Below are 131,603 nucleotides of genomic sequence, written 5' to 3' on the forward strand. Positions count from 1 at the left end.
GAAACTTCCAAGGAAATTGGCCCTGGAGCTGGTGGAGGCTGGATGCATTTTCGTTGGCTCTCCCTGCTCAGGGCCACTTGGAAAGGCATGCAAACCCTTTCAGATGCCCCTCAGGGAATTTCCTGGTCCTTTCCTTGGAGGGTCCCCTGCATGGGAATAAGCAAGAAGGCGGTAACGCGAGGGAGCTGTGCTCTTTCAGTGACAGGCACCCCACCCTTCAGTGCTCTGCTGTACCACTGACAAGACCAGTTCAGGCTGTGTGACTTGGTAGAAAGATAAGAACTTTCAAAGCTGATTCCCTGATAGCAGGCCTAGCCACAAATCAGTTGACTGTGAACAAGTTTCCTCACTGATAAAGTGGAAACAGTCACCCGGCCTCGTGGGTTTCCGATGAGTATTAAATGAGGTAATATATGTCACATATAGCTCATGTTGTACATGCCTGAAACAAGGTAGAGTTTACTGAGCCTTCCACCACCTTCCTGACCCTCCCACTGTTCTCCCCAGCCCCAAACCCTGTCTTCATGCTTCTCCCCTAAGTGAAAGATGGTGATACCCAGAAATAAAAGGGAAAGAAGGGAAATATGTATTAAGAGAAACCACACCTCCCTCCAGGTTAAGCATTAAGACATTTATTGCTCTTTTTACTGAACTGCGTGAAGAAATGGGAGATTTAAAAGAAAAGAAATCCTTTCTCATTTAAGAGGAGAAATGGAGCTATACTAACTGAAAGAAACCCTCAAGTTAAAAGAGACCCCAAATGGTTCGGAATCAGCCACTGAGATTTGTAAAAAGAAAATCACATTGTCTGTCCTCTGGTATATGATTAGGACAGAAAGCTTCTGGTTGGGCCAGTGACTGCACAGGTTTTGATGCAAGGAAGACAGTAAGTTGTCCATTGTGTAAGGGGGGGCGCAGCAGGACCTGGGCGTGTGCTCTTGTCACCTTCTGTGCGAAGCCAGGAGGGTGGAGCTTCACGACGTCTCCCAACAATACCCACGTGGGCATCTCCGTCATCCTTAAATCACTGAGTCTTGGACTTCAGCATCTCCTTGTGCCGGTCCACAAGGGAACCAACCCACTCCGCGGTTTTCTGCCTGGCTTCCTCCCAGCTGTAGAGCGGCTTATACGCCAGATCTCGCTGAGCCTTCTTGTAAGAGAAGGTGAACACGCTATTTGACAACGTCACTGTGTGGCGGTTGAAGGGGGGTCGATAGGTGTAAATTGGGCTGAGCAGGAAGCTCACCACTTCCAGCAGGAAGCCAATCCAGTACATCAGGAATAAAGGCAGGCTCCAACCGGAATTAAGGTAGAGGCCGAACTCTTTGCTCAGGCTGTAATTAAGGCCATCATAGCTTTGGTGAGGCGTGTCGTCTGAGATGTAATAGAACTGTCCTCGGACACTTGGGGCCTTCTTGGGGTCCCGCAGGGCCCTCAAGGCCAGAATGTGTGCCCAGGCCACATTGCCAACATACACTGGGTTGACTGTGGAGAACTTGCCGACACTTGGCAGGATTCCACTGTTGTTCAGACCTGCAGTTACAGTGGCAGAAAGGAATGGGCCTTCTTCCCCATAGATATACATGGGTCTTAAGGCACAAGTGTACAAGGTGCCACCATTTTTCAGAGTCCACCCATCAGCCGCCAGCACAGCCTTCTCAGCAAGCTGTTTGCTGTATGGATAGGGAGCAGACCACGTGTTTTCCAGAGGCTGATCTTCGTGGCCGTTCTGGATGACTTCCTTGTAGGAGTTGGGCCCGGCTACCTCTAGGGTACTGGTGTAGATGAAGACTGGCACACTAGCGTGGACACAGGCCTCCAACAGGAGCTGGGTACCTGCCCACAAAGAACAAGCTGTCAATGTCAGGAAATATCCCTCAGGGACTGCAACTATGTGCACAGATCTGTGTGCCCCATTCCCCACTCCCAAGTGCAGCGGTTACAACAAACTCAGGCTGCATTCTTCTTTGGTTCTGACTAAGATTGGGTCATGCTACAACCATAGGAAAAACACAAAAATAAAAAGCAACTGACCTTTGGGTTCTAGAGAGCATGACTTTCGGGTTGCATGGACCTATGTTTGTGTGTCGGGGGGATGTGTGTGTGTGTAATTTTGGAGAAGGACCTAGGGTAATCACTTTATATTTTGCCATGTAAGGATATTGAAACATTATAATTTGTCATCAATACAATTAAAGACAGATCATTTAAAATCTAAAAAATCAGGAGGCTATACTCTGAGAAAATGAACAGTGCCGGTCAGTCCGTAGGCAAAAAATGGGCAGTGGAAGATTTTGCATTACACACACAAATTCACAGTTGAATATAGGCAATATACACTCTTAGATATACATGCAATTCCTAGTATTTTTATCATTTTGAGTGAACTAATAAAACGTTGTCACAAGGACCATCCCTGGCATCTCTGAGCAAACAGTGGGCTATAGGGAGATGCTGGAAACCCACACTCTTTTTCCTGATTGTGTGTTCCCTGGGAAAGCTGCTTCCAATTCTGGCTGACTCTGTTTATCCACTTATGTAAAGTAGGAGTGAAAAACTTTCCTTTAATCCCTGCCCTGGCATTTCCTGTGGAGCCTGGTGGCGGACTGGGGAGGGACTGTGCCCTCTGCTGGTGACACCTGCACTGGGAGGACCCTGCAGCTTCCCCAGAGCTGTGTGGATGCAAAGCTCCCGGAGGTATCCAGGGCGCCTTCCTTTGAAGAAAGACAAAAGGATCACTTGTATTTACTTATTTTTGTGTTCTTAGCCACTTTTAACATCTACGCAATTTGAGTTTCAGCCTCATAAATTGACCAGCATTGTGACGTATTTTCCAAGCCTGGGAGTGATAATGGTTTTAGAAAACAGATGCTCCTGACATTTCCCCTGTCATTTCTTATCCTCTGTTTTTGGGAGCTGTGGAGAGTAAAAAATTAAAACAAAACATTGTTTACTCTTAGCCCACTCCTTGAACTGTAGTGGTAGTTAGAGATATGGCTAAGTAGAAACCGGGAAGTGTATTTTGTTTGTCTGTTTGTTTTTTGAGATGGTACTGGAGACTCAAAAGCAATTAGTTGCTTTAGAAAAGAAGTTTGAGTAGACTGAATGCGGAGAGCCAGGCCGGGGGTTGGGGTGCTGTGGGGCTGAAGAGACTGGGCTCTGGAGATCAGAGGGTGAGACTGCATGGCAAGATTCCTTAATGAAATGTGTCTGAATTTAAGGTCACTGGAAAGCCATAATTTGGAGGAACTCCCAAGCATTTAAGGGATGAGGGTGGAGTGAGGTTGCACTTTGGGCACCTGGCTGGAAACGGCTCTGTCATCGCAGGCCCTGTGCTGAGCTGGAGAGATCGCATTCCGGATCCTGGGAAACTCTTACTGTTCAGAAAATCCTGTGGGAAGGCGTGTTCTGGGTGACTCTGTCCTGACATACCTCTGTGAACCAGCTGTGCCAGTTCTACCAAGAGGACTTCATCTTTCAGATGGGCAGGGGGGCTCTGAATGCTCTCATCAGCCTGCACACAAGGTTCACAGTGATGACTGTGGTGGCACCTGGAAGGTCTGATTCTGGCCCAGGGAGCCAAGGGGTGGCTTGATATCAAGTGTCTGAAGTCAGATATCAGTTGACTTTTGATTGGGGCCACAGTAGAAAGAGCTTCCACGGCCTTTGGAGTCACACAGGGGTGAGTTTAAAGTCTGACTCTCCTACTTTACTTACTTACCTGTGGGGCCTTGGACAAGTTACTTGCTGGCTCTCGGCCCTATTTTTCTCATCTAGAAAACTGAGGGTAGCAGCCTTGAACTCCCCAGTCAGAATGATCAGCAAAGGCACGTGGCCCAGAGCTCAGCAAGTGTTCGGCGGAGGGCCTTCTCTTCCCTTCCGTGTCCTTCTTTCTGATCCTGTTTCCCCACCTTGCTCCATCTCCCCCCCCCCCAAGGCTATGGTACCTTTCACGTTGACGTTCATGATAGACTCTCTGTGAGTGACGCCGAAGACATCAACGACAGAGGCCGTGTGGATGACGACCGTGATGTCCTGGCAGGCTCTCTTCAGGCATGACTCATCCAGAATGTCTCCTTCCAGCATCGTCAGCTTGGTCTTGCTCTGGAGCTCTGTGTGAACACAGGTCAGGTCATTGGAAGGATTTCTGGATCTGGCTGGGAAGTTTTCTGGTAAGGTGACGTTACAAGTTATTCAAGGATGGTAAGAGTCGGGTGTTAGAATGGAGGGTGTACATTTCGTAAAAGAAACAAGTAAACAAATGCACAGAAATAAGCATGGGAAGCAGTTTACCGGGAAAGAGAAAACATCTGTTTATACCCTGTCTTATTCCAGAAAAGCAATCTGAACAGTGAGCTGTCAGATGTGCCTGGAATATAAGTATTCCTAGAGTCATGCAAGAGTCACCTTTTTTTTTTTTATGGAGAATAGAGTGATTGTGGAGAATTGGATATAAGAGGAAAAGTTTGAATTTAATTCTGTAGGTAATGAGGAATCATTCTTTTCAATGATCAGCAAAGACACTTGGCTCAGAGCTCAGCAGGAATCATTCTTTTCAATGATTTCTCATTACCTACAGAATTAAATTCAAACTTTTCCTCTTATGTCAAGGAAAAGAATTTCCTCTTACGTCATTGAAAAGAATGATCCCTCATTACCTACAGAATTAAATTCAAACTTTTCCTCTTATGTCAAGGAAAAGAATTTCCTCTTATGTCATTGAAAAGAATGATCCCTCATTACCTACAGAATTAAATTCAAAAATTTCCTCATATGTCGAAGAAACCCCTTATTTACATTGGAATCAGTAGAGAAACAGGCCAGGCACAATGGCTCATGCCTGTAATTCTAGCCCTTTGGGACTCTGAGGTGGTGAATCACTTGAGTTCTGGAGGTCAAGACCAGGCTGTAAAACATGGCAAAACCCTGTCTTTACTAAAATTTAAAAAATTAGCTAGGCGTGATGGCACATGCCTAAACTCACAGCTAATCACAAACCTGACGTGGGAGGATGGATGGGGTCTGGGAGGCAGAGGTTGCAGGGAATTGAGATCACGCCACTGCACTCCAGGCTCGGTGTCAGAGAAAGACATGGTCTCAAAATAATAGGAATAATAATAAAAGAGAAACAGAAGCAGAGTTGTGGCATAGGGTGTTTACCTTGGCATGAGGATATAAAATGGACTGGTATAGAGGATAGAAGAGAAAACAAGATGATCAAGAGATTAACCAGAATGTCGTTGCCAAAGTTTCGATGAGGACCGTAACCAGGATCCGGCAGTGGAAGCAGAGGAAGGGAGAGATACACCGTGTTTGAATTTCATACCTCACCTTGAATGTCCTGGTACCTATTGGATCTGGGTTGACAGGAAACAGAGACGACTAAAATCATCCCTATAGTCTCCTGCTTGGACAACGGAGAGGAGAGTGGAGCCCTTACTCAGGAATTGCAGATGGGCTTAAATCGTGAATTTCACTGAAAAACTCTCATCAGATATCATCAAAAGCAGGTAGCAATGCTGAAAATGAGTCAGCCACCAATGAACCAACGTCCCAGCCATCTAGTGTCTAGCCACGGGCAGAGGATACAGTGCCGATACCTTCAGGTTCCTCTGAAATCCACAGAAAATGATGCTGCCAGTAAAGCTGTCACCTGGAATTAGCCCACACAATGAACACCGTGCCACATGGAGCTCAGATAAATACTCTACACTCATTCACGCTTTATAATCTGCGCACGGCCCACAGCTGCTATCTTGTGAGGTAGGCATTCTGATTCCCACTGTATTGGTGAGGAAACTGAGGCTCAGAGAAGTTAAAGGACAGATCCAAGGTCACGCTTCTCGTGAAGGCTCAGACCTGCCCACCCCACCTCAAGCCTTGTACCCTGTACCCTGGGTGCAGGACTGGCTGTTTAGAATCAACTTCTCTGAGAAAGATTAAGAATAAATCAGTTTAACTGAAATTGGCAGCAAAGGACAAACCACAGCGAGAGCAAAATTCAGAACGAAAAATTCAAGGCTGGAGAAATTCCTTCCTGGGGTACAGGGGGGACCATTTGCTCTCCCGATGTCTCTGCCATGTTTTCTCTACTCCCAGCCCCTTCCACTGTCAGGGGACTCCAGGAAGGGACTGCAGTGGGGGAGGCGGGGAAGAAGCTGCTGGGGAGGAGGTGGTGACAGCCTGAGAGTGGAATTTTCTCTGGTTGTATTTCCCCCTCTACCCTTCCTGCTCCCTTCCTCTGCTTCTCCTTTGCTGCTGACTTCAGACAGACTGGCTCAAAGGAATTGCTATGTCAAGGCGGAATAAGTCAAAACCAGTAGAAAATGACTCTTCCCCAGTTAGTTCCCAGGGATCTAGAGAGACCAGAAAAGGGCACTTTCTGGATGGAGCCATAACTCCCTCCTTTTCCTGTGGACTTGGCAAGTGTTTCATGTAGACTAAATGCAGTTGCTTACATGGTGTGAGTTGAGCTAGTGGGGGTCTAGAGAAGCTGCGAGACGAAGTACCGTTTAAGTGTACAGATGCGGCACTAGACTGCCTGGGTTCAAATCCTGCTTTGCCATAATCTAACTGTGGGAGCTTAGACAAGTTGATTAACCTCTCTGTGCCTGTCTTCTCATCTGTAAAAAGGGATAATAATGTTGCTGATCTCATAGAGTTGTTATGAGGAGTCAGGAGTCAGCACATGCAAAACCTTTATACAGTGCCCGGCACAGAAAGAACACTGAAAGGATTCTCTGCTTTACCTTCGTACAGACCCCTGCCCATCCATTACACCCCTTGCATTTTCACCATAGGAGAACTGTTCCTCTAGCCTGGGCATTCCTTTTTCCTGACATCAGATGTTAGATTGCAAATATTGCTGAGACATAAGGATTACAAACATTTAATATTGGTCATGTGTTAATATTTGTTTATCAAAGACACCATTAAAACAGAGGGTGGAGGAAATCAAAAGAAGAGTGTTGGGTGTGGTCCCAGAGTGCTGTCAAGACAGGGGGTCAAGGGGTCTGTGTGGGCAGGGCTGGACCTTCCAGGCAGCCAGAACCCACATTCCCCAATCCCCCAGGTTGGGAGGAGCACAGGGAATTGGTCTGGGGCCCACAGAGAGGCAAAGGGAACGACTGAAGACTCTCTTTGCCAAGGATCAGCCCCGGAGTCAAGTGATGAAGCCTCTGGATGAAGCTCTGGTCTGAGCTCTGCTGCACCTTCATCAGCTAGTCTTGGCAAGTCACTTTATGTTTCTGGACCTTGATGGGCTTATTGTCCAGTTGGATGTGACCTTTTTTTCTACCTTCCTCACAGGGTTATTTGCGCAAGGAGTTAACTACAGCAAATTTTGCAGTCAATTTCTTTGGGGTGTTGAGCAACAGAGACAAATGGTTAAAAAAAATAAGGCCATATATGAGAACTATAAATGAGGCTTGTCTTGCCTCCTACTGCTTCTTACTCTGTCTCTGCTCTGTGCTGTGCACTTGTATGCTGTCTCTCTCTTACTGATGCTCTCTTTCATGCCCTCTCTCTCTTACCGATGCTCTCTCACACACTATCTTTCTCATTCATTGTCTGTCTTTCTGCTTCTCTCTCTCTCTCTGACTTTCTTTCCCCCTCATTTTCTTTCTCTCTCTGGCACACACACACTTACACACACATCTGTACCTTCACTTCCTTTTATTTTGCCATCACTAAAGATGCTAAGGAAGCTATCAAATGAAACAAAGCCTGGGGCAATCTGGAGAGACAGGACCCCCTGGTGAGGTCTCCAGGTAAATGATGCCCTTTGTGAATATTGCACAGCAATTGCCAAGACAAAAAGCTTCAGAACACAAAAGAGTCATAGACAAAAAAGAACTGATGTGGGATTTACTAGGAGAGAAGAAGAGAGGTCTGGAGGCAGAGGTGGCTGCCTCTCAAGTTCCGGGGGCAGGGCCAGAATCCAGTCTCTGGACACTCCATTCAGTATCTTTCACACTATCCCATTTTATTTATCCTGTTTCCTTTCTGATGACTTTGGATGTGGAATTGGCTTTCATTTGGCTACAACTTTCCATAACGTGTTAGACAAAGTCCACGTCCCCACACCCAAGCAGAGTTTAAGATGGACCACACACCCATGACCCAAGTTTACTTACTAGAAAATTCCTCCCTCAATTCCGGTCTGAAGGCCTTGTCCAAGGCCCTGATCTCCTTCAGCTCTTTCTCCTCCACCAACAGGCGGATGATCCTCTGACCCAGAAACCCTCCAGCTCCCGTCACAAGGCAGCTCCAGCCCATCATGGAAAATCCAAGGTAGCAGGAAACACTCGCCAGGAAACAGAAGATGCTGGGGAGCAGATCTGATTCTAGGGTGACCCTGAAGAAAGCTAAAAACAGAGGTAAAATGGTTATATATTCAGACAGATCCCTTATTTTCCTTCACCCAATTTTTTGCAAATATTCCATGACCTGACTACTGCCGGGAGTAGTTGAAAGGAAAGAAAAAACTCTAACCATAGGTTAGCCTGGATAGAGGAGTCGGGGTCCTCGTTGTCTCATCCTTAAAGGCAGCACTGGAGCTTTATGCTCTGTGGCTTCTGGCTCAGCCTTTATCACCTTGAACTCCTGCCATATACTCATTGCTCCCTCCTCCTTCAGGATCCCTTTTCACAGAATAGTGACCTTTAAGTTATATCTCTAATTCTTCCCAGGAACAGGAAGAAAAATCCAATCTTAAGGCCACTGTGATAAAGAGCCTTGGGTTTAGCCTTAACAGAACATTGGTCAGTTGATACCAGCTGTCTGGGGTCCACAATCTGTGAACTTTAACCAAACTGGGAGAAATCTCCAAGCGTAATGTAAATTTTGTCCTTGTACGGTAAATCCACCTAGAGGGAAATCTACGTTAGCCCATTAACTCCCCTTTCAGAATGTCATTTGAAATGTTGCTGCTGTCTTGCAAAGTTTAGAAATTTACGATGGTGACAGCTCCAATCACTAAATTTTATGTGAGGTGACTTTCTTTTCCACCGGTATATCCAAAACTTCAATTGTCGTTTTCCCCTGGAGAGCTCCGGGTTTCTAGTGGAAGGACCTCATTGAAAGAAAGCTATCTAGTGATAACAAATTAATTATATGGCCTGTACTACAAGTATGGGGATTTGTAGCTGTATGCCCCAATGACTCTTATCAAAAAGATATGTGCACTTATCTTACATTTTTGGCTGCAAAACCATTCTTAGCAAATTTCTGAATGGACGTTCTATGAATGCTTCTGAAACCTATGCCCCTGTCTGCCCAAATATCACTGCTATAAACTCCCCAAGACACTTTTCTCTACTTAAAAAAATTGAGATGTAATTTACATGCATTGAAAGGCCCATATCTTAAGCGTTCAGTGTACACTTAAGTGTGCAGTGTTAGTGAATCTTGACAGTTGTATATGTCCATGTAAGTACCACCCAAAAGAAGATATAAGCCATTTCCTTCACTCCAGAAGGGTTTTCTGACCGTTCTTAGTTAATTTTCTACCCTTTCCCCATTTACTTGGTAGACAATTATTTTCAGATTTTTATTCCCATAGAATTCCCATTTTATTTCTATATTTTCCTAATTTTTTCTTCTAAGATCTTTGTGGTTCTGGATGTATATTTAAATATAAAATCACTCTGAACTAAAGTTTTGTTCGTAAAATATGGAAGAATTGACCATTGATTGACTCTTATTTGTTCATCTTTCTATTTCATGATTTTCATTATTTTTATGATTGGCTTATATTTATTAACTTTGGGTTTATTTTAGTCTTCTTTTTCAGGGTTCTTATTATAAAAGCATGGATAATTGACTTTACTCTTTTGCTCATTTCCACTATAGGCATTTAAAGTTGTAAAATTCTCTCTAAACAACATGTAAGTTCTATCCTACATTTTGATGCATTGGGTTATCATCATCTAGTTAATGATGTTTTGATTTTTTTTGTGTGATTTTTTTCTTTGATGTAAGTGTTATTCAGAAGCATGTTGCTTGTTTTCTAAAATTGGGGGTTTTCTAGATATCTTATTGTTATGGATTTCTAATTAAATATTATTGTGGCCAGAGCATATGCTGTGTATGATTTTGATTTTTGGATATATATTGAGACTTGTTTTATGGTGCAGCATATGGTCTATGTTAGTGAAAATGCCGTAAACACTCGAAAAGAATGCTTTCTGCAGTTGTTTGATGTAATACTCTACGAATTATTTAGTTTGAAACCCCACTGTGGGTCTTGCCTTCCTTCCTTGTTGTAGACATTCAACTACTACTTGGGGCCTGACTAGCAACGCTTCAAATCCACTTGCCTAGAAGAGGTTGGCCCTGGGCTGCAAGATGCAGCAGCTTGTTCTCTGAAGCTCTCAGAACTAGCTACAAGTGCTGGGTCTTGCAGAGACGTGTGGAGCACTACCCGAGACCACTCAGGTGCATCACACAGCTTTGCCTGCTGTAGCAGATGCTGGAGTGAGCCTTACAGATCCCCCATCACCTTCAGGATGGGGCCGGACATTCCCTCAGCTGTTGAGAGTTCTGGAGACTAATAGATTTCAGCCAGTGTCTCTCAGAGTCTCTGAGTGGAAGCAGTAACTGTAAGCTTCCTTTAAACCAATAGATAGCTTATTTCCTTTAGAAAAGTGAGACATAAGCCAAAGAGCAAGGCTGGTGGGGGCCATACTACCAACTTTCTGCTTTTAAACAGCTTTACTGAGGTATTACTGACATATCATAACAGTCACCTGTTTTAAGTGTACAGTTCAATTATTCTTAGTAAAATTTTAGACTTGTGTGGCCATCATCACAATCTTGTTTGGGAACATTTCTGTCTTTCTTAAGGAATCCCTCACGCTTCTCAGTTGCCATTCCTTATTCCCAAACCCCCAGCTAGCTCTAGGCAGGCCCTAATTTACTTTCTGACTCCACAGATTTGATTCTCTGGACACCATATAAATGAAATTATGCAATTCGTGGTTTTTTTGTATCTGTCTTCTTTCACTTGGCTTAATATACTCTTGCGGTTCATGTATGTGGTAGCACATAGCAAGATTTCATTCCTTTTAGGTGCCAAATCCTATTAAGTTGTATGGATGGCTCCCATTAGTTTATTCATTTATTAGTTGATGGATATTTAATGTGTTTCCAGTTGTTGTTGTTGTTGTTGTTTTGTTTCGTTCCTTTGAGATGGAGCCTTGTTCTGTCGCCAGGCTGGAATGCAATGGTGCAAGCTCAGCTCACTGCAACCTCTGCCTCTTAGGTTCAAGCAATTTTCCTGCCTCAGCCTCCAGAGTAGCTGGACTTACAGGTATACAACACCATGCCTGGCTAATTTTTCTATTTTTAGTAGAGATGGGGTTTCACCATGTTGGCCAGGATGGTCTCGATTTCTTGACCTTGTAATCTGCCCACCTGGGCCTCCCAAAGTGCATTATGGATAAAGCGGCTATGAATATTCACATTCATGTGGTGTGTAGACATAGATTTTTATTTCTTTGGGGTAGGCAGATAGACGTGAAACTGCTAGGTCATATGGTAAATGTGTGTCTTTAATGTTTTAAGAAACTGCTAAAATGTTTTTAAAGATGGCTGCATGTCCCATCAGCAATGCATGAGTATTTCAGTTTCCCCACAGCATTGTGTTTTCACTTCCTCAATTGTCATTGTCTTTCTTTTTTATTGTAGCATTCTAGTGGGTAAGAAGTGGTGTCTCACTGCAGTTTTGACTTGCATTTCCCTGCTGATTCATGATGCTGACCATCTTTTCATGTGATTGGTCATTCCTGCACCTTTTTGGTGAAATGGCTATTCAAATATCTTGCCCATTTAAAAATTGGGTTATTTACCTTTTTGTTGTGTGTGCATTTTACATTCTGGATACAAGTCCTTTATCAAATATATGATTTAATTTTTTTTCTCCAGTCTGTGGCTTATCCTTTCACTTTCTTATTGATATTGATATCTTTTAAAATTTTTAGCTTTGATCCTGTCTCATTTTTCAACTTTTTTCCTTTCCTTTTTTTCTTTCTACCAGGAAAACTTAAGCTTTTGTCTAATCCAATGTCATGAATATGTTAATCTCTGTTTTCTTTAACAAATGTATAGTTTAGCTCTTTCATTTAGGACTATAGTCCATTTTGAGGGAATTTTTGCTTATGTATGAGTTAATGGCCTAAATTCGTATTACCAATTGATTTTGAGAAAGGTAAATTCAATGGGAAAAAAAAGATAGTTGTTTATACATGTGATACTGAGACAACGAAATTCTCCACATGCTCAGGGAAGGTCAGCATGCTGTGTAAACTGATGCCCATCTGAGTTACCACCTATTGGCATCAGAGTTTGTGAAGAATTTCTCAACATGATAATCATGGACTAAATAATATGCTGTATTAGGAAAACTCACAGAAATTACTGGTCAGCAAAAGAATAGATGGCATGATTTCCCCATCCTCCTGTCTTATGCTGATGCATAAATTGTCAAAAGATTGCTGGGCTCACAATGTGAGTCTTCATTCCAGTGTAGGAACACTAGTCTCCTTTATTATAATTTTTTATCATGTAAGCACAAGGACACAGCCTTATCAATGAGGAACACAGGCTGTTGGTGTGAAACAGTCTGGATTTAGGTGCCAGCTGCTCACAAGATTGGGAAAATCAACCGCCCAGCACCTAGAAACCTTGGGACTTGTGCAAAGAGTTTCCTTTTTCTTGGGGGCGAAAGCCACACATTGTACAGGGAGCTATAGTAGGCACGATCGCTCAGGCTGGGAAAAGGAAAATCCCCCTTCTTGGCCAGCTTATTAAATTCCTGGGTTACTTTAGGATAATTACACCCCTTATGCTAGTCCTAGAGAGGGCAATTTGTACATGAAAAGTATAGAATAGATTTTTAAAAATACAGGATTAGATGAAATAACTAGGATAAGAATATTCATGAATAAAAGAAAAAGTTTCTGAATTGAATCCTGGAATAGAAATAACAACATTTAGAGGTTGAACAGAGGAGGAAGGGCCAGCTAAAGATACTGAGTAGGAGTTGGTGACAGGAGGAAAATTACGAGGGGATGACATTGTAAAAGTCAACTGGAGAAAGTGTTTTAAGAAGAGTGTGGTCCACTATGTTGGATGCATCAAATCCTATAGGAAGAAAATTGATCATTGGTTTTGGCAACATCCTAAGTAATTTGGTAAGAGAAATTTCCTCAAACATTTGGGTTGAAAGCTCAACTGGAAAGTACAGCACACAATTTATCTGTGTGTTGAGGAGTAGAAGGAAGAAGTGAAGGGAATGACCATTAAAAAAATACCTGTTCATCAAGAAGTTGTGCCATGAAGATCTCAGTAAAAAGATGTTATGGCCAGTGCAGTCAAGAGTTTCTTTTTGTTGTGTTGTCTTAAGCTGGACTATTCCCTTTATTGATCCATAGCACCTTGTGCAGAGTAGATCTTCAAACATTGTTGAGTGACTAAATAAAATGTCTACGTCTCATACATCTTTTTATTACCATAAGAATTTGCACAACATCTGACACATAATAGAAACTTAATAAACATTTATTGAATAAATGAATGGAAGGATGACTGAGCAATCAAGGACTCTAGAATGTTTTTGTGCTTTTGAAACTTAGCGCTTATGAACTAATACATAAAAGGAAATAGAAAAGAACAGTGACCACAAAAATGAACATACTTACTGGAAAGTTTCTCATACTAATGACAGGTTGGAACCACTGCCCAGGCCAAAGATGTTTGCCAAGGAGAAGCAATTTTCTTCCCATTCAGAGGATGGATGTGAGTAGGTTCCCAAGTATTTGAAGTGTATTTGAAGAGCCAGTTGTCAGAAGTAAGGAAGAATGGGTCATTACCCCCACTGTACACAGAGAGCTAGGTCCAGAGCTTTTGGGTTATATGAGCTCCATTTGGCGGTCTTTCCCAGCAAGGCCTTCAGATTGAGGAAGAAGACTTTAGCAAAATATCTTTCCCATCTCTTGCAAATAACTCTGACTGCCAAGTATCTTGGGAGGGAGGTCACATAGATGCCATTCAACCAGGTGCTCCAGGGGCTGACAATGATGGTATGGTAGCCAGCCTCTAAGGTGGCAACAATAATCTCTACCTCCTGGTATACATACCTTTGGTTTGTTCTTTTTGCTTAGTCTTAATCTGGCTATGCAAGCTCTTGTTGAATTTCATATGAATTTTAGGAATATACCTAACCAAGGAGGCAAAAGACCTCTGCAAGTAAAACTACAGAACACTGCTGAAAAGAATCATAGATGAAGCAAACAAATGGAAACACATCCCATGCTCATGAATGGGTAGAATCAATGTTGTGAAAGTGACCATACTGCCAAAAGCAATCTACAAATTCAATGCAATTCTCATCAAAATAACACCATTATTCTTCACAGAACTAGAACAAATATAATTGTATAATATTATGTTTTTTGTATGCCAATTTTGTTGAGGGTTTTAGTCATAAAGGGATGTTGGATTTTGTCAGATGCTTTTTCTGCATCGATTGAGATGATCATGTGATTTTTTGTTTTTAATTCTGTTTATGTGGTGTGTCGCATTTATTGACTTGTGTATGTTAAACCATCCCTGCATCCTGGTATGAAACCCACTTGATCATGGTGGATTATATTTTGGATATGCTGTTAGATTCAGTTGGCTAATATGTTGTTAACAATTTTTGCATCTATGTTCATCAGGGATATTGGTCTTTAGTTTTCTTTTTTTGTCATGTCCTTTCCTGATTTTGGTATTAGGTTGATACTGGCTTCATAGAATGGTTTCGGGAGAATTCTTCCTTTCTCAATCTTGTGAAATAGTGTCAATAGTATTGGTATCAATTCCTCTTTAAATGACTGAGATAATTCATTTGTGAATCCACCTAGTCTTGGACTTTTTTGTTGTTGGTGTTAAGTTTTAAAATTACCTTTTCATTCTCACTGCTTGTTATTGGTCTGTTCAGAATTTCGAATTCTTCCTGATTTAAGCTAGGAGAGTTGTATCTTTCCAGGAATTTATCTATCTCTTCTAGGTTTTTTAGTTTATGCACATAAAAGTGTTCATAGTAACCTTGAATCATCTTTTGTATTTCTGTGGTGTTGGTTGTAATACTTCCCATTTTGTTTCTGATTAAACTTATTTAGCTTTCTTCTTTTCTTGGCTAATCTTGCTAATGGTCTATCAATTTTATTTATCTTTTTAAAGATCCACCTTTTTGTTTTACTTTTGTTTTGTATTTTTTTGTTTGTTTCAATTTTATTTCCTTCTGCTCTGATCTTGGTTTTTTTCTTTATTCTGCTGGGTTTGGGTTTGGTTTGTTCTTGTTTCTCTAGTACCTTAGGTCTGATCTTAGATTGTCTATTTGTGGTCTTCCAGACTTTTTGATGTAGGTGTTTAAGGCCTGCATCATGAACTTTCTTCTTAGTACCACCTTTGCTGTATCCCAGAGATTTTGATATGCTGTGTCTCTGTTATCATTCAGTTTGAAGAATTTTTAAATTTTTATCTTGATTTCATTTTTGACCCAATAACCACTCAAGAGCAGATTATTTAATTTTCATGCAATTGCATGGTTTTGAAGGTTTCTTTTGAAGTTGATTTCCAATTGTAGTCCACTGTACTCTGAGAGTGTACTTGATATAATCTGAATTTTCTTAAATTTATTGAGATTTGTTTATGGTCTGTCTTGGAGAAAGTTCCATGAACTGATGAATAGAATGTACATTCTGCACTTGTTGGGTAGAAGGCTCTGTAAATACATGTTAAGTCCATTTGTTATGGGGTATAGTTTAAATATATTGTTTCTTGGTTGACTTTTGTTTTGATGACCTGTCTAGTTTTGTCAGTGGAGTACTGAAGTCTTCCACTATTAATATGTTACTGTCTATCTCATTTCTTAGGTCTAGTTGTAATTGCTTTATAAATTTGGAAGCTCCAGTGTTGGGTGCATGTACATTTTGGATTGTGTTATTTTTCTGTTGGACAAGACCTTTTATCATTATATAATATCCCTCTGTTTTTTTTTTTAACTGCTGTTGCTTTAAAGTTTGTTTTGTCTGATATAAGAATAGCTACTTTTGCTCACTTTTGGTGCAGTTGCATGGAATGTCTTTTTCCATTCCTTTACCTTAAGTTTATAAGTGTCATTATGTGTTAGGTGAGTATCTTGAAAGACCAGATATTTGGTTGGTGAATTCTTATTCATTCTGCAGTTTTGTATCTTTTAAGTTAAGCATTTAGGCCACTTATATTCAACATTAGTATTGAAATTTGAGGTACTATTCTATTCATCGTGCTATTTGTTGCTTGTATACCTTGGTTTTTTTAAAAATTGTATTTTTGTTTTGTGGGTCCTGTGAGATTTATGCTTTAAAGAGGTTCTGTTTTGATTTGTTTTCAGATTTGTTTCAAGATTTAGAACTTCTTTTACCATTTCTTGCAATGGTAGCTTGGTAGTGGTGAATTCTCTCAACATTTATCTGTCCGAAAATCTTTTCTTCATTATGAAGCTTAGTTTTGCTGGATACAAAATTCTTGGCTGATAATTGTTTTGTTTAAGGAGGCTAATGATAGGGTCTCAATCCCTTCTGATGATAAATCTCTGTTAGTTAATCTGATAGGCTTTCCTTTATGGATTTTGCCCATAAGGAAAAAAGCACTGGTGCTTTTGCCTGACAGCTCTTAAGATTCTTTCGTTCGTCCTGACTTTAGATAACCTAATGACAATGTGCCTAGGCAAGGATCTTTTTACAATGAATTTCCCAGGTGTTCTTTGAATTTCTTGTAGTTGGATGTCTAGGTCTTTAGCAAGGTCAGGAAAATTTTCCTTGATTATTCCCCCAGATATGTTTTCCAAACTTTTAGATTTCTCCTCTTCCTCAGGAATGCCAATTATTCTTAGGTTTGGTCATTTAATATAATCACCAACTTCTTGGAGGCTTTGTTCATTTTTTAAAGTTTTCTTTTTTTTTCTTTCTTTCTTTCTTTTTTTTTTTTTTTTTTTTTGGTCTTTATTGGATAGGGTTAATTCTAAAACCTTGTCTTTGAGCTCTGAAGTTCTTTCTTCTGCTTGTTCAATTCTATTGCTAAGACTTCCCAGTATATTTTGCATTTCTCTGTGTCCTTTATTTCCAAAGTTGTGATTGTTTTTTATTTATGCTATATATTTCACTGAAGACTTTCCCCCTCATGTCTTGTATCATTTTTTAAATTTCCCTAAATTGGACTTCATCTTTCTCTGGTGCCTCCTCGATTAGCTTAATAATCAACCTTCTGAATTCTTTTTCAGGTAAATCAGGAATTTCTTCTTGGTTCAGATCCATTGCCAGTGAGCTTGTGTGATTTCTTTTTGGTGGGGGGTGTTTAAAAACCTTGTTTTGTCATATTACCAGGATTGCTATTCTGGTTCCTTTTCATTTGGGTAGGCATGTCAGAGGGAAGATATGGGACTCAAGGCTGCTGTTCAGATTCTCTGTCATACATAGTGTTCCCTTGATGTCTATTCTCCCCATTTTCCTAGGGATGTGGCTTCCTGAAAGCTGAACCACAGTGACTGTTATTTCTGTTCTGGATATAGTTATCCAGCAGGACTACTAGGCTCTGGGCTGGTACTTAGTCCAAAACTAAGAACCCTCACAAAGTCCATTTCACTCCCCTGCCAAGTCTACCAGAGCAGCTGCTGGTATCCACAGCTGAGAGATCTGAAGATTGTTCACATCACAAGACTCTCCATGGGTGGGCTTGTTGCAGCTGCTGGGTTATAGGTCTGTGGTTCAATGGTGGTCAATGGAGTTCTGTTCCCAGGAGGATTATGGCTGTGTCATGCAGGTTGTCAGGGAAGTGGGGGAAATCCAGCAGTCACAGGCCTCACCCAGCTCCCTCCCACACATCCAAAAAGCTGGTCTCACTCCCATCATTCCTCCCCCGCAACATCTCTGAGTGTGTTTCCAGGCAATGTACCAGCAGGGCTGAGAACTTGCACCAGGTCACCAGCCTCCCAGCTGAGCAAGTAAGCAGGGCTCTCATGCCTTCCTGCCTGTCGAGTCTGCACACCAGCTTCACACCCTCCTTTGAGTTTATTTGGTTAGAATTGTTACAAAGATCAGCTGAAGGTCTCCTTCTTTCTGTGATCTTCTCCCAGTTCCTCTGGCAGTCCTCCCCAAGGACCCATGTGAGACAAGTAGGAAATGGCTTCCCTGAGGACCCAGAGAGTCCACAGGGCTTTTCCCACTGCTTCCTCTACACCTGTATTTTGCTTGACTCTCTAAATTAACTCAACTCCAAGTAAGATCAAATCCTTATCCCATGATCTAGACCTTCAGGTTCCCTAGTGAGGGTATATGTTTGGAAACAGATGATTACCCTCTTCTCACTATCATGCCTCAGACATTCAGAGTATTTGGGCTGTCTTCTGAGTTCTGCACGAGCAATCTACTTCCTTCAGAGAGTCTGTGGATTCTCTCAGCTTTCCTGGTATATTCTTTCAGTCATTCTGAAGCAAAAGTTCACAATGTGAGTCTCCACACACTGCTTTGTCCATCCAAGTGGGAGGAACAATTTAGTCTTGCCTCCTGTTGGCCATTTTCCCTCCACTCTGGACATTTATTTTAAGGAATAATCAGTTAAGATCAGACCAAGAGGTAATTTGGGACATCTCCTTGCACACAGAAAGCTCTACATATAAGCTGTAATATGTTAATTGAGCCCTTTACTATGTGTCAAGAGCTTTACATATGTTAATCTCATTTAATTTTTAAAATGAACTTTATTTTCTATAATAGTTTTAACTTCATAACAAAACTGAGGGAAATCAGAGCATTCTCACATGTTCTCTATCCCCACCCATACATAGCCTCCCCCACTGTCAGCATCCAGTACCAGAGTGGTACATATGGTAGAACCAATTGATCTGCATTGACACATCTTTATCACTCAAAGTCTACAGTTTACTCTTGGCCTTTCACATTCTCTGAGTTTTGAGAAATGTATAACCACCATAATAGTATCATCTTCCCTAAAAATCCTCTGTCCTCTGCCTATTCATCCCTCTGTGCACCTGAAATTAACAGCCATTGATCTTTTTACTGTCTCCAAGGTTTTGCCTTTTCCAGAATGGCATATATTTGGAATCACACTGCATGTAGCCTGTTCATATCGTTTCTTGCATTTAGTAGTATACATTTAAGTTTCTTCCACATCTTTTTATGGCTTGATAGTTTTCTTCTTTTTTTAAAGCACTGAATAATATTCCATTGTCTGGATATACCATAGTTTATTTATCCATTCACCTAGTGAGGGACAATTTGGCTGCTTCCAAGTTTTGACAATCATGAATAAAATTACTATAAAAATCTAACCTAAAAGTAGGCTTTGGTGTGGAAATCAGTTTCCAATTTATTTGTGTAAATGCAATGGAGAATATTTGCTAGATCATATGGTAAGAATATATTTAGTTTTGGCCAGGCGCAGCAGCTCACACCTGTAATCCCAGCACTTTGGGAAGCTGAGGCGGGTGGATCATGAGGTCAAAAGATCGAGACCATCCTGGCCTACATGGTGAAACCCCGTCTCTACTAAAAAAATACAAAAAAAAATTAGCTGGGTGTGGTGGCATGCGCCTGTGGTCCCAGCTACTCGGGAGGCTGAGGCAGGAGAATTGCTTCAACCCAGGAGGCAGAGGTTGCAGTGAGCCGAGGTCTCGCCACCGCACTCCTGCCTGGCGCCTGGTGACAGAGTGAGACTGTCTCAAAAAAAAAAATAAAGAAAGAATATATTTAGTTTTATAAGAAGCTGCCACACTTCCTTGCAACGTGTCTGTACCATTTTGCATTTTAAGCAATGGATGAGTGTTCTTGATGCTCCACATTCTTGCTAGCATTTGGGATTGTCAGTGTTAAGGATTTTGCCATTCTAATGGGTGTGCAGTGGTATCTCATTTTTGTTTTAGTTTGAAATTCTCTAATGACATATGATGTTGAGTAACTTTTCATGTGCTTTTTTTTTGAAATCTATGTATCTTCTTTGGCAGGTGTCTGTTCAGGTCTTTTACCTGTCTTTTTCTATGCTTTTTTTTTTTGTAATCAATATATCTTCTTTGGTTAGGTGTCTGTTCAGGTCTTTTGACTATCCTTATATCAGATTGCATTCCAAATGTAAGACATTTTTAGGAGTTAAGAGATTGCCTCTGAGATTTCACATGCATCTCTTCAGTTTACTGTGGACATTCCTTTTTCCATGTTTCTAAGCAATAGACAACGGTCTTTTGTTATTATCTTGGTAATATTCTTGTTCATTTCCCTTATAATTTTGGATCTAGCGCTCTGAACCCAGACACAACTTAAAAAATTACACGCATGTATCCGGGAACATCGCCGTCATCAGGTGGATGTATACAAAGAGCGTCTACTGTGTTCTCTTATAAAGTAAGCTAATGTCATTGTATATCACATTACTTTAACACCATATGCTCATGTGATTTGTTTCATTCTTACCCCAAACCAATCTGTAATGCCTCCCACAAGTCCTCAGCTGGTGATTTCAAGGTTGAAGAGATGACCTTAAGCAGACAGTTAATGCCTGCATTGAAGTCCCTGTAATAAAAGAAACTTCGGGAAATTTTGAAACGTGATCACTAGTTAGCATGAAAGCATGAACAAAAATTAATTTACAAGACTATGATTGAGTGTTTGGAGGGATGGATGTTATCCTGCTTTTGTTTTCTCCAATTTCAAGTCTTGTCTTGAAGGCTTTGCTTGTCTACATAATCAGAAGAACAATTTAGTACTGAGATGTTCTTCTTTTTCTGATATGAGGAGAATCATGAGACCATAGTTATAAACTTAACATAAATGGAATGAGGCTGAAAAAAATGGTATCTGACAAAGAGTTCGCTTTCTCTAGAAGTAAAATTCCAGAGAGTAAAGTTCTAGAAAGTGCACCAGGTCCCACTGCCTGTGAGGCTGACTCCTGATGGAGGGCAAGGGTATTAGGGCTGAGTTACAGGCCAGAGGAGAGCAAAGTCTGTCTAAGTTTGGTCATATGCTGTGCAAAGTGGTTGGTGGGACAGCTCTCTCATGAGTCTGCTCACTGTCTGAGGCCATGTTCTTGGGGACCCCGGGTAAGATTTCTTAGACTTAAATCTCTGCCATTAGTTTAGCTCTTTAGTACTGTATTGAGAAAGCCTCCATCTAAATACTAAAACTATCCAATATGACCAAAATAAAGCTATCTTTTTTCTCATTTACTGTAGAAGAACTGGACTAGTTAATATTAATTTGTTTCCAGAGTCCCTGAATTTCTTATCCAAAACTCTTTCTGCTACTCTTCTTGGAGGTCAGTGTATTGCACAGAATAACATTAGTCAATGGGTCATAAAATCCTGTAACATCCTAGTTCCTGACAATGAATATTTTAGGCTTTCCTTTGCTCCTCTGTTCTGTCTTGTCTCTGGCCTTGGCTGTGTGACTCAAAATAAAAAACTTTTCCAAAGTTTATTGCAGCAGCGCATGAGTTAGTGTATACTATGATTACCCTTGTCCCACATTCCTTCTTGATCTTGTAAAATTGTATGGTCTGGATGCGTTCCCTCCAAATTCATATGTTGAAACTTAATTCCCAATGTGATAGTATTTAGAGGGGGGGTCATTAGGAAGTGATTAACATATGAGAACAGAGCCCTCACGAATAGGATTAGTGACCTTAAAAAAGGGCTTGAGGGAACTAGGTGACCCCTTCCATTTCTCCACCACACGAGGATACTGTGTTCATCTCCCACAGAGCATGCAGCAACAAGAAACTATCTTGGAAGGAGACACTGGGCTCTCACCAGACTTCTCAGCCTCTGGAACATGAGAAGTTAGTTTCTGTTGTTTATAAATTATCTGATCTCATGTATTTTGTTACACTAGCACAAACAGACTAAATCATGAAGCTTCCATTTTTTACAAGTCACATGTTGCCATGCAAATCAGGTTGTTGAAGGTCATCTTCAAGGCCCAAGGTCATCTAGGCCTCCTGTCCCACAATGCAACAGTGACTGCTATGTCAGCCAGACAGTCGCCCCTAGACATGTGCTTTCTTAGTATTTCCCCAAACCTTCAGCACAAGCACGCCATCCTTGCTGCCAGACTGAAAACCCCTCCTTGACCTCATATTATCAGCCCACCAATGCAGCAGGCAATTTGACACCTAAATAAGAAGTTAAGGCCAAAAACTGGGATCATGGTCAATTTCCCTTTTCTTTTTATCAAATCATTAACAATTACATCTAATTTGGCTTTCTGAGCCCCTTTTCAATGACCACAATTCTCCAAAGTATCCATTGCTCTTCCAAGTATTCTAACAACATCTGCTTTTCTTTCTTTTCATTTCGTTTGTCTGTGCTGCATTGTTTAATACGTAGTATGATCTTCATTGGGGCATATTTTGTAAGCATAGCTCTTCTGTCCAGAGTGCAACGCTCCACAGTTATTTCATAGAGATATAAAGGATATGCAAAATATTATAATCAATTGGTTATTTCAGTCATTGCTGATTTGCCCTTTTAAGATCTTTTGTTCTGAGAAGAATCAAAGGGACTTCTTTGCGTCATACATTTTGTGAACTTTTTTTTTTTTTTTTTTTTTAGAGGAACTGCTGATTTGAAAGTTTGGGTATTCACTTCTGAATTCTGGGTTCTGAATTGCAGTTATAGGCAAGCAGGCTGTATGACCAGACTTCATTTTCCCTTTCTAAATATGTGGGTGGTACATGCCCTATACATATATTTAGGTTAAGCAAGTAAGCCTTAAAGGTTATTACCAGGGCAACTGCTGTGGGAATGCTTTTTCTTTTGGTGTTTCCATGCTAATGTACCCTTCACCCAGCCCTTGGCTCTGTGGGTTAATCTGGACAAAAGTGGATCTGCACTATGGCATGGGTTCATGCAGGAAAGTGTCCAGTCAAGGATTGACAGAAGGCTTTTTAGATCTGTTGGCTTACGTAGTGACCCATTCTACTGGGTTCCATCATAACTTACTGTTTTCCTCCGCTGACTACTATAATTCTCCAGATGTGATGATGTAGTTTGATTCAACTTTCCCTTCCTGGATTAATTTATTTAATAAATATTTATGGGCCGTATATGACATTTGGGCATGATTCTAGGCCCTTGGGAATGTATCAGGGAGCAAGACAGTCTAAGGTCCCTATGTAGGTACAGATAGACAATAAAGTAGACAACTGATTAGTTAGTAGCAGGTTGCGGTAGCAGGAAGGGAGAAACAGGGTGATGTGGTGAGTGAAGCGGAGAGCATTCGGGGGAGGATGGTCGGGGACGTCTCACCTCATCAGGGCCGTGACAGTTCAGCTGAGATCTACACGTCAACAGAGAGCAAACCATGAGAAGGTGAGGAACAGCGTTTTTGGAAAGGGATTGATAAATGTGGAGATCCAGAGGCAGCTTGTTTTTGCTTGTTTATGGAATAGAAGGGAGGCCAGTCTGGCTGTGGTCTTGTGAGTAAAAGGGAGGGTGATGAGGAAACAGTTGGGAGGATGAGCAATTCATGGGGGCCCGGAGAGCTGGGGATCAGTCTAGAGTGCAGAGCAAGTGGAATGGAAAGCTATAGAAAGGTTTTAAATAGGTGAGACGTAGGATTTGATTTTGCTTTAGAAACTCTCTCAGGCAGTTGCTTGGAGAACAGAGTGGGGCCAGCAGCTGGAGAGATGATGAGGAACCATTGCTGAAGCTATTACTTTACACATGGATTTTTTTCTCTAATCTTCTTTTTTGTGTTCGTTTGTTTATTATTATTATTACTATTTTTGCTGTCGTTGTTGTTTTGAAGTGGGGCGTTGCACTGTCACCCAGAATTCTGGAGTGCAGTGGCATGATCCTCAACTTCCCAGACCAAGTGATTCTCTTACCTCAGCCTCCTGAGTGGCTGGGACCACAGCTGCTCACCAGCACGCCCAGCTAGGTTTTTAACACATTTTTAATTTTCCAGAGTTCTGCCTGTGTTGCCCACTGAGGTCTCAAAATTCTAGGTTCAAGTGATCCTCCTGCCTCAGCATCCCAGAGTACAGGGATTATAGGCATGAGCCTTCATGCCCAGCCATCTGTAACCTTCTTGATGTCCTCAAGTGTCAGATCTTATTCAGCTGGGTACCCCTGCTCTTGAAATCTAGCTGACTACTGGTCTCAGGAGGTTTTATTCTGATAGGTCATTTATTTATTTTCCAACTCTCCTTTATCTATCCCTCTATCCATTCATCCATCCATCTATCCATCCTGGAAATGTTCAATGAGATGAACATTTCTATGTTCAAATATACAGATGAACTGTATATTTGATCCTCACCAAGCCCAGGATCAAATATCCAGTTTCTTGTCTGAAGCCATTCATTGTCTATTTGTCTATTTGTGGAGACAGATATTCAAATAAAGAAACATGGCACACTATAGTAAGGGCTGTAATATTGGAATGTGCAAAATACAATAGGAAGCACTGAGCAAATAGCCAGGGTTAATATTCGCTGACAGTTGAAGAAGGCCTTGAAAAGTTAATAGAAATTTTCTAAACAATACTGTATGTATATGCATATATATGTATATGTGTATCTGTATGTATATTATATATATGAAATACTCCTATTTCTTAAACTCGTACTAGGTGCTAAGCATTGTGTTCTGAACTTCAAATACATTATCTTACTTAAACTTTTTCCCCAACTACTAGCTGAGGGAGTGTAATCCCCATTTTACAGCCCGGGACTTAGAAGCACAGAGAGATAAGAAAACTTGCCCAAGTCACTCAGCTTGCCAGCAGCAGTCCTGACTGTCAAATCCGTCTGTGTGGCTCCAAAGTCTATGCCCTTCACTATTTCCCTATTTTCTATAGATAGGCCGATTTTTTTTGTTGTTGGAAAAATGCTTTGTATGTACAGCTCCTCTGTGCAGAGTGCAAAGTTCTACAGTCATTTCATAGAGTTTACATAGAGTATGCAAAAAATATAACCCACTAGTTGTTCCAGTTATCAATGATCTGTCCCCTTGAGATCTTTCACTTCAGAGGAAAGTTTTAGGCAAGAGAACAACATATAATAGTCAGGGAAGCAAGGAAAGGCATGGCACATTTGAGGAACACAAGGGGTTTGGAGAAGCTGAAGCACAGGGGTGGAGGGATTGGGAATCTGGGGCATAAGCCTCTGGAAAGGTTGGGTTCCAGGCGGGACAGCATCACACACTGTGCTGTGAGTTTGCGATTCTCCTGTGGGATACCTCAGCAGTCTGGTTCTTAGCTCTTTTTTTCTCAGAGCCTGGAAAACTGGATCAAGTGTCGATTGATCTCAGCGACCGACCGGCAGCCTAAAAGAACAATGTGGTTACAAGCTCATTTCTCTCAAACACCAGCAACTCACTGCCTTACGGGTAGGGGGTGATGAAGGGGGACAAGTCTGACTTGATCTTTGCGCTCACTCTTACGAAATGGTTTGCATACAGAACGAATGATGTAATTCTGTTTGCATTGGGAATTATTCTGTGAAACCCAGCCCATGTCATCTCTGAACACAGCCATGTCAAAATGTCAGGGTAACCTATAAAAACCCTATTTTAGCATTTTCTAAATCAATTTCCATGTGCAATAGATGTCCTTCATCTTTATCTTGGTTCTGATAAGGCTCAGGGATGTATGAAGTATCTGTTAGTGAGGAATGTGACACACAGCGAAAGAGACAGGGTGAATATTCCACATAACAATTGCCGTCTAAGGGAAGGTTCTGTCAAAGGAAAAGCCTCTTCTTTAGAAGAAGATCTTAGTTAATATGGAAAGTTAGAACTGTGGCTCAGATTGGACATAAGGATTGAAGAGAGTAACTCGGGATAAGTAAAAGAAGGGAGAAAGAAGAGCTGGTGTGATGTTATGGGGCTGGGGAGTTGTGGGCTTCACCAGGCAATGGGAAGTCCCTGGAGACGAGAGACTGAAAGAATTCAGTAACAGGCTGTGTCATGTTTAACTGGGAGTTCATTCCATCTTCATGATGTGTGCTCCGTAACTTTGGTAAAACGTATTATTCCCAAAAATATGCTAATGAGAGGGTCTTTTCCTGAAAATAGAAGCATAGAGAAGAGTTGAGTTTCACGCCTCAGTTGATTGGAGTAGACAGCAACAGCAGGCATGGGGTATATCAATAGCCCATAAATTGAACAAATTCAGCAGAAACAAGAATTCAGAGCCAGAGGTGACAGTCCCCAGAACTGACAGTGATCTTGAGGAGAGCTCTGACTTCCACTGGGCAAAGAGTAGTGCTTAATCTTTGCCTTGAATGTTGCCTCCCTGGCCTATCTTCTGGACAGCTGCCATGCCAGGTAAGGGTCAGCTGGAGGGAAGGACGGTTCCTGTTCTTTAGTCATCCTGCGTTAAGTTCCAAATCAGGAAAACAAAACAAACAAACAAACAAACAAACAAAAAAAACGTTTTTAACTTACCTGTAAGGGCCATGGAAGTGTGGAATTCATTTGTTAAAATGTTCAAAACTTCCTTAACACCATGTTCACCCTGCTCCCAAGGCAGACAAACAGAGACACAAAGAGACAAGAAGGGACACTCTGACGATCCACTGAGTATAAATTCTAGATATAGTCAGCGCTATGATGGGAAGGATGGGAATCTCCGTGAAGTGAGAATTCCTTTGGGAATAAAGGAAAGCATGGAGCCAAAGATAGGGGATGAGAGCTATTGAATGTTTTGCAGAATGCTTCAGAGAAAGCATGGAGATGCAGGTCAGGTGTAACTATCCTTTAGGAATCACTTTGAAAACGGCTAATCGTGGAAAATGAACCGCAGAAAAGCACGGAAATGAATGGGAAGCTCTGTATCTTCTTGCTGGTTAGCTTTGTGACACTCACCTTGCAGGCAAGACCCCAGAGGATGGGTCTCCCAAGAAAAACACACTTAGCCCCAAGGGCCAGAGCCTTCAGCACGTCGTTGCCAGTTCGGACCCCGCCATCCAGGTAGACTTCAATTTTCCCCTTTACTGCAGCCACCACTTCTGTCAAAGCATCAATCTGAAAAGGAGATACACACGGGCTAGGGGGCTTTCTGTTTTGACTCTCAGACTTGGTCTTCCTGGCATACGATCAGGAAAACCAAGCTGGGAAGATGTCCTTGACATTTTCTTCCCGTTCCATGCTTAAGGCTGCTGGTGCTGATGAAATGCAGCAGCAGTGACATTCCTGAGGCCCTCCTGCCCTGACTTTCTGCTTGGACTCCAACGTAGCTTTTCTCTGACTCACTTAACTGTCTCACAGGTTGGAAGAACTGCTTGGTTGCTTTTTCCATCCTAAAAGGGACATTTTCCATTTATAATGTTCACGTTAACTCCCCTCTTCTCAAACAACATTTTGACTTTTGATTTGATTCTACCTTCTCTGTTTCTAGATGGCACAACTAGAAAGACTCTCCACTGCGAAGGCACTAAGTCTTTTTGGCAAGACAAGTATGCTCATCCACGGCCTGCATGTCTGGATCGCAGCCTGCCTTTAGAAACTGGCCTGCATATCATTTCTCATGCACCACTTAACCAACTTGTCCCTGAGTCCCTTATGCTGTATCTGAGAAAATGAGATAGGACTGAAGCACAGCATGGTAAGAATTACCTTGGCCTGATATTTTTTCTACAGAATTTTGTGTGTTATGTTGCCTCTTCTATTCCAGGAAACGGGCCAATAGGCCTTGACCACACAAGCTGCCCCAGGTCAATCAATGCCTCTAGTCAGTTGCAAGTCTGTAAGGAGAAGTGACAGCAGGTCCCTTCTGGATCAGGGGACAGGTCCTTGGGGAGGGAGTTCTGGAACTCCCTCGGGGTTCTTGTCTGTGCTTCTCTGAGGGATGGAAAACAGTGTGGAGATTCCTTAAAGAACAAAAAGGGTGAACTACCATTTGATCCAGGAATCCCACTACTGGGTATCTATCCAGAGAAAAGAAGTCATTATATGAAAAAGATACTTGCACACACTTTTATAGCAGCACAATTCACAATTGCAAAAACGTGGAACTAACCCAAATACTACTCAGCCATAAGAAGGAATGAATTCATTTACAGCGACCTGGATGAGATTGGAGACTGTTATTCTAAGTGGAGTAACTCAGGAATGGAAAACCAAACATGATATGTTCTCAGTCATAAGTGGGAGCTAAGCTATGAGGATGCAAAGGCCTAAGAGTGATACAGTGGGCTTTAGAGACTCAGGGGGAAAGGGTGTGAAGGGGTGAGGAATAAAAGACTACAAATAGGGTACAGTGTATACTGCTCAGGTGATGGGTGCACCAAAATCTCACAAATCACCACTAAAGAACTTACTCATGTAACAGAACACTACTTGTTCCTTAATAAACTATGAAAATATTTTTTTAAACTCAGATGAATGATATTTGAATAGAATGTTTTAAAAAACCAAATGGCAAACTCTGATCTGTGAGCTGGAAGCTTGTTTTTACAAATAAATAGATTTGGGACTAGGATTAAGGTGAGGCAAGTGAGGCAGGGTTATACAAATGCAGGGTCAGGTTTCGCCTGAAGCAAAACCCTCGCTAGGCTCCTGCTGATATTGGTGCTGTCTCTGAGTGACCTTGGGTTTGGATGCTCTTTTGCCTTCTCTGTTTTGCTAAAGACTGGATGACTTGTAGGCTTTCTGGCAGGGGTTGGGTGAGAGAGTTCAGTGTGTGCTCTGCCTAACCACTTTCTCCCAAGGTTGCAAATCAAGAGGTGGGATGGAAAGTAGGAGGCCTGATCACTTCAATCCAGTTCTTACCAGAGAGCCACAATGAAGGGTGGCCCCTGCTTTCCATGTGGGCTTGCCATTCCTCTGCCTCTGCCAGTTAGAGCTGGTGCAGAGGAGGTGGTGATGGCTGGACCTTAAGCTCCCAAGCATCACGTGTCTTGGAATGCATCAACCAACTAGTGCAAATTTTCAGTTCCTGGAATTTATCTTAAAGAAGTACTTGAGAATGTGCTGAGGAGTCAGTCACTGATGTGTTGTTTAAAATAGGGAAAGATGAGAGGGGATACAGTTGTTGTACAATGGAGGTTGGTTATATAGTTGTCTGTTCATATTACATGCCATTAAAAATAAGAGGAGCATATATACTCAAACACAAAGTTGCTCTTAATGTTATGCTAAATAAAATAACAAAATATAATTTAGAAGTTTCTTAAACACCAAAAGTTGTATTTGCATTAAGAAGATGTTAACGATGACCAAAATATTGACGTTAGTGATAGAGATAAAATGAGTGTTGATTTTATCTTTTGCTATGTATATTTTCTGACTTAGCTGCAGTGAACATATTTTATTTATATAAGTGTCAACGAAACTGAAAAGGAAAAAACCTCATTTCTCTTTCTTAAAACAAGTGAAGCAGCAATAGAACATTTGAAAAAATATAACTCAATGAAAACAACAACAAATTCCCATGTAAAGATTCTTTCTCTGTCTTCCTTTCCCTCTTTTTCTTCTTTCTTTCTTTCTTTTTTTTTTTTTGCCTTCAAACTTCATCTATAATGGACATAAGTTTATAAGTTAGGGAAGAAAGTATGGACTAGTGTAGATTTTAGCAAAAGACTCATTAGGGTGTTTTTAGAGTTTTGCCATGAAAGATGTTCACTTTAGAACATCTCTCTAATCAAATTCCACATTAATCATTTATTATCTATGTGAGCTAAACACAAGTTGCTTAACTCATCACTAAACTACAGTATCCCCATTTACAAATCAGGGATAATAACACCCATCTTCCAGCATTGGCATGAGACTTAGAGATGCTATATGTAAAGGTTGAAAAAACAGCCTAGCACACAGTAGGCTGTTATCAATAATTAACAGTCTTTAAAATTCACAAATACATACTAACACAGGCAGTATGGAGGGGGGAAGTATTCACCAGATTTCACTGAGTGCCTTGATGTGGACACCACACACACACACACACACACACACACACACACCACTCACAAACACACCCCTCTCTGAAGTAATCCCACTTACTGAAGCAAGAACCTCATCAAGCTGCCTCCCACCGTGGTTGGAAACGATGATGCCCTGGACATTGTGCTTCACAGCTAACTCCGCGTCCTCTCTTGTCAAAATCCCTTTAAGGATGATGGGCAATCGAGTTATGCTCTGAAACCAGGAGAGATCGTTCCAGCAGAGAGAAGTGCTGATAGAAGCCATCTGGAAATAAGGTAAAGAATCTCCCTATAGGAAATAAAAAGGGAACTTAGTCCTGACCTCTCACAAGTCTACCTGATGCATTCCAAAGATGAGACACATTTGGAGAGTTGCCATTTATAAACTTGAAGGAGGAGGAACAGGTCTGGGCATGATGGCTCATACATATAATCCCAGCGCTTTGTGGGGCTGAGGCTGAAAGCTCTCTTGAGCCCAGACATTTGAGACCAGCAAGGGAAACAGAGAAACCCTGCAGCTGGTCGTTTATAAAAAATAAATGGTGATGCATGCCTGTAGTCCAGCTACTTGGGAGGCTAAAATGGGAGGATCACATGGGCTCAGGAGGTCACAACTGCAGCGAGTAGTGATAGTGCCACCACATACCAGCCTGGGTGACAGAGTGAGACCTTGTCTCAAAAGCAAACAACAAAGAAAATAAAAAGAAATGAGAGCAACAAAACCCAACAGTGTTTCTAGCTCCCTTTTTTAAACAAAATTTATATAAAAGAATTTCGACTTCAATTGCTCATCATTAACCATGAATCACGTTGCTGCTCAATAATTGTGCCAGGATCTGGGGACACAAAGACAAATAAGACAAAGTTTCTAATTTAAAAAAATTCAGAGTTCAGTGTATGGTATTGATAAGCAAAAGCACTTAGAGGTCAAAGTGTTATGTTATGGTTAAAACATACTCAGGATAAGAACTAAGCAATACAAAATCAGTTATTACCCAGTATTTACTCTTGACTCACCATGTACATCAAATATTTATAAATCTCGGTGTGCTTCTGGAATGTGAATAAGAATTTTGGAACACCTCAAGGCCAATCTGTGATTAATGAGAACCGTTAAGTTCCTTGGCTGGGTGTCACAGCTACCCACTTTCTGAAAAGCCTCGCTTTACTATCTCGACTATAGCCAGGGATTCCAACTTTATCCTAGCTGTCTCTCTCTGAGGCATTGCTTGCCATTTAATTACAGGATTTTAATGGGGAAGGTGCCCTTCGTAGTCACCTAGTTGAGAGATTACAAACTAATATGCTATAGCAACCTGGTGCTCCACAAATGAATTCTATGTGTGCAGAGACACTAATTCCTCAGTTCTAAGACAGCAGGGTAGAACCCGGCCTGTCTGGACTCTCTGGTCAGTCACCTTGGTCATGAGCATCCCCTTTGGAGAGTCAGTTTGTCTACGTATGCCACCCAAAATTAGCATTTTCTGAGTCTGTCATAAGGTAGAAAATGTTGGATGAACTTTTTTAGTCACTGTCCTGTTCCATGCAAAAATCTTTGTTATGGCTTTCCTATTTTTCAGCCTATGGCTCTGACCAGACACTTCTGGTGACAAGTTGGGCAGATCCAAGGGTGAGAACATTTGGTCTTATATTCTGCTTGTCTGGAAGCTCTCGGGAGCAGGAACCATATCTGCTTTTTCTAACTGCTGTATACTGCGTCTGGCACAGAGCAGGCATTCAATAAATACTTGTGGAAAGAAAGAATGGAGGAAGGGCCGGGCACGGTGGCTCAAGCCTGTAATCCCAGCACTTTGGGAGGCTGAGGCGGGCGGATCACGAGGTCGAGAGATCGAGACCATCCTGGTCAACATGGTGAAACCCCGTCTCTACTAAAAATACAAAAAATTAGCTGGGCATGGTGGCGCGTGCCTGTAATCCCAGCTACTCAGGAGGCTGAGGCAGGAGAACTGCCTGAACCCAGGAGGCGGAGGTTGTGGTGAGCTGAGATCGCGCCATTGCACTCGAGCCTGGGTAACAAGAGCGAAACCTGTCTCAAAAAAAAGAAAGAAAGAAAGAAGGAAAGAAAGAAAGAAGGAAGAAAGGAAGGAAGGAAAGAAAGAAAGAAAGAATGGAGGAAAAGAGAAAAGAGCAAAGAAAATTTGCCTTCTGCAATGCCTGTCCATTGAGTACGGTATCTTTCCTACCTTTTTGGGTGACTGAAGATCTTTTAGTGTTAAGTTCCTCCTCAATTGGTTTTGAATGTCATATCGTCTGTTGCCACATACAGGTGTATCCAAAGTTATTACCAAAGCTTTAAAACCCAGGGATTCTACCCTGTGGATCAGCTGTTTGTTCAGCTGCCGGTCTGGATGTACGTAGAGTTGGAACCATCGGAGGCCTTCGGGAGCTGCAGTAACAATGTCTTCAAGGCTACAGCTGGCAACTGTGCTGGTGATGTAGCAGATACCAGCTGAATGGGCAGCTGCAAAGCAAAAGACATGGCACAGGCTAGAGGGCAGAGGCGTCTGGACTTGGCTGAGAAATCCTGGGAGTCTGTGTAGCCTCTGGCCATCTTGCCCCATGAATGCAGATAGTTTAACTTCATTCTGCTTCCTCGTAAGGCAGGGATGGAAGGCAATTTGATCAGACTGAGAGACCTAAAGGTGTCTGGATTCTCCCCTGTATGACCTGTCTTACAAACCCTCCACTCAATAACAAAATATTTCCAGCTAGAGATGCCATCTGATCTCCAAAACCATGTTGGTTGCGTTACAGCCTTCAGACAGGAGACTGGGGTTCTTACGAACTCCAAATGAAGCAGAGGAGAATGGGAGAGGGTAAAGGATGAGGGAATGTCATTCCAGTGGAGAAGACTGAATTTCATAGTGGAAAAAGCATAACACATGAAATTAGAAGAATGTGAGTTCTACCCCTTCTTTGCTGTGTCGTCTTGAGTCTCTCATTTTCTTTTTCTGTAAAATGGGGAAGATAATACATGTCTTTAGGGTTGTTGGGAGACTGAATAAGATACTGACTATGGGACGATTCTTTACATTGCAAAGTGGCATTCCGCATAGATGCCAGTGCTAATGACATTGATGGTGATGACATTCGTGCTGCTGCTGCTGACTGGCAGATTTCCCATTTCCTACTTTATTCATTTCAATGAAACCGACAACAGGCTAATGTCACTGTCCCACCGTAACACATGGGCAGAGAATTTGGCCTAATCAAAAATTAACATTTTCAATTTTTCATGTCAAGAAGAGATATCCCATTCTTTTATCCTACTCCCAAACAACACGTTCAACCATGACAATTTAGTAAACTAGTCATATTAATATAGGATATTAATATTTCAACGTAGCTAGACATGGTCCCTAAACTACATCAAGATGGATGCAACATTCTGCTCTAGAATCCTTGACTTCATAGCTTCCTGTATCACGGAGTCCAAGGAAAAGACCTCAGGGAAGCCCTGAGCAATTAATTCACAAAACCGGATGTGACTTAGAGTGAAGATTGCAAGAGTCCCAGGAGCATTTCAGCCCTATCTCTCCTTTTCTATTTTTGATTATGATTATGATTATGATTATGATTGATGGTGATGGTGGTGATGGTGGTGGTGGTGGAAGAGGAGGATGTGGGATAAGAATAGGGTTGACTGGGAAGGAGATGTAACCCAACAAGAAACTCTTTGTCAAACAAGATGACAAGTTCAATTGAGGAGAAGGGAAATGGAATATTTGGGCAATCGCAGCTGCCAGGGCCTTGTTAGGACCTAATGTCAGGATTGTCTCCTCTTCCTGTATTCAGAGACAGTCATTCAGCCCCAGCTCTGGCCCATCAGGGCCAAAGAGAGCCCTAGCCGTGGGGCTGCGTTAAGCATCCCTTTCCCTATACGTGGTGTGAGCCACAGAGGCCAGCACCCCTTTCCTGAGGGACGACTTGGTTGGATTTTGGCATCGTCTTATTCATCTGTAGCCCCCTCCCACTCTCACTCTTCTTTATTATGGAAAATGAATGTTTTCTCATTCTCAAGTTACGCAAGCGTAGCTTTAAGCATTCTTTCTTGCCTTCCTGAGTGTTGACCAGATTGTATTCCTAAGGCCCTTCTAGAGAGAATCTTGGAGCACTCTGCCACTGCTCTGAGGGACACCTTTTTCTGGGAGAGGAGCCTCGAGGTGATGGTTCATACCTCTTGCTGTGCTCATTTCTCCATCAGGCCAGACAAGGCAGTGGAAGCCTGTGGGCGCGATGCCGATAGGGGCACTGATCTTCTCCCCTTGGATCGTGGTCCTGGTGTCCACCTCAGACACGTCTCTCAGGTACCGGGGACGGAGACGAATTCTGTGCCGGACAATAAAGAGATTTTCTGTTGGTGCGATAACTCTGCAGCAGGGATGTGCTGTCTGGGGCAAACCCCTGATTCCCGATACAAGTCTAAGCCAGACTGGGTCCTGTGGAACCTTGCTGGGTTCAGCTGGCTGAGAGCTGAGTAACCCGTGTGGATTCAGAACAGGCTCATCTCCCAGAAGCCACTCCCAACACCTCGTTCCCCATTCCCCAACCTTCTCTGAACCCCTCGTGCACACCACACCTGCTTTGCTGTGACAGGGGTCTGTGTCTTTGAGCCGTGCCTCCCCGACTACACTGCAACACTTGGATAGTTTGATTTTGTTCATCATAACAGGGTCAGAAAGGAAAAGAATAAGTAGGAAGAAGTTCCAGATTCTTTTCCTCTCAGGTTAGGTATAAGTCTCCAGAAAGTAAGAAAAGGCCCCTAAATGAGAACAAATCCCAGGTAGTGGCTGAGGCTCCTGTGATAGAGACTAGTTCATTTAAAGGTTTTACTTAAACACTGCTTTAGAAGAAGATAGGAGAATTTACAAATAATAAATAGGCAAAACACACTTTTTAGATAAATGTATGCTTAGTCTCAGGGGCCTAGTTTTTATTGTTTACATAATATTATTATTTCTGGACATGAACTTAGAAAAATTTTCTGAAAATTCTAACTGTGCAAATTTGAGTAAGGTAGCCTCAGTCACTTCATCTGTGAAACAGGAATAATAGTTTAAATTTCCTAATAGTTTTGTGAAGACAAAATGAAATAAATGATGTAAGATGCCTAGTATACTGCCACTTAAGTGTGAAAAGACAGAATATAGGGCTCCTTTTATGCCATTTTTAGTTTTCTCCTGACCTCTCTATCACAGGAATCAGCAAGCTTTTTCTATAAAGGGCCGGAGAGTCTGTCACAATTATTCAACACGGCTGTTAAAGGACAAAGTAGCCATACACAATAGTAAATGAGCACGGATATGTTAAAATAAAACTTTATTTATGGACACTAAATCTGAATTTCATATAATTTTTATATATTACAGTTTTTTCTTCTCTTGACTCCCCTACACCCCCCACCAAGCCATTCAAAAATGCAAAACCATCCTTAACTCGTGGACCATACAGAAATAAATGGCAGGTCAACCTCTGCCTATGGACTGCTCTTGGGTGAATGATGCTCCACCTCCTACTTTTTCAGCCTAACTCTTCTCCCTTGACTCAATCTCTTATTATCGTTAAGACTCCTTGGATCTTCGTATTTTCTCCAAACCTAAAGTCTCTCTTGTCTTCCATTTTCTTCTCCCAGCCAGAGTTCAAGAACTCAGGAGATCTAGGCCTCCCAGCAGGCCCCCCCTCCCTGCCCAGGGACCTGGTCATTCTGGGACTCTTGTTCTATTTTGTCAGGTTGCACAGTTGCTGAGAAGGAGAATGACTCACTTATACTAGTGATAAGATAAATACCCTCTTTTTCCATCTTCTCATCAACCCTCCCTCCCCTGCCCACAATAAGCCAAAACAACAAAATATCACCCACATTTCTAGGTCTTGAGTGATCTGTGATTTTTGGAGGCAGAAACCAGGACAACTTGCATCCAAGGAGCACTCCCCCGGTGCACCTTAGCCTAACAATAGACAGGCTGGGGAAAACCAAACCTTTTAAATGCTGCAATGTTGTCATCCCGCGTGACGCTGTCATCTGCTCCTCCTTCGATAAAATCCCGAGTTGATTTAGACAGGTGCTCCCGTGCATGAGCCTGAAAGTCTGTCAGACACACCAAGGACATTTCTGGACCTTCCAAGGAGAAAACCAAACCAAACCACACCCAGTAAGAACACTTCAGATGCAGAAAAGAAAATGAAGGGGAAGCTGCAGCATGAAATTGTTTGGATTCAACATTGATCTCTGTGTATTCTTTATCCTAATAGAGTTATTGCTAAACCCAGTGATTCCTAAGCCAGAAGGCAGGGAATAATGGTCCATCCCTCCATTCCCCTATTCCCATTTCCAAATCCCGATTATTTGCCTTCTAAATATTTCTCATCTTTTCTCCTCCACTCTACACACACCACCTCAGACCTAGCGGAGGCCCCACCACCTCTTAAAAATGTATTACAAAAAATTCTTATTTTTTTATCTTGCCTTTACATTAACTCCCCATCTTGTCTTCCTTCAGCTGCCTGTGATCTTCCTAAAGTTCCAGGCTGACTCTGCCTGCCGGTTGCCTTTCAGTGGGAATGCCCTTTGCCTTTCACATCACGGCATTCCCGGCTTTCTAGGCCTTTGCTCTTCCCTGCCTCAGCAGCTTCATTTCTTGGTGAGCTGATACTAATATCTGGGAGTTCCCAGGAACATCTGAATGTCTGGATGGCCTGGGGCTGTGGATGACAGGGTGGGGAAGGGACAAGAGAAAGTTGACTTTGTAATTCTTAGCTGGGTCACTGAACGTGTTGCTTGATATTATTGGGAGGCCCAAGTATCACCACCTACCTCTTTTCTATTTTGGCTAATTCTGGGAATTGGGAAACAATGTATGTTACGTCCATTTATTTTCATCTTCAATTGGAGCCCTATAAACCCAGAGCTTGGTACTTTTGATACAACACTCCTGAAAGAGGAAAGAGGAGGGCAGGGTTTGGGGGTAACCAATAAATCTCTCCAGTAGAAACAGGGCAGTAGGAACAGCAAAGATGCTGAAGACATGAGTTGCTGTCAGTGACAGCACATAGAGCTCCTGCATGAGAGGATTCCAGAAGAAAAACAGAGAAACCTGAAGCTCTAAGCCCCAGCCAACTCCCAGGCAGTTGGCAGCCATGTGAAAATTAACAAGGCTGTGGGTAGAAACTGAATCTGAATGGCTTTTAAGCCATTATCTAAAGGAAGAGAATAGGTCCCAGTAACTAGGGCTTCAACCAGGAATGGGTTAGTTCCTCTACTGGACAGAGGGGACAGAGAGGCCAGATGAGATGTGGGCTGCTGGGAATCTTGGCTCGGGCAGGGATGGGGCGGAACTTGCCTGAGGGCAAGTCGAGTCAAGCCCGAATCTGGTCAAGTCAAACAGGAGTAGCCCTTGCACTTACTACGGAGGTTAAGCACGAGGATATTAAATGACGGACAGAAAAATAGAGGCCCCAGGATGTGCACTTGGCTCTTGATGGAGGCTATGAGGAGGTATTTGGAGTTCTGCCCTAGCATTTTTTATAGGAAAAGTACTCTGCCAGTGAGTGAGGAGAGAACCGTGGGGTATGGAGTTGAGCCTGACAAAGTACTACAAACATTTAATTTAGCTTGTTCTTACTCCACCCTTCAAAGGGTTAATAAACATTAGTCAAATGAATTAATCATTGCAAGTATCCAACTATATCGCAATTGCTTGTTTGTTTCTCTGTGTGTATAAAAGAATGAACATACCAGGCCTGGGAATGTTATTCTTCCAAAGGTCTGCTTGCAACATTAGACCTTGGTTAGTGTCTCGTAACTTGGATACCAACAGGGTTCCCAGTGTTCCTTGATAAGAGCAGCTCCCTGTGTGTAAACTGTTTGTATCAACAATGTGGTTTATGACGAACATTTGCTTCTCCTCTGGGAGTCTCTAAGTTTGGTATGGGCTAGGCAGAGGGTGATCTTATGACCAGCCCCCAACATGAAACTGGGGGTTGGATCTCTACTGAGCGCCCCAGGTAGGCAACATTTTCATTTGACATCACATCTTGTTGCTGGGGGAATTAACTGCATCCCACATGAGTTCGCTGGCAGAGGACTCATGGAAGCTTATACCTGATTTCCTCCAGATTTTGCTGCAAGAACCATTTTTCCCTTTGCTAATTTTGCTTTGCATTCTTTCAGTAACAAAGTATAGCCTCAACTATGTGTTCCTCCTATTGAAGAACTGAATTTAGGACCCCCAACACACTTTCCCTAGATATTAGGATAGTATGTGGCACTGAGTTGTTGCTTATAAATGTTCATTACATTAATTTAACATTCCCCTGCCTGCCATTTCTATGCATTATTGGATAAGAATTCTTCACCTGGTTTCAACTCCGAATATCTCAACAAATCCACATATCCTCAAATTATACACTCAGAAATGCTTTTCTACACAATTCTAGAGTAAAAATGACACAAAGATTGTGTCTAATCCAGAAGAAATGGCTCATGCTGACTCAGAGTCATGTGCCTAGAATAGTGTGAATTATATAATTTGAAACTGCTTGGACATTAAGAATTAACCCTACCATCTTATATGTAACACACAGTATTTTATCTCATTCCTATACCACTTCTAATTTTTCCTTAGACTCTTTTCTATTTACAGTTTTCTCTCAATGACCCTGTGAAGGCGACAGAGGAGGTATTAGTCTTCCTATTCTGCATTTGAAGAGACTGAGGCCTCGGAAATGAAATAACTTGTGAAAGATCAGTGATACAGTTTGGCTGTGTCTCCACCCAAATCTCATCTTCAATTGTAGCTCCTGTAATCCCCACGTGTCATGGGAGGCGCCTGACGGGAGGTAATTGAATCACGGGGGTGGGTTTTCCCATGCTGTTCTTGTGAGAGTGAATGAGTCTCATGAGATTTGATGATTTTGTTATTTATTTGTTTGTTTATTTATTTATTTATTTATTTGTTTTGAGATGGAGTGTCACTCTGTCATCCAGGCTGGAGTGCAGTGGGTACTGCACTCATGTGTTTTGGTAGCTTTTAACAATAGGCATTTTCCATTTTCAATTTCATGTAAAGAACAAAATAATTGGGTCTCATAAATTGCTAGTTACATTGAATTTAAGAGAACTTTGTAGGTTTAAAAATACAATCATGCATTTATTTTTTATAAGGTATGTAAAGCTTAGCATGATCTTGGCTCACTGCAACCTCTGTCTCCCCAGTTCAAGTCATTCTCCTGCCTCAGCCTCCTGAATAGCTAAGGTTACAGGCATGCACCACCACGCTCAGCTAATTTTTGTATTTTTAGTAGAGATGGGGTTTTATCATGTTGACCAAGCTGGTCTCAAACTCCTGACCTCAAGTGATCCACCTGCCTGGCCTCCTAAAGTGCTAGGATCACAGGCATGAGCCACCATGCCTGGCTGATCTGATGATTTTATGAAGAACAGTTCCCTGCATGTGCTCTCTTATCTGCCTCCATGTAAGACACACCTTTGCGCCTCCTTCACCTTCTGCCATGATTGTGAGGCCTCTCTAACTATGTGGAACTGGGAGTCCATTAAACTTCTTTTTCTTTATAAATTATCCAGTCTCAGGTATTTCTTTTATAGTATGAAAATGGACTAATAAGGTAAATTGGTACCTGGTAGTGGAACGCTGCTGTAAAAATACCCGAAAATGTGGAAGTGATTTTGGAACTGAATAATAGGCAGAAATTAAAACGGTTTGGAGGGCTTCAAAGAAGACAGAAAGATGTGAGAAAGCTTTAAACTTCCTAGAGATTTTTTTGAATGGCTTTAACTAAAATGCTGATAGTAACATGGACAATGAAGTCCAGGCTGAGGTGGTGTCAGATGGAGATGAAGAACTTATTGGCAACTGGAATAAAGGTGATTCTTGCTATGTTTTAGTAAACAGACTGGCAGTATTTTGCCCCTCCCCTAGAGATCTGTTGGACTTTGAACTTGAGAGAGATGATTTAGAGTATCTGGTGGAAGAAATTTCTAAGCACCAAAGCATTCAAGAGGTGACTTGGAGGCTTTTAAAAGCATTCAGTTTTATATATTCACAAATATAAGATTTGGAATGGGAACTTATGTTTAAAAGGGAAGCACAGCATAAAAATTCAAAAAACTTGCAGCCTGACGATGTGATAATAGAAAAGAAAAATCAATTTTCTGAGGAGAAATTCAAGCCAGCTGCAGAAATTTGCATGTGTAATGAGAAGCCAAATGTTAATTGCAAGACAATGGGGAGAAGGTCTCCAGGGCATATCAGAGATCTTTATTGCAGCCTGGCCCATCATAGGACTGGAGGCCTAGGATGCAGGGCACCAGTGCCATGCTGCTTTGTGCAGTCTCAAGACTGTGTGCTCTATGTTTCAGCCATGGCTAAAAGGAGCCAAAGTATAGCTCACAGCATAGTTTCAGAGGGTGCAAGCCCCAAAGCTTGGCAGCTCTCACATGTTGTGGGGCCTGTGGGTGTGCAGAAGACAAGAAGTGAGGTTTGGGAAGCTTTGCTTAGATTTCAGAGGATGTATGGAAACACTTGGATGTCCAGGCAGAAGTCTGCTTAAAGGGGCAAAGCCCTCACGGAGAACCTCTGCTAGGGCAGTGTGGAAGGGAAATGTAGGGTTGGAGCCTTCACACCGAGTCCCTACTGAGGCACTGCCTAGTGGAACTATGAGAAGAGGGCCGTTGTTCTCCAGACTCCAGAATGGTAGATCACTGACAGCTTGCACTGTGCACCTGGAAAAGCCACAGACACTCAACACCAGCCTGTGAAAGCAGCTGGGAGAGAAGCTGTATCCTGAAAAGCTGCAGGGGCAGAGCTGCTCAAGACTCTGAGAACCTACTTCTTGCATCAGTATGACCTGGATATGAGACATAGAATCAGAAGAGATCATTCTGGAGCTTTAAGATTGGACTGCCTCACTGGATTTTGGACTTGCGTGGGGCCTGTAGCCCCTTTGTTTCGGTCAATTTCTCCCATTTGAAATGGCTGTATTTACCCAAATCCCTGTATCTCCATTGTATCTAAGAAGTAATTAATTTGCTTTTTATTTTAAAGGCTCATAGGTAGAAGGCACTTGCCTTGTCTCAGATGAGACTTTGGACTGTGAACTTTGAGTTAATGCTGAAAAGTTGTGACTTTGGGAGACTGTTGGGAAGGCATGATTGGTTTTGAAATGTGAGGACACAAGATTTGTGAGGGGCCGGGGTGGAATTATATGGTTTGGCTGTGTCCCTACCCAAATCTCATCTTGAATTTTAGCTCCCATAATACACACATGTCATGGGAAGGGCCCGGTGGGATGTAATTGAATCATGGGGGCAGGTTTCACCATGCTATGATAGTGAATAAGTCTCATGAGATCCAATGGTTTTATAAAGGGCCGTCCCCCTGCAAGCGGTCTCTTGCCTGATACCATGTAAGACGTGTCTTTGCTTCTCCTTTACCTTCTGCCATGATTGTAAGGCTCCCTCAGCCATGTGGAACTGGGAGTCCATTAAACCTCTTTTTCTTTATAAATTATGCAGTCTCAGATATTTCTTTATAGCAGTATGAAAATGGACTAATACAATCAGGTAGTAAGTTATTATGAGAGATGGTCCCAGACTCATGTGCTCTGGTAGCTTCTAAAGATAGACATTCTCTGTTTTCAATTTCATGTAAAGAACAATATAGTTGGTTCTCATAAATTGCTTTTTATATTGAACTTAAGAGAATTTCGTAGGTTTAAAAATACAATTATAATTTTTTATAATATATGCAAATCTTAATGGTCTGTTATTTTTATTAGATGTTTAATATAAGGTTTATAATTAAAGAAAAGGCTAACTTCATTGTTCAAAGCTTTTTCTAAATTTGGAAGAACTTAGCACAGTATATTTTTATGTACTTTATTTCAATTTGTTCTCTACCAGCCTTAAATACACTGGAAATTAAAGGGAATATTCAAGTAATCTAATGGTTTTCTTGTATTCCCATTTTATTTTGTCTCCATTTCAATGTTTTTTTCTTTTTTCCTTTCTTATTCCTACTTCCTAAGAAGAAGAGACAGAGCAGAAAAGAATAAAATTGCAAATTCACCAATTGCTAGCTATTGTTCTAGAAACTTTGGCTCATATTAGTTCCTTGAACCTCTTTTTTTTTTTTTTTTTCAGACGGAGTTTCGCTCTTGTTACCCAGGCTGGAGTGCAATGGCGCGATCTCGGCTCACCGCAACCTCCGCCTCCTGGGTTCGGGCAATTCTCCTGCCTCAGCCTCCTGAGTAGCTGGGATTACAGGCACGAGCCACCATGCCCAGCTAATTTTTTGTATTTTTAGTAGAGACGGGGTTTCACCATGTTGACCAGGATGGTCTCAATCTCTCAACCTCGTGATCCACCTGCCTCGGCCTCCCAAAGTGCTGGGATTACAGGCTTGAGCCACCACGCCCGGCTGTTCCTTGAACCTCTTTAGGCTTTTTGTCTGATAGTAAAAACAGTGAGGTAGATGGATCCAAGATGGCCGATTAAGAGCAGCTCAGGATTGCAGCTCCCAGTGAAAGTGTTTCAGAGGGTGAGTGGACGCCACATTTCCAGACAGATTTTTATTGCCCACAGACCAGGAGATTCCCAGGTGGAGGAGTCCAATGGGTCACCAGTGTGGCTATTTTGGCTGGCGTGGTGGGTCTCCACACAAAATACATGGGTCTGGATGCTGTTTTAGCTGGTCAGTGGAGCTCCTGGGAGACAGAGTCTCCCATTCAACTGATAAAAAAGGGACTGAAAAGAGGAGCCAGGCCAGGAGATTCCCATGCAAAAAAGCGCCATGAATATCAGCATGGCTGTTTCAGCTGGTGCAGTGGGTCGCAATAAGGGAAATCACACAGATTACGGCACCTTTTCAACAGGTGACTGGAACACCTGGGAGACAGAGTCGCCTGTTCAACGAAAAAAACAATGGGGTCTGAGGCAGGGATCCAGGTGATTAGGTTCAGCTGGTCCCACCCCCACAAAAAAACAGCAGTCTTAAATGCTCTGGATTGAGAGTTTCACAGCAAGCACAGCTGAACCTGGGATGGTCCACTCCATCGGGGAGGGGCTTCTGCCATTACTGAGGCAGTCCACCACTTAGGAGGTAGTCCACCATTGCCAAGGCAGCCTGCCATTGCCGAGGAAGCCCACCATTACAGAGGTAGGCTACCATTGCCGAGGCAGTTCTAACTATACCTGTATAAACAGGACTGCAAGGAAGTTCACACAGCAGCTGGGCAGAACCCACAGCAGCTCCGCAAAGCCTGTGCAGACAGACAGTGACTAGGCTGCTTCCTCACTGGGCAGGACAGCCCTGAAAAAAGCCAGCAGCATTACAGAAACTTGTAAATAAAGCCCTAAATCCCTGGGACAGAGAACATGGAGGAAAAGAGTGATTATGAGTTCAGAGCTGTTGGGAAGGTATGTTTAAGTCTGCTGCAGCAGACTTATGTTAAGCAGACTTAAACGTACCTGCGCAGCAGCTCTGAATAAACAATGGAGATCACAGCTCAGGACTTGAGCTCCTATAAAGGACAGATTGTCTCCTCAAGCAGCTCCCTGACCCCCATATATCCAAAGAGTCACCTCATAAAGGAGAGCTCAGACTGACATCTGGGGGGTATCCTTCTAGGACAAAGGTAGCAGCAGAAGAAACTGGCAGCAACCCTTACTGTTCTGCAGCCACTGCAGGTCATCTGCAGGCAAGTAAGGCCTGGAGAGGACCTCAGCAGTCCTATAACAGAGGGGCCTGACTGGTAGAAGAAAAATTAAGAAACAGAAAGGAATAACTTCATCATCAACAAACTGGACATCCACTCAGAGACCCAATCTGAAAGTCAACAACTACAAAGACGACAGGTGGATAAATCCACAAAGATGGGAAGAAACCAGCACGAAAAGGATGAAAACACCCGGAACCAGAACGCCTCTCCTCCTACAAGGGATCACAACTCCTCACCAGCAAGGGAACAAGGCTGGATGGAGAATGAGTGTGATGAATTGACAGAAACAGACTTCAGAAGGTGGGTAATAAGAAACTTCTCTGAGCTAAAAGAGCGTGTTCTAACACAATGTGAAGAAACTAAGAACTTTGAAAAAAGATTTGACAAAAATGCTAATGAGAATAAACAGCTTAAAGAGAAATATAAGAGAATTGATGGAGCAGAAAAACACAACACGAAAACTTCCCGAAGCATACACAAGTTTCAACACTGAATTGACCAAACAGAAGAAAGGATATCAGAGGTCAAAGATCAACTCAATGAAATAAAATGAGAAGGCAAGATTACAGAAAAAAAGTGTAAAAAGGAATGAACAAAGTCTCTAAGAAATATTGGACTATGTGAAAAGACCTAATCTACGTTTGATTGGTGTACCTGAATGTGACAGAGAGAATGAATGCAAGCTGGAAAATACTCTTCAGGATATTATCCAGGAAAACTTCCCCAACCTAGCAAGGCAGGCCAATATTCAAGTCCAGGAAATACAGAGAACACCACAAAGATATTCCTCAAGAAGAGCAACCCCAAGGCACATAATCACCAGATTCACCAGGATTGAAATGAAGGAGAAAATGCTAAGAGCAGCCAGAAAGAAAGGTCAGGTTATCAACAAAGGGAAGCCCATCAGACTCACAGCAGATCATTCAGCAGAAACACTACATGCCAGAAGAGACTGGGGGCCAATATTCAACATCCTTAAAGAAAAAACTTGCAACCCAGAATTTTATATCCAGCCAAAGTAAGCTTCATAAGTGAAGGAGAAATAAAATCCTTTACAAACAAGCAATTACTTATCACCACCAGGCCTGCTTTACAAGAGCTCCTGAAAGAAGCACTAAACATAGAAAGGAACAACCAGTACCAGCCACTCCAAAAACATACCAAATGGTAAAGAGCATCAACGCAATGAAGAAACTGCATCAACTAACAGGCAAAACAGTCAGCTAGCATCAAAATGGCAGGATCAAATTCAAACATAACAATATTAACCCTAATGAAAATGGGCTAAATGCCCCAATCAAAAGACACAGACTGACAAATTGGATAAAAAGCCAAAATCCATCAGGGTGCTGTATCCAGGAAACCCATCTCACATGCAAGGATACACAATGGCTCAAAATAAAAGGATGGAGGAAGATTTACCAACCAAATGGAGAGAGAAAAAAAAAAGCAGGAATTGCAATTCTCATCTCTGATAAAATAGACTTTAAACGAACAAAGATCAAAAGAGACAAAGAAGGACACTACATGATGATAAAAAGATCAATGCAACAGGAAGAGCTAACGATCCTAATATATACACACCCAATACAGGAGCACCCAGATACATAAAGCAAGTTCTTAATGACTTACAAAGAGACTTAGACTCCTACACAATAATAGTGGGAGACTTTAACACCCCATTATCAATATTAGACAGATCAACTAGACAGAAAATTAACAAAGATATCCAGGACTTGAACTCAAGCCTGGACCAAGCAAACCTAATAGACATTTACAGAATTCTCAACCCCAAATCCACAGAATATACATTCTTCTCAGTACCAAATTGCACCTACTCTAAAATTGACCACATAATTGTAAGTAAATCACTCCCCAGCAAAAGCAAAAGAACTGAAATCATAACAAACAGTCTCTCGGACCACAGGGCAATCAAGTTAGAACTCAGAATTGAGAAACTAACTCAGAACTGCACAGCTTCATGGAAACTGAACAAATGGCTCTTTAATGTTGACTGGATAAGCAATGAAATGAAGGCAGAAATAAAGATGTTCTTCAAAACCAACAAGAACTAGGACACAACGTACATCTCTGGGACACATTTAAAGCAGTGTCTAGAGGAATATATATACCAATAAATGCCCACATGAGAAGCAAGGAAAGATCTAAAATTGACACCCTATCATCAAAATGGAAAGAGCTAGAGGAGCAAGATTTAAAAAACTCAAAACCTAGCAGAAGACAAGAAATAACTAAGAGCAGAGCAGAACTGAAGGAGATAGAGACATAAAAAAACCCTTCAAAGGCCGGGTGCGGTGGCTGAAGCCTGTAATCCCAGCACTTTGGGAGGCTGAGGTGGGTGGATCACGAGGTCAAGAGATCGAGACCATCCTGGTCAACATGGTGAAACCCCATCTCTACTAAAAATACAAAATATTAGCTGGGCATGGTGGTGCATGCCTGTAATCCCAGCTACTCAGGAGGTTGAGGCAGGATAATTGCTTGAACCCAGGAGGTGGAGGTTGCGGTGAGCCGAGATCACGCCATTGCACTCCAGCCTGGGTAACAAGAATGAAACTCTGTCTCAAAAAAAAAAAAAAAAAAAAAAAAAAAACCCTTCAAAAACTCAATAAATCCAGGAGCTGGTTTTTTGAAAAGGTCAACAAAATAGAAAGACCAGTAGCCAGATTAATAAAAAAGAAAAGAGAGAATAATCAAAGAGATGCAATAAAAAATGATAAAGGGGATATCACCACAGATTCTACAGAAATACAAACCATCATCAGAGATTATCAGAAGCATCTCTATGTACATAAACTAGTAAATCTGGAAGAAATAGACAAATTCCTGGACATTTGTCTCCTCCCAAGCCTAAACCAGGAAGAAGTAGAAACCCTGAATAGACAAGGTCTCAAGTTGAGACAGCCATTAAGAGCCTGCCACCCAAAAAAAAAGCCCAGGTCCAGATGGGTTCACAGATGTATTCTACCAGACATACAAAGAGGAGCTGGTACCAGTTCTTCTGAAACTATTCTAAACAATCTAAAAAGAGGGAATCCTTCCCAAATCATTTTATGAGACCAATATCATCCTGATACCAAAAGCCGGCAGAGACTCAGCAGGAAAAGAAAACTTCAGGCCAATATCCATGATGAACATAGACGCAAAAATCTTCAATAAAATACTGGCAAGTCGATTGCAACAGTACATCAAAAAGCTTATCCACCATGATCGAGTAGGCTTCATCCCGGGAATGCAAGGCTGGTTCAACATACGCAAGTCTATGAACATAATTCACCACCTAAACAGAACCAAAGACAAAAACAAACCACACGATTCTCTCCATTGATGCAGAGAAGGCCTTTGACAAAATTCAATAGCCCTTTATGCTAAAAACCCTCAAAAAAACTAGTTATTGATGGAATGTATCTCAAAATAATAAAAGCTATTTACAACAAATGAACAGCCAGTATCATACTTAATGGGCAAAAACTAGAAGTATGCCCTTTGAAATCTGGCTCTAGACAAGGATCCCATCTCTAACTATTCCTATTCAATATAGTATTGGGTGTTCTGGCCAGAGCAATCAGGCAAGAAAAAGAAATAAAGGATATTCAAATAGGAAAGGAGGAAGTCAAATTGTCTCTGTTTGCAGATGACATGATTGTATATTTAGAAGACCCCATCATCTCAGCCCAAAATCTCCTGAAACTGATAAGCAACTTCAGGAAAGTCTCAGGATACAAAATCAATGTGTAAAAATCACAAGCATTCCTATACATCAATAACAGACTTAAAGAGAGCCAAATCAAGAATGAACTGCCAGTCAGAATTGCTACCAAGGGAATAAAATACCTAGGAATACAACTAACAAGGAACGTGAAGGACCTCTTCAAGGAGAACGACAAATGAAATAAAAGAGGACACAAACAGATGGAGAAACATTCCATGCTGATGGTTAGGAAGAATCAATATTGTGAAAATGGCCATACTGCCCAAAGTAATTTACAGATTCAATGCTATCCCCATCAGGTTACCAATGACCTTCTTCACGGAACTGGAAAAAAAACATCTTAAACTTCATATGGAACCCAAAGGGAGCCCACATAGTCAAGTCAATTCTAAGCAAAAAGAACAAAGCTGTAGGCATCACACTACCAGACTTCAAACTATACTACAAGGCTACAGTAATCAAAACAGCATGGTACTGGTACCAAAACAAAGATACAGACAAATGGAACAGAACAGAGGCCTCGGAGGCAATACCACACATCTACAACCATCTGATCTTTGATAAACGTGACAAAAACAAGCAATGGGAAAAGGATTCCCTGTTCAATAAATGGTATTGGGAAAACTGGCTAGCCATGGGCAGAAAGCAGAAACTTGACCCCTTTCTTACACCTTTCACTAAAATTAACTCCAGATGGATAAAAGACTTAAACATAAGACTTAATACCATAGAAAACCTAGAAGAAAATCTAGGCAAAACCAATCATGATATAGTCATAGGCAAGGACTTCATGACCAAAACACCAAAAGCATTGGCAACAAAAGCAAAAATAGACAAATGGGACCTAATCAAACTCCACAGTTTCTGCACAGCAAAAGAAACAGTCATTAGAGTGAATCGGCAACCAACACAATGGGAAAATATTTTGCAATCTATCCATCTGACAAAGGCTAATATCCAGAATCTGCAAAGAACTAAAACAGATTTACAAGAAAATAACTAACAAGCCCATTCAAAAGTGGGCAAGGTATGATCAGACACTTTACAAAAGAAGACATACATGCGGCCAAGAAACATATGAAAAAATGCTCATCATCACTGGTCATTAGAGAAATGCAAATCAAAACTACATTGAGATACCACCTCACGCCAGTTAGAATGGTGATCATTAAAAAATCTGGAGACAACAGATGCTGGAGAGGATGTGGAGAAATAGGAACACTTTTACACTGTTGGTGGGAGTGTAAATTAGTTCAACCATTGTGGAAGACAGTGTGGCGATTCCTCAAGGACCTAGACATAGAAATTCCATTTGACCCAGCAATCGCATTACTGGGTATATATCCAAAGGACTGTAAATCTTTCTACTATAAGGACACGTGTACACGAATGTTCATTGCAGCACTGTTTACAATAGCAAAGACCTGGAACCAACCCAAATGCCCATTGATGATAGACTGGACAGAGAAAATGTGGCACATATACACCATGGAATACTATGCAGCCATAAAAAACGATGAGTTCATGTCCTTTGTAGGGACATGGATGAACCTGGAAGCCATCATTCTCAGCAAACTGACACAAAAACAGAATATCAAACGCTGCATGTACTCACTCATAGGTGGGTGTTGAACAATGAGAACACATGGACACAGGGAGGGGAGCATCACACCCCGGGGTCTGTCAGGGGGAAAGAGGGGAGGGACAGCGGGGAGTGGGGAGTTGGGGAGAGATAGCATGGGGAGAAATGCCAGATATAGGTGATGGGGAGGAAGGTAGCAAATCACACTGCCACATGTGTACCTATGCAACAATCTTGCATGCTCTTCACATGTACCCCCAAACCTAAAATGCAATTAAAAAAATCAGTGAGGTACATTTAGCAGGCCAGTGACAAGCAGGCAGAAATCTGAGAGCAAGGACATTCAGGAGTACCTGCTGCTAACAATCTGAAGTTTAAACTGTCCTGACCAAGGGAAGAAAGGACACAGAGGAGCTGGCAGGCTTTTCACGGAAGACTTCTATTTCTTCAATAGTGCAATCTGATTTAACACCAGCCAGATAACAAGTTGCCTTCTTTTGAAGATTTTATGTGATTCATATGATTCGTGTTGGTGTTGCTTTTGAAGCTCAGGGTTATCAGAGCTTAAATTTGTATGGAAACCTCCTAGACAGTCTTTGGGAAATCTCAGGGTGAAAATCACAGGGTGGGCTGTGGAGATACCATGGGGGAGAAAAGTCAGCTTCTGATGACTGATTTTAATGTACACTTGCTTGGTACTCTAGGACGGTGTCCTTCCAGAACCTCTGTCCTACTTCTTTAGGAACTTATGCCAAGTTTCCCAATGGAATATCAGATAATATCAAGGCTACATTTTACGGGCCGAGTTGGAGAGATTAGACTTTTCAAAGTCTGCTCAAAATGCTTTAATCACTCTTTCTCTCAAGGATAGTGGATGCAAAGGGTATAGCCTTCACTGTAGCGTTGCCAACAACAGCATTGTCATGGGAGAGGCTGCAGCTAGGGGAGGCCCTGAGAATGAAGCAGGTGTTGAGAAAGAAGGATCCCGAGCTGCGGGAGACTGGGAGAGCCATGTGCAGAGGCAGCGTTGCATCCAGGGAAGACACGAATCAATGGCATTGGAAAATGCTCCCGTGACTGAAGCAGATGAGCCTCCAATGAGACCCCAGCATGGGGGAGAAAGGGCAAGGGGAAGAACTTGGATTCCCAGGAACAGCAGGTCAGCTGTCAGAGTAAAATGGGAACCAGACTATTTTTAACACTGCAGTGACCTGAGGAATCAAAGATGGCATTTGTATAGGAGTGAGGAGGAAGAGCCAGTTCAGTTCAGATGCGGCAAGGATTAATTTCTGGTACCTGTCAGCCCAGAATCGGCTCTGGCTTCTTCCCAAGCCCTTGCACATTGTAAATCAAGGATGCAGGACTGATTGTGGACCAGAATGACCGACCCCTTTTTTTTATTTGTTTTATTCCGATTTATATAATAATAATATCTCCTCTTTCGCCTGCCATTCCTCAACCATTCTCATTTTTTTTTCCTTCCCAGTAATGAAAATTCTCTTCTCTACCTGTAAGCATGTTCTATCATGAGAAGTGTGATGTCTGAGTTCTTCGGAATGGCTTCATTCGTCATGGCAGGGGAGTGACCCAAATTTTTGCTTTACTCTAGGAGCTTCGTGTATCATAGATTGAAAGAGTTCCTGAGGTCCGGGGTAGGGCATGTTTATGTCAATGACATGCTCAACCCTGAAGCTATTGTGACCTACTTAGGCAGTTAGCTACCACTGTCCTGCCTCCCAGATACCCTGCCTGTTGAGGATTGGAAGACTATGAGAACAGTTTTGCTGGAGCTGAGAGGGACCCCAGAGAGACAGAGAGATGTGCACAAGTTTGGTAGCACAGTTAAGGAATGAACCCAAGTCTTGTGTCACCACGTTCAGTGTTCTGAAATACAATAGGACTGTTGCAATTGCTTCTGGATAGCGTGGCAGTATAACCTAGAATTACTTCTGGATAGTGTGGCAGTATAACCTAGAATTACTTCTGAATATCGTGGCAGTATTACCTAGAATTACTTGAGAATGACTTCTCCTCACTTGAGAATTAGCTGATCAGCACAGACCTAAGATTTGTAGAGACCCAACTCATCCACACTAGCTTTTATCATGCCATCTGCACACGGCTATCCTAGTTTACCGAAGCTCGGGGATCCTCCTTCTCTCCCATCCCCATTTCATTCTCAGGGCCTCCCCTAGCTGCAGCCTCTCCCATGACAATGCTGTTGTTGGCAATGCTATGGTGATATAAGGCTATAACCTTTGCATCCACTATCCTTGAGGGAATGATAAAATCCAGTGTAGATGAGTTGAGTCTAGACTCTAGTTGAGTCTAGAGGCAAACTCCTTCAAGGGAGATAGTTACAGACATTTATTTGAGCAGCGGTAGGCTGCATGTCTTCTCTCCAAGTCTCAGCTTCCTCATTTGAAAAAATATACAGTTTTGTGTATTTTAGCTTAATCCATGATAGATTTGAAGCCACCTGAAATTAAAAGCTGAGCTGAGGTCCTCCAAGTATTCATATTCTGTGCTTCCTTTGCCCATAAATACAAGGAGCTCTTTAGATGAGATCATATGAACATTCTAGTACAGCATTAACTTTGTGGCAATCAAGTATAGAACAGAGAATCAGCACAATATTTACACATATTTGCCAACACCAAATAGTTGGGTGCTCAAGCCTGCCCTCACTCCTCCTCCCCAGCCTGGGGGCCTTTCTTTTCATGAACACTTCTGGTCCCATGGTGCCACCTTATGGCTCCACTGGATGACTACTTAACCAGTCTTGTCACTACTTCCCTTTTACGAGAGGATAGGCATGTCACACCCGCTGTTTTTGCTGCTCTCAGACCAGGTAATCAAAAGCCATTTTACCACATAGATGTACCTCTTCCTCCATTCTCAGTTTCTCCAAACTGCTGAGTGCCTTTCTCAGGGAAATCTTTCTCACCCTTTCTTCTCTTTTCTTAATCTCTCCCATCTCCTTTGTTTTTCTTTTTCTTTTTTTTTTCTATTGCATTTTAGGTTTTGGGGTACATGTGAAGAACATGCAAGATTGTTGCATAGGTACATACATGGCAGTGTGATTTGCTGCCTTCTTCCCCTTCACCTATATCTGGCATTTCTCCCCATGCTATCTCTCCCCAACTCCCCACCCCCCGCTGTCCCTCCCCTATTTCCCCCTGACAGACCTCAGTGTGTGATGCTCCCCTCCCTGTGTCCATGTGTTCTCATTGTTCAACACCCGCCTATGAATGAGAACATGCAGTGTTTGATTTTCTGCTCTTGTGTCGGTTTGCTGAGAATGATGGTTTCCAGGTTCATCCATGTCCCTACAAAGGACATGAACTCGTTTTTTATGGCTGCATAGTATTCCATGGTGTATATGTGCCACATTTTCTCTGTTCAGTCTATCATCGATGGGCATTTGGGTTGGTTCCAGGTCTTTGCTATGGTAAACAGTGCTGCAGTGAACATTCGTGTGCATGTGTCCTTATAGTAGAACAATATATAATCCTTTGGATATATACGCAGTAATGGGATTGCTGGGTCAAATGGGATTTCTATGTCTTGATCCTTAAGGAATCGCCACACTGTCTTCCACAATGGTTGAACTAATTTACACTCCCACCAACAGTGTTTCAGTTTTGGTTAATGACTAGCAATACAGTCACATCGCTTTATAGTCATTTGCATCGCAAATATGCTAATCTTCTGCTACTTTGTGAATCAAGTGGGTATTTTCAGTCACCTGGGAATCCAACTGCTATTTTAATAGCATTCTTTCTATGGGAAAATCTGTTCTGAGTTTCAAACAAATGCCTTCCAAGTAGAGTTTTGGAGCTCAGCAATGCTGTAAACTGTGTGCTGTACATAGGGCATTGAAGATAGTTTAGGGAATGCTGGGAGATATTGATCCAAATGTTTATAAAATGTTTTGGAAAATTGAGGATTTTCTTACTCTTTCAAATCGTGGGAATAGGTTGATTATGCAAAGAGCCTTGGAGACAGCATGATGGCTCCCTAATATGAATAATAATGACGATATTATTGCAACCATTTATCAAGTGCTTCATGACGTGTCACGCACTGTGTGAATTGCTTTACATGCATGCATGTTTTAAACCTTGTTGTAATATTCAACACAAATATTATCATCCCCATGTCACATGTGAGAAACCTGACGTTTAAGAGGTTAAAATACTTTGTTCCATATTACATATTTGGTAACGTGTCACGATTCCAGTGGCCTGGCTCTTAAGTACTATAGAAACAAGAAAATGGGTGCAGCCAGGTGTGGTTTGTAGAATGACAGAGTTGGCACAGACTTTAAAGGATTAAAATATCATGGGCATATGCAACTTTGCTTTCTTACTTCAAAAGATCATAACTCTGTCAAAGTTAAAAGTAATCTTCATTATTCCACCAATCACTAAAAGATAACCTCTTATGTTTAAATCTGTCTTAACAGTCTACAGAACACTCTTCCATACAGGACTCCCTTTGGTGCTTACAACAATCCAGAGAGTATATGTATGAGCCCCACGTCGTAGATGAAAAATTAGGCTGGGCGCAGTGGCTCAAGCCTGTAAATGGGAGGCCAAGGAGGGTGGATCACGACGTCAACAGATCGAGACCATCCTGGTCAACATTATGAAACCCCGTCTCTACTAAAAATACAAAAAAATTAGCTGGGCATAGTGGCGTGTGCCTGTAATCCCAGCTACTCAGGAGGCTGAGGCAGGAGAATTGCCTGAACCCAGGAGGCGGAGGTTGCGGTGAGCCGAGACTATGCCATTGCACTCCAGCCTGGGTAACAATAGCGAAATTCCGTCTCAAAAAAAAAAAGAAAGAAAGAAAAATTAAAGTTCAGAGAATCCATGTGAATTATCCAAGCTAACACAACAGAAGTGGCAAAGCCTGCCCTGGAATCCTTCCGACGTGTTTCCAATGTGTTTCAGCCAGTATGGAGTGTTAGTGGTATGAAGGAGACATTTAAGTCTCCGTTCTGAACGGTTAGAGAGCTGGCTAGGGTGAGTGAGCTTGGTCAATTTCCAGAAAATCTGGGCCATTGGGAAAGGAGTCCTTTGTGATACTGTGAGCTCACTGCTCCTGCCCCTCTATCTGCTCAGCAAGGACAGAATGTGCAAAACAGACCTCAGAATCCACACCGAGCTCCAAAACAGGCCCTGCAGACTGCCCTGTCTACGATGACTGACTTCAGGTCTTGCAGGCGTACCTCTTGTCACAGTGACGATCACTGGGTGGAAGCAGGAAAAAGAGGAGAAAGGGCAGAGCAGCTAGGGGTGGAAGAGCCCAGCTGTGGAGTGCAGCTTTGTCTCTCTTTGCCTTCCCCCTGGCACCTCTGCCTATGGCGACCACCCAGATTGTGTTTCTGAAGGCCATTGTTTTCTGCCGATCGACTGCGGCCAGGGAACTGATGACTCAGTGAGTCAGCAGAGTAGAGAGGATGGACTATATCATAAGCTTTAATACTCGGCAAATAGAGGCTATAATCTCAGCTCCACCACTTGCTCACAACATGCAAAATGTATTTCTGACAGGAGACTATTAACATCCATCCCATAAGGCCTCCAGAGGACTAAACACTATGGCCCTTACAAGATTTCTAGAACGGTGCCTTGTATAGAGTAGTCAGGCGTCCCCAAACTTTTTACACAGGGGGCCAGTTCACTGTCCCTCAGACGGTTGGAGGGCCACCACATACTGTGCTCCTCGCACTGACCGCCAGTGAAAGAGGTGCCCCTTCCTGAAGTGCTGCGGGGGGCCGGATAAATGGCATGCGGCCCGCGGGCCGTAGTTTGGGGACGCCTGGAGTAGATGGTAGATAAAGGCAGCTCCGTGTTCATTATTCCTCCTGTTGATGACATGTGTGATTTCATCTGACGCTCTGGAAGTTGAAAGCTGCTTCAGGATTTGGGTATTTCTGTCATAGTGTAATTTAAACCTCTGTCAGATTTACTCGTTAGTGCATCCGAGAAGGTTTATTGACACGCACTCTCAGCCAGGAGGGTGGAGGAATTTATTGCTCCCCACGTGCTTAACATTTCCCTGCTGCTTAAATACAGGCAGGGCTCTGTGACTAGTTCTTCTGCCAATGGACTGAGAGTGGGAATTGTAGGCTGCTGAGTTTGACTGGGCGGACTCTGTCTGAGCGACAGGTGACAAAAGTACGTAGACATAGATGTTTTGCTTGTGTGCGTGGCTAGGGGACTTTGTGGCTTACAGATCTTGAAGTGGGAGTCTGGTTGAGAAGCTCAGGACCTGGTGCCCTTGAGTGAGGAATGCTGCACTGGATCACAGATCGTGAAGGAACCCTCGAAAACGAAGGTGAAGAGACTGTGCGGTCAATAAGTCAGGACGTCATTAGTGCCTGCTCAGGATTTCCACGTTTCAGGGAATCACCCCCCTTGTCCAGGCTAAGCCTTCATCACAGGACAGCAGTTATCAGCACAACAAAACAGTATATAAAAGTATTGAGGCCAGGCACAGTGGTTCAAGCCTGTAATCCCAGCACTTTGGGAGGCTGAGGTGGGTGGATCACGAGGTCAAGAGATCGAGACCATCCTGGTCAACATGATGAAACCCCGTATCTACTAAAAATACAGAAAATGAGCTGGGCATGGTGGCGTGTGCCTGTAATCCCAGCTACTCAGGAGGCTGAGGCAGGAGAATTGCCTGAACCCAGGAGGCAGAGGTTGCGGTGAGCCAAGATCATGCCATTGCACTCCAGCCTCGGTAACAAGAGCGAAACTCTGTCTCAAAAAAAAAAAGTATTGAAACAGCTGCTTAAAGCTACCTGAGCCTGTTTCGCAGGCTCAATGAAAGGACCTAATGCAGACTGTTGTTTTCCATAACCCATGATTCTCAGCAGAAGGCACGCTAGAGGTAGACCAAGTGAGAAGAAATCTTAAATAGCATTATGCACAAGGGCAACGGGTCCCAGTAACACCTGTAATGTTATAGGCCTTAGTCAAGGCTGCTCTGGCCCCACTGTACACAGCAGATCCTAAAAAGGGAAGGGAATCCAGGCGCAGTGGCTCACACCTATAATCCCAGCAGTTTGGGAGGCTGAGGCGGGCAGATCACGAGGTCAAGAGATCGAGACCATCCTGGTCAACATGGTGAAAACCTGTCTTCTACTAAAAACACAAAAAATTAGCTGGGCATGGTGGGGCTTGCCTGTAATCCCAGCTACTCAGGAGGCTGAGGCAGGAGAATTGCCTGAACCCAGGAGGCGGAGGTTGTGGTGAGCCGAGATCGCGCCATTGCACTCCAGCCTGGGCAACAAGAGCAAAACTCCATCTCAAAAAAAAAAAAAGACAAATTCATCAAGCCCAGGGTGCTGATCTCTTACTGTTGCAATTAGCTTCTGAAAACACTAAGGTGAATTGTCAGCAAGCCATGCAGGCAATCAGAGGAAAGACAGATACTGCCAAGGAACTAATATGAGCCTGCCAACTGGTAGGATCTAAGACACGCAAAGCCAAAATATCGGCTATGGCACTGAGGCCTCCTAAAATGAAAAAGGAGAAAAACCCGAATTGTTTACTATGCAGAGAGCCAAGTTACATGAAGAAGGAATGCCCCAATAGTAAAGACCAAAGTAACTCAGAGAAAGAACCCCCTTCTATATGCCCCCAATGTGAGAAGCGGGAACATTAAGCAAATCAATGCGAGTCCAGATTTGATAAAAAACAAGTGATCAGAAAGGAAACTTCGAGAGGCCAGTCCTGAGCCCCACTCTCAACTAAGGCAATGCCAGCAGCTTTCCTTAGACAGATGGAAAGCCAGCCCACTGTCCCCTCTCTCAGAGCAGTCACCACTAGGAGCGCAAGACTGGATTACTCTGTCCCAGTGAATTAGGGCTAAAAGAAGAAGACCACAAAATGGTTGTAACCAAGATCACAAGCCCACTGCCTCCAAGAACAGTAAGATTAGTCCTAATGTGATCACCAAACTAATTGATACCTTTGACTTAGGGGTAAGAGATTAGTAATGATAGAATGTAAAAGTCTGCCGATTCTTATCTCTAAGTCAAAGATAGCTCAGTTACAGCTTTTACCATACTAAATCCTCAATGCCCAAATTTTTTAAAAAAAGGAAAACGAAGTTTTAGACACACAGGAGCCACAAGAGTCTATTAGAACCAATTAATCACTGATTAGAGATCCATGATTACCTTGAAAATTAGAAATAAGAATTTTACTCACTTATTAGACACAAAGGCAGATATTTTTATCATTAGCAGTCAAAACTAGCTAGAAACTTGGCCTTAAGTCACTCAGAAACAAAAAAAAATGGTCATCATCAAAGAAACACACACAGCCAAGCAGAGCTTGCGCCCACGAACATGCTGCGATTTAAAGAAAAGCAAAGCAGTTACACAACCTCTGATTATGTCCATCCCTGTCCATCATTAAAGACAAGACCTATTAGCCCAATAAACAGTCACTCTGCAGACCCGTTTCTAATAATAGCCACTGTCGTTATTCTAGGCCAAGGACAGCGGAGCTGGTATGTGACCTTCGGCTTTATTTCCTTCTCTGCAATGATCCTCCGTCCTCTGGAAGGCAGAGCTGTAAGAGAAAGACCACCTGGATCCCCAAACTGCCATTTGGAAAGAAGCGGCCCTGGAGATGAGCTGATATTGTATGAGGAAGGAATAAATATTTATGTGTTATTTTGCTAGGTTTTCAAGGTTTTTTCTTTACTATAACATAGCCTAATCTAACATAAGATATCAAGGCATTATGCTGAACACTAGAGATTATGGGGAAAAAAACCCAAAACCTTTATCACATCAGACTCTGCTCTCAAGAAGCTTACAGTAGAAGAAGACAGACTTTCATAGCCGATTATTTGACAGGTGATACCATTTAGAGCAGGCGTCCCCAAACTTTTTGCACAGGGGGCCAGTTCACTGTCCCTCAGACCGTTGGAGGGCCGCCACATACTGTGCTCCTCTCACTGACCACCAATGAAAGAGGTGCCCCTTCCTGAAGTGCGGCAGGGGGCCGGATAAATGGCCTCAGGGTGCCGCATGCGGCCCGCGGGCCATAGTTTGGGGACGCCTGATTTAGAGTATAACAGGAGGCCCTTTGTGGGGAGAGTTACCTGGGAATTTGGCAATATTCCCATTACTTCTCAAATTATATCCCACAAATGATGTTGCACTCAATCTATTCTAGACAAACTCCAATTCTCATCTCTCTTTAAATTAGGCTGTTACTATCTCTCTCATAGGAATCTTGTGAAAATCAAAGGACCTTGTGAAATGCACGATATAGTAGTAGTTAAGAATAAAAGCTTTGGGCATTTTGCTTCCTGCTAAGAGACGTTCTATTCTGTCCCATCGATGTATTGTCTGTCTTTATTTCAGTACCTCCCTGTCTTCACCAGTGTTCTTCAGCAATTCTCCCCAGGTTGATCTGTAGATCCAACGTAATCCAATCACGATCCCAGAGGCTCTTCATTAGAGGGACTTTGTACCAAATAAGCTTATTGCCCAAAGGAACTACACTGTTTGGGACATATTAACTTGTTTACTTTTCTAGGTGCGGTAGCCATGTCACTGTTTCCCTTCCCCTGTGGCCAGGAAGCAGTGGTCAAAATACTAAATATATCTCTGAAAGCAATGGCTGTACCTTTTAGGATTTCAGAAGGCTGTCAAGTAAAAACATTTTAACCCATTTTTCCTCCTGCAGACACCCACACATATTCCACCATACAATTCTAAGATTTAAGTTCCTAGGCTTACGCTGGTATGATTTCGAAACAAAGGCTTCCTTTCCCCACGCCCCCCGAGTTCCCGTCTTCGCCAAGGTCCTTGCCTTGCATGCTCACAGTTGGCTTCCATGCTATTTCCCATTCCCACCCGACCTGCCACTTCATCTCCTTTCTCAGTTCCAGGCACACAGGACGCGCTCAGTGACAAACCTGATTGTGACATCTTCCAGTCCTCAGGGAAAGAGGTGTTTAGAGGCAACCACTCAAAGCCTGGCTCACTGCTGGAGGGGTTAGGAAACGCGCCACGTCACTACCCACAGTTCATGCTAAAGAAGAGGCTGAAGGCTCCAAGTTAATCATTTAATGAAAACATCCTGCTCGGCAGTTAATAAGCTGACTTTGAAAGAATTTTGCTGGCTTTGCAAATTTACTTCAAAATTAAGTCAACTTTCATTACAAAATTCAACTTCAAAGCGAACAAACGGTTTCTTTTCTCTCAAACTTTATGTCGTCCTCTGCTCACCACGGATTGTTAGAGGTAGGGAGTGGGTGATTTCAGGTAGGAAATTACCAAAGTCCCCGTGTTGGAGAAGGAGGGGCTTGTTTGTGGAGATAGATGGGTTTGGGGTGGGAGAAGAGGAAGCACAGCCTGGGAGCCTGTGGGCGGGACAGCAGTGGGGACACAGGCCGGGACAGTCTGAGCTTTGGGAATTTGAAGGATGCACAGTGTAGAACCCTCCCTGCCCACAAAACTGTCCTGAGGAAATTAATTGTGTCTAGATTAATATGGGAAGCAGGGAGAACCAGTGAAATGTTTGAGTGGAAAATTATTCAGGAATGTAGAAGAAATGTCAGGAAAAGCTGACTTCAAAGTGCATGGAAAAACAGAATGAATTTCTCCGGAACAGTTCTATGGGGTCCCAGTACGGTCTCTAATTTCTCCGGGTCCCTTCATCTCCGCTCCTTAGTTGCGGGTCTCTTGCAACGCTCCTCAGTATTGCCACAGCTCACACGTGCAATGTGCTTACGCCAGACACACACTACAAGCATCACTTCATTTCATCTTCACAGAAAGTCAGATCTTTTCAAGATTGTCTCTTTCAGAAGAGACAATGAGATCAATGAATGTGCCCAAAGCCTTTCAGCAGTCATGAGCAGAATTGGGATTTGAACCTAGCCTGTAGCCAACACACAGAGGCAGGCAGAAATCCTGAGCTGTACCGATGACCACAGCCGTGGGGTTTGCCTGTCCTTTAAAATCTGTACTTAAAATAATGAGTTTCCCGCTGACTTGTCATACCATCCCCACTCAAGGCTCATTGGCTATTTATTTGGAGGGTGATGGCTACCTGCTATCTAGCCACTAGAGGACAGCATTACCTTAAAAATGCTTTCAAAGGCAGCCATCATCTGGGTTCTGGAAATTTCTTTTCCACAGCAATTTTGACACCCTCCATAATCAGCCTCCAGGCCATGTCCTCAGTCAGCTCTCACAGTCTCCTGATCCAGACCGTTCCTTGCTGTCTTCCAGACTTGGAATCTGTCTCTCCCTTCCAGAAGGAAGCGTGGTGATGAGTAAACCCTGGAACATGGTGCTCCAACTCCAAACTGCAGCTACTCACTCACCTCCACATGTTACTTAAAGTCTCTGTGCCTCAATGTCCTCATAACTCCTCTCACACTGTAATGACAAGTAAGCAAGTTAATACTTAGAAGGTGGTGGCAGTAGGTAGAACAGTAGAGGTTCTCATAGGAGATTCTCAAGTTTGAAACAATTACCATCTTGGAGACATTTTAAATCTGATCGTTGCGCCAGGCGTGGTGGCTCACGCCTGTAATCCCAGCACTTTGGGAGGCCGAGGCGGGTGGATCACGAGGTCAAGAGATCAAGACCATCCTGGTCAACATGGTGAAACCCCATCTCTACTAAAAATACAAAACATTAGCTGGGCATGGTGGGGCGTGCCTGTAATCCCAGCTACTCAGGAGGCTGAGGCAGGAGAATTGCCTGAACCCAGGAGGCAGAGGTTGCAGTGAGCCAAGATTGCGCCATTGCACTCCAGCCTGGGTAACAAGAGCGAAAACTACATCTCAAAAAAAATAAATAAATAAGTAAAATCTGATTGTTGCACTGAGTTAAAGAATATCTTCTCTTCAAGGTAACACACTCTAATATCAGCTTCTAATGTTTGCACCAAAGCGCATTAATCTCAAATGGGGGATACAGGGCCACAGGTAGAGCTACTTGAGGCGACATTTTTGCAGCACCTCTTGAATTCCAGGGAATGGGTCCATGGATAAGACAGGCCAGCTTTGGACCCACCATCAGGCTTGGAGAATGTTTCAAGATGAAGTTTTGAAAATAATCGATTTTACTCAGGTGGTCATGGGTACCCACTGAGCAATATGCCTGTTTATTTTGGATGAAGAGAAATGTCAGGTCGTTCTTGAGCTGTTGTGACCCAGTCTCTTAGAGAGCAAATACAGTTTCACAGTAGAATAGACTGCCAAAATTCTTCACGATGGAGGGGATTAAAATCATGCTAGGGCCTTCTGATCACTGTGGCCCTGGCCTAACCCAGCCATCTGTTTTGCTTGAGGTGATTCTGGAAGTCAGGATGAGCCCTGAACTTTGCAGTCTGTGCTCAGATTCATCAGGGTTAAAGATGAACACTTTGGTGCTGTGGTCAGGTTAATATTGGTTGGGGCAAAAGTAACTGTGGTTTTGTTATTAAAAGTGATTAATGCAACCTTGGGTTGTTGCAAACTGAAGCCAAACCAGTCAGAGATGGCTAAGTCAAACTAAAGACCGTTCGCATATTCCTGCAGCCACCAAGCCCCTTATAGGTTACGAGCCCTTTGTAATGGCTACATAGTGGATGGGGGCAGCTGTGCAGAGTGAGATACAGGAAGATCTGGAAAGAAAGGCTGAAGGTGGGCCTGCTGGAGACCTTGGTCCAAGGCCAATGACTTCTTTCATGGGATTGCATTGTTTGTGCTGGCTTTATAGGGTCTAAAATAGGAAGGAAGTACATCCCTCTAGCTCCTGAGCTTGCTACATAGATCAGATTTGAATGGAAGAAGATGGGGTTTCTGGATGTGGAGATGAGTTAGATAGCAAGAGCTGGGATTACAGACCTTCCCAAGATCACAGAGAAAGTCAGTTGCTGGGTAAAACCATCAGGATTTCTGGATCTGCTGGGTATCTGGGGTCAAGGACACGACACTATGTGTGACATGCTGTGGGATCCACTCTCAATAGCCTGTTGATGTGAGAGTCCCTGACATCTTGGAGACAGTCTGTATTCTTCAAGGGGTTTATGTTGATCCAGGATCAAACACAACTTCTATGTCAGAGAGCTAAAGCAGGAGAGAAAGCTGCTTCTACTGAGAAAGCAGAAATGTCCTCCCTGAAGTCACCTAATATTGTGACATCCTCTGTGCTCAGACACTCAGCTCTGTGTGCTGAGCAATGATAAGGTGTGTAAAGGGCCTAGCATGGCACTTAGTACCAGTAAATGCTCCATGAATGCTTGCATCATCTTCAATAATAAGAACTAATAACACTTCTAGAGCATTTACTATGTGGCAGGCAGTGTTGTAAGGGTTTGGTAGTTTTTCACTCATTCAGTAGGGATAATTATTATCTCTGTTTGCAGATATGGAAGCAGAGGCCAGACATTCTGGGATTCAAAGCCAGGCATTCTGGCCCCATCATCCACACTTAACTATGGTGCTTTTAATTAATGCTATAAAGAGCTACCGACAGGAGACCAGAACAGGGTCAGATGGCTTCCAGCCAGGGTGGCCAAGAAATACTTCCAGAAGAGACAGCTGTTTCAGCTGGCCCTTTCACATCAGTTGAACTCTATTTTCTTCTACCAGCCCTAGTCTTGGGTCTGAAACTGAGACCACAGGTCCTGCTGTTATGTGAACTGAGGTATGGCTATTTAGGCAAGGCCGCAGGCCTGCTGAACCAAGAGCTTACAGGGAATGGGAAGCCAGGGGTTAAGCTGGTGAGAAATTCTTCAAGACTATCCAAGTCTTCAGGAAAGTTCTAATAGCCCACTGGAAGACTTTTGCTCTGCCTACATCAAAACCCATTTTTCAAAAGCCTCTGCTTTGTCCTTACTGTTCCTTCATTCTGGAACATACTAATCACTCCTCATCCTCAGGACTCAGGTGATGTGTTTCTTCATCTATGAAACCTTCCTCAGGGCCTGTGATTTTTAGCTACCCTGTTTTTAGCCAGTTGGGTTTTGTGAATTTGCTTTTAGCATTTCCATTTCTTTTTTCTTTTTCTTTTTCTTTTTTTTTTTTTTTTTTTTTTTTGAGGTGGAGTTTCGCTCTTGTTACCCAGGCTGGAGTGAAATGGCTCAATCTTGGCTCACTGCAACCTCCGCCTCCTGGGTTCAGGCAATTCTCCTGCCCCAGCCTCCTGAGTAGCTGGGATTACAAGCACGGTGCCACCATGCCCAGCTAATTTTTTGTATTTTTGGTAGAGATGGGGTTTCACCGTGTTGACCAGGATGGTCTCGATCTCTTGACCTCGTGATCCACCCGCCTCAGCCTCCCAAAGTGCTGGGATTACAGGCGTGAGCCACCGTGCCCGGCCAGCTTTTCCATTTCTAACATTACAATCTTCCTACCCCATTAAAATCTCACTGCTCATCAACGACCCATCTTGACAGGAAACTTCACGGAGGTTGGGGAACCAAAGCCTCAGCTAATAGCAGCGTATTTGTTTGGCTGAGGTCTGCATTCCTGTGATTCCTCAGAAACTTGGACTTTATAGAGAAAGTGGCAGCCACTTTCAGCAGCCAACATAATTCTCTGTGCTACTCACTACCTACGTGACCCTTGTAAGCCACCTAGCTCCTCTGAGCCTCGGTTTCTTCATTTGTAATAGGAGAATAGTACTGTGTTTCTTTGAAGGGTTCTTATGATGATTCAATAGGATAATGTGTGTGGATCTCCTAATCCAGTGCTTGGCATACAGATGCATTTCCGGGTTGGCTTTCTGCTCCTTCCTACTGAGATTTCACACCCCATTGGCTCTTCGGCTGGGTGAGGCCTCAGGCTCTCACCCATTCCTATATGTTTTCTTCCCCAACAAAGCCTTTCTGACCCAGATCCCATCTTCTCAATACTCTTTTTCTAGAAGTGATGAAATAACTCAATCTAAGGTGAGGTGAAATTCAATAGACACTGCTATCATGTGTTATTTTATTAGATACTATAAGTTCCACACACCAAATTTATCCCCAATCCCCTTCCTTCTCCAACTTCTTCCTTGGTAGTAGAACCCCGATTTTTTTCAGGCATTCACCTTCTTCCAGTGAACCATGTGTTTGAAAAAGTTGACCCCGTTACTCAGGTGTCTGCTTAGAAAAGTTGATCCCATTACTCAGGGGTAAGGGCTGATCAGTCTTTATCATGGGAAAACCATTTCCTTTTGTGCTTGGTTGAGGGAGGGGCATGGTACTCTGTTCCACCAATGAATAGAAGGGGATGTCTGCCTGGGAGCTTCTGAGAAAGAGCTCCTTGTTCCTACAAAGGGCCACCCCTAGAGACTGCCAGGTCTGCAGGTAAAAGCAGGCTCATGACTGTGAAGAGAGCTTGCTGGGGTTGGGAGCCTGCATGCTGACGACAGCAGAGGAAAAAGACAGAGCAACACCCAGCCCTTGGTGATGTCACTGAGGGGTGTTATAACCAACACTACACTCTGTCTGCCCCTACTCTGCTTTTTCCATGCCTGTACTTAAATGCTTCTCAGAATGTTTTAATGTACTTCTCTGCCTTTTGCCATGGATTTTATATTCACTGAGAACCAGTATTCTACCACATTCATTTCTTTATATTTCACAGTCACACCTAGTGCCTTACTGTATCAGTCAGGCTGCCTTTAGCAAAAGTCAAAGGAAACCTGACACTATAACCTAGGACTTCTTGTTATACAAGGTAATAACTAGCCTTGACATCCATGTGAGTCAGGTTATAATTCAACCACAAAATGAACATGTAGATCCATAGGCTTCTTTTCCAAGGTGGGGCTGAGGCCAGGCATGGTGGCTCATGCTGTAATCCCACCACCTCAGGAGCCTAAGTTGTAAGGATTGCTTGCATCCCGGAGTTCAAGACCAGCCTGGGCAACATGGCAAGACCTCGTCTCTACAAAAAACAAAAATAAAAATTAACTCAATGTGGTGGTTCACCCCTATAGTTTCAGCTACTTGGGAGACTGAGGTGGGTAGATAGATTGAGGCTGGGAGGTCAAGCCTGTGGTGAGCCATGTTCATACCATAGCACTTCAGCCTGGGTGATAGAGCGAGACCCTGTCTCAAAAACAAAACAAAACAAAAACAAAAAACAACAAAAGTCAGGCTGCTGATCATGTTTTTCTGGCAGGCTAAACAATGACACGATGACATGGGTCTCAAAGCTCTTAAACTAGCATGTGCCTGGAGGTAGGGCAGTTGGAAGCAGGTGGGGTAAGACAAGCATCTTCAGAAGGACTTTCCCAGCCAGGCCACTCTAGCCCGGGACCATATTATGCTTTCAGAGTCCCACTTGACCCAAGAGCTGGGTCTTCTCTTACTGGTCCAGTTTTTTCCTCATGAAGGGTAAAGCAGGAACAGTGGAGGGAACAGCAGCCGCAGAGCCCAGTCCGAGCTCCAAAAACTGACCTTGATGCTAGGGAACATGAGAATCAAGGTGAAACTGTCTTTCCAAATATTGTAACAGTGAGAAAATTATGACAGTGAAAAAGAACTAATTTAACCCACCTCTCATCTTGCCTTTCCCTTAATGATTCCTAGGCTCTGGGACCAAGCTAACCTGAAGAGACATTTAGGTTATAATTTAAATAATAATATCCCTTCCCCAAAACTCAACTGCCTCTGTAAAGCCAGTGAAAGGCCTTCAGGCTGGGAGGCAGAGGGGAACCTCATTTGGCTAAGGTGTAGACATAGGTTATCATCCGTCTCTGCAGAAAACACCACTATTGTAGATTGGCCTTTTGAGATTTATTTTCAGGTTTTTTGCATGTCTGACACCCATGGCTCCACCTGAATCCACCAATCCCCTTCCTGTGGCCCCGCACAGAAGCGATTCAGAGATTCAGCATGTAGGAGGACAACTTCAACCCTCTATCATTTCATCTCTGAAGTCTCTGCCCCAAACAATCAGCAGCAAGCCTAGCCACTCTCACTCTTCCCTCAAACTGCCCTGGAAAAAGTCCTAACCTATGATCTTAGAGGAGATTGATTTCAGTACTAACTCCGTATTCAGTGTGGCGTGGCTTGCCTTGTGTTTGTTAAGCACTTTCTTTACTGCAATGCCATGATCTTTATTTGTGCAGCAGGCAGGAAGAACCCATTAGGTGGTTACAAAGAGGCACTATTATTTTCCTCCCCCAGCAGCCTACGTCTCTCACCTTGACCACCATCATCACTTCAGTTTTAACAGGTAGCAGTGGCTGTGGTCCAGGAAGTTTAATAGCATGGAGCAGACAGCAGAAGACCACTGCATGAGAAGTCATGAGAGTGTTGAGAACAGAGAAAATTGGGGCTTGGAAAACATCCTGATTCCTCTGCACTCCATTGCTGCAGTGCCTGGAATTGAGCAGTGTCCAGCAAGGAAGTCACTGGAGGAAAGAACCCCATATTTTCAAAAGCTGGTGCTACTGAAGAACTGAGACTCATGGACAGGTACCAGGTGGTGAGAATGCTTGCAGTTCAAAGTCACCCCTAAATCCAGGGTTTAATTCTTAATTCTCATCTTGGGCTGTCAATAGCATCTGAAATAGGTGGTCATTATCTTCTGGAAATGCTTCTTCAGTTGGCCTTTGGGACATAATTATCTCTTTTTTTTTTTTTTGAGATGGAGTTTCGCTCTTGTTACCCAGGCTGGAGTGCAATGGCGCGATCTCGGCTCACTGCAACCTCCGCCTCCTGGGTTCAGGCAATTCTCCTGCCTCAGCCTCCTGGGTAGCTGGGATTACAGGCACGCGCCACCATGCCCAGCTAATTTTTTGTATTTTTAGTAGAGACGGGGTTTCACCATGTTGACCAGGATGGTCTCGATCTCTTGACCTCGTGATCCACCCGCCTCGGCCTCCCAAAGTGCTGGGATTACAGGCTTGAGCCACCGCGCCCGGCCCTATAATTATCTCTTAATTCTCCTCTTGCTCTTTCTCAGTCGCCTCTGCTGATCTGTCCTCATTTTTCTGACTTCTCAACATCAGAGTGCCCCAGGACTGGAGCCTGCAAGTTTCCTCATCTTGGCAGATGGAAACTCTGTGCTTCCAGTTGCTCAGTCCACTTTAGTCAGGCCTGTCCCAAGACCCTGCTAAAGCAAGATGGACTGACCTTTGACCTGTCCCACATACGTCCTTTCTGTGGCTATTCACCCTAACCATGCTTCACCTGGTTGAATTGTTAGAGAAGAAGTCGTTTAGAATTGCAGTGATGTGGCCGGGCATGGTGGCTGATGCCTGTAATCCTTGCACTTTGGGAGGCTGAGGTGGGTGGATCACCTGAGGTCAGGAGTTCAAGACCAGCCTGGCCATCATGGTGAAACCCCATCTTAAAAAAAAAAAAAAAAAAAAAGAATTGCAATGATGTGTGAAGGAGTCACCTAAACCAAGTGACATCAGCATCATAAGGGGCATTTTTCATCTCTCCTCCTCCCCATCCCTTTCATGTCTGTTCTGTCATGACCTGCACGTGGGCTCCTTTTATAAAGATTGTGAGTTCTTCTCTGAGTTCCTACAACACCCAGAGTATTTCCTTGAGCAGAATAACTGAATAATTAGGTAGAGAACTTTTTCTTTAAGGATCCATTCATACCTAGGAAATCCCACCCTGAGTATTTTACTTTGGTGAAGATGACAAAGAGGGGCTTGGATAAATTGAAAAACATCAGTCTTTTTTCCAGAGGCATAAATGTGAAGAGGAAAGAGATGGGAAGGCACATACATGACTTCTTTTCCTGACTCTATCTGGTTCCACATTTGGGAAAATATCCCCACAGTTTCCTGTCTTTATTTTTGTTTATCATGAAAAATGAAACTATGCTTAAGATGGGTCAGGATCTCACATATCAAGTAAACAGGAAATTAGAATTAAAATGCTTGGTATTTCAGAATGAGGGCAGTGAGAGAGCTAGACCTTACCTTTTTTCTATTTTTTTTTTAAATTATGAAAATCACAAAGTAAGAGAAAAATCCTTGCTCCTTGTCTTCCTAACACTGAAGATCTATGACATTATCCTAGTGGTTGCTTGCTGAAGCTCTGCAGAAAGAAAGATTAGTTTTAAAAACTGATACGGTATCCGCAGTTCCATATGTAAAAGGATTTAAGGATCACCAAACAGGGGTGGGTCCCAAAGCTTCACTGAGTCCTGATGAATGAATAGAACCACATTAGAAGGTTCTCCAGAGAGTAGGGCAAGAGTTACCGGTTGTCTTCCTGAAATACATCAGCAAGAATGCAGGCTTAATTAACGAAGCCCAAGGTTGATTTTTTTTTGCTGCCTTTTTCTCTGAAAGACAAATAATAAGAAATGAGTGAGGTTGAAAGCAAATGAGAACCATATTGGGGAAGTGAAGCCTAGTCAAACTTTTGGCTGGGCGGGTTGCAAAGAGCCAAAGTTCTTTAATCATCTCGTTGGAGATGTAGCTAAAAAATGCAATTTGAAACACACACACGCAGACACAAACACACATGCACATCAACACACACATATACACATATTTCCACATCCACACCCTCCCCTCTTTTTACTGTAGATGAATCAAGATGGTGGAGACAGAATATGATGAGAACCATTCCTGCTGTCCACTTATTTTAGAAAAGACTTTGGCAATCAGTAATCTTTGCTGCCTTGGTTTGGGGCATCTATCTATGAATTCTTATTCTATAAATGTTCACTGTGCATTGTGCATTGGCTATAAGAAGCTAATAAGCACTGGATTTGGTAATGAATTGGGAATATACTAAGACGGCAAACTATTTAAGATCCAGATTCTTCTAATAGACAATTTTCCTAGAAGAAAATAAATTTGTTTGAGCTTAAAAGAATACTACTATAAGCCGGGTGCAGTGGCTCAAGCCTGTAATCCTAGGATTTTGGGAGGCAGAGGCGGGCGGACCACCTGAGGTCAGGAGTTTGAGAACAGCCAGGCCAATATGGTGAAACACTGTCTCTACTAAAAATACAAAAGTTAGCCAGGCGTGGTGGTGTGCACCTGTAATCCTAGCTACTCTGGAGGCTGAGGCAGGAGAATTGCTTGAACACAGGAGACAAAGGTTGCAGTGAGCCAAGATCATGCCACTGCACTCCAGCCTAGGCAACAGAGAGAGACTCTGTCTCAAAAAGAAAAAAATAAAATAATAATAATAATATATCTGAAGGTGGGAATGGAATGAGAAGTGACAACTGTATTATAATTGAGACAGCTTCTTATTCGTTGACAAAATGATGAAACACATAGAGGTTTTCCTTGTATCAGGGTCAGCCAGCTCAATCTGATACAGAGGCAGAACTCATAGTTGAATGCAGTGCTGTGATTTTATGACGGTTTAGTATGCATTCCATTCCACTCTACCTCACTGAGCTTTAGAGTTTAAGGCTTGAAAAGTTGCTATTGTCTTTGTTACCACAGAGAGAGAAGACATATCTATCTGGCTTTATGGAATTTGGACGGTGAGATGTGGACTTTTCAAATGAAGCCTTACTTAGATTGACATTAAATAAATCTGGCATATTGTAGAAATATTTTTACCTAACTCATGACATTTCCTTTTGTTAAAGGGAGCTCATTCCTGGCCTCTTCCTCTCCATTGCATACCCTTCCAGGGTAGATGGAGTGTCTTACCTGACTGATAGATCTGGGCATGCTCAGCGCAGCTCCATGTTCTTTCCTACTGGGATTAAGTTGTTCACAGAGAGAACGTGTTTTATCTGCTCTTCTAGCAGAGGGCTTTTCCTTATTGGGGTTCAGCATGGGCAGGCCACCTTGGCTAATAGATTGCCACATCCTCCAACCTGGTCTCTACCAGAAACAAAGGATAGTTTGGTTTTCCATTTGCCAGTCCTGTGTCAATTGTTTCAGAACATGGGCAAAGAGGGGAGCTATTTGTTGGGTTTCCTTAGACACCCCAACATGGTTTAAGTATCGAGCAAACTGAATGGAGATATTGAACATTTTAGTTCTGATCCTACTTGTGTTTCCTTAGGTGTTTGAATTTTGGGGAGACATACAACATTTCTCTACTTCTTTTTTTTTTTTTTTTTTTCTGCAGAAAAGTGATTTATTTAGGCAGAGAAAAAGAAAAAGGAGAGAGAAAAAGATGAGAGAGAGAGAACGCTTCCATGAAGACTGTGGAAGGGGACCCGAAGATGGAATCCTGGAGAGGAAAGCAGCTTCCACTCTGAGTGGAAGGGGACCCCAGAAGGGAAATCCCTTCATTTTTCTTAAATGTAGAACTAGTTGATAAAATCACTACTCTACAATTAGACAGTAGTTTTCCCTTTATCTGTGGAGGATATATATTAAGATCCCACCCAGTGAATGCCTAAAACTGCAGCTAGCACCGAACCCTATACATACTGTGTTTTTCCATCTGAAAACTGAGAGAGCTGCTAAGTGACTCAAGGTAAGTGGGTAGCATGTACAGCGTGGATATGCTGAACAAAGGCATGATTCACACCATGGGCAGGATGAACTGGGTGGCGTGAGATTTAATCACACTAGTCAGAATGACACGCAGTCTAAAACTTATGAATTGTTCGTTTCTGAAATTTCCCATTTGCTATTTTCAGACTGTGGTTGACCATAGGTAACAGAAACAGTGGACTGCGGATAAGGGGAGACTACTGTATGTGTGGTAGAGTACCACACCATGACATATTTATATAACACAGTGTATTGTTGGAGACTTTTTTCTAGCCAGAGAAACTTTCAGGGCTCTATAAAGCCACAGCCTGAAAAATACCTGGTAGTTACATAAGAATTGGCTGATCAGATTATCATCTCTGGGATAAGGATGTAAATTGACTTTTTGATATTTGAGCCTTCACAAACTGACCTAACTCCTTGGGAAAAGAAGCTCTGGCAAGGGGCTATGACGATTTTGCAAAAGGATCCCAGGGCTTCGGGGAAAACAGGAGCTGAGATCTCAACCCTGTGTTCCAAGGATCAAAGTTATAATGATCCACAGGAGGTAGGCTAGGGGAGCCCCCAACCAAGGCTGGCGATAGCGAAGACCTGTAAACTCCCTGAAAACAAAATTTTCTTGAGGAAAGGGGGAATCATGATGGCCTAGGCTCAACACAGATTGGTAGTCCATGGACCAGTTAACAGTGACCACGGTAATGCTGTAAAACAAACCACCACCAAATATCAGTGGCAAAACCAATGAACACTGTTTTGCTAAGGAGGTGTTAGTTGACTGAGGGTTGCTGATCAGTAGCAAGGCTAGGTTCAGTAGCAAGGCTCTGAAGATTTCCAACAGGCTCATTCAAATGTGTGTGGATTTGCTGAAGCTTGGTTGATCCAGGCTGTCCTTGACTGGAGTGGCTCAGCTGAGTTCTGCACTCAAATACACATGAGGCTTCTTAAGGCTTACCCATAGAACTCACACATTATTTTCGACTTCTTCTATTGGCCAAGGCAAATCACATGGCCAAATCCAAATTTAAGAGTGGGAATATTTTTTGGACCCTCCCCCTACCCTTGTAGGGGGTCTCACTCTATTGCCCAGGCTGGAGCACAGTGGCATGGTCACAGTTCACTGCAGCCTTGACCTCGTAGGCTTGATTGCTCTTCCCACCTCAGCCTCCTGAGTAGCTGGGACTACAGCTGCATGCCACCATGCCTGGCTAATTGTTGAATTTTCTGTAGCGATGAGGTCTCACTATGTTGCCCAGTCTGGTCTCAAACTCCTGGGGTCAAGTGATCTTCTCACCTTGGCCTCTCGAAGTGTTGTGATTACAGCAATGAGCCACCATGCCCAGTCACTCTGCCCCTTTAGTAGAGAAACTTCAAAGTCACATGGCAAAGGACATGGATATGAGGAGGTCTGGAGAACTGACTAATTATGCAATCTGTCAGAGTAGAAGAGGGTAGTTTTGAGCACACATCGTAAGGTTCATAGAGAGAGCTCCTCCAGAAACAAGCACCTAGGCACCAACGTTTGTGCTGGTAAAAGAAAAACTTCAGCTGAATTAAATTTAAAGGAGTTTAATTGAGCAACGAACCATTCATGAATTGGACATCCCCCAGAATCACAGCGGAATCAGAGAGACTGCAGAAATGCCTCGTAGTCAGAACAAATTTATAGACAAAAAAAAAAAAAAAAAAAGGAATGTAATGTACAGAAATCAGAAATGAGGTACAGAAACAGCTGGATTCATTATAGGTTGGCGTTTGCCGTACTTGAACACAGTATGAAGATTTAGCAGTGCATGCCTGGTTGAAGTATGGCCACTGGGATTAGTCAAGACTCAGCTATTGTTACAGGTGCACACGCCTAAGTTTTCAATATCGTCTGCCAATTAAGCTAGGTTACAGCTCATCCACAAGGACTTAAATGTAGAAGTGCAGAGTCCTTCTCAGGCCGTATTTAGTTTGCTTTAACAGTGCTCTGAAGAATGATGGCCAAGCAAGGGAATGTGAGCTTAAAAGGGTTGTAATCTTTGCATGGAGAACTACAGTGACCTCTGCAAGGCCATCTTAACATCAGAAGCCAAAGATAGCTGTCAGCTCCTGAAGGGCCTGCGATGATTAGTGGATCTGGCAAATGTTCAATTCTCTCATCAGAAGGTAATTATAAGTTCTTGGAACTCTTGGACAATCCAAGGGTATTATTAAGATGCAGGGGAGGCTGGGTGCGGTGGCTCAAGCCTGTAATCCCAGCATTTTGGGAGGTTGAGGCGGGCGGATCACGAGGTCAAGAGATCAAGACCATCCTGGTCAACATGGTAAAACCCTGTCTCTACTAAAAATACAAAAAATTAGCTGGGCATGGTGGCGTGTGCCTGTAATCCCAGCTACTCAGGAGGCTGAGGCAGGAGAATGGCCTGAACCCAGGAGGCGGAGGTTGCGGTGAGCCGAGATCGCGCCATTGCACTCCAGCCTGGGTAACAAGAGAGAAACTCCGTCTCAAAAAAAAAAAAAAAAAAAAAAAAAGATGCAGCGGAGGAGAATTCAAAAATAAGATTCTGGATTTCCTGATAATACATGCGTAAGCTATAGGTGGTTAAATCAATTTTAGCCTAGAGCTCCTTCCTTACATATTTTAAGTTCAACCTAAAGGTTTCTCTATGCATGATGAACTCTAATAAGTAAAAGTATAAAAAACCGTAGCCTACACTTTTGCCAATCACTGAGTTTTGGCCAATCAAATGTAGCCAACGATTTGAACTGTGTTCACATAAGGCAAACGTTGAGCTGTAAACAATCCAGCTATTTTTGTGCCTCATGTCCATTTTCCATAAATTTAATTTGGCTGACGTTTTTCTTTTAGCAGGGTTAAATGGAAAATTTAATGGAGATATAGTTAAAAATGCACTCTGAATTAGTGACACAGACAATCTCATATACAAATGAAAACCGCTCACGAATGAATCCACCTCAACTACTGCCATCACTCTCTTCTTTTTCCTTTCATTTTCCTTTTCCTTTCTAATTTTCCAAAGTTTATAGTTACCGATATTGAAGACAGTGTCATGATTCTGTGAAAGGAAAATGTCTTAGGCCCCTTCAAGCTGGGCACTACTCAGGGCAAACCTGTCACCTGTTCTATTTAAAGTCATCCCTCTGCTCACAGAGATAGATACATATTCTGATTGCCTCCTTTCGAAAGACTTATCAAAAACTCAAAAGAATGCAAGCACTTGTCTCTCAAAAGAATGCAACCATGTGTCTCTCACCTACCTAAGCCCGCAAGGGTGGAGAGGGGAGGTCGTTGCTGGATGGAACGAATGTACTTCTTACATATTTTGGTTGATGTCTCATGGTGTCCTAAAATGTATAAAGCCAAGCTGTGCCCCAACCGCTTTGGGCACATGTTCTTAGGACTTCCTGAGGCTGTGTCATGGGCCATCCTCAACCTTAGTAAAATAAACTTTCGAAGTTAACTGAGACCTGTCTCAGATTTTCTGGGTTCACATTTCAGTAACCGTGGGGGGATTCTGAGTGGAGATGCCCCCGATCTTTCACAAATCTCCTGTCCATGCTTGGTACCAGTATAATGTAACTTTATGGTTCAAACCAATAGGACAATTTGCTGAGGTCTGAGAGCACCTTCTCCAGAGCATCCCTGATCTCCCCAAATACGGTTGAGATCTAAAGTTTATTTTGCTATACAACTCCTCTTTTTTTGGAGTTTTACTTGCTTCCCACACAAGGAAGGCAAGTGTTTCCTGCTCCCATGATGATGGAAGGCAGGTAGTCCTCTGTGGAGTTTCAGCTCTCTTCCAACAAGGCAGATGAGATTTTTTGTTGTGTTTTTTTTTCCTGCTTCTAGGATGCTGGAGAGCAGTCTTCAGCCTGAGACCCATCTCCAGGCAAGTAACTGAACTGGGGTTTGTCTTGGCTAAAGTTAACATTAACAACCAGCTGGTCTTAATTTCTCCTTACTATTGCTGTACTGGCCCAAGCATAGAAAGTCAATATCAAGACAAAAGTATGCCAAATTGCAGGGTCTTTATTGCCAGCGGCCACGGAGGACTCGTGTCTCTCCAACCCATGGCCCTGAAAGGAGGGTGTTAAGACCTTTTATACCCGTAAAACCACCTCGGGAGTGAGGGTGAGGGGCAGGGCTGGGGGTGAGGGGCTTCACATGTTCTGAGGGCCAGTGGATTCTGTAAATCACCTCCTGGGCGGAGATGAGGGTGAGGGGCTTGGAACATTCCAGTGGACTCCTGGGCAAAGATGAGGGTGAGGGGCTCCAGACATTCCAAGGGCCAGGGGACTTTGGACATTCTGCTTGTTACTTAAGTGGTTCACAAGAGTCAAGATTAGCATTTGTTTACACATTGTCTGGGTAGGGTGGAAATTTACAGTCCTTAATTACTTATTACAAGTCTCAGGGGCCAAGATGGCATGGGTTTGGACGGCTTGCCTGTCACATTTGGGTTACAGAGAGCAGTTTCAACAGAAAGCTGAGGGATGGTTGAGGTAGCAGTTTTATGGGGCTTTTACCAAGTCACACTATTACAGTGCTCAGCGATCACATTGTTGAGGTTTGTTGTTGTTGTTTGATCCTGTCTGAAGTTGTTTAAGGAATCTAATTGTAGCTTGGAGATGCATTCTAAAGTGTCTTCTCTATTGCTTTTCTCCCAAATTTAATCTTAATTTGGTTTGTCTGTGTACATTTGTGTGAGAAACTGAACGGTTGTTTTCATAGATTCATGAGAGACTGAGCTTTCTCAGCTCTGAAGAGAAAGGACATTTTGCTCCTCCTAGCCTAAAGGTGCCCCTGGGTGACTGGAGCCTCATGGAAGTCTCTGGGGGATTGACCTCCCCATGATGTGAAGCAGTTCTGCAGGGAAATCCCCAAGAAAAATTAATTTTTAAAATGGCTCATCCAGAAAATATATATAAGAGCTGATCATCTAGCGTTCTGAGCCCTCTCTGAGGTCATGGACCTTTGGAGAGAGAAACTGAGACACAGGAAAGTGTGGAAATGACTTAGTGGTGACACACTGTGGAGTCCTCCCAGTAAGCAGCACATATCGATCCACCACACAAAATCCCTAGACCACAGCTCAGTTCCTGCTTGGGAAAAAAAAAAAAAAAAAAAAAATTGGCAGCCGGGTGCGGTGGCTCAAGCCTATAATCCCAGCTACTCAGGAGGCTGAGGCAGGAGAATTGCCTGAACCCAGGAGGCGGAGGGTGCGGGGAGCCGAGATCGCACCGTTGCACTCCAGCCTGGGTAACAAGAGCGAAACTCCGTCTCAAAAAAAAAAAAAAAAAAAAAAAAAAGGCAGGAAACAAATCATCTAAGAATCAGGAGAGAACAAAGAGAACCACCCCCTTTTGACTACTCCATAGGTTTTATGGCACTTCTACTTGCCAAAGCTTACACAAAATGGAAATGATATGGTCTCTGTGCACAGTTACACTAAGGAAAAAGACACCGAAGGTCGATCTGCAAACTGTAGAGTTCCTATGTCTTCTTTTTCTCTGTTTTTCTTTTCTGCCTACTGTAAATCTGCTGTCATATTTCCATGAAGATAAAAGCCACTGTTTAGATCTAACAAGTTATTTTTGCAAGCCAGTAAATTTATATTTATTTCATGCCTAAAAGTTCTGAAGTAAAAGCTGTAGGATCTTTGTGTATGTATGTGTGTATGGATGTTTAAAAAGCCTTTATAATTTATACAATCCAAACTTTTTCTCTCTGCAGCTTATAATGTAAATTTGGCTATTTGACTTTCACAGGAATTGCTTCCTTTAATATGCAAATTTAAGGCTATTTAGCTGACAACTGCCTAGGGTGGTATAACAGGTTATCAAGAATCTGAAAGTCTAAGACAGGGAAAAAAAATGCTTTTATGGATCTATAAAATGTATCCATATGCCTAATATGTCTCTGTATTTACGTGTTATGTACACAATGTTTCACTACTTAAAAAATATATAAAAGAGCTCTAATTAATTGGTTTAAAAAAGGTGCTTAAATCAGATAATAAAACAGCAAAGACTAGTCAAATGCTTTTTCAAGTTTATGCAACTTAAGTAAAATCTTTAATAAGCTAGCTTTAAAGTTATTGGTAAAGTAATGTGAGAAATACCTCAAGAATTACCAGCATACATTTTTATTTGCATTTATCAATCAAGTAATTTCATTCTTATTCATTCCAAATACTATAAGGTGTCAAAATTTGACACAAAGTTACAAAACTATAAACTTAGCCTTAAAGAGAATGATCTTTGCTTTTGTAATTTTTTAATAAATAAGATATTGATATTGGTTTAATGAAAATAGCTGCATCTTAAATTTAGTCTGATTACTAAACTGCTAATCTTGTGGCTTTAGGCAGTCTAGTCCACAGGCAATAAGGAGGTTTGTTTTGAGAAAGGACTATTATTGTCTTTGTTTCAAAGCTAAACTATAAATTAAGTTCCTCCTAAAGTTAATTTGGCCTATGCCCGGGAATGAACAAGGATAGCTTAAAGGTTAAGAGCAAGATGGAGTCAGTTAGGTCAAATCTTTTTTTCACCATCTTGGTTATAATTTTACAATGGTGGTTTTATCACTTTAAATCATGACTATCAGAGTTTTCATAAACAATCTAGGCAAATAAAATAATTAGGTAAATGTAGTGGAATAAATACTTGTAGACAAACTGGTCATAATTTAATATATAAAGTTACATTAAATTAAATAAGAGATATTTTATTATTTGGGTATTTTCCAATAAACATACATTGCAAGGAAACATTCTTGCTAAAAAAAAAAAAAGTATCCTTTTTTAAAAGAAAAGTGAACAAATTTTTGTCTAATTCAAAGCTTATTTAAAGGTTATATATAAAACAAGGCAAAAGAAACCAGAAAATGTAAAGAGATGTAAAGAAAGTTATAACAATAAAGAGGATTTTTTTTTGTGATAAGAAAGCTTAAAGAGAAATAATTTTATATGATAAAGAATCTTGTATGGTAAATACAGCTTTAAAATAAAATACTAGAATGACTGGTTATTTAAGAAGGAGCGACGTCCAGGACAAACCAGAAAGTCCGAGAATGTCATGAACGGCAGGCATAAGTCACAATAAGAGGATTTATATTTAAAAACTTCTTTAATATGATCAAGTTGTCATATTATTTTTAAGTTTTGGTTTGCTTAGAAAAAAAAACCAAACATAAAATCTTTTTAAAATTAAGGTTATTACATCCAGGTATCTTCCTGTCTGTGCTTTCAAAGTCCTTGTAACATTGAGTTACAGAACTTTGACTCCTGGGTCTAAAAAGCACACCAAGTTCAACTAAATCTTAAACATTGACAGCAATTAAAGCTTCATCTTCAGGCCCCAAAGAAGATGTCAATCAAACTCAACTGCATTCCTGAGACATGGGGCAAGAAATTAAAGCTGTTCAACTCCTCAAGACCCAGGGACTATGGACGAGGAGGTGAGCACGAAAATTGAAACGGTCAATTCGGAAAGATAAAGTAAGTTCAGATTCCCTGTAAATTAATTATTAATGTCAAAGGCACACTGATGCAAGACCAGCGTATTGGCCCCTGTGTCAGATTAACAAGGTATTCTTCAGGCATTAACCAACTCCTATATGAAGGTTATAAAGGTTATGAAAGGCTTCTGGAAACTATATCTTACAGTCAAGATTAAAATTTTATAGACTGTTTATAAAATTTTGAAAAAATTTAATTGGCTTCATGCTGTTTTTATTAGGGCTTATTGTTTGGAAAATTAAGCTTTCTCCCTCAAATAATAAGTGTCTTTCCTTTTTTTTTTTTTTTTTTTTTATCCTTGAATTATCTCTTTGGTTAAATAAATGACTATTTTACTATGACCTGTGATCCTATTTTGTGATATCAAGTGTTTAAAACCTCTAATATTTGACAAGCTTTCCAAAATCAAATTACAAATTATGTTTTTTATGACCTAATTAATTCTTTAAGGTATTAGGGTCCCTAAAGTCCAAAAAATACCACATTATCTGGTACAAAAAATATATAGAAAACATCATCAAATATGAAATGGTGTTTGGTTCCCTTTGGGTTATATTTGTATAAACAGGTTATTGTTATATGTTCCAAAATTATGGAAAATTCCTGTAATTCTAATGTAACTTAGTATACATTTTCAGTAATGATCATAATTGTTGTGTTAAAACTATTGTGTGCTACAGAGGTAACAAATTTTCTTGCCAATTGTGTCTTTGACTATAGATATCCTAAAACTTTTTGTCATCCATGGACAATTGTTTTGTTTCTCTTTAGAAGGTGGTTTTGTAATCGGCTATAAAACTCTAACAGGTGCTCTTGAATGTGGGGTTTCCAATAACTTTGGAGAGTGTGACATCAGAGTAGAGGAAAAACTTTCAGGACTCAGAGGGAGCTAAAACATTCATGAATATCAAGAAGAAAAGGAATAAACTACATGGACTGAACTAATCTTTTTGGCTTTTTACTCAAAATGTTGTCTGATCCTTTGTTTTGTTTTTCAGGGTCTTAAAACTTTTATGCTGTTGACAACTTTTAACAACTCAGTATATATCTATGAACAAAATTTGGAGCATATTTGTTTCTCTCTACCTGATTTTTTCAGAATTTGGAAACTATTTGTAAATATTCTTAACTTACGGCAATACAGTTATTTGTGTAAGTGTAATAAGAATCTGTTTTCATTTGCAGCAGGACACAAGTGGAGAAACTGATTATTTCACCAAGGCTTTGACTGGAATGTTGTGCTTTCCTTTAAGGAATCGAACTTGACATATGGAGCCAATAAAGCCCTTGGCAAAACTGGCCTCATATTTTGTATACAGGGTTTCCAATCTGTGGTAAATAAAGAATGTCACTTTCCAACAGGCCCAGAATCCCCAGGTTTATCTTGGAACCTAAAGAGGAGAGGAAATTCACCCAACTCATAGGTATTTGATGACACAAATCCATGGCTGGTTTGGCTTTTAAAAGACTCATCTGAGATTCTTCCTATGGAACAAGTCCCATCAAACTCAGTTTAAAAGCCTAGGTAAAAATAAATAAATAAATAAATAAAATAAAAATAAAAAATATATATTTATAATTTATAATTATATATATAATTATATATAATTATTTATATATAATTATATATATATAATTATATATATATATATATATATATATATAATTGCCACATTGTATACAAATAATTAGGCCAGGTAGAATAAAGGAAACCAGTTCCACCATAATTTGTCTTCAGTAAAAATGAAAAGCTGGAGAGGGAAAAAGTGTGTTTCAAGACTATAGTACACCTGTTGTTAGATTGTAGTTTTGCCTAATATTTTTTCAATTTTTATTATTTCCTATAGTTTGAACTGAATTCTAATTTTTCTTGGCTACAAGTCTTCAAAATAATGTTTTCAATTTTTTTCCTTCTTTTTTTTCCAATTTTTTTCTAATTTGGAGTCACTGAAAACTAAGCTTTGCTTTCTTAAAACCCTGTGAACTGAAGCCAGGCAACTTTAACTTCAAAAGAATATAACAGCAACCTATTTACATACAAAAGCCCCTTTCATATCTGCCTCCCAACATGTGGACTTCAGAGTAATGTGGCCTATATAAATTTTTCCAGGATTGTTCTTTTGTTTGTTATTGTTTTTCTCCATTCCTCCCCCCATTTTCTCTTCAAAGGACACGAGACTTCACCACCTGCTAAAACTGAGCTTTTAGGACCTGCCCATCTAGGAATAAACAGTCCTAGCCTTAAAAGATCAGGTGAAACCTGAGACCAGAGACTCATTTTCTTTTCAAATGGTTTCTCCAAAAGATTTTTAAAAAGAAAAGAGGGGAAATATGACAGGAAAACATCTTGAGACCCTTCAAGCTGGGAACCACTCAAGGCAAATCCGTTTCCCATTCTATTCAAAGTCATTCCTCTGCTTACAGAGATAGATGCATATTCTGATTGCCTTCTTCGGAAAGACTTATTAGAAACTCAAAAGAATGCAACCATTTGTCTCTCACCTACCTGGACCTGGAAGCCCATGGGGTAAAGGGAGCTTGCTTTGAGTGAGTTGTCCGTACTTTTCCGGATGGAACTAATGTACTTGTTACATGTGTCGATTGATGTCTCATGTCTCCCTAAAATGTGTAAAACCAACCTATACCCCGACCACCTCGGGCATGTGTGTCAGGACTTCCTGAGGCTGTGTCAAAGGTGCATCCTCAGCTTTGGCAAATAAACTTTCTAAATTAACTGAGACCTGTCTCAGAGTTTCTGGGTTCTTGAAGTATCATTCTGTTTCTCTCCCTCCCCAGAATCAATTTTGGAATTATCCTTTCTCTCTCATTTCCAAAGATTAGGTATTAAATGAAAATGTAACTTCCAAGGCTGCATTCAATCAGGGCAATGATTTTCTGATTTTCGTCTCTTGTTCAGGTGAGAAATCCCTTTTTGCTATAGCACCGTGGGCAATCTGATGGGAAAACCGTGGTGCCGGTGCTGAAACTGCCTTTGCAGAATTGTAACTGAGGAAACTCTAATCGTGAAAGAAATCAGATTTGACTGACTCTATCTTACTTCCAACCCTTAAGCTGTCATTCATTCCTGGACATAGGCGGAACTAACTTTGGGAAGGATTTCCGTTCATAGTTTGACTCTGAAACAAAATGGCTAACAGCCCTTTCCCGAAAAGACCCTCTTGTTGCCTGAGGCCCGGTCTGCCTTTGCAGGACTAACAAATTAGCTACAGGATGAGAAATTACAGTTTGTCGCTGGTGCTGCCTCTGGCTCTAAGAGTCTGAACCTCCCCAATTCGCTCCTGAGGGTGATGTCTAAGATCAGCGCTTGGATGGATCAGCTGACACCACCCAGACCTGTAATCTGGCCCAGCTAGTTCTGCCATCACTCAGAAACAAGACAAACTACAATCCCCTATGATTCCACCTCCAACCTGACCAACCAGCACTCCCCACTTCCCAAGCCCCTACCCACCAAATGATCTTTTAAAATTCTGATCCCCAAATGCTCGGGGAGACTGATTTGAGTAATAATAAAATTCTGGTCTCCCGCATAGCCAGCTCTGCATGAATTACTCTTTCTCCATTGCAATTCCCCTGTTTGATAAATCGGTTCTGTCTAGGCAGTAGGCAAGGTGAACCCATTGGGCGGTTACAGTTGGCTATGTGTTTAGAGAATGATTTGAGAACAAGAGATATTCTCCTATGTGCAGTGCCCCCCCTTCCCCAAACATGTGAGGTCAGCCAGCATATCTTGTCCACATTCTCACCCTGTTCAAAGTCTGAGGTCACATAGGTAATCAGCAAACATGTTTAATGAGTAAAGAAAGAACTGCTCTTACTGACCTTTTAAGGGGCCTGCCCCCACAAGTTTAATAGTCTTGTTTGGGCCGGGCGCGGTGGCTCAAGCCTGTAATCCCAGCACTTTGGGAGGCCAAGGTGGGTGGATCACGAGGTCGAGAGATCGAGACCATCCTGGTCAACATGGTGAAACTCCGTCTCTACTAAAAATACAAAAAACTAGCTGGGCGTGGTGGCGCGTGCCTGTAATCCCAGCTACTCAGGAGGCTGAGGCAGGAGAATTGCCTGAGCCCAGGAGGCGGAGGTTGCGGTGAGCCGAGATCGCGCCATTGCACTCCAGCCTGGGTAACAAGAGCGAAACTCCGTCTCAAAAAAAAAAAAAAAAAAAAAAGTCTTGTTTGCTCTCTAGGGCCCGTGAAGCCCTCTTAGCCTTCTCTACCTGCTCATCCCTACTAAAGGCAAGGTCAGCTTTGAAAGCTGAAGTGTAGTTATCAGGACTTAGTGCTTTTATGGACACCTGTAAAGAAGAGAGGGAAAAGGAATTCAGTGCTTTGGGAAAATCAGTATGCTTTCGGGTAGAGAGAGTACGTAGATGTGGCTTGCAGAGTCCAATTAACAAGAATGAGGTCTGGTATAAAGAAAGTGATTTATTCCAAAGCCAGTTTAGGGGGAGAAAGTACAGGCTTCCTGCGTCAGAGTACCACTTCGCTTGGAGGGCAGAAAGTGGGTCTTTTAAAGGAGGATGACACACGGGAGGAAGCCACCAGGTAGGGGCCGTCCAAGTGCTGGCTCTGGTGCTTTATCGACTGAGCTGTAGAGCTGGTGACTGCTGGTGCCTTTGTGGGCAGGACTAGGCCAAAAATTCCCCAGGTGGGAGAGAGTTTTTGTAGTGGCACTTCGGGTTGTAAATCAACTATTTTCTCTTGAGGCAGTCTCCTGGCGGGTTAGAGTTCCTTTCCGGAGTTTCTAAGCATATAGATCAGGCGTCCCCAAACTTTTTACACAGGGGGCCAGTTCACTGTCCCTCAGACCGTTGGAGGGCCGCCACATACTGTGCTCCTCTCACTGACCACCAATGAAAGAGGTGCCCCTTCCTGAAGTGCGGTGGGGGCTGGATAAATGGCCTCAGGGGGCCGCATGAGGCCCGCGGGGCGTAGTTTGGGGACACCTGATATAGATAAACTTGCCTTGTAGGGAATGTCTGCTGAAGGGTAGGAAAAAGGCCATATTTGCATTTTTAAAGGGCTAGGTAGGAAGTGGCTTAAAAGTCAAAGGTACAAATGGTGTACTGGATAAATTCTTCCCTCAATCACAAGAATGTATGTTTTGGAGTCATATAGATGCAAATACAAATCCTGGCTTTGTTGATGATTAGAACTGACCAGGGGTAGATAACTGAGTCTCTTCCATCTTACATAGTGGGGACAGTAATGAATACATCATAAAGCTATTATGATTAGATGAGATGGTGTGTATAAAGTACTTGGCATAAAGTTGGTACTCAATAAACAATAGCTAATATAGCCACTATTCGTTCACAAAACACAAACAAAGGTGGGCAAAAACGTACCTTTCTTTATTCTTCTTGTTTTTGGCATTATTTTCTTTTTTTCTTTCTTTCTCTTTTTTTTTTTTTTGAGACTGAGTTTCGCTCTTGTTACCCCCCAGGCTGGAGTGCAATGGTACGATCTCGGCTCACCACAACCTCCACCTCCTGGGTTCAAGCAATTCTCCTACCTCAGCCTCCCGAGTAGCTGGGACTATAGGCCGCGCCACCATGCCCAGCTAATTTTTGTATTTTTAGTAGAGATAGGGTTTCACCATATTGGCCAGGATGGTCTTGATCTCTTGACCTCGTGATCCACCTGCCTTGGCCTCCCAAAGTGCTGGGATTATAGGTGTGAGCCACCGTCCCCAGCCTTTGGCCTTGTTTTCTATCTTGAATACTTGTTACCTTGAAATCGAAAAATGTATGTATGTATGTATTTATTTATCTGTTTATTAATTATTTGAGACACAGTCTTGCTCTGTTGTCCAGTCTGGAGTGTAGTAGTGCAATCTTGGCTCCTTGCAACCTCCACTCCCCAGGCTCAAGGCATTATCTTGTCTCTGCCTTCCAAGTAGCTGGGATAACAGGCACACGCCATCACACCTGGCTAATTTATATATATATATATATATATAATTTTTTTTTTTTTGACAGAGATGGGCTTTCACCATATTGGCCAGGCTGGTCTCAAATTCCTGGCCTCAAGTGATCCTCCCACCTTGGCCTCCCAAAGTGCTGGGATTACAAGCATGAGCCATCATGCCCAGTCCAAAATTAATGTAATTATTAACATTATACTTTAGGGTTTAGGGTCAACCCAGTAAATTCGCCATTTTCCCAGTCATTATGGGCAATTATTATTTAATATAACCAAGTCACAGTCAAGAGTTTCTTCTTTCACTTTCTCCTTATCCTTGGTTGGTCTTTGTTCCAGTAGGGGGAGGGCTCTTCAGCCACTGACGTCTGGCTTCTCACACTTGAGCAACATAGTGTTGGACAGCGGGGGAGAGGTAGCTGGACACTTTTCCAGGCTTTGTTTGTCCTGGTGCTTTGTTGACCTACTGCTTCAGATATACCCTGTCCTGTATCCACCCAAATTACCCTCCCAATTACCAGCAGCCCTCCAATATGCAGCCGTGTTCTCCTAGAACCTAAGCTGTCTTGTCTTTGTTTGGGCTTCACCCTTCTTTTTTTTTTTTTTTTTTTTTTTTTTTGAGATGGAGTTTTGCTCTTGTTACCCAGGCTGGAGTGCAATGATGCGATCTCGGCTCACTGCAACCTCTACCTCCCGGGTTCAGGCAATTCTCCTGCCTCAGCCTCCTGAGTAGCTGGGATTACAGGCACGCGCCACCATGCCCAGCTAATTTTTTGTATTTTTAATAGAGACGGGGTTTCACCATGTTGACCAGGATGGTCTCGATCTCTTGACCTCGTGATCCACCCACCTCAGCCTCCCAAAGTGCTGTGATTACAGGCTTGAGCCACCGCGCCTGGCTGGGCTGCACCCTTCTGACGTGGTGTTCCCTCTGCTGGCCCCCAGACCCCATGGGCTTGCCCCAAACCAGATAGCTTTTGTGTCTCACTCAGGGCCTTGGGTGTTTTCATGTGGCTATTTACACTCCTTCAAGGGTATAGGAAACTCAGGGTAGCCTCTGGCTTCATTATGTCAGGACCCCATTTCTTCCCCATGGTTGATTATAACGACGGATCAGGCTTGCATCTTCCTGGATTCCATGCAGGGAGCAAGACACGGGTCCTCTCCATTCTCAAGTCCCCAAATTTAAAAGGGGTTACTTTGTGTATTCCCACCAGACACAGCTTCATGTGTGATCTGACCATGAGGAGAGAGACTGGAAAAATATACAACTTCCACACTGCATCTGATCTCATATTTCCTCTTCAACTCTCTTCTCTCTAGCCAGCTTAGAGTCTGTTATCTGCTGGGCTTGGAAGTGGAGGAGGAGGCAGATGGAGAAAGGGCAGGAAAAAATAAATACTGCTGGCTCATAGCTCTATTCAGATGTTTTCTGTCTTATTTCTGGATAATGCCTTCTGAAGCCAAGGAATTTGGTGTTCTTGGTGTTCTTGCTCTGCGTTTCTGTAGTATCTGGATTATTGGCAGCTATTCAGGGCACAGGTGAATGATGTGTATGAGGATATGTGTGGGGAAATGTTCATTAACACTAAACATTAGTCTATGCCTAGTTTGCTATCACTGCCGAAGCATCCGGTTGGTTTTTGTTCCAATAGGCAGCACACTATGTGATCCTCAAGAGGAGTTTTGTTTTCTAAAGAGGCATCTACAGACGCAGGAGAAGAGTACTGACCTTGCTGGGAAGTGACCTGGGTGGAATACAGACACTGCCTCTTCACTGCTACATTGCCAGGTGACCTTGAACATTTAATCCCTTTGAGCCCAGGTTTTCTCATTTTTAATTAGGGCAAGGGTCATAATAATACTGTCGGGCCTCCTTGTGCAAGCCCGGACCCAGAAAGTCTGAAGTCCTGCCTGCCTTGGCTGATCGCCCCCGCCCCCTTCCCCTCCCCCGCTTCCCCCGCTGCATTCCCCATTATCCCTGATCGCCCAGAGGAGCTTCCCCAGACATTGAGCTTCTTCCCTTGCCCCGGCCCCCCCCATCTTAACTGTTATTATGATATCTCGAATACTCCTCCTCACCCCACCCTACCATCTTAACTATTCTTGCTCTGTGAATATCCCTCCTCCCCAGTCTGCCATCTTAACTACTCTTAGGCCTTATCCTACCTGCCATTGTAACTGAATTTATGGAATGGATACTCCTTCCTCCACCCCCATCACTGTAACTAATCTTACTCCATAACAACCCTGACCCCCCAAAATTGCCCCAACCTAAAAACCAATTCCCACCCCTGCTCCCTTGATCAGTCCTTTCTTGGATTCAGTCCGCTTGCATCCAATTGCAAAATAAAATGGCCTTGTTGCCCACGAAATGTCTGTTTGGAAGATCTCTTTATTAAACGCATTTAATATTTGGTACCACTGGATGCAAATAACAGCTACCTTTCTTTGAAGGCTGTTAAACAATGAAGGCCAGGCACGGTGGCTCACGCCTTGTAATCCCAGCACTTTGGGAGGCCGAGGTGGGCAATTCATGAGGTCAGGAGATCGAGACCATCCTGGCCAACATGGTGAAACTTGTCTTTTTAAAAAAAATTTAAAAAAAGAAAAAAATTTTTTAATTAAAAAAAAGAAAAAGAAAAAAAAGCAAATAAAGGCCATTAAAATTTCAAGTATAGTTTTTCTAAATCTCCCATACAACTTAATAATCTTACTATTTAAGGTTGCACATATAAAATGAGAAGTGAAAAGTTAACTATCCTCCAAGACATCTTGGTAAGAATACTAAGGCGATAATGATGCCAACATAAGTAAGTAATTTAAAGAATAGTTCTGTGGATTTCTTGTGTTTAAAGTTATCTCAAGTAGGATTTAAAAAATATTAGCAGATCTTCATGTCATTTATATTATGGACTTGACACTCTTCTGAGCATTTCACATATAGTATTTCATTTAATTCCATGCTAAGCAGTACAATTTTAGAGAAAAGTTTACTTTGATTTGAAATTTGACAAAATAATTTATATCTCTGCCATGAACTGAGTTTTGTCCACCCAAAATTCATATGCTAATGTCCTAGTCTTTGATAGGATAGTTTTTGGAAGTGGAGCCTCTGGGAGGTAATTAGTGTTAGATCAAGTCCTGAGGGTCGGGCCTTCTTGATGGGATTAGTGCCCTTACGCGAGGAGACTCCAGAGTGCTTGCTTTCTCTTGTGTGCTCTCTCTCTCTCTGCCACGTGAGGTTGCAGCATTTTGGTGCTGTGTAAAGCGAGGAAGACAGCCCTCGGCAGAAGCCAACCATGCTGACACGTTGACCTTGGGTTTCCAGCTTCTAATACTGTGAGAAAATACATTCATGCTGTTTAAGCCACCTAGTCTAGTATTTTGTATGGCAGCCCAAACTGATTAATACAATAATCCTAATGCTCTCTTTATGGTTAGTTCTCTTCCATCCGCCCTGGGCAACATCTGTTGATAGAACTTTGTTTCAGTGTAACTGAAAAAGAAAGCAAACACGTACCAACATCTGTAAATGTTTTTCATTCAGTCCACCATGGAACTAAAATTCATTCAATGCTTACCATATCCTCATCCTCTTTTACACCCGCCTTCAACCAATACAGTTATTTCTAGAAAGAATTTGGGAAAGCTTCTGTCTGTGCTCAAATATGCGTGTTTCCAAGAGGCATTTTTTTCCTCCATTTTTTTTGAAAGAAACCTGATGAGTTCTTTTCTCATCCTCTCTATTAAATTCTAAGTTCCTTGAAAATAGTCATTCTTGTTATTGACTGATACATGAATCCGTAGCAACCTAGTATCTCTTGGACACTTGGCATGTATCTGCTAAATTGTGCCAAATTTTTAAATAGGGGACCTCAGATCAGTTTTAGCATAGAAGAACGGAGGAGTTGGGAGGAGGGTGTGCCAGAGGGATGAGTCCAAACCTGAGGCCTTGAAAACAAAATGCGGGGAAAACCATAGATGAACATCAAGGTCAAGTTCCAGCAGCCTGAAATAAGGAGTCATTTGAAATGGAAGGAGCGTGGCAGCCACTCTAGAATGCAGAGAGGACGCCTGCCATAGCTGCTGAAAGTATCGCTACTGTCTCTAGGCTTCCTGACGGGTCAGCTGGAGCATGGGATATGTGACCCACATATACAGGGCTATTTATGTACAGGCTGGGGCCTTTGTATTCATCCTCATGCTGTTCTTTCAAGGGCGGTTCCTTCTCATCTTGGTTTCTTTATAAACATTCAGCACGGCAGTGCTCTGCACATTGTAGGGGTTAAAGATTTGCTGACGTGGATTGCAAGTCATTGTCCATGGGGCTTGGGTGGGGAAGGAATCTGGGATTAGCCTGGAGTCTCCATAGAAGATCTGCGTCACCCTAAATTACATTCAGAACAGTAAATAATTCTTATAATGCATTTTACAAGAGCAGCACACTCATTTTAGTGTCCTGGATACGGTCCAGGGAATTGCGATCTAAATTCTTCATTTCATATGGTCATGTTTCTAACATTGCCCAGAAAGGTCATTCCTGGGTTGCAGTGGATTTTGAGGCAGGAAATAAGAACTTAATCTTGGCCCCACCACCAAATCATTCTGTTGTTCTGGGTTCCCGAGTGAGCTGTCTCCCAACTCTGTTCTCAGTTACTCCATCTGGGAAATGGGAATAACAAACTCCCTTTTGAAAACACGAAGATGAATTAGAGATAATATTTTTAAAGTGATTTCCCAGCTAGGAAGAGAGAATGCTGCATATTTCATAGATGCTCCCAGGGACAAAATCACACACGTGTAATAGTCATTTTCTTTTCTCTGGAATTGAGAAAATACAGAACTCGAACTGGGCAATTCATCGTTCTAATGTTTGAGAGGGTGCGGATAGTGATCTTAAAAAATCAGCCAGTCACAGCTGATGTTGAGAGAGGGTAAACACTAGTGGAATCAATTGGCTTTAGAAGGAGGCAGTAAAACCTCCAATAAAATAGCTCACTCTCAAATCCCCTCACTAGTGTCTTAAAGTATGATGGGAAGCTTTTGGCATTATACCTGGCACGGCACCATCCTGGGGTCCAGCTGGCCTTTTAAAACCCTTTCATTCATACACAAGCCTACTCCTGTTCACCATGCAGGGAAGATACCCACTGTGTGCTCTCCTAGTGAATGCAGGTTGTAGCCAAGCCGGAAGCTCCAAGTCATGTTCTCTCTCCAAAGCGTAGGGATTGGTACCTAAAGGGCGCTCAGAGATACCTGTGTAGGGAATAAATGAATGAATGAAGGTACTTGTGCCATGCAGCTGAAAGTTTGGGCAGCTTTTCTTACTCTTTCCTGGAATAAGACACAAGTCTGTGCACACTAAAAAGACATTTGGTGGACACCTAAAGCTAGAGAGAGGTTCACAGTAACGAAACTAACACTTAGGTGGTAATTGCTGAATGTTCCAGGCATAATTAGAAGCATTCGTTTTTAACTTGTATAATCTTCACAATAATCCTACGAGGTATGATCCGTGATGATTATTCCCATTTTACAGATAAAGTCAAAGCCCGAAGGAGTTTTGTAACCTGCCTCATGGTTAGGATGCTGGGTGATCCGAATGCAGGCAGCCTCACTTCGGATCCCACCCTCTTAACCATGCAATTACAGTGTACGTCAATGACCCGTCTATAACTCCTACCATGGGAGCCGACTTCAGGAGGAGATACCACTCTGTGCACCATGCCACCGTCCCAGCATGAGAACAGAGCAGTGCTCAGTTTCCTGACATTCTAGAGGAGGTTGAGTCTAGTGTTTCTGTTTCCTGATGGGGACACTGAGGGGCAGAGCGGTTGTCTGTCTCACTCAATAGTCACTACGCTAACTGCAGCAGAGCAGGGATCGGGAGTCGGGTCTGCTGGTCCCTGTATGCTGCTCAGCGCGCTGCAGTTGAGCCACCTGTGCCAGAGACACTCACCTAGCATATTTCTCAGCCCCATCCCCACTAGGGTCCTCTATCCAAAGCCATCAATAGCGGCCATGCCTGGCAATCAATGGATTGACACCTGCTTTGTGTGAAGGACCTCAGGCACTAGAATAAAAAGCTGGCAATGGAAGACTTTGAGAAACATTTCATCCAACCTCTCATTTCACAAATGGAGAAACTGAGGCAACTGACCCAAGGTCCCAAACTACTTGGTAGCAGTCTGGAGCAGGGCCCAGGTCTCCCAACAAGACACGTCATGTGCATTTGCTACTCTGCTGTGTTGTGATGGGCAGTGGCAACCGGGGTACCAAGAGCCTCTCTGTACTGTCTGCAGAGCCTCTCACTGCCTCACTCCATGGGTCTGGCTGCAGCCTATTTGCTGCACCCCACAGCTGTCAGTGCAAGAAGGCAAGCCCTGACATGTGGAGGGAAATAGGCACCCAGACTAAGTGTATGAAAAGGATCCTCAGCAAGCCATCCATTCCCACTGCCCGCCTCCCACTCCTCACCAGAAACTTAATTAATCATGTTTGCATCTGGATCCAGACAAGACAATAGCAGGGATGTGTTTTTGGTTAGGAACTGAAGCTGCATTCGCAAAGGAATGCTGATTAGTTAGTGGTCCTATCATTTTTCATGCCTTTTTAAGTTACAAAAATTTTAATATCAAAGCATTTCTCCCTGCACCGCACGTATCTATTTCTCGTAAGTGCATTATGCTGGCATAATTTTCTTTTCCTTCCTGCGGCTCTGTTTATGAGATGATCCATCAGGTTGTCGCAGAGTCTCCAACTAGCCCTTCAGCAACCGGAGGCATTCCAGGTGAGCTCTGAGCCCAGAGCCCCTCCCCGTGTGGAAGGGGAAGGGGAAAGGCAGCCTTCAGCTGGGAAATGATACATTGTTGATCAGGGAGACGGCAGTCACCCACTGCAGAGACAGCAGGCTCCCCTCCTGTCCCCCACCCCCCACATGTTCCGGGCCCTCATTATAAATGCTGCTGCTCTTTACAACAGGAGTGGGCCCCTGAAGAGAAGAAAACGTCCCAAACCTCCTCCAGGCCTGTGGATGTTGAGGTCAATCTGAATGCCTCAATTCAGTCTTCAATTCTTCCCTCAGTATGGGAAAATCTTTGAATGCAGGAAGCATGTCTTAATGTGTGCATGCCCCTGTGTGTATAATATGTCAAGTCACAGATGATGGGTCATGGCAGAGAAGTAATGAGGGATCTGTGTGGAACAGTCGGAAACCCCTCTGCCTGCCCAGCCCTCCAGCTAAACTTCTCTTTAGACCAGGCATTCCCAAACTGTGGCTGCCGGAGGCCATTTATCCGGCCCCCCGCTGCACTTCGGGAAGGGGCACCTCTTTCATTGGTGGTCGGTGAGAGGAGCACAGTATGTGGCGGCCCTCCAACGGTCTGAGGGACAGTGAACTGGCACCCTGTGTAAAAAGTCTGGGGACGCCTGCTTTAGACAGAAGTGGTGGAGAGGGTCACGAAAGAGAGTGAGGTACCTCCTCCTTCTGTTCAGTGACCTTTCCGAAGAGAGGCCTGCAGTAACAAACCTGACTTAGGTGTTGAGGGTACAGCTTGGACAGGATTGGCCAGTGACAGCAAAGTAACGACATGTTCTAAGATGCTCAGATGCAGGCTGAGCTTCCCTCCGGCGGAGAAGCCATCCTATGGTCATTGATTTCCTGAATGCACTGGCCTGAGGGATGGGGAGGGCCTGTTATAGGACAGGATCACCAGGAGTGACGAAGGGGATTCAGGACACATTTGGTCCCCAAAGCAGCTTGGGTTCGTTGACTTGAGGAGAGCCCAGCCTCATGTTATTGTTGCTACTCCAGACTTAGGGAAATGTGGATTGTGGGGTGAGAAATTGAAGCTTGAGCTTGGGCTGGAGACAGTACTCTGGCACAGCTCAACAGCAAACTCACGTTCCCAGAGAGCAACCAGTTAATTGATCTAAGAGTTAATTATTTCAAAAAGAAAGTGCAATTGTGTGCCAGGCACTGTGCTAGGTGTCTACCTACCACACTGGGCCCACCCACCTGCAAGCCTCCCCCCATGCAGGGTGGCCTGACTTGTCTCATTACCTGTCCCTCCATCTCCCAGGCCTCTTCCTTGGTGTTGGCTAAGGGCTAGGCTGGATGTTTAGTTGTAGCCGCAAGGAAAAACATTAGCATGTCCTTTTTTTTTTTTTTTTTTGAGATGGAGTTTCGCTCTCGTTACCCAGGCTGGAGTGCAATGGCGCGATCTCGGCTCACCGCAACCTCTGCCTCCTGAGTTCAGGCAATTCTCCTGCCTCAGCCTCCTGAGTAGCTGGGATTACAGGCAAGCGCCACCATGCCCAGCTAATTTTTTGTATTTTTAGTGGAGACGGGGTTTCACCATGTTGACCAGGATGGTCTTGATCTCTTGACCTTGTGATCCACCAGCGTCGTCCTCCCAAAGTGCTGGGATTACAGGCTTGAACCACCGCGTCCGGCCTCTTTTTTTTTTTTTTTTTTTTTTTTTAAAGAGAATCTCCCTCTCTGTTCGTTATTGAGTTGGACAAAGCAGGGGTCAGTAGGCTGTAGCTTGCGGGCCAAATCTGACCTGCTGCCTATTTTTGTAAATAAAGTTTTATTGGAATGCACCCAGGCTTATTTGTTATTGTATTGTTTATGGCTGATTGTGATGCTATGCTGAAAGACTTGAGCAGTTGTGAGAGAGGCTGCACAGCCCACAATTCCTAAAATATTTGCTGTCTGGCCCTTTACTGAAAACCTTTCCATGGTATAAAAGATTTGCCTATTTCCACTAGAGAGTCAATGGTGAAATAGCAAGTACAGTCCGATTTCTTGATTTCTTTTCAGAGATCCAAACCACAGACTGACCTTCTCATTACAAAGTTATTTTGTTTTGTCTTTAATATCTGTAATCTTGATGACTCTTGCCTTCTGGCAGAAAACATCTAAAGTATTTAATGGCTGTGATAGAAAGCAAAGAAGGATAAATGTCTTGAAGTCTTTAGCCCCATAACAAACGTTAGACACCAGAGGAAAAGTGCGGGATCTGAATTGTGGTGGGACGTGGACTGAACTCAGAACTGTAGCCCCCCTGGAGTACTGACCGAAGGCAAAGGTCGGACTTTGGGGTGGGTTCCTGTTGACTCTAGAAGGCCATCTGCAGAACACACACAAATCAGGTCACTTATACTCCTGTATCATCACATTTAAAAAAGTATTCATGTCTTTTTTTTAAACCACAGATGCAGGTCTATAAAGCATACATAAACGATCAAACTCTTAGGATATTGTGATAATCTAAAAATGTCCTAGGGGAAAATGAAGCAATGTGTAAATATTCCGTTTTATTATCATCTCAGTAAAGATAGTTGTGTGGTACTTTCAGGACTTTGGGGGAGATAAGGAAAGAAAGAAGCCCAGAGATACTAAGTTCCTTGCACAGGGCCACATCATCCTCAGTTCTGCTAACTCAATCAGCTTGACTTGCAAGTCAGTGTCTTTTTTTATTTTTTATATTTTTAAATTTATTTATTTATTTATTTATTTATTTTTTGAGACGGAGTTTCGCTCGTTACCCAGGCTGGAGTGCAATGGTGCGATCTTGGCTCACCGCAGCCTCCACCTCCTGGGTTCAGGCAATTCTCCTGCCTCAGCCTCCTGAGTAGCTGGGATTACAGGCACGTGCCACTATGCCCAGCTAATGTTTTGTATTTTTAGTAGAGACGGGGTTTCACCATGTTGACCAGGATGGTCTCGATCTCTTGACCTCGTGATCCACCCGCCTCGGCCTCCCAAAGTGCTGGGATTACAGGCTTGAGCCACCGCGCCCGGCCGTATTTTTAAATATTTTTTAAATGGTGAGGTTTCACCATGATGGCCAGGCTGGTCTTGAACTCCTGACCTCAGGTGATCCACCCACCTCAGCCTCCCAAAGTGCTAGGATTACAGGCGCGAGGAAAGCCAGTGTCTTAAACACTCTGCTTGCTCTGTAGCCTTGCTCTCTAGTGAAGGGGAAGCTTGGCAACTGTAAAGTCGAGCTCATGAACTGTTTTTAGAATCCTCCCTGCAGCTGGGCTCAAAAAGAGTCTTCCAGGCTGGCTTCCCTTGATGCCTGTACCCTCAAGTCAAACATGAAGCTGTTTTCTCGATTTGTCTCCCGGCCCCAGGTCTTTTTTCTGGTTTTGCTGGGACGCTGCTGAGTGAGAACTGAAGGTTGCCTTCACACTTCTAGCTCACCTTCTTTGTGGACTATACATGGTATGGTCCAAGAGGAATGGGCTTGACAAAGATGAGAACAGTCGTGTTCACACACTCATGAATATCAAAGAAGAGGCACCAATTAAGTCTTCTGGGAAATGTTCTGAACTGACAGTCAGTGAAGGAACAGCTGCAATCCCTGCACCTCGCATTCTGCTTAGCCCAGCACGATAGCCTTCACTGAGAGTGTGCTCAGAGATAAGCCTATATGGAGTGTTTGGTGCCAGAGTATCTAAGACCTTGGCCTATCCCTGCCCGGGATAGGGTGGCAAAGACAGCAATGTAGCCTGCATGGGAGGAGCTGAGGCCGCTCCAGGGCTGGTGTTGGGCACCTGCAGAAAATATCCTGCTGCTGGCAGGGCTTGACAACCTGCTCCCCTTTTATTCACTCTAAGGCCCAGGACAGACATAGGTAACTCTTTTTTTTTTTTTTTTGGAGATGGAGTTTCGCTCTTGTGACCCAGGCTAGAGTGCAATGGCGGGATCTCCGCTTACCGCAACCTCCGCCTCCTGGGTTCAGGCAATTCTCCTGCCTCAGCCTCCTGAGTAGCTGGGATTACAGGCACGTGCCACCATGCCCAGCTAATGTTTTGTATTTTTAGTGGAGATGGGGTTTCACCATGTTGACCAGGATGGTCTCGATCTCTTGACCTCGTGATCCACCCGCCTCGGCCTCCCAAAGTGCTGGGATTACAGGCGTGAGCCACCGCGCCCAGCCAGACATAGGTATCTCTTAAAGGCCCCTCCAGCTCAAAGGTTTAAAATCATCTCCTAATCCTTGATCTTGTAAAGAGGGATTGTCATTAGCTACCTGAGGGGATGGGCCTAGAATAGCCGGATGAGTGCTCAGTGGAAACCACTTCCCCCTCACAAAGCCATGTGAGGCAAGCAGCCCCGCCTCCATTTCACGGAAGAAAGTAACTCAGAGAGATGAACTGATGAGCCCTCATCATATAGCTTGTAAATGGTACAGCAGGGAATCCACAGCTCTGGAGGCCAGGTTTCTACAAGGAGCTCCGAGGGAGGCCTGGCAGGGAAAGACAAGTCATACAAGAGCAGGTGACGGCCTGGCCTCCCATTCAGCTGTGCAGGCGGACCCCTGTACTAAAACCTTGCAGGGGCTGAAATTCACCGGGGGTTCTGCTCCCCACACCATGCGCCCCAGCAAGGCGCTGGGCCCTCCAGGGAAGACTCTAATATGCACAGAACAGCACTGGGGCTAGGGCTGCCCTGCTTGTGTGAGTGCAGGTAGTGAAGTCAGGTGTGGGGAGGGATAGCAGATCCACTCTTCCTGGATGATGCTGGCAGCATTATGGGCCGGCCTGATGACTACTCCCTTCATACTGTAGGTTTTGCTGTTGTTGCTTTGAGTGTCCTTTCCTCTTCAGCCACTCCTCTGCATCATTGAACACCTTTGTGAAGTCACTCAGACGGACATTTACCCAGTAAATGTTTTTCCAAGACCAGGGCAAGAGAGGAAAAATGGAGGATGAGAAACAAGAGCATATGGATGCTTTCAATCAAATTCATCTCCTAGGCCGGGCGCGGTGGCTCACGCCTGTAATCCCAGCACTTTGGGAGGCCGAGGCGGGTGGATCACGAGGTCAAGAGATCGAGACCATCCTGGTCAACATGGTGAAACCCCGTCTCTACTAAAAATACGAAAAATTAGCTGGGCATGGTGGCCCGTGCCTGTGATCCCAGCTACTCAGGAGGCTGAGGCAGGAGAATTGCCTGAGCCCAGGAGGCAGAGGTTGCGGTGAGCCGAGATCGTGCCATTGCACTCCAGCCTGGGTAACAAGAGTGAAACTCTGCCTCAAACAAAAACAAAAACAAAAACATCTCCTAATGTAATTAACCCTGATTTAATTAATTGTATCTCCTGATTTAAAAAGGGTATCAATGTTCCAATTTGCAACATTTAAAAAACTGATGCACACAAAATGTAGTGTTGGCCCATTTCCAAAGATCACAGCAGAATGGGGTTTTAGGAAAGAAAAACAAGCACGTATTTGGAATGTTCTGGGCCCAGGAGTAAGCTAGCACTCGAACTGAAGACAGAACAATTAGTGATGGATGTGCTCCAATTCACTGAATTCGTCAAAATCATAAAACCCTCATCAACGTGGGGTACAAATACAGTTCTGTCTCTTCTTTTTCAATCCCTTTCGCATCTACCTCGTCAACAGTAAACCCCAGGCCCTCTTCTTTGCCTCCATCCTTACTCTGAATTGTCTGTGAGTTCAGGGACTTACAGTTTCAAGATACCAGGCCTGGAGCCTGACCAGTGAACTAAACATCCACTCCAGGCCCAGCCAACCCCAGGGAAGAAGCCTAGGGGTAGAGGGAGGAAAAATGAGTCCAACTCAGGCCGGTGGCCATGGTGAGCTGCGGGTAGGGGGCTCAGAGTGGTGCGCCTCTAGCATTGTGCCTGGCACAAGAACGACAATTTATTTTCTGAATAAATACCTGGAATTACTTGATTCATCTCTGGGAACGTGGAGTTTGCCCCAGCAAACTCTTGGTCCACAGGTCCTAGCTTCCTTATCTCCCCCCGTGATCGGCCTCCTTCAGTGAAGTCAAGAGGAACAGCAATTAACCCCTGCGCTGCTGTGGTGTCCCCAGGGCCAGGTGCCACGTGAGAGGCTCCGGGCTGGAGCGAGCACCTGAGGGCCCCGCGCTCTGGGCAGGGTGGAGGGATAGCGACCTGGGGCACCCGCTGCGTGCAAGCCCGGCTGGGGCGGCTGCCAGCCACCGGGGAGAGGTGCTGCTGGCTAGAGCCAGAGGGGATCCCCCGCAAGAAATATATCGCTTGCTGACACTTTTACGACCCGGGCCGGCTTACAGGACACAGACCGGTGCACAGCTCCGCTCTCCCCTGCCCAGCTTGACATCACATGCTCTCCCCGGGGCTGCCACTTGGAGTCAGGAAAGCCTATATATTTCCCTCCTCAGATAGGCCTAGTGGCTCTCGTCAGGTGCAGAAAGCCAATAAATCACCAGCGAAGTCTCGGTGTATCTATCGGTCAGGAGCTTGTCATCCTCCAGCCTTGATCCACATGAAAGCTGGGAGCAGGAGGGACGGGGGGCGGGCGGGGCGCGGGCACCTGGCGCGGGCACCTGGCGCGGAGCTGGCGGGAGGGCTGGGAATCTGCAAACGTTCGCAGTTCGGGTGGACTGCGGGGGGAGTTGACACCCCCCCACCCCCACCGCCTGCGCTTCCTTTCACTTTGAAGTTCTGTGGCTCCGCACTGGAGCTGGGAGGCCAGTCCTCCAGCCTGGGGCTTTCAATATTCACATCACGTCCTCTTTGCGGCTACAGCGGAAGTTCAGGCGACCTCCCCGCAACACAAGGTGGGGTGGGGGGTTTCGAACCACAGTGCTGCGTCTCGAATCGCCAGGCGTGACCAAGTAGTTGAGACATGACTGGGATCTAGGGTGCAGAAGGGCCCTCTTGGGTAAGGTAAGTTCCTTTCCAGTTCTCAGTGTCTTCCAGATAGCAGTATAGTATCTGTGGAATCCGATGGACCTTGGTTCTAATCCCACCTCTGCCACATTCACCTTTTGGACTTTATTACGTTTTCTTACACTCTGCACTTTCAATTTCCCCATGTCTAAATGGGAATACAAGCCCTTAGTTCACAGAATTGATGTGGAATTTTTTTTTTTTTTTTTTTTTTTTTTTTTTTTTTTTTTTGGGACGGAGTTTCTCTCTTGTTACCCAGGCTGGAGTGCAATGGCGCGATCTCGGCTCACCGCAACCTCTGCCTCCTGGATTCAGGCAATTCTCCTGCCTCAGCCTCCAGAGTAGCTGGGATTACAGGCACGCGCCACCATGCCCAGCTAATTTTTTGTATTTTTAGTAGAAACGGGGTTTCACCATGTTGACCAGGATGGTCTCGATCTCTCGACCTCGTGATCCACCCGCCTCGGCCTCCCAAAGTGCTGGGATAACAGGCTTGAGCCACCGCGCCCGGCTAAGAAACAGTTTTTTAAATAATCTCCCATGTGAAAGCCATGGAGAACTTACCCTCTCACCTCTCTGCCTTCAGTTTCTTCAGCTGTAAAACGAGGGGCAGGAATACCAGTGTTTTTCGATTGGGGGCCATCAGAATCTGGGATCAGGGATGTCCTGCACATTGAACAATCTTTAGCATTCGAAGCCTCAGACATTAAATGCCAGCAGACCCACCAGGCATTGTGGCAATCAAAATGGTCCACACGTTTCCAAAACCCTTGAGCTGAGAACCACTGGATGATCCTGTTCCCTTTCTAGCTTTAATATTGTATCAGTTGAAGAGTCCTGGTTCAGGTACTAACCAAGTACCTCTGCTGTGACTTTGGCTAAGCTCGTTAACCTTCTTCTTTTTATTAAATCTCCGTATCATGAGAATAATCAAACTTGTCCCATACTGTCGATATTACAGAGCGGTTGTAAAGATATGATGACGAGAAATAAAAGTGAATGTGGAAACATGAATCTCTAAGGTAAGGTACCATTATTATTATGCAAAATGTTTTTTTTTTTAAAATAATTTTTATTGTGTGAAAATAAATAATTACCCTTAAATTTTAAGAAATAATTACAATACCCTTTAAATCGATTTCCCTTATTCAGAAAAAAGAAAACAGAGTAAAAGGGTCAATGATTTATCCAAGGCTGTGAAGCTAGAATTTGAACTCAGACTGTCTGACCACAAAACCTATATGCTAAGTAGTGTCCTCTATTTCTTGTTCATGTGGGTCAGAAAGGGTTTGTCCCCAGATCGGTGGACTTTCTGACAATGAATGAGTTATATAGGAAGCTAACTATTGGATTGTTGCTTATCGGGGCATTCTCTCGGGGGGAGCTAGTGATCTGAAGAAGGGCTCTCATTTTTGAAGTGGGGTGGGCCTCACTCTGTTGCCTGGGCTAGGGTGCAGTGGTATGATCAGAGTTTACTGCAGCCTCCAACTCTGGGCCTCAAGTGATCCTCCTGCCTAAGCTTCCTGAGTATCTGGGACTAGAGATACACACCACCATATGCCTGGCTAATTTATTTCTAATTTTTTTAGAGAGGGAGTCTCACTATGTTGTCTAGGCTGGTCTTAAACTCCTGGCCTCAAGTGATCCTCTCACCTCAGCCTCCCAAGTAGCTGGACACCCAGCTGAGAAAGGCTCGAAGCCACTCTGCTCAATTGCCTGCCTTAATGTGACTCTCATTTTTTTTTTTTTTTGTCTTTTGTGCCTTCTCCACTTCCTCTGTGAAAAATGAAACCTTCTTAAGGTAATTTAAATATTTTTATATCCCATTACTTGCACACAACTCTTTGTTTCTGCGATCTATTCTAAACACACACACACACACACACACCCGTAGAACCAAGGTTGCCAGATTTACCAAATAAAAATAAAATATTCCCAGTCAAAATTGAATTTCATATAAACAATACACTTTCTAGTATTTCTCAAATATTGCATGAGACATACTTACATTAACAATTACTCATTTTATCAGAAATTCAAATTTAATTGGGTGTCCTGGATCGTATTTGACAACTCTAGTCTTATTTATATTCCAGTCGTTCCCAGCCTTGTTCTGCCTCTCAGACAGACAGCCAGAGAGGAGTAGAGCTCTGTATGAGACATGGCAGAGACCTCCAGAACACAGACGCCTCTGTCCTAAGGGCATTTTCAGTCTAGCTGAGAATGTAGTGTAGAAGTCACAAGAGGCAGCCACTCGACACTTGACTTGCATCTCATGCCAGCACCCACTGAGAGTCTCGCTGAGTCCCTTCCTCTCCTGCTACCCACATCCACTCAGTCCCTTACTCGCCTCTCCCTTCCACATCCACTCGGTCCCTTACTCGCCTCTCCCTTCCACGTCCACATCCACTCGGACTCTTACTCGCCTCTCCCTTCCACATCCACTCGGTCCCTTACTCGCCTCTCCCTTCCACGTCCACATCCACTCGGACTGTTACTCGCCTCCCACTTCCACGTCCTCTCAGATGTCTTCTCTTCTGCATCTCCATTTTGGTCCATTTCCTCAACAATTTGCATCTGAGGGACTGCAACTACCTCCTAACTTGGCTTCCTATTTCTATTCCTGATCTTGAGTGTTCTCTACCCTCCACGTGGGCACCCGTCAGATTTTGCTTTCTTTTAAAATATCATGCTTTCTCTGATGAGTGTTACCATCTACGTTCATTACAGAAATATTCTCATAGGAATATTATAGAAAATTCCCTTTGGAATTTGGGAAAAAAATTTGCCAAGTTCTCATTTTCTACACCAGAAAAACGCAAGCTTCGAGATCTGGCCTTTCCTGACCATCCTGGCTCTTCCTGACACAACACAGCTTACAGCTCACAGTCTGTCTACACAACCACGTTCCAGTTGTCTAAATAACAAGCCATGCTTTTTGCCTAGGAGGCCTTTGCAAAGCCTTTTTCTTCTTCTCCCTGGAAGTGGCTTCTTCCATTAATTACACTCAGTACCCAGTTCCAATGGCATTTCCCTGAACTTGGCTTCCTGAAACCGACTTAAAAATAATCTTAGTCCTCCTACAGTCATCTGAGCTTACACAGTCCTTATAAATACCTTTCTTAAAAATATTTTAAAAAGTCATAATTATTTATTTACACATATATTATCCCATCTAAATTTAAGATCCTTAAGGATAGACACCATGTATCTCTCAAGCCTAGCAAAATGCTTCATGCAATTAGGAGCTCAGTAAGATGTTTGTTAATCATTAAGTGACTTAATTAATGGGACCATTTCTTTTCCTGTGTGTTTTATGCATTTCACGGATGGCCTCACACTAATTGTTCTGTCAATGAAATGCTGGTTTAAATGCTGCTGTAATTTAACACTTGACAATCCAATTAGATTACAAATATCTGTGATCCTCCCTAGTGTAACTTTCAGGGCTAGCCATAAATAACTGTTGAATGGTTGAATTATCTTCCTGCAGACCTAGAGGATGGTAATAGGTCCCAGATAAAGATTCAGGGACTTGGGTTCTAGTCTCTCCTTTTTCAGGATGAGTTAATTACCATAGCTCTCTGGGTCTTGCTTTCCTTGCCTCTAAAATGTGAGGGTGAGTCCTCTGAATTTTTAAAGGGCAATGAATTTATAAATAATCTCATCAGCTGTGACTTGTTAATAAGCTGCACCTTCTCTGTTCCTGGTGGATAAAAGGAACTAATGTTTGTATGTTTGTTGTGTACCTGATATGTGCTATTCAGCCCCCATCCTAGGAACTTTCCGTGTTTCCGTATTCAAGACAGGAGGAAAGCATTATGTGGCACACGTGACATCTGCAAATCAGTGCATATTCTTCTGCACCCTCGTCTACTCCTGTGTGTTGAATATTAAATATTGAGTTAATGAATTCACCGAATGGGTTGATTAAAATGGATGGCCTTTCCCGATGTGGGTGGGCCTCATGCAATCAGCTGAAGGCTGAAAAGAACAAAAAGGCTTACCCTCATGTGAGTAAGGGGGAACTCCTTCTGCCTGAGCTCTTGAGCTGGGCCATTGGTCTTTTCCTAACTATGGACTAAATTGAGGTCTTCATGGGTCTTAAGCCTTCAGACTGAATTATACCATTGGTTTTCCTGGGTCTCCAGCTTGCCGACTGCAGATCCTGGGACTCCTCAGCTTCCATAGTTGCATGAATCAATTACTTTAATAAATCTCTCTCTCTCTCTCTCTCTCTCTCTCTTTCTCTTTCAATCTGTGTGTGTGCACGCGCGCGCACACACACACACACACACAATCTTGTTGGTTCTCTTTCTATGGAGAACCCTGATTAATACAACCTGTCAGGCAATGATCAGCCAGCCAGATGTCAAGGGCTCTTGCCAACTTTAATAGCCTGGGAGAGGAATTCAAAGCCTGCTCTGCTTCTGCCCCATCCATCTCCTTGGATGACCTCAGCAGGGCCAGCCTTGGACTTCAGTTTGAAACTCCCTCTCCCTTGCCATCTACTCTCTGTAGATATTTCCCCCTGCTAACTGTTTAATATCCTTCCATTCTGATTTAGAAACTTCTTGCAGAAAAGGGAGCTACCTCAGGTTTCCTCGCTATTATAACCAATATATCATCATAGATGATAATAACTGCACTATAATGTTAGTGCTGACAGCTAACGTTCATTAACTAAGTGCTGTAAATGAGTGAACTCATCTGCTCTCACAACAACTCTGTGTAGTAACTACTGTCAGCCGCATTTTATAGGTGATAAATTTCAAGCACACAGAAGTTGATTGCCTTTCCCAAGATTCAATAGCAAGTGACAGAGCTGGGTGTGAATTCAGTGAACCTGATTCTAATCTTGGGCTCTTGAACAGATCATCTTTAATGTCTCATTTCACACTGGTATTCCCCAAGTCTCTAAAATCATTCATACAAAGGCATGAGTTGCCTGCCTCTACAACTCTGTGTCAGGCCCCAGGTTTCTAGGCCTGCACTGCTTCTAGAAAGGATCAGAGGTTACGTAAGCATGTGGGAGCAGAAAGAGACTGGGTCCAAGAGCCACAAAGCTTAAAACTGAGCCTCCACTACATGGTATGCCATCTCTGGGTACCTAGGCTCCTAAACTCTGAGTCTCAGTGTTCTCTTCTCTTAAATGGTACTAATCATGATCATGCCTGCTTCTCATAACCCACAGCACTATTCTAAAGATCGGAAGATCAAGGGCATGTGAGAGTGCTTTGTAAATTGCAAAGTGCCATACAAATATGAGTTATTATTGTTTCCAGCTGGAGTTGTCTGGGCCTACTTCAATGAGGGCATTATAAATGATTGATAAAACTTTATGTGGTATTTGTGCTTCAAGGGGGAACAAGTCTTAAGCCAAATGGCTAAAACTCTGCTATGGAATGTTGGTTGCAGCACCCTAGACAGAAAGATTTGGGCATATGAATAGGGATTGGGCCCAGATCCAGGATACCAGTCAGCTTAACTTAGATTCCAGGGTACAACGTGCTGTAAAATGTTGATTGCTATTTAGTTATTCACTGAACAGATCACAGAAAGTAATAATAGAAAATGTGTATTTGAGTGCTTACCCTGTATCACACATTGTTCTAAGCATTTTGTATGTACATGTTATTTAACCCTAACAGCAATCCAGTGACATAAATATGTCTATAGAGAATATGACGATTCCCATTTTCCAAATGAAGAAAATAAGGCTCAGAGAAGTTAGGAAACTTTTCCAGAGTCACACAGCTAATAAGCAGTGGTAAAGCTTGGATTTGAACTTCGTCATTCTGACCCTAGAGCCAGAAGGAAGAAAGGATGAAAGGAGGGAGGAGAAAAGAAAAGAAGGGGAAGGAAAGGGAAGAGAAGGAAAAAGGAAGGAAGGAAGGAAAGGAGGGAGGAAAAGAGGCAGGGAGGGAAGGAGGGAGAGAAGAGGGAGGGAGTGGGGGTGGGGCGCGGTGGCTCACGCCTGTAATCCCAGCACTTTGGGAGGCCGAGGCGGGTGGATCACGAGGTCGAGAGATCGAGACCATCCTGGTCAACATGGTGAAACCCCGTCTCTACTAAAAATACAAAAAATTAGCTGGGCATGGTGGCGTGCCTGTAATCCCAGCTACTCAGGAGGCTGAGGCAGGAGAATTGCCTGAACCCAGGAGGCGGAGGTTGCGGTGAGCCGAGATCGCGCCATTGCACTCCAGCCTGGGTAACAAGAGTGAGACTCTGTCTCAGAAAGAAAAAGAAAAAGAAAAAGAAGAGGAAGGGAGGGAAGGAAGGGAGGGAGGGAGGAAGGGAGGGAGGGAGGGAAGGAGGGAGAGAAGAGGGAGGGAGGGAAGGGAGGAAGGAAGGAAAGAAGGAAGAAAGGAAGGAAGGAAGGGAGGGAGGGAGAGGTCAGACAGCAGGCTGGAGGTGTAAGTAGGGTCCAGGACATGTGTACCAGGATGCCTTTGTGACAAGCCAAAAAGCTCAGGCTTTATTTTGTAGGTGACAGAGACTCACAAGTGGTTTTCACCACGGTCAGACTTGTAATTTAGACGTCTTCTCTGACTAGAGTGGGGACTGTGGATTTGACAGGTGGAGGGCAGGGTGAGAGAGAGAAGAATGGTCAAAATTCGATTCCACTCACCCAGGTAAATTTTTACAGAGCCGAGGGGCTATTTATGAGGTATTTTCAGAAACATTTAGTGATTCACTGAAGTCGGGTGGCAATGGAAGTTTTCTGAGTTGATTCCTGTTTCTTAGTTCAGCAACGAGAGACTGATGTGCTGCTAACAGAGGCTGGGAACACGGGAGAGGAGCAGTTCTGGGAAGTGGATTTGTCAGAAGCAGACGAGAACAATAAACACAAATTCTGGGAAGCAGTGAGGGATAGAGATGGTTATTCGTTTGGTGAAAAAAATTGTTTATTAGATGTTGACATAAGGCTAGGTACTAAGCTTGGAAGTCAGGAAAAGACAGGTCATGTTCCAAGAACAGACTATCCCCACATCCCAGTAACTTAATGCAAAAACAGTGTTTATTTCTTAACTCGTATTGTCAAGTAGGTGTTATTGAGGGAATCTGTTCCCCATCATTACTTAGGGACTCAAGTTAACAAGGTTGCATTGTCCTGTAACTTCAGTGTCTAAAGCATGACTGCTCTCAGTGACTTGGGAAAGAGAAGAGAAAGACTAAAGAATCACACCATGGAATATTATGCGGCCATCAAAAACGATGAGTTTGTGTCCTTTGTAGGGACATGGATGAACCTGGAAACCATCATTCTCCGCAAACTGACACAAGAACAGAAAATCAAACACCGCATGTTCTCACTCATAGGCAGGTGTTGAACAATGAGAACACATCGACACAGGGAAGGTAGCATCACACACTGCGGTCTGTTGGGGGGAAATGGGGGAGGGACGGGGGGTGGGGAGTTGGGGAGAGATAGCATGGGGAGAAATGTCAGATATAGGTGATGGGGAGGAAGGCAGCAAACCACACTGCCATGTGTGTACCTATGCAACAATCTTGCATGTTCTTCACATGTACCCCAAAACCTAAAATGCAATAAAATAAAATTAAATTAAAAAAAAAAAAGAATCAGACCTATACCTTTTACTGCCTCAGCCTGGAGGTGACACTGACCATGTCTGCTCACATTTCATTGACAGAGCTGATTTTATGGCCCTACCTAACTGCAAGGGCTGAGAACTGTAGAGGTGTGAATGTTACCTGTAGTGAGCAGTATCATCTCTGCTGCGTGTCATCAGCATAAGGGAGGTGATTAAATCTGGGAGAAAAAGGACAGGCTTAATCAAGGAAAGCCCACAGAGTGAAAAGAGAATGAGTGGTCAAGGATAAAACCCAGGAAGTCACCTTCTATAAGTAAAATAAGGAGGAGAGGAGCCCAGGGATTATATTGAAAAGTGACATGAAAAGAGTTAAGGACTCCCAAATGCCCATCAATGATCGACTGGACAAAGAAAATGTGGCACATATACACCATGGAATACTATGCAGCTACAAAAAATGATGAGTTTGTTTCCTTTGTAGGGACATGGATGAACCTGGAAACCATCATTCTCAGCAAACTGACACAAGAACAGAAAATCAAACAGCGAATGTTCTCACTCATAGATGGGTGTTGAACAATGAGAACACATGGACACAGGAAGGGGAGCATCACACACTGGGGGCAGTTGGGGGTGTAGGGGAGGGACAGCAGGGGCTGGGGAGGGTCAGGAGGGTGGGGAGGGATAACATGGGGAGAAATGCTGTATATGGTATACACCTAAAGTAAAATTTAAATAAAAATAAAGAAAAGAAAAGAGTTAAGAACTATGAGTCAGTAGTGTCACTCGGGCCAAGGAAGCAGGTCTATACAGAGGTACAGAGCAGCAGATGCAGTCTGGATGAGCAGTAGGATAAAGACTGAAGTCTCCACTGCCTTTGGCCATTGAGAGGGGGATGGAGAATGTCCTCATAGATGTGTCTTTTGGCAGTGAATATTCACCCAGATCTTTGTTCTAGAAAAAACAAAACAAAAAACGGTCACTTCCAGAGCTGTATGAGACAGGGTTGTGTTCCTGAGGCCATAGCACCCAGAAGCCTTCCGAAAGGGATAGTGGCAGCTGGGTTGGGCGCAGTGGCTCACACCTGTAATCTTACCACTTTGGGAAGCCGATGCGGGCAGATCACAAGGTCAAGAGATCGAAGCCATCCTGGCCAACATGGTGAAACCCCACCTCTACCAAAAATAGAAAAATTAGCTGAGCGTGGTGGCATGAGCCCGTAATCCCGGATATTTGGGAGACTAGGCAGGAGAATCGCTTGAACCCAGGAGACTGTGGTTGCAGTGAGCCAAGATTGTGCCATTGGACTCCAGCCTGGATGACAGAGTGAGCGAGACTGTGTCTCAAAAAAAAAAAAAAAAAAAAAAAAAAAGTGATGGTGGCAGTTCAAATAGGTAGTCCATTTTTAGCTTACAATATAATTTGAAATCTTTAATAAATTTTCAATTGATGATTAGCTAACTGGGCGAGATAAGACCTGTAAAAGTACAGACCCTGATAATTGAAATAAACTCTAAGCTGTGTAAACTGAAATGAAAAGCGGTGTTTACCTATTATTCATTAGTATTCTTACAGAATGGCAATGTCGTAGCTTGGGAAGTTTACCTAAAGTGCGGTTATCATTACATTTGATCTTAGCCAAAAGGCCGAGAAGCATTTAAAGTGCAGTTACGATTAACTAATAAAATTCCTTAGATTGGATTAAGAATTGCATTTGCGGTTTCTTCATCCAAAAGAAGAAAGTGTTGTTATTTCCTTTTTGTATTTTCACTTGAAAAAAACTGACTTACGGAGAAGAGGGACTAGCCGATGGTATTTTGACCATACAGCTGTTGAGCACTTCTGAGGAAAAGGAATAGGCAAGAGACATTTGTTGAGTACCTATTACACGCCCGGCAATTCCCATACATATTCTACTAAATCTTCACAACCACCCAGTGAAAGAGATCTCTCTTATCCTCATGTTATGGACATGGCAAAATTGAAGAGAAGGTGCGAGTTTGCAGACTCCAGGGGCTCCATTCCGTTTGATCTCAGCTAAGCCGACTCCGAGGTGAGCCCCTGTTTCTGCTTCTCCCGGGACCCTGGGATTCTCCCCGTTTCCCATGGGTCTGGCGCTGTGAGCATGCAGATGAAAGGCGTTGTGGGTCTGGGAACTACCTCTCTACCTTCAGAGGAACTGACTCTCAGCTTTCAGCCATATGCACGAGAGAGAGGGGCTGCTTCCACCTGCCGACCTGTCAGGCCTCCTCTCTCCTAGGCTTCTTCCCTCTCTCCCGGGAGTTTCTTCAATAAAACATCTCACTCTCCGGAAAGGCGTCTCCCCTGAGTGGCTGAGGAGGGCCCCATATGGTTCCATTTAGCTCTCTGGGGAGGAGGAGGAAGCATCCTCCCATCACATCACTTTCCCAGCGAGCGGCATCTGTTTCCTCTCCCCCCACCAAAAGATACAGAAATAAATGCTGGTTGGTCTCCCGTCTCAGGAGTTCCACGCCCCACGTTCTGCCCGGGACGTCCCCACTCCCCTGCCCTCCTCCTCCGTTCTTGAACTCCTGACTCCCAGAAATACGGACGAGAGGGCGAGTGTGGCGCCCCTTGTGGCCATGCGGTGAAGCTTCACCTTTCGCAGTCGCCTTCTTCAGCAGCAGAGACGTTCTGCCCTTTCCAGAGGGCATCTGCTATTCATCCGCAAGACCCCCCGTGAGAAGCAGGACCTGCCCTGCCCTACGCTCCCCCGGACAAGCCAAGACACAGGCGGCAAGCCTACACATGGGGAAGGACAGCTCAGACTTTTCAGATCCTACAGAAAGGAAGTTTATCTTCTGGCCAGCCTCCCTTTCCAGAATCTTCTCTTCCCCCTCCAGTGCCCGTGTAGGTCCTCTCCTTGGACCTATTGTTCTCTTCCATGGAGGCTCCGTGACCCCATTAGAGGAATGACATCTGGGAGGCTTGAGAAAACACCAGTTGCTGGGCTCCAACCTTGGAGTTTATGATTTGCCTTTCACTGAGAATGTGCATCCCAGTCCACTGCCTTTGGTTTTTTGCAATCCTAGATGCAAATTTGAACTACTGCCTTTAAAAACATGTAGCATGTGTGCCCCAGACCAATTAGCACATTGATAACTTTAAAAAATACTCCCAGGTGCTTCTAAAGTGCTATGGGAGCCAAGAACCTCTGTATATTCAAACCAGCTCTTCACCTTCCAGAGGTATTTAGACCTGAATAGTGGATTTGAGAAACTTTCCCTCCTAACCCTTCAGGCTACTAAGAAACATATTTAAAATTTTTTTTTAAATTTATTTTTATTTTTTTATTTTTATTTATTTATTTTTTGAGACGGAGTTTCGCACTTCTTACCCAGGCTGGAGTGCAATGGCGCATCTCAGCTCACCGCAACATCCGCCTCCTGGATTCAGGCAATTCTCCTGCCTCAGCCTCCTGAGTAGCTGGGACTACAGGCACGCGCCACCATGCCCAGCTAAGTTTTTGTATTTTTAGTAGAGATGGGGTTTCACCACGTTGACCAGGATGGTCTCGATCTCTTGACCTCGTGATCCACCTGCCTCGGCCTCCCAAAGTGCTGGGATTATAGGCGTGAGCCACCGCGCCTGGCCTTAAATTTATTTTTTAAAGAGATGGGGTTTCACCATGTTGTCCAGGCTAGTCTTGAACTCCTGACCTCAGGTGATACACCCACCTCAGCCTCCCAAAGTGCTGGGATTACAGGCGTGAGCCACCTCGCCCTGCCTGAAACACATTTTTTAAGTTAAAAATTTTAGACACATGCACATATTGAGGGACAAGGTTGATATTTTCTCGAAAGAGATCAGCCTTCCTGGAACACCTCATGTTATCCTGCCAGCCTAAACTGCCAGAATAATGCACTGGTAACTGGCATGGAGATCTGGAGACAGAGTTAAGTTCTAGCTCCACCTCTTAGTCCCATGTGACTTGGGCTACCCATTTAACTTCTCTAAGTCTTAGTTTTCACATCTGTGACATGGGGACAATAAGCACACTTATTATATATAAGGTCGGTATGAGGAATTAAACAATTCAGCCCCTCACACATAGTTAGAGTTCTATAAAACTCAATTTTATTAAAAAATTGTATTACAGTTTTTAATATCTGTAATATATTACGGATATTAAATTATCATTATTGTTCTTCTTGTGACTCTTTGGACCAGCCATTGAAAGAGCTAACACATTCTTATCCTGATTCCAAGCTTACGGGGCCTTCCTCTGTAAGTTGTGGAGAAACAGACCAGCTATCTGAGAACGTTCTTAAGTCCAGTTTCAACTCTACAGTTTGTTACTGGTCTGTGATTTACCCCAACCACCATACTTGCCAGAATATCTACCAAAATCCTCTCCTTCATCTAACCTAACACAGGATCTTAACGCCTTAACCTACCCCCACATCCTGCTGACTGTAGGAATGGCATCTCCAACTACCATTGACTCAGTTGCCCAAACTAAAACCGGAGAGCATCCTAGAGTCTCTCCCTCTTGTTCTCTGCCCGCCACCATTACCAAGGAACAAGACAAAAAAACAAAACATGAGCAACCAATTCTTCTAATTTTTAAATCCATCTTATATATGTCCCCTGTGCCGCTGCCCTCATTCAGATGCTCCTGTTTGGATTATTTTAGCTGTCTCTTACTTGTCTTTATCTCTTATTCTTTTTTTTTTTTTTTTGAGACGGAGTTTTGCTCTTGTTACCCAGGCTGGAGTGCAATGGCGCAATCTCGGCTCACCGCAACCTCCGCCTCCTGGGTTCAAGCAATTCTCCTGCCTCAGCCTCCTGAGTAGCTGGGATTACAGGCACGCACCACCATGCCCAGCTAATTTTTTGTATTTTTAGTAGAGGCAGGGTTTCACCATGTTGACCAGGATGGTCTCGATCTCTCGACCTCGTGATCCACCCGCCTCAGCTTCCCAAAGTGCTGGGATTACAGGCTTGAGCCACCGCGCCCGGCCTTTATCTCTTATTCTGAATTCCCCTGCCTTATGTACCATGTCACTACCAGGGAGATATAAATATAATTGTGTTGCTCTTCTGCTCAGAACTCCTCAGTAGTTTTCGTTCATTGGTCAGGTATTGAACTGTCTCTGCAAACACAGACACTGGCCGGAACAGGCGGACAACACAAACTCATGGCGTGGAATGTTGCTAAAACAACATGCAGTCACACTGTGACCTGTCCAGCTAGGCATGTTGCCTTTTAAAAACTCTGCAAACCAAACGAAACATCTCTTAGCCATTAAGCCTTCAGCCTACCAGTCTGAATCACCCCCGACCTACCGTGTAGATTCTGATTTCTTTGATGTGACCTGCAAGGCCTTTCTTGATACGACTCTCATTACCCATCTAGCCCCATACCAATCCCTCTGTTCTTGCACTTCATACGTGAGTAATCCTCAAGTTCTCAGAATCGATCATGTGTTCTTGCACCCTCAAGTTTTTCTTTCATTTCGTTTTTCTTTTCAGGCGACATCTGTTGCAGCCAGAAACCTTCATGTTTTTGCTCATGCTGTGCCTTCTACCTAGAATGCCCTTCTTCTTCTCGGTACCCTGGCCAAATCCAGTTAATACTTCAGTTCAGAGGTTAGTTATCCGTGGCTCCACTAGTCTAATACAGTTTTCACTCTCCTGCGCCTAATCCTTGAATCTGACACTGACCGTATTGCACTGAATCACTTATTTCCATGCTTATTTCCTCCACTAGTCTCATAAGCTCCTTAAAATCAGGGGCTGTTTTTTTACTTTAGTATCCTTAGTTCTTACCATAGTGCCGGGCATCACGTCTAATGAGTACAAGAATGGAGGAATGGGCTGGGCGAGGTGGCTCACGCTTGTCATCCCAGCACTTTGGGAAGCCAAGGTGGGCGGATCACTTGAGGTTGGAAGTTCGACACCAGCCTGAGAAACATGGAGAAACCCCATCTCTAAAAAAAAAAAAAAAAGAATGGAGGAATGGTAATAGGTAATATTTTGAGTGCTTCTTGAATTTCAGGCACTAACCTGAGTACTTTATCTACATTATTTGCTTTAAGCCCTTTATCAAGTAGCAAAAATGAGAAGGAGGAGACAAGTCTAGGATGTCTCCATGTAATGCATACCCGGGTTTTTCCTAAGTGCTCCCTACTCAACTGAAAATGATCTGAAATGTCTGCAAAGGCACTGTTCCTAATAGCAAAGACATGGAATCAACCCAAATGCCATCAATGATAGACTGGATAAAGAAAATGTGGTCCATATACACCATGGAATACTATGCAGACATAAAAAGGAATGAGATCGTGTCCTTTCAAGGACATGGCCAGAGCTAGAAGCCATTATCCTCAGCAAACTAACAAAGGATTAGAAGATCAAACACCGTCAGTTCTCACTCATAAATGGGAGCTGAACAATGAGAACGCATGGACACAGGGAGGGGAACAACACACGCTGGGGCCTGTCAGTGGGCAAGGGGAGGGAGAGCATCAGGATAAATAGCTAATGCATGTGGCACTTAATGCCTAGGTGGTGGGTTGATAGGTGCAGCAAACCACGTGGCCCATGTTTACCTATGTAACAAACTTGCACATCCTGCACACGTATCCCGGAACGTAAAATAAAATAAAATTTAAAAAAGAAAAAAAGATGTCTGCAAAGGTAGGGTTTGACCATCTGGGATGCTCCAGAGTGACTTCTACTTTACTATATATAGGAAAATTACTTTATTCCCTATAAGATAGTGGAACTCTGGAGGGCGAGGTCTACAGTTTTCATCCCAGAATTCTCCGCACCTAACTTCCTTCCTGGTACATAGTGAGACTTGTATAAATGTTAGATAAGTAAATGAATAAAAGTTCTGGTAGATCTCTTATTACACAAGTTTCTTAAGCTCTGAAATTCTGGCTATAGGTCTCTGGCAGACTTGGTAACTTCTTTTGACTTTTTGTTCAGAAACCATGCTGGGTACCTTTGGGTCCATAGGTTATATATTTTTGTATAACTGTATGTTGCCTCTGAGATAAAGAAAGAAAAAGAAAGATTGGGTAGAGAAATATAAAAGAAGGCAAAGAAAGTGATAGAGAATAAAAGTTAAAAAAATTTACAGCTATTACTAAATGTTTTTAGAGTATATCTTCAATGCATTTCATTTGCCACTTCAAAACAAAATTCTGCAATTAAGCTATATGGTCATTAGATGTCAGTAAAGTAATAATGTGTCTCATCATGTTCACCAAAGTCTTGAGTTTCAGGCTACAGCTTTAGGTTCAACCTCCTACAGAGATTTATAATCATGAAGTTCTGTTGTTATGGTGATGAAAAGCAAATCTTATTAAAGAATATAACGTTAAAGAAATAAAGTAAGAATCAAGACACATATTAAAGGAAAATATAAAAGCGTTCAAATTCTACAAATATCTAAATGTATTTCTTAACTATCATATAATAGTTAAAATTCCTAGTTCAAATTTCAACTGTTACACTCCTTTCAACAATTTTTTTTTTTTTTTTTTTTTTTTTTCTGAGATGGAGTTTTGCTCTTGTTGCCCGGGCTGGAGTGCAGTGGCACCATCTTGGCTTACTACAACCTCCACCTCCCAGGTTCAATCGATTCTCCTGCCTCAGCTTCCCGAGTAGCTGGGATTACAGGCATGCGCCACCATGCCCAGCTAATTTTGTATTTTTTAGTAGAGACGGGTTTCACCATGTTGGGCAAGCTGGTTTCGAACTCCTGACCTCAAGTGATCCACCCGCCTCAGCCTCCCAAAGTGCTGGGATTACAGGCATGAGCCACACCGCCCGGGCCCTTTCAACAATTTCTATCTAATATCAGAAATATTAAATTTGTTTGATTTATCTAAATACACTATTATCAATTCCTTCATTCCCACTTATCATCTCTGCTCCCCATTCTGCTCCTCTCTATGCAAAAATAGCCACATGTCCCTCAGATTTTGTTGTGGGAACTTTTGTGTAGGGTATGATTAATGTTTACTGCTATAGCTGATTCTTACGCAATTCATTGAGTGAATCTGTGTGTACCTCTAACTTTCATCTTTCTTAGACCAAAAAGAAAAAAAAAAGCTAATTGAGGTTTTGCAATTTCATCCCTCAGCGCTCTGATCTATCCTTAGGCTCCCTCTCTATCCTTCCCACAACCACTATGTTACATCAACATCTTCATGTTTTAATTTTTTTGAAGCTAAGTTTTACTCATCAGCCCTAGTTCAAGGATGACTTTAGTAATACCCTTGCAGCTGGAAGGGAGGTAATGGCCAAGATTTGACCTCCGAGTGAGACAACTGAGTTTGAACCCTGATTCCACCTCTTCTTTCTGCCTTTGGGAATGGCAAGCGTATCATTCAGAAGAGAAGAATTGATGCTGCAGAGCAAACAGCTACCGAAATGTCAGTGGCTTAAAACAAAAGTGTATTTCTCACTCACTCTGCATGTTCAAAACAGACTGGTGGAAATCTACTCATTGTAATCACTCAGGGACCCAGGCTGACGGAGGTTCCTTCCTCTGCATGGAGTAGGCTATCTTCAGAGTAATGCACAGCCATCTAAGTTGGTAATGAGCAGAGTCAGAGGGTCTTGAGTTGGTATTTTAGTGCTCTGGCCCACAACGTTTCTGCCCACAGCCTGTTGGCCAGAGCTAATTATAGGGCCATGCCTGACTTCAAGGGTGTGGGTTAAGTGTAGTCTCTACATTCTTCAAAGAGGGGAACTCAGAATAGGTAAACAGTAGAAAGATCTGCTCTAGACTGCCTTCACTCTCTAAATATTTAGTTCTGTCTTCATAACACATGCAGAGAAGACTCATCCCTTTCCCAACAAGATAACTTAAATATCCTGCAGAGTCAAGATGTTAAATTCAAAGTCTCAGATCTCTGAATGAAGCATCATGGCATCTTCATCACAGAATCTCACCTTGTGGTTTCTACATCAGGTCTGGATGTGGCAACTCTTTTTTTTTGAAACACAGTCTTGCTCTGGAGTGCAACGGCACCATCTCAGCTGACTGCAACCTCTGCCTCCCAGGCTCAAGCAATCTCCTGCCCTGGCCTCCCGAGTATCTGGGACCACAGGTGTGCATCACCACGCCTGGCTAATTTTTGTATTTTTTCTTTAGAGGAGATGTGGTTTCACCATGTTGGCCAGGCTGGTCTCGAAATCCTGACCTCAGGTGGTCCAACTGCCTCGGCCTCCCAAGGTGCTGTGATTACAGGTGTGAGTCACCACACCTGGCACAACTCTTGATCTTTCTTTTTTTTTTTTCTTTTTTTTCTTTTTTTTTTTTTTTGAGACAGAGTTTCGCTCTTGTTACCCAGGCTGGAGTGCAATGCTGCGATCTTGGCTCACCACAACCTCTGCCTCCTGGGTTCAGGCAATTCTCCTGCCTCAGCCTCCTGAGTAGCTGGGATTACAGGCACGTGCCACCATGCCCAGCTAATTTTTTTTTTTAGTACAGACGGGGTTTCACCATGTTGGCCAGGATGGTCTCGATCTCTTGACCTCATGATCCACCCGCCTCGGCCTCCCAAAGTGTTGGGATTACAGGCTTGAGCCACTGTGCCCGGCCTCTTTTTTTTTTAAAGATAGGGTTTCACCATGTTGGTCAGGCTGGTCTTGAACTCACAACCTCAGGTGATCCACCTGCCTTGGCCTCCGAAGTGCTTGGATTACAGGCATGAGCCACCATGCCCGGCACAACTCTTGATCTTAAGAGCTATGAACTAAAAAGACAAGTGGTCTGCATCCTCCCGTCTCCTCCACCCAGTACACAGTGATAGGAGAGGAACATGACAATCACGGTAACACCTGTTCAGAAATGGGAAGAACGGGAGATGTGAGTGTCCTGTGGAAGTTCTGGCTCCCGCTGCGCTGACTTCTGAGGCCCTCTCCTTGGAGCGGAAACATATTTTGATTGATCTCCGATTCTTTGGGTTAGAGGAGCTCCTGGTTCCTTTCTTCTCCATCACGGTTGGTCTACTCCATGGGAGCTTCTTTATTTTTCTTTGTCCCTCTTGACTACGTCTAAAATAGGCGTGGGTGAATACAATTTCTTAGGGCATACAGCATCGATTCTACTCTACTTCCTTCCCTGAATGATTGGAAGTCAGGGTCTCAGCAATCACTGCCCTTTTAGCCAAGGCCCGTGGCTTCTTTGGCTGCATGCCTCTCTGAAGAATTCAGTGGGCTGAGCCTCCCTATGCATTATCAGTCAGCTTTAAGTGCCACTAACCATTCCTGTCCCGACCTGCAGGACAACAACAGGCGCTCCAAGGGAGGGAGTGGGGATGGATGGGCAGGAGATGTGAAGAATGGAGACAAGATAGGAGTCTGATGAAGTCACGTTTATTGTTGCTGAGCTCACAGCTTAAATAGGCTCAGGCAGAGAGGTGGGGCAAAGGAAGCTTGCAGTTGGGAAATTCCGGCCTTTCATAAGTTTCAAAACGGAAACTTACCAGCCGGAAACAGAAACTGAAACATTACTGAAACTTGTTGGGGGGGGGGAACAAAGACTGAAACTTGTCAACAGGAAGCATTAAACTGAAACTTATCAGCAGGAAACATTAAACTGAAACTTGTCAACAGGAAACATTAAACGCAAACCACAACATGGCTGAGCAGATCACAAAATGGCGGCTATTGCTGCCCACAATTCCCTCAACCCTTTGCTCAAACGTGGTTCCCTTATTTGTCATTTGCTTTCTCACTCCCAAACCTATCTCCAGACTTAAGTGTGCGCCAGATCTTTCCTTCTTTCCTTGAGTACTTTTATCCAATTAAAAGGAGTTACTGGTACCCTGTCCCTCGCGGGATCTTACTTTAAGACACCTTACTCCACTCAGAACTTTTAACAACTGTATTTAATGACTACACTCTTACTTTGATCCTCCCCACAAGGCTGAGTTTTATTAGCCTTTGTTTTTCCCTCCTCATTCTTGTCTTTTATAGTTTAGAATTGAGAAGCAGTTAACTTTGCAACCTCCCTCCTCTCCCTGAATTTTCAGATGCTCTCTATTCTCTTTCATTCCTGTTTGCAAGTAAGCCAATTCTTTTCTGAGTGTATCTCTTGCTTATAGGACCTTGACAAATATAGCCACCAGCAACCAGCACACACTGCAATATTCTTTCTGAACCTCTTCTCCTAATTAGAAGCATGATATGCCTCCAAAATAGTTAGATGCATGATATGCCTCCAAAATGACTGAAGGTGGCAACTTTATAAATGCTTTGCCATTGGCCAGGTGCGGTGGCTGACGTCTATAATCCCAGCGCTTTGGGAAGCCGAGGCAGGTGGATCACGAGGTCAAGAGATCGAGACCATCCTGGTCAACATGGTGAAACCCCGTCTCTACTAAAAATACAAAAAATTAGCTGGGCATGGTGGCGCGTGCCTGTAATCTCAGCTACTCAGGAGGCTGAGGCAGGAGAATTGCCTGAACCGAGGAGGCGGAGGTTGCGGTGAGCCAAGATCGCGCCATTGCACTCCAGCCTGGGTAACAAGAGCGAAACTGTCTAAAAAAAAAAAAAAAAAAAAAAAAAAAAAAAAAAAAAAATGCTTTGCCATTAAATGAAGTGGATTTTCAACTTTCAAGCCTCTAATATCAGTTTTTTCATCACCAATCACCTGGCATATAAGCCAATGTCATATATTTCAGAATATTACACAGGAACCCAGGTTGATGGGGGCTCTGTCACCACATCCAGCGTGGAAGGGTCTTTGGCTGGTAAATAAATGCTCCAGCCACAAGGAACTTGCCTCATGTCCCCCTACAACTCATTAAATAGCACTAGTCATTGGCCATGCTGCCGTCAAAAGGTCACATCCTTAATCCATTGAGTGGTTTTTCTTTTTTACTTTCCTATCCTATATGCACAAAGCAGGCCACTGGTAATAACATCTGCCATGCTACGTAGCTGCTCTATGTACTTCAGTTTATTCATTTGTGAAAAAAAAAAAACCCAAGTAATGTGATCTGATTTGCGTTTTTGAGAGATTCTTTCAGATTTCACTAAGGAGAAGGAATTGTGGGCACACTGGGAGTGGAACGCAAGGATGAGGGTAAGGAGACCAGCTAGAAGCCGCTTCCGTGGTCCAGGTGACAGTGATAATGGACATGAACTTATGGATTTGGACCTTTTGAAGATCAGTCAAGATCAAGACAGTGACTAAGACAGGGAAAGGTCCAACTCAAATCCAACTGTGGGGTGGCAGAGAAAGATACTTTTTTTCTCAGCAACGATAACTCTGAGTGACATTCGGGCTAAAACAAAACCACCAACCCACAGAAAATCACCTCTAAGACCCAAGGGTGAGTATTTCAGAGCATGAAGGAGGAAAGCCAGCAACTAAAGTTCTTTGTTAACTGCTCTTCCGTTTAGCCTTACTATTAATAATTGAGTCCTCACTTAAACAGCAGCTTGTAACCCCAGAACCTCCAAATCTTGCAGCTGCTCATGCCTCTGATTTTTACTTTAAATATACAGAAACAGATGCTGAGACCTATTTTCCTATCTCTCTGACCTTACACTGTAGTTCCTTTATTTTCCTCTCCGGGCGTCCTGTTGGGATTGACGCAAACTCCGTGTGTTGAAAAACGAAGCCCTTTCCATTTTCCTACTCAAATCCCTCTTCTGTCAAATTGCTTAGTTTTCCATGAAGGAGTTACTGTTGCAGAATCTTCAGACTTCATTATTGCGTTTGGTTTTGGTTAATGTCTTTTAATGATGTGGAGAGAGGTGATAACTGCATATTAATGAGATTCACAAAGGAACCAAATGGAAAGCTGTTGCAAACTCCAGTGGTGACAGCAATAAACTAGAACTCTGGAGAGAACTGACGGACAAGCAGGGAGCAGCAACATGTGCTGAAACCTGCACATGTGACCCTCACACTTCAGGGAAAAGAAGCAGACGCTTAAACATTTTTTTTTTTTAAAGGGAAGAAGCAATGTAGAAAACAGCAGTCAACAGAATAGTCTTAAAGATGAAGTGAAAAAACAAATGCTGAAATTGCAAAACTCTTGTCTTCACGGGAGGAAGTTGAAAGGATGTGGTAATTCTACTGTCCTCACTCGGCACCTTCTACCTCGCCTTTCTCCCCCTGTGACGATGGTCCCAGGTCCCAGGTCTAGAAAGCCAGTTTATCCCAATCTCATGAACACAGTGGTTCTGGTGTGTGGGGAACATTCCCGTGTGAGGCCCCCAAAAGGCGTGGGTCTCACCATACGGTGAGTTTGATCCCAAACACAGTTTCCTACTGGAGGCAGTCGAGCTATCGGAAAGAAGGGACTGAAAGATGGATGATCAGTTTCTAATATCAACCACGATATCGTTTGGGCCTAAACTATGCAGTGCTGCTAGACCGAGTGACTCCCTACCAGCAACCGGTTTCTGCTTTTAATCTTTATGACTCTTTCTTTAAGAATAGCTTTAACCTTATCTTTACTTGCCTGACTGCCGTGTACCCTAGATAGTGGTTTGACTGTGGGGATATTTGCAAAGCAAATGCCACCATATGGGATGGCTTTGATCCCTGACTCAGAGACTCCTGAATGGGGGAGTTGGGATAAGTTGAGTCAGGAGCAGACAAAGGAGAATCTGGTTAAAAGATATTCTGATGAGCAAAACCAGAAAACCTTTTCACATCTCAGTTCTAAAACAAGATCAAACCAGAAATACCTGCAGCCAGGAGGAATAATGTCTGGATGTAAACAAGCTTTGTGATCACAAGAAATTCTGTTACTTTTTACAACCACTGATTGTGTATCTGACTTCTCTATTGTACAGGCCATGTAAGGTATAGATTTGCATTTCCTCTTGCAATGACGTAAACCAGAGCAAAAAAAATGTGTTTATTCCTGGCCTTTGAAAAATAAAGGCTGCTGTTTAGGCACGGCCTATCCAGCCCTCCAGACACCTTGCTTTCTGTCTTCCTTTCTTCTTTGCACTCTCTTTTCCAGGTATTGGGACCCTCTTCCAGGTCAAGAGACCCCCGGCAGACATGTAGACATGTAACCTGATGAGTCAAATGAGATGTGTTTCTGGGATATTTTATTTATTTTATTTTATTTGCACTAGTATAAAAATAAGATGCTTTATTCCTACAAAGACTGGAAGTTATCCAGGTAGCATCAACCTAGAGCTGTCAGAGTTTATCTAATAGAGAAGCCCTGGCTGTGATTGAAACCAACATAAAGAAAAGCAGAGTTGATAACAGAGAGAAAGAGAGAGAGAAAGAGGGAGAGGGGAAAGGGGAAGAGAGGGAGAAGAGAAAAAGAGAATAAGCCCTCTGGAACCAGCTATGCCTGATGTCATAACCCTTGGATTGCTCGATATGTGTATTAATAAATTCCTTCTGTATAAGCCATTTCAGAACACTAACCCAATATATCTTTTCAAACACATTGCACCTCTTTTTTCTATACCCTTTACTTTCTAGTCATACTGGGTGACTCCAATTTCCAGAGTAGTTTGAAAACAATATTCTTCTGAGGTCTCACTCCCCTTATAATGGAATAACAGATTCTCCTATATTTGTAAAAACTCTCCTATGGTCCAACTCAGACCATCTCTTTTGGACATCCCTCCTGTCTCGGCTCACCGCAACCTCCGCCTCCTGGGTTCAAGCAATTCTCCTGCCTCAGCCTCCTGAGTAGCTGGGATTATAGGCACACGCCACCATGCCCAGCTAATTTTTTGTATTTTTAGTAGAGACGGGGTTTCACCATGTTGACCAGGATGGTCTCGATCTCTTGACCTCGTGATCCAGCCGCCTCGGCCTCCCAAAGTGCTGGGATTACAGGCTTGAGCCACCGCGCCCGGCTCCCCTCTTTTTTATTCTATATGAATAGACTAGAATAGATTTGGAAAGTTTGAAGAACAAAGTTGGAGGATTAAGACTATCTGATTTGAAGAGTCACTATAAAGCTTTAAAAAGTCCTCTCTCTCTCTCTCTCTCTCTCTCTCTCTCTCTCTCTCTCTCTGTATGTGTGTGTGTGTGTGTGTGTGAGAGAGAGAGAGAGAGAGAGAGTTAGCTCAATTCATATGTATATCGCATGATTGTGGAGGCTGGCAACTATGGCATTTAAAAGGCAGGCTGACACTGGAAACCCAGATAAGAGTTGAGATTGAAGTTGTGAAGCAGAATTTCTTCTTCTCCTGGAAACCCCAGTTTTTGCTCTTAAAGTCTTTCAAATGATTAGATGAGACCTCCCCATGTTACTGAGGGTTACCTCCTTTTCTTAAAGTCAACTGATTATAGCTGTTAACCATGTCTACAAAATGTTTTCACAAGAAATAATCTACAAAATATCTTCACAGCAACACCTAGGTAGGTGTTTGATTATACAGCTGGGTACTACAGCTCAGCCAAATGGGCACATAAAACTAGCCATCACAGTAATCAAGACAGTGTGGCATTGGCATAAAGATAAACAAATAAACTGATGAAATAGAATGGAGAGACTCACTAAAGAAGTACACACATATGGACACGTGATTTCAACAAATATTCAATGGCAGAAAGTAGTGAGAAAATAGTCTTCTATACATTAGATCGATTGGATATCCATATGCAAAAATGAACTTTGATCCCTACCTCTCATCATATACAAGAATTAACTCAAAATGAATTGCAGACATAAATGCAAATCCTAAAACTATAAACTTTCTGGAAGAAATCATTAGAGTAAACCTTTGTTATCTTGTGTTAAGCAAAGATTTCTTAGTTATAATATCGAAAGCATGAACCAGGAGAGAATGGATTGATAAATTGGACTTAATAAAAGTCTTAAAAAGACCCAGAGAATGAACAAACCACAGACTGTGAGTAAATATTTGCAAAGCATATATCTAATAAGTGACTTATATTCAGAATTTAGAAAGAACTTTAAAACTTGACAAGAAGAAAACAACATAATTTAAAAATTGGCAAAAGATGTTAACAGACATTTTCCTAAAGTAGGTACACAGACGGCAAATAAGCACAAGAAGATGTTTGACACCATTAGTCACCAAGAAATGCACACTGAGGAAATGTACATTAAGGAAATACACAAGAGGTATTATGGCTACACACCTGTTAAACTGGCTAAAATTAAAAGACTGAGTATATCTAGTGTTGGCAGGGAAGGAGAGGAATTGGGACACTCACATACTGCTGGTAAGATGAATATGGCCCAGCCTCTTTGGAATACAATTTAAGAGCTTGTAAAATGTTCAACATATACCTAATGTATGACACAAACATCCCACTTCTATATATTGACCCAGGAGAAATGAAGACATTTGTCTATATAAGACTTGTACTGACTGGGCGTGGGGTTACAAATGCCTGTAATCCCAGCATTTTGAGAGGCTGAGGTAGGTGGATCATCTGAGGTCAGGAGTTTAAGACCAGCCTCGCCAACACGGCAAAACCTCGTCTCTATTAAAAACACAAAAACCAGCTGGGTGTGGTGGTGCATGACTGTAGTCCCAGCTACTTGGGAGGCTGAGGCAGAATTGCTTGAACCCGGGAGGTGGAGGTTGCAGCAAGCTGAGATTGTGCCACTGCACTCCAGCCTGGGTGATAGCGAGACTCCATCTAAAAAAAAAAATGTACATAAATATTCATGGGAACTTTATTTCCAATAGCTGAAACCCCAAATCAAGCCAAATGTTAATTAACTGGTGAATAGATAAACAAACTGTGACATATCAGTAGAATGTAGTACAATTCCCCAATAAGAACAAATGAGTTATTGATACAAGCTACAAAATTATTGAACCTTATGCTGCATGAAAGCAACCAATAAAAAAGAGTACATAGTGTATGATTTCATTTATGTAAAATTTTAAGAAAAGCAAATTAATGTATAGTGACAGGAAGCAAATCAGTGGCTGCCTGGGAACAGCAGGGCAGAGCAAGGAGGGATTACAGAAAGGCCCAAGGAAACTTTTGGGGATGATGGTATGTTCTTTACCTTAATTATGCTGTTGATTTCATGGGTATATACATATGTCAAAACTTATCAAGTTGTGCTCTTTAAATATGTGCAGTTTATTGTATGTCATTTCCACTTTAATAAAGATGTTAAACAAAAAGTAAACGAAGGTTAACGACAGGGAATTTCAAACAAAGTAACTGAAGAACTCCAAGAGCTAAAGTTTTTCAGCCTGAGAGTTCTTAAAAGTGGAAGTTGTCAAGTTCTGACTCTGCCATTTTTAGCCTCTCTATGTCCCATATTTATCATTTGTAAAATGGAAGTAATAATCTTTCTTCCTCTGCTACCTATCTCAAGGGGATTGTCGTGAGGACCAAAAGTGATAATGCATGTGTAAGTGCTTTGCAAACCACAGCACATCGCACAAATGTCAGCTGTTGGTTTAGCTGTATACACCATCTGCATACTGTTCTTGCCCAATATATATGCCTCATGCCAGCTCAAATCCTAATAGCCTGTATATAAAGTGTAATTAATTGTACAAATTACTGGCATAGCACTGAAACCCAGGATTCAGGGCATGACACATCCTAAATACATAACAGATTTGGAAATAAATCAGTTTCAGCCCAAAGCAGAATGCAGGAAACAGACAGATACCTTCACACATATGCCAAGTGAGTGAGTGAGACCCACCCAAGCAGGGACAGAGTCCAGGGTAAGGAAACACAGCCAGGATACAGGCTTTTAGTTCCTTGCTGGAGGCTGTCACAGGGGACAGTGACCACATAATATAGCCAGCCCCAATGTGCTGAGAGCCTCTCTGCATTTAGAGCCAAGCTCACTTGGAAATTAACTGCTTTTTTCTTGGCTTCTGACACTAGCTAGCCAGAATAATGGAGTCACAAATCACACTGATTTAGTTTAAGTTGAAGCTGACAGAAGGAGAAATGGGTAAATGTGCTTAGTGTCATCCTTTTACCTTTCCTGTCCTTGGCATTGTTATTTAGCTGATTTGAAATCACAACTAATATCATCCCCATAATTTGCATTCATTTGAACCTTGTTGGAACTTTTCCCCCCAAAACTTGCCAGGTCCCTTGAACAGCTAAGACCCACTGTTTGAGCCCGTCGTTCTCCTGCTGACCAAGGAAGGGGAGATCCTGCGGGGTTGGGCTATGCCTGGGCAAGGCTACATTTGATGCCACACAAAACCAGGGTTGGCATTCCCTGGATGAGCTGTGCCTGAAAGGAGCATTTTGGGAAACAAAGAAGGAAGTTTGAGAGACGGCTTGGATGGGAGGAACAAAGGTATCATGTAGGGATGTGTGTGTGTGTGTGTGTGTGTGTGTGTGTGTGTGTGTGTGTGTGTCTGTGTGTGTCTGTGTGTCTGTGTATTAGGGAAGCAGAGCAGAATTAGAACAAAAAGTGGGAAGAAGTCAGAGAACGCAGTGCCTTCAAAAGCTGAATGGCCAAGAATAAGTCAAGGAATAGATGTAAGATGCGTCCTACAGACAAATGTCTCAGATGAGGCTGGACCTTCTTTTTGGGGACTCTCTGCACCTCTGTGGCTGGGGTTGGTTTTCTGAGATCGAGTGCACTGGTCACCATGGCCCCCAGACGTCATGCAGCAGAGACTGCTGTGGTTGGGCATCTCCTCACCCCACACTCAGGCTGGGAGGAGTGGACAGACAGCTTGTGGAAATTCATAGGTGTATTTGAAAGCTCTAGGCAGAGACAATGCAGCCATTACTGCACATTAAAGGGGTAGAGTTTGGCTCAAGGGATCCCCTTTGAGATTTGGAAGTACGTTTTTTGAATTCTCAAAATATTAATCTTGGTTCCACTGAGCTACACGGATAGCCTGGGATGCTTGAGCATCGCCCCAAGCAGATTTTGCTCTCAGGTGCCCACAAAGCCCAGTTGAGGGGTTCCTGGTAGGACCTGCCTTTTCTGGAAGGGGAATGATGATTTGAGGGAGGCTGGAGCTTCACCGGAAAACCACGTGAAACAGAATTCTTCCGTAGATGCTTGAGAGTTTATCATTAAAGATTTATTTGCCTTGTTTGCCATTTTTCTTTGCCTTTTCTTTTTTTTTTGAAACAGAGTTTCACTCTTGTTACCCAGGCTGGAGTGCAATGGCGCGATCTCGGCTCACCACAACCTCCACCTCCTAGGTTCAGGCAATTCTCCTGCCTCAGCTTCCTGAGTAGCTGGGATTACAGGCACGCACCACCATGCCCAGCTAATTTTTTGTATTTTTAGTAGAGGCGGGGTTTCACCATGTTGACCAGGATGGTCTTGATCTCTTGATCCACCCACCTTGGCCTCCCAAAGTGCTGGGATTACAGGCGTGAGCCACTGCGCCCAGCCGCTTTTTTTTTTTTTTTAAATAAGCTTTATTGTGAATATTTAAGGTATACAGCATGATGTTATGGGATACACATCAATACCACAAAGGTTGCTATGGGGAAGCAAATTAACATATCCATCATCTCACATAGTTAACCACTTTTGTTTGGTTTTGTTTGTTTGTTAAATGAGATGCTAAAATGTACATACTTAGCATGGACTCCATATACAGTACAATTTTATTGCCTGTGGTCCTCGTGTTGTGTTTAGATGGCTAGACTTATTTATCTTGTATCTTTACTACTTTGTACCTTCTGATCTAAGCTCCCCATTTCCTCCTTCCCATGATTACCACCTGCTTCTGGTAATCACTGTTTTGTTCTCTCTCTCCATAATGGAATGTTTTTTAGATTCCATACATAAGTGAGATCATATAATATTTTTCTTTTGGTGTCTGGCTTATTTCATGTAGCATAGTATCCTCTATGGTTATCCATATTGTGGCACATGGCAAGATCTCATTTTTTGAAGATCTCATTAATATGTATTAATATGTTGTTCCTGCAGTGAACATGAGACTTCCCTGTCTCATGTAGACATCTGAACTCCCATGTTCACTACAGGATTACTCAATAGCCACTATATGGAATCAACCTAAAAGATGGGTAAAGTTTGCCATCTTTCTGATGTCTTCTGGAATATTTCTGAGAGGATTTGTCCACTAAGTTCGAGAATCCTCAGTGTACATTCCTTTTTTTTTTTTTTTTTTTTTTTTTTTTTTTTTGAGACGGAGTTTCACTCTTGTTACCCAGGCTGGAGTGCAATGGCTCGATCTCGGCTCACCGCAACCTCCGCCTCCTGGGTTCAGGAAATTCTCCTGCCTCAGCCTCCTGAGTAGCTGGGATTACAGGCACACACGACCATGCCCAGCTAATTTTTTGTGTTTTTAGTAGAGACGGGGTTTCACCATGTTGACTAGGATGGTCTCGATCTCTTGACCTCATGATCCACCAACCTCGGCCTCCCAAAGTGCTGGGATTACAGGCTTGAGCCACCGCGCCTGGTTTTTAAAAAATTTTTAATTTTACTATTATTTTTTTAGAGACAGGGTTTCTCCATGTTAGTCAGCCTGGTCTGGAACTCCCGACTTCAGGTGATCCACCAGCCTCAGCCTCCCAAAGTGCTGGGATTACAGGCATGAGCCACTGCGCCTGGCAAGTGTATATTCCTTGATCATTTTTTTCCACTATGGTTAGAAGGAGGACCCAAAGTCTACATTGGTAGAGTCTCACGTCTTAGAGGAGAGGGAGTTCCTATGGGGGCAAAGGACAGAAAGTGAAGAGGACAGGAAATGACGCAGAAAGGATCAAAGACAAACCTCATTTTTGTCCCCTTTTTTCTCAGTGTGAGGAGTCTAGTGTCCACCTTCACTAATTTGAAGGCTACTTCAGATAAAGGGGCACAGACAAGAACACTGGGAGTCAAATGGGAGACACATTTTGTTATCGCCAGTAAAGGCGCAGGCTCCAGGCTTTGGCACTGAGGCCACGCTCAGCCGGGCCCCAGCACATCTCCACTGATGCCGTTCCTCCTGTCTTTATGGAGCCTCTAGCAAAGCCAGCCCGGCCATGTTGGGGGATGCTCTTTCTGCCAAATGTCTGTGCACTCTTAAGGGACAGGCTAACAAGCACAGCCTTGCAGAATTGTAATTTTAAATATGAAAGCGTGAAACTCTTCCAGATACTGGATGTTCTTTTGCACCCATGCTGTGGAGTCCTTCCCTTGAGCCAAAGCTGCTCCTGCAAGCTCCATGCTAAATGAATAAAAGCATGCTTCTCTAGCCGGGGTACACACAAGCAAGGGGGCCCGTGACAGGTAGCAGGGTGGGACAGTGAACCTCAGGATAATAATCTTGCATCTTCCCATACCATCAGTTTTACTCAATAGGAAATAGCTAAAAACATTTTTCTGCATGGAATGGAATAAAAACTGCATATGATATATTTTTTATATATTTTTTTAAATTGCATTTTAGGTTTTGGGGCACATGTGAAGAACATGCAAGATTGTTGCATAGGTACACACATGGCAGTGTGATTTGCTGCCTTCCTCCCCTTCACCTATATCTGGCATTTCTCCCCATGCCATCCCCCCAACAACTCCCCACCCTCCACTGTCCCTCCCCTATTCCCCCCGCACAGACCCCAGTGTGTAGTGCTCCCCTCCCTGTGTCCATGTGTTCTCATTGTTCAACACCCGCCTATGAGTGAGAACATGCGGTGTTTGATTTTCTGCTCCTGTGTCAGTTTGCTGAGAATGATGGTTTCCAGGTTCGTCCATGTCCCTACAAAGGACACGAACTTATCGTTTTTGATGGCTACTGCATATGGTATTTCAGAAACATAATTTTGAGCTTTCTTTCTGCTGCTTCATGTGGTGTCTTGCAGACTCCCCAAAAGGAGGCTTGAGTCACCCCTTACAGAGGGACAGCCTTGCCCTCATGCCCACTGTGGATTTAAAAGGCTTCTCAGAAGTACTCTGAGTTCTTCCTCATTTCTGAAATTAATTCTGCTAGTAGAATATAATATCTTAACTTTAAGACTTTGAATTTCAGTAACACAAGGATACCAACCCCTGTCTCCAAATACTTTTTGACCATTCTCGGTTATGGTTGATGGATTCAGTGTGAACGGAATCCATTGGGCTCTTAAACCCAAGCAAAATCTGGTGAAAAGGAAAGAGTAACACTGTGTGGGTAGCATTGGAGTGTATCTCCCTGACTTCATGACCGTGCCAAAGATCAGTCTTCGTCACGTAAGGTAGTAGCTCTGCCTGCAAACACCTAGCTCTGAGTTTGTTCATAGCCTTATCCAGTGATGTGCCCTGACAGTTTGAACCTAGCTTTATTACATTTGGCCTGAAGGAACTTCAACAGAATTTCATGGGCTAGGAAGAGAGGTTCTCATTTAGCAGGGGGACCACCAACATTGTTTTTGATTTGCTACTGAACATTTCAGCCTGCCCCAGGGGCAGATCCAGGTTTTGTGTCCTATGAAGCTTATGCAATTTGGGGGAGCCCTATTTAAGAAAAATAATTCTTAAAATAGCGTATCTTTGCAAATTTACAAAAACATATGAAGAACACATGGCTAGGCTCTCCTAAGCTTTTAGAAGGGGCTGGCACAATTGAGCAGTCTGAAGTCTCAGCCTTGCTAGCTTGACAGTAATCTATCTCTGTTCCTATGCTTGAATGTATTTTTATATTTGGTGATGGGGCTTGCTGGGGTTGCTAGTGATGTATTATTTTCCCTCCCAGATGTAGCAATCTGTATTTTTCCAAGCTGCATCTCATTTTATAGCTTCCTGCCCAAATTTTCCAGTCTCATTGGGTCCGTATCTATTTCTTCTTTCTGGCTGGGCTTTAGAGCAGCTCCTTGGGAGATTTGCAAGGGCATTCAAACAATGGGCTTGGCCCAGGAGCGTGGAATTTCCCGAAAGACAGCAGGCGTCTCTGGTGGGTCCTTGGGATAGATGATCAACAGTGTTTAACAGTGGAGATGGAGTTGTACCCGTCCGTGCCAAGAGCCTTTCAGAGGCAGCTCATGTGGAAACCATCAGTTCCAGTCCCACTCATTAGCTAATTTAAAAGCAGCCAAGCCCAGGGACCAGATCACCCATAGCCAAGAACAAACGTACCTTCTGCCTCAAAGCAGCTAGGACTCCTTATGAGGAATCTCTCCAAAAGAGTCTCCATTTTCCCATCCATCCATCTAAAAATGGGTATAATAAAAGTTACCGGATTTGTTAGTACTCACACATATACCTCAGTCAAGATGAAACATCACAAAATCAGTTACTTTACTTCTAGGCTTACAATCCTTCAGAGCACCCCCCCCCCATTGCATTTATGATATTTACAACGTTCTAAATAATACTTCCCTCTCTCATCTTATTTGTCTTCTTCACACTTCAGGATCAGCCTGCACTGAAGTTACATCAGTTCCTTAGAAAAACTCTGCACTCTTTCTCCCACACATGTCCTTGCCTCCAGAACCCACATATCTCTTTACAACTGGTTAACTTCTCACTAACCTCTCAACTTGGAGACACACACTATACTCTCCTAGTACTTTGGACACTCATCACATTTTACCATATACTTAATGCCTAATTTCTCCACTACACTAGAAGCATTATGTCTTCATTATCTACTCCATCATAACACGTGACCAAATTAGCGGCTTAAAACAATGATTTTATTAACTCTCATGATTCTGCAGGGTGACTGGGCTAAGCTGGGTGATTCTTCTGCTCTAAATGATGTTTACTCCAGTCTCCTGGGGACTGGATCAGCTGGTATGTCTGAGACAACTTATCCATATAGTTGTTAGTTGATGCAGGCTGTTCCTGGAAACTCAGTGAGGGCTGTTGACTGGAGTGCCTCAGTATTCCCTCCATGCGGCCTCTCCATGTGGCTTGGCCTCTTACAGCACAGTTGGTAGATTCCAACAGGAATAAAGTGAAGAAAGTGGAAATGGCAAGTATTTGTAAAACCTGGTGTCAAAAGTCCCAGGATTTCACTTCTACTACATTTTATGGTTTAAGTAGTCATAAATCCAAGGGGAGGAGAAATAGACCCCACTCATCAACAGAGAGTGGTTTGCGCATATAGGGAGGAAAAAAATTGATGGCAGTCATTTAAAAAAAATGATCTAGCACGCTATGGGATCAGTGATGAGGTCTGTCTTGTTCTCCAGCACCTGGCTCAGTGCCCAGCCACTAAGGGTTGGCACTCTGCCTATTCGACCAAAGTATCTCTTTCTTCTAATTCTTTGCTAATGCTTAGGTTTGGTCTTCGTGTTTGATGTATGTTGTACTCTCCAAGCCATGTAGGTTGACTTTCCTCTTTATGGTTTGCCAAAAGTAAAAGTAACAAGTCCAATAATATATTCCTTAAATAAGAGATGTATTATTCAAAACGAAGAGTACTGGATGCAGCAGGAATGTTGTATGCATTAGTCGAAAGTCCGATTCCAGCAGCTGCTCAGTAGATTATTAGGGCTTCTAGGAACAGTGCCTACCTCCACTACCCTCATTTTTGTTGCTGTTACATCTGACCACCAGAGTATAGGCAAGGATGAGGAATCAGAAATTGGGGTTCTCCAGGAGGGGGAGGTTTCTGTGAGCCAAGATTGCGCACCACTGCACTGCAGCCTGAGAAGCAGAGTGAGACTCTCTCTCGAAAAATAAAAGTTAAAAAAAAAAAAAAAAAAAGAAAGAAATCCGTCTGTTATCTGGTGACATACACCTGGAACCTGGTTACTCTAGCTGGTTTCTTTGGGCCAATGTTACAGTTTCTATAGAGCTTGGTGAGTATGATTAAAAATGTTTTCTAATCACTTGCTCATAGGTTAGGAATGCCATGGAATCTATTCAACTCCAATCATTAGAAAGGAAAGACAGTGTGATGAAGTCAGTGATCGGTTAAACTTCAGGCAGCACCTTAAATATGAGTCTGACTTCTGCTATCACCATCCTATGTAGTGCCACAAGCTGGCACCAGAGGAGTGGGCATTAAGATCACATATATTATCCTGGGAACAGAGTGTCTCAAGCACCAAGATTTCTCTCCTTCTCGGTCTTCAGCTGTGACACCCACCCAGGCTTATGTTTTCCATGCTCTCTCTCACTTACCCTTGAGGTACAGAAATGAGATGATCATACTTCTCAGTTCATGGTATCCTCCTCAGGCCATGGCTGACGAGAAAATTTAGATTCAAAGTTCTTTTCTTCCTCGCACATTTTGGAAGGTATTAATTACCCCCTCATTCTTCTTGTTCTCAGTGCTGAGAAGTCTGATACAAATCAAATTCTTTTTTTTTTTTTTTTTTGAGACGGAGTTTCGCTCTTGTTACCCAGGCTGGAGTGCAATGGCGCGATCTCGGCTCACCGCAACCTCCGCCTCCTGGGTTCAAGCAATTCTCCTGCCTCAGCCTCCTGAGTAGCTGGGATTACAGGCACGTGCCACCATGTCCAGCTAATTTTTTGTAATTTTAGTAGATGCGGGGTTTCACCATGTTGACCAGGATGGTCTCGATCTCGACCTCGTGATCCACCCGCCTCGGCCTCCCAAAGTGCTGGGATTACAGGCGTGAGCCACTGCGCCCGGCCACACATCAGATTCCTATTTTTTTGTAGTCAGTCTTCCTTTCCTCTCTAGAAGCTATTTTATGATATAGTTTTTTTGAATCTTACTTTTCATTACAATATGCCTTAAAGAGTTTTGTTATTATTGTTGTTATCAATCCTGTTTGGCATTCAGAGAATTACAGAATTTACCAATTTATTTATTTATTAATTTTTTTGAGACAGAGTCTCACTCTGTCACCAGGCGCCAGGCTGGAGTTCAGTGGCATGACCTCGGCTCACTGCAACCTCCGCCTCCCGGGTTCAAGCAATTCTTCTGCCTCAGCCTCCTGAGTAGCTGGGACTACAGGTGTGCACCACCACACCCAGCTAATTTTTTTTGTATTTTTAGTAGAGACGGAGTTTCACCATGTTGGCCAGGATGGTCTTAATCTCTTGACCTTGTGATCCGCCCGCCTCGGCCTCCCAAAGTGCTGGGATTACAAGTGTGAGCCACCGCATCCAGCCCAGAATTTACCAATTTATTAAGGCCCACTAACTTGTACGTTATGCAGCTGGACATAAACATCCTTTTTATTCAAAAGTATAAATGTGGAACTTTTCTGGATGCATAGACACATACATATGGTAAGCACTTAAAATAGGCTTTTAGGACGACTACAGGTACTCCATAAACATTTGTGAGTGAGTAAATGAATGAATGAATAGCACATTGCCTAGCATGTAATAAACTTAAGGTAGCTACTATTATTAACAGAAGTGCCACATAAGTTTAGAAAACTGCAAAAGACTTGATCTCTGCTCGTAGCGATCTTAGTCTAGCTGAAATAGGTAGACAAACTCGCAGTACATGTCACATCGTCACGTTCATTTGAAATTCTACAGCATCCTGGAGAGAGAGTTACTAACACTCTGAGAAGCCTTCCTGGAGAAAATAGACCTGAGTTTTGAGGAAAGCATAGGACAGGACTGG

General features: G+C 43.1%; 2 protein-coding genes and 1 long non-coding RNA gene across 7 annotated transcripts; 1 reads left to right on the plus strand and 2 right to left on the minus strand.

Annotated features, from left to right (window-relative positions):
* Positions 1-610: 610 nt before the first annotated feature.
* On the minus strand, positions 611-8,750 carry LOC101051416 (3 beta-hydroxysteroid dehydrogenase/Delta 5-->4-isomerase type 1). The gene is made up of 4 exons (XM_003933538.4): positions 8,596-8,750; positions 8,136-8,366; positions 3,948-4,112; positions 611-1,836 (listed from the first exon to the last, which is right to left on the minus strand). The coding sequence occupies exons 1-4, from the start codon at positions 8,609-8,611 to the stop codon at positions 1,025-1,027; spliced, it is 1,224 nt and encodes a 407-aa protein (XP_003933587.3). The 5' UTR covers positions 8,612-8,750; the 3' UTR covers positions 611-1,024.
* Positions 8,751-23,794: 15,044 nt separating this feature from the next.
* On the minus strand, positions 23,795-59,113 carry HAO2 (hydroxyacid oxidase 2). 3 transcript variants are annotated; one of them, XM_003933537.4, is made up of 8 exons: positions 58,995-59,113; positions 35,965-36,103; positions 34,163-34,314; positions 32,169-32,446; positions 30,044-30,253; positions 26,906-27,064; positions 26,486-26,555; positions 23,795-25,363 (listed from the first exon to the last, which is right to left on the minus strand). In XM_003933537.4, the coding sequence occupies exons 1-8, from the start codon at positions 59,005-59,007 to the stop codon at positions 25,308-25,310; spliced, it is 1,077 nt and encodes a 358-aa protein (XP_003933586.1). In that variant the 5' UTR covers positions 59,008-59,113; the 3' UTR covers positions 23,795-25,307. The 3 variants fall into 3 exon arrangements, with proteins under 3 accessions (XP_003933586.1, XP_074237286.1, XP_010342377.1); XM_074381185.1 differs by lacking the exon at positions 58,995-59,113 and adding an exon at positions 58,441-58,984; XM_010344075.3 differs by lacking the exon at positions 26,486-26,555 and having other exon boundaries at positions 58,995-59,106.
* A 38,040-nt stretch (positions 59,114-97,153) lies between these two features.
* LOC120360526 (uncharacterized) lies at positions 97,154-105,819 on the plus strand. 3 transcript variants are annotated; one of them, XR_005577000.2, is made up of 5 exons: positions 97,154-97,629; positions 98,594-98,654; positions 101,400-101,645; positions 104,759-104,994; positions 105,673-105,819. It is a non-coding gene; the product is annotated as an uncharacterized LOC120360526 (long non-coding RNA). The 3 variants fall into 3 exon arrangements; XR_005576999.2 differs by lacking the exon at positions 101,400-101,645; XR_005576998.2 differs by lacking the exon at positions 101,400-101,645 and having other exon boundaries at positions 104,872-104,994.
* The last annotated feature ends 25,784 nt before the right edge of the window (positions 105,820-131,603 follow it).

Source organism: Saimiri boliviensis, chromosome 11 (genome assembly GCF_048565385.1).
Source record: "Saimiri boliviensis isolate mSaiBol1 chromosome 11, mSaiBol1.pri, whole genome shotgun sequence".
NCBI classification, from domain to species: Eukaryota; Metazoa; Chordata; class Mammalia; order Primates; family Cebidae; genus Saimiri; species Saimiri boliviensis.

Coding starts and splice junctions, on each gene's coding strand:
- LOC101051416 (XM_003933538.4), bottom strand. Junction 4,113..8,135: donor ATTGAGGGAGGAATTTTCTA/GTAAGTAAACTT, acceptor GTGTTCACACAG/AGCTCCAGAGCAAGACCAAG. Junction 1,837..3,947: donor CATGAACGTCAACGTGAAAG/GTACCATAGCCT, acceptor CTTTGTGGGCAG/GTACCCAGCTCCTGTTGGAG.
- HAO2 (XM_003933537.4), bottom strand. Junction 32,447..34,162: donor AGAAATGAGCACAGCAAGAG/GTATGAACCATC, acceptor TTTGCTTTGCAG/CTGCCCATTCAGCTGGTATC. Junction 25,364..26,485: donor CACTTCCATGGCCCTTACAG/GTAAGTTAAAAA, acceptor TTGTTCTTTTAG/GCTGCCGGTCGGTCGCTGAG.